At 36.3% G+C, this 144,179-nt stretch overlaps 1 long non-coding RNA gene across 1 annotated transcript; it reads left to right on the plus strand.

Moving 5' to 3' along the window:
- Positions 1–26,894: 26,894 nt before the first annotated feature.
- Positions 26,895–112,935, plus strand: LOC143694605 (uncharacterized). Its single transcript, XR_013183173.1, has 4 exons — positions 26,895–27,330; positions 98,184–98,333; positions 101,405–101,472; positions 111,208–112,935. It is a non-coding gene; the product is annotated as an uncharacterized LOC143694605 (long non-coding RNA).
- Positions 112,936–144,179: the final 31,244 nt, after the last annotated feature.

Genomic DNA, 144,179 nt, shown 5'->3' on the forward strand with positions numbered 1-144,179 from the left:
TCAATGACTCAAAACATCTGGCTATTTGCAGATGTGGCAGGGTGCTTTGCCAGGGTTTGTATCACCCTCCCTCCCCCTCCCCCAGAACCAGAGGGGAGGAGAAGAGTTTTTGGATGTGTAGTGGTAAAACCTCTGACCTGACCTGTTAAAGATAGAGAGGGTGAACACCCACTACCAGAGGCTACAGACTGGGGTTTGAGCAACCAGGGCTACCACAACCAATGAGGAAACAGGCAAAGGAGAAACCAGGGGAAGTTGGGACATACGGGGAAAGGAATTGGGATGGATCACTGTTATGCAAGAGTCCATGAAGAAGACTTTTCTGTCTGCCCAGATAGAGGGAACTCTATGGCAAGTCTCTCCAAGGGAGCGCTCTGGGGATTTCCCTGAGGGGGAAGGAATCAGAGGATTCCACGCGGGTCCAAGAGGGACCAATACTTTAATTTCATAAGAAGATGAAGAGACATATCAGCAACACTGCAAGGCCACAATGTTCCACTATGAAAGCAGAATCTAATTAGGATACATTTTAAAATGTATGACACTTTAAATAAGTGATAAAATGAGTGACATACCTAGATCACTGACTGAAAATACACATTACCTTCTCCAAGACTAACTTCACAACAAATATTCAGAAAATACAATCCTTTTTTTCATCAAAAGTTAACCAAAAATAAATACGGCAAGTTAAAAGTCAGGATATAAAACACCCATCTATACATGTATATATTTGCATGAATTATTAATATATTTTATGCCAATAATGAATGAACAAGTTCATTATGGAGGGACCTCCTTATAGGACTCTCACCTTTAAATCCAAATTAAGACCTTGCCTGATTGTATATGAGTTACTGTGGATTGTAATTCTTCTCTTCCTAATTAAACTGATTTTCTAATTTCATTTGATATGCAAAGATTTCCATCATCCTCTACAGTCCTCTGGTTTATTACTGATCTCCTAGCATAGAAAAAGAGCTAATAGAAGAAATGAAGGGGAAAATGTCTGCAACATAGAATGAGAATGCTGTCTTTTCAAGTGACATTACTTCAATATTTATGTAAAGACATCAGTCTCTGAATATCATAATTCCATAGCTCAAAAATATTTTACGTTTCTGTAAATATGAATCTAATAAGTCCAAGACTGATCTACCTTTTTTGGATATTAAACCAGACTAGTTTTATAAGCTGGGTGCCCCAACTGGTTGTGTAAGCAGCCTTCCTGGAGCCAACTAATAGAGATTGTTGCCTTCTTGAGTTGGCAAGACCAGCCTGGGGAAAGTGCAAATGTGGCTTGGGCCAACAAAGGATATAAAAACTAAAGAACTTCAAAGAGGTCAACGGACTTAAGCTGGCTTCAGCCTATTGTTCCTCTCTAGTGACTGGGAATGCCCAGCATCAGGATGATGAGCATGAAGAGAAAACAATAATGAAAAGGAGATTTGTACTGTGATTCAACTGTATGTTTCAACTGCTGTGTGCCTGTAATATGCTCTCAGTACACTGCTTGTGTGCCTTTCTTAATGCAAAACACTGTGTAATGACATTGGTATTACAGGTTAATCCTCTTCATGCAGAGGAGGGTTTCTCTGAAAGAAGCTAGAGACAGAGCACTGGACACAGACAGCAGAATATAAACCTTACAAGGTGTTATTTCTTTTATTCAGCTGAGTACGTTTGAATTCTATCAGGAAATCTTCAGTAAGCCTAAGGCAGACATAGCCATTTCTATTCTGTTTTGAACCTGTTATGAATTTCTCTTGTAGCATTATCCTCAATTTGATCATTTGCATATCTAAAATAATTGCAGCTTGGATTTAAATTTAAAAGGTACTTTTAAAGAGTACAATTATACACACATATTGCTGCTGTACTATATTATCATCATCAAAGAAAGAGTTCATTTACATCAACAGCGTGAAAGTCAAACAGGCAGTCATAGGAACAGTATAATGAATAAAAAGAAAGCCACCTCAACTGCTAATAGGAATAAAACTTTGTCACAATAATAGCTTCACTAATTCCAATATGATTTCATTTTATTCATCCAAATATCATCTGGATGAAAATTTTCAATAGTTACAGTGGGTAATATCTAAAATAATAACTTGTGGATTCTATCAACTTTTTTTTTTTTTTTCTCCGAATGCATTTAACTTTTAAAGTGAAATCAAAGTAATAAAGTAATTAATTACATGATTCTGATTCTACTCTGGTTAATTACATATATACATTGATCAAATCACTGTTGATGAGTTGATGATTTTTTGTTAAATACTCTTCAAAATGGCTAGCAGCAAACTTACTGTGGAAATGTTTCTATCAGTTATTATTGGGCACTATATTCACATTCTAACATATTTATATAAGATATATAAAAGATTTTATAAATTATCACACTGTGCAGGACAATGTTCCAGTTTTCCTAATTCAGGGAATGGCAATAAGGCAAGAACATGAGAAGTACAAAATTATCCTTACTCTGATATATTTTTCACAGCTACAGGCCACAAGGGATTTCAGAAGTAGATACTGCATTTAGAATGCTGCATTTAGCAGGCACTGATAGCTTGTCTTATCTATTTGGAAGTAATTTATACCTACAATTATAAGTTGTGTGGAAAAATAGTTATTTTTCTTTTAAGATTGCTAACTGATAATTTCACTGAGTGGACTCCTTGTGATCAATTATTCTCTATTTTTCACCTTAACATCATTCATCTCTGTGTAGTCTCATTCTTTTGGCCCCTCACCTATTACTTTTTCAGTCTGATGAATTCTCTTCCATTAGTACTTCCTGATTTCGTCCTGAAACATTTTTGTTACTTTTCCATGTTCTGTTCTGCTGTATGTGACTCTCTGTTCTGTATGTCAGTGCTCCAAGCCATTTTCTATGGTGTGGCGTGGATCCATATCTAATTAAGAGAGAGTGCATGATGGAGCAATAGGCTAATGAACCACTGCAAGGGCTTGCTCTGAGCAAATCTTCAATTGTTTACTATTATGTCACAATGTGGAAGATTGAACATAAAGTCTGTTAAAGTTCATATGTCAAAAACACCAAAAAATAAACAAAATGACTTTCAGTATGAAAGGCACTAAAAAATGTAATGAACACAGAAATAGAAGTCTTAAAAATTGTCTGTCACTGACAGACAAGCGGCCTTGCACCACTGAAAAGTCTGTCTACAGTATGTGGACACCAACAGAATATATTTGATTGGAAGAACATACAGAGTTTAAGATGTATGGATTTTACTGTAGATCCTAATATTTTATAGGTGCTCAGTTTCTCTATAACTGCATCTTATTAAAAAACTCACTCTGCTGTGAATAAAGTCCCTTCTAGTACAATTTTTTCAAGTGCTCATTCATCACATTTTATTTTTAATGGCTTCACTTTTGAAATAACACAGCATCTGTCAAATAAAAAAATTTTCCTGATGCTTCTCCAATTGTTTTGCACCTTCCAGCCATACACATCCATGGAAATAGGCACATCTTCCACATCATTTCCCACAGAAATATTTTTTTTATAATTATTATCAGGTTTAATTGTCACATTCTTCTAAAATTTTTGTGTCTTTAGTACAAAGCCAAAATATTTAATTATTTAAATATGCAAACTAATAGCTCTGTGATATCATATTTAATTGCCTTAGAATTCTGTGATGAATGCATTTCATTTGTCTTGCAGAAGGTAAGAATTTTTTCTTACTGTAACACTGCTTCTCATAATGCAATTTCAGAAAAAAAGGAATAGGCATAGGTATGTGTGCTTTTATTAGCTCCATTTAATGTTTCAAGAATTTGTGGTTAATGCAGTTCAGGTGAGTGAACTCATTAGTACAGACAGTACCCTCTTTTCTAGCTAAATTCCTGATCAGAGTGGAATGTAAATTGTTTTCTTGTTTCATTTTCTTTCTTATTTTTAATTACAACATAAGATTCCTGTCTTCCCATAATTGATATGAAATATAAGGTCTTGATTATCTTTTCCAGAGATACAAATAGATTTTCTTGTAGAACCTAGTTAAAAGTGTTTTCAGTGTATCCTGAGGAAGAATGGATTATAAATAATCAGTTTATTGTAATCCTTCATATATTTAAATATTATGATATAAAGACTACTTATAATCCAGAAGGCTAGAAGTATTAAATACAGGAAAAAATATGCAGGTAATGCCTTGAGAGGCTACCTAGAACAGAGGTTAGACAGTGTTAAAGGAATAAATAGGTATTTATTAAAAAGGCCTTCAAAGGAAATGCCTTAGGCAATGCAGGAGCCTAGCTGAGGCTATAACCAAGATAGATGCTGGGTCACAAGTTTTCACACTTTTATAAGTTTTGGTCCATTTACATACTGGAGTTAATTATCCAATTACAGATTCAGGTTATGAAAGTCCCATCCTCCCAGTTTGCTTTCCTCAATTTGCCATTGTTTATACTTTTTGGGCCTAAAGCTGTAATGGTGTCTCTGGTTCAGGCTGGAAAAGGAGAGTTTGTCTAACTAAACTGTGAAGAGAACTTGTTAACACTTTATATGAAGTTCAGAGTTATATACTAATGCAGTGCAGAATCTGGAAAATATGAAAGCTAAAACTTAAGGCATTACAGGATATATGAATGTTTCTTGATATTTATTATGAAGTTACAACACAATGAGAATTTCATTTGGACAAAGCATATCCTATTTGGTTATACTAATATGTAAAGACATGAACTAAATCTTACCTTGTTATGAAATATTCATCTGATGTCAGTGAAGCTTATGCAGAGTTAAATTAAAATTGTATTTTTCAACCCTACTGATATGACACAGAATTGATGCTGCCTCTGTTGGTGTTTCTTTCTTCCTTATTCATTGACTGAAGAAAAATTGTTTGTAGCTCACATGGGAAGAATATATTTATTATGCCTTGGCTCAAAACCATTTCCTGTCCAATACTGCCACAGTATATTTTTTACACAAAATACCAGTACATTGCAATAATTTTTATTTTTCCATGGAAATAGACGTGAGCATTATTTCCTACAACTAGTTGACATGAATGAACTACACTTACAATATCACAGTATCTGTATATGTGTTAAATATGGAATACTATTATATTTATCTTTCATCTTCTTCCAACAATAGAGATTTATTATTTTCAGCTTAACTTTGAGCTATTATTTTTGGTTAGTATCCATCTTATTGTTTTTATAAAACATTAATGAATTTGTATCATCAGTGACAGAGTTAATTTTGCCACCGACCTAAAGGCAAAGGGAGTTACCTGTCATCCTTCCAATTGTAGATTATATCTATTAATTTCTGGTTTTGCTTTTTTAAGTCTTCTAGTTTCTTCTAGACCAGTTGATCAGTTTTATTGGTATTTTATCCCCAATGCCACCATATTCTTTTTTACTATATACATTACTGTATAAGTATTACTATGTATTTTTTATATCCTTCCTTCTGATGATATTGCAAACTTTTTCATGAACTTTTTCTACAATTCTTATCCTCTCAATAGTTTTGACTCCTCATGAGGACAAGAAAGAGAAAATTGGCAGTGAAGTTAAGCCCAGGAAGAAAGGAGAAGTGGGAAGAATGTGTTTTTTTAATTTTGGGTTTATTTATTCTACCCTATTGTGATTTGATTGCTAATAAATTAAATATATTTCTCTAAGTTGAGTCTGTTTTGCCTGTCATAGTGATCAGTGAGTGATCTCTCCCTGTCCTTATTTTGACCATTTTTATTTTATTTTCTGTACCCTGTCCAGCTGAGGGGTGAAATGATAAATTTGCTTTGTTGGGTACCTGACATCCAGTATATACACTGAAAATAAAATACTTATTATCAAACTTTTTTATAAAAGTGAAAAAAATTCCGTGTGCTGGCTTGGTGTGCTTTCACATAAGGTCTCTAAGTAATCTAATTCACTTAAAATACTACTTAATTTCTCTAAATAGAGAATTTGCCAAAACATGTCACCCTTTCAGAAATATAATATTGATTTCCACACCAGATAGAGCTGATAAGGCTGATTGTCTAATATGGAGCCATGATACTAGCACTATTTTTGTAAATATACTATTTTATGAAACTATTTTTGAGTTTGTTGTACAATTAAATTTACTAGAACAGGCTGTATGTGCGGCCTCTGTGTAGAGTTTAGGTTTGCAGAGATTTTAGAAGGCAAGCAAAAACTATACATATTCAGGGTATTGAACAACATGTAAATTTTAATTTTACACAGCTCATGTCCAGAGCTGTCAGATAGAGATTTTGTAATAGATTTTCTGAAAATTACTTAAAAATTACTTCATTTTTTCTTTATTCTTCTAAGGTATACTATTAAGTTTTCAATACCTTAAGAAAAATAGAATTCTCCAGTGAAACAAGGATCATTGAAAAAAAGCTACATTTTTTGCAAGGATGGAATAGGACTCTGACTAGAATTCCTTGCTAACCGTAAATTATTTGTAGTTATTCTCCTTAAATCAATAGTAAATAGACCAAAGACTGGGACAGCTAGAGCCCAATCTTAAGGCAAAATTGCTTTGTTTATGGTCTACAACTTGATCACACACCTTTATTCTGTCTACAAGATTCCTGAATGTGGAATCCCAGTTGTCAGACCTGATCTGGACTGGTTAAAATGAATTTAAGCATCATAAGATCCTATCTGTCACTATCTGTCACAAGGAAGGTTGAATATTGGAGGAATAAGTAAAAGCAATCAGAGCCATTAGTTTAAACTGCAGGAAGCCAATTTAATTTCATCATAAAATTCTTTTTAAGAATAGATGAATGAATAAAGGAGTTAAAAAGCTGGTTTCTAATTACTATGACTGCCTTCACTAGGGAGAGGATTTTTCATCATCCATTGTAGTGAAAAATTCATATTTATTATGTATAGAGGAAAAAATCAACAGAAAAAGAGAGCATCAAACAGCCTAAAATTTATTTCTTCTGATCTCATCATAAAATCAAGTCCAGATGATATGCAAACAATAAGAATTCTGAGTTACCCAATAAAGTTTTGAATAAAACCCAAATTTTTTTCCTATAAAATCAAAGTAAGTCTTAAATCCAAAGAAGTTGCTAAATATTTCTTTTTCCACCAGAACATGGGTAGACATTATCAGATGTTGCCTACTAGAGAAACTCTGTGGGAAAAAATTGCTTATATGTACTTTTAATTACCACAGAGAAATATTTAATGGTTCTGGTTCAACTCTTAAAATAAGAAAAAAGCACCCTCCAAGTTATTACCATTGTTCACTTTTTTAATAAAAAGCTAGATCTCCCAAGTCACCATCCTTTTCTGAGGGTTTCTGACTTAAGCATCTCTGTGACACATCCCAGAAGGTAAGGGTAACTGGGGTTCTTATTAATGGATCCTTTGGGGTGGATTAGATTGAAATGACACTGAAGGATCAGTGATATATATGGTTTATGGGGAACAATTTGGAATGGAAAGGAAGTATGTAGCCATTTTGGTTATTGTTATCTATAGAAGTTCAGCAATGTAAAAGCACAAAAATAACACTCAACAGAATGTGTAAGGAAAAGGTAGAAAGAGAAAGAAAGAATAAAAGTAGAAAGAAATCACCACCTGTGGATCCAGCAAAAGGCTTGATTGTAGCAATTTATATGTCTGTTGATGGAAGTGATGTCTTGATCCGTCGGGGTTGGGGGAATCCTGTTGACGCTTTGGAGAGGCACCTAGAACAGAGTCTAGACAGAGTTGGAGGATAATGGTAGATGTTTATTGAAAGACCTTCAAAGGGTACATCCTTGGCAGTGCAGGAGCCTTGCGGAGACGACACCCAAGATGGACGATGGTTATGAGTTTTTCAGACAGATATCAGTTTGGTCTATTTGCATATCAGAGTTAATTTTCCAATTACAGCTTCTGGTAATGAAGTCATTTATTCCAAGTTTGCCCCCCTCAATTCACTGTTGTTTACATTTTTCAGGGCCTGCCTGAGACAGTAAGGTGTCCTTGAGTTTCAGGCCTAGAGAGAAATTGTTTTGTCTGAATAAAATGGGAGAACAGTAGCTGAGAGGCTAAGGAGTTTTACAGTTATACACTAAAGCAGAATTGATCTGAAAAATATAGAAGCTAAAACTTTGTGAAACACAAAGTTCAATGGGTTAATATACAATCAGGTTCCACTGGGAATGTTTCAGTAGCTCTCCTGAGCGTGAGGTGGAATTCTGCACTGTCTGATGCAACACCGTGGATCATGTGCAGTCCTCTGATAGAAGGCCCTAGAAATAGGTCTGGGGACGTTTTGGGGGTCTTTGGGGGTTTGTCACACCTTCTAAGACATGAGAGCTGCCTCTCACTTGTGAGGTGTGAATGTCCTGGTATTTCTCTGGGGGGAGTTTTCACACCTGAGCCAGTTATGCGAGTTATCAGAAGGGGAGACCAATGTGAATGTCCCGATTCCTTTCCTGGGAACATTGGCATGATAAAAATCACTATCCCACCTTGCAGAAAATGCTTCTTATTGGCATTCCTCCCCATGTGACTCAAACCCCAGCTTGTAGCTGCCAGTGTTGGGTGCTCACCCCCTCTGCACCTGGGCTGTTCCCTTACACATCAGCAGCAAAGCACCTGCTGTTTTTGCAAAGGGCCGACTGAGTCATTACCCATTAACATTTCAGTCTCTCACAGCAGCATGTCTGTGCAGAGTCTTTTTTCAAGTTTAAATACCAAAACTGTACTTTTTAGAAAATTGTCAAGGACTGAAGGAATACAAAAACTCAGTCGACACTGATTTCAAGGGAACAATGACAATCTACAAGAGCAAAGAATGACATTAAAGATGAATCTGTAGTGTCACTACTATTAGTCAATTAATGTGTCAAATGCTAATGTTTGATCTATTCCCCTCTGTAAATAGACGTCAGCTTTCCAAGGTTAACAGTTTTACTGTCTACAAGAGCACTCGGTTTTCATGCAACAATTTTTAAAGTAAAAAAGAAGTCAAAATTTAAAGTTTTCTAACAATATGAAACTTAAATGTGACAGTTTTACATCATTTTCTTTAATGTAACTGGGCAAACCTGTTATGGCTTCAAAGCCATTATATTTATCATGCCTCCATTCTTCTCACCCTGAAGCTTCTCCATGTAATAGATTTTCAGGTTCTTGTGCCTGTAACAACTGCAATATCTCATTATTTTGAAAAGGTTCCTAATAGTGAGAGCAATTGAGGTGCTTGAGTAGGAGATGTTATTGTTTGATAAATATCCTGAGAGTTTGCAGTGACTGTCCTAACAGTGAGCTGTTTTCAGAGAACTATGGTTTTTAATTATCTGAAGGGTAAGAACAATAAATATATTTTATGTCCGCCCTATATTTGCAATCTATGGCTGCTAAAACCTTGAAGATAGATATATTCCAAATACACTATTATTACACATTTTCTTGAGAAGATATTTTTGAGCAATGAATACATTTTACTGCATTTCTTAAAAAAACCTTCAGCTTACTTTATTTTAGTAACAATGATTCTGTTTTAACGATCATAAAGTTGTTCATATGAAGTGACACTTTGTGTACTACAGACTAAAGATGATAGAAATCAACCTAATTGTTTATTGAGAACTCTGGAGATACAAATAGGGTTTTATGTATTTCTAGGATATTGAATCTTGATCTGTTAACTGTTCCCTGGTGGTTTAGTAACACACTACAGCTCTGTGTTGAGATGATTGGTTGCAATCTAAATATGAGGGAACTCCCCATGCAGTGCCTGACCTGCTTCTATCTACACACCACAGTACTTAACATTAATATATGGAGCATGGGAACCATGTGTGTTGAGGGGCAGGATGTAACTCAAGGCTGAGGGGAAAAAAAGCACAGTGTCAAAACAACAAAGTGGCAACTTTGAGTGTTAAAGGGGAGCAGAGAGAGGCAGATAAGTTTTACCAAGACAGAAAGAGATCAAATAGCTACTAAAATATTTTTGGGGAGCTGCCTACAATTTTCTGTTCATTGCTGACGCTTTGTGATTTTGCAGTTATTGGCAATGTGAAGAGATACACTAAGACAAAAAGATCTGCTGCAGGGAATTGTATGAAATTTCACAGAATGGAGAGTGTATTCATTGGCTTTTTAAAGGTAAGAGACATCTAGGAAAAAAGTGAGTGGTATTTGAAGGATTTTTATGGCCAAATCTTGGAGAAATTATTTAGAGTCTTTTGCGGGAGTGGGGAGCAGGAAAGGAATCTGAACAACTGAATTGGAAAAGAGCTTAGAGACTCTACCACTAAGTACTGTGACAGTACTCTCTGAACTGAAGAAGAGTTTTATGAAATTTAATAAAAGTCAATTACTTTCGAAGTTAGACAAAAGCCAGGCAAAACTATTAGAGAGATGTAGGACTATACCGTCAGAAAGGCCCTTTTTATGTCCATTTGTATGAAAAGCTTTCATAAATTTCAGTAGGCTTGGATTGAGAAACATTTACCAGGAAACAAAGATCTGAAAAAAGGAAAAGTACGTGCTGAGTAGGGAGCAAGTGTACAGGTTCAGAGGCAACATCTGGCAACTAGGAGTCCTGCTGGATATGCAAGAATCAATAAATAAAGGACAGGAAGAGTTTGCTCAGTCTGTAGAAGGCCTCTAAAACACACCTGACACCAAGAAAAGGTCATGTAAGTCAGGCCACATCCAAGACTGCAGTAGCACTTGTGCAGAGGAAGACTGCAGCATTACAGAAACAGCATTACAGAAACAGCATTACAGAAACATCTAATGAAATAAACATCACCCTGAAGAACTGCCCAAACTCCTGCCTAAAAGCCAAGTCACCTTAGCATGTCCCCCTTCTCCTGAGGAAACAGCTGGGCTTTGTCCCCAGCTGCAGCTCCAGCTGGGTAACTAAAAGGGGAGGTGAGAGAGAGAGAGTGAGTGAGTGAGTGAGTGAGTGAGTGAGTGAGTGAGTGATTGATTGACTGACTGACTGACTGACTATAATGTGTGAATACTTACCTTTTGTTAATAATAACAGTTTGATTGCATTAATAATAACTATTTAAGAAAAAAAGCGTTCCATAGAAAGTCTGCAGATGTTGTGAAGTGTATCACCCCTTGACTCAATCCCCCATTACAAAAACCCCAATTTATAATCCTCTCAATACAAAGAGAAAGAAATAAGATATTTATACAGTGTATTTGCAGCAAAAGCACAGTTCAGCGAAAAATGGAAAAGGAAGGCTTCACAGTGGTACTTCAATTAGCATAAATTCATTATAAATACATCTAGCATTTCAAATACACTGCCTTCAATTCAATGCTTCTGATGCCATTAAGTTGAAGAACATTATTGCATCTTTGGTACTCAACATTCAGGGAGACAATGTTGGCCAGCTGACAAGTATATTCAGCTGGCTTGGCTCCCAAATCTAACCCCAGGCTTCAAAGTGTTAGTGAAAAACAGTGTAGGCTTTACATATTCAAAATTTGCAGAAAGGGAAGGAAACAAAACACTCATATTTCCCTTGTAAAAAAAATTAATGAAAATATTTAGAAACATATATTACCATGTCTTTTTCAAGCTACAAAGAAAATCAGAACAAATAATTCATATTCTTGTCTGAGTTTCTGCATCCAGAGAGTTTAAAGAAATTATTGCCTTCTGATTTAACTCATATGGAAAGGATCATTTCCTTTATGAGCAGAAGTTTCATAATAGCAGCAAATAGACCAGCATGATATTATGGACTCTGCTAAAGTAACATTTTACTGTGCTTTCTCCAAGTAAACATTTTTGGATTTCAAGTCAGATATTTTGGTACTAAAAAATGTAGTTTTACTGCTTAGTTTGTCTTTGTATTTTCAATAATGCATATTAAAACTCTTTGAGGAAGACAAAATAATAAAAAGTAGTACGTAAATATATGAAGAGTTAAAGTGGACAAGGGAAAGGTTGTTTGTTGACAGCATATTAAAGTGAGCTATTTTTCTTTTTATCATTCTGTATCAGTCTGTATCTGATTTGATTTTTATATATTTTCAAGGTGATTTTATTTATATATCTCCTCTGCTTTGCATGTTGCCAGAGAAGATTTGCATGCTGTGACTGAAAATTCTTTCCTATGACATTTTTTTCCCTTTCTGGTGGATGTGGACCTCTTTTCCCAGGCAACTAGTAACAATACAAGAGGATATGACCTCAAGCTATACCAGGGGAGGTTCAGTTTGAATATCAGAAGGAATTTCTTTATGGAAAGGGTTGTTAAACATTGGGGTGGACTGCTCAGGGAGCTGGTGGAGTCACCATCCCTGGACGTTTGTAAGAAATGACTGGACATGGCACTTAGTGCCATGATCTTGTTGATGTGGTGGCGTTTGGTTAAAAGTTGGACTTGATCTTAGAGGTCTTTTCCATTCTATACAATTCTGTGATTCTAGTAATATTATCTCATCTTTTAAGTTGCATGTCAGATTTTTCCCCCCCTTGCATGCTTATACTACTCTATTATTTCTCAGTGATCTTTTCCTAGGCCTTTATTTGTGAAGTTTAGGTACTGGAAGAAATACTGCAGCATAGGATTTCCCATTTATTATTTCCTTTACTTGCCATATTTATTTAGTTCTAGAACTAATTTTAGTTCTGTGTAAAGTGCATAGTAATGTAGATGTGAGCGGCATAGAATCTACTTGTTTTCCTTTATCAACACCATAAAAATACAACATGTTAAGAAATAGCTAAATAATTTCAAGTGCCAAAACTTGAAAATAATTTCAAGTCCCATTTTTTCCTTTTCTTTTTAGTTTCCTTTTTTACTTTTAACAATAAATCAATATGAAATGGGAAAAAATAACCTCATATAAAATACAAGTTTCTGTAAACTTTAGATTTTAGCATAATTTTTAAACATGGATTTGGGGGATAAACCATGAATTTAGTGATATGATGGGTTCCTGGGATTCTTTTTTTTTCTTTTTTTTTTTTTCTTTTTGAATAATTTCAGGTCAATAAAAATGGCATTCCTGTCTCTAAATGCTTTGACATCAATTCAGAAGACATAAATATTACCTATTTGAATATATACATTAGACTCATTCCAAGACTGAGGAAAAATGTTACAGATTAAAATTATGTCTTCAGATAACTTAAAAGAATATGTTGAAAGAATTTCACTGAAGGATTTCTGTTTTCTTTTGAATATTGTTTCTGTACTTTATTTGATGTTGTAGAATTACAGAAAGACAAAATAATTCAGTCTGCTAGGGAGTCTTGCCCAACCTCCTGCTCAAAGCAAGTTCAGCTTTGGGATCACCAGTCTGCATATACTCATAACTTCCCCTTTCCTACATAATGGCTATGAGGCCTGAAGGCCCTTAATTCTTACAGCCCATAAGCCATATTTCAATTAAAACAATTTGAAATTAAAATTATTATTTCACTGAGATAAAGGGTCACTTTTACAGCTCCTAATCTTGCATGACCTAAGCACAGTAACCTTGATTTACAATGCCATAAGCTGATATTTAAGCAGTGTTCATTCATTAAGCACTAATTTTAAATTCCTCTGTAATAAGCATTTAGGTTGCCAAAGTCTTATACAATGTCATATATTTTTAGGCCACTGACATACAAAATTCCCTTGTACCATAGAAAAAAATTTGTATGACACTGAGTGTACAAGTTCCTCAAACAATTGGCCTTTGCAGCATTATAAAAAGCTTAACCCCTGTGAGCAATCCTAAGGATCAAGGAATGTTCCCTTTGTACAGGGCTTTTATTAATGTCTTATGACTGAACAGAGAGCAGTAATGAACTGCATGTACTGAAGCAAAACCTCCAGAAAAACACGTTTTCTGTTCCCATGCCTTTGGGTGCTTTAACACAGCTTCTGGTCAGAGCTCTGGCTCACAGTTCGAATAAAAGATATAATCCATAGGGATTTTTAATAACTAAGATTTTAATGTATGTGTGTGAGCACAATCCTGTCTTACCCACACATTATCAGCATATAGCTTGTATCTGTCTCGGCAAAAACGGAATGAACACCACAATCCAATTGGCACTAGCAATTACTAGAAACTATACCATGAGATGAATTCAACTGAGTCCAGAGAGGAGCAAATTTTAAGCTGATCCTTAAAATAGCCTGACCACAAGTCAAATAGGAGTGATGATTAGGTTTACTAAAATTTATGTCATACAGAAATTCACAGCTTTCCAGGAGTATGCTGTGTGCTACTGTGCTCAGTCTTGAGCAATCCTTGCTGCTGAGACAAAAAGGGAAACATTTTAGGGGGAACTAGGACACTGGTTCTTTTAATTGCTGTTTATATTTTGATTTTCCTACCTCCCAAGTCATAACAGTGAGGCTTTCAGCCTCAGTAAGTAATTCATACCAGCACATGGACTCACATCACCAGCGAATGATGCATTTATCTTTCCCATTTCTTCAAAGAAACACTCTGCTGCATGGGAATCACCAAAGGAGACATGCACTGGACAGTCTGTGAGAGACACTTCAATGTAAATTTTCCTGGTTGTCAGAAATGAGCACTTCTGTGAAACCAAATTAAAAATATTTTGTCTGCCTTTAAACCAGATGTACATGCCCTACACAGACAGACACAAAACTCTAGGATCTAATGTACACAGAGCTGTCAAGAAAAGGAAGCTTTCTTCAGCAGAACTGAATCACTAGACAGTAATTTTATTTCCTTTACAATGGAAACAAAGTTGGTATGTTGTAAACTTTTTGATATGGCAATTAAAGCACAGATTAACACACCATTTCCATATTTTCTTTCTGAGACTGTAGTCATTATAGAAGGACATTGTTTATGATTCCAAATCCCTTTTCATCTCAAGTTCTTCCCAGCCCACCTCAGATGAAACTGTTTTACCATAGAAAAATGATAGTTCCTCTAGGAAATAAAAAATTAAAGAATTAGACTCGCAGTCCATAGAAGTTACTCTCACTTAAATAAACAAAAAAACTTAATAGGAACTATGGTTTCACAGCTTTAGATACTAGACAGAAAAGTGACACCCTCCCTGTTCTTGTCTGTAACAACTCAAGTAGGTTAGAGCATGGTTGTGGGTTTGATCCCTTTGTGGGCCATTCACTGAAGAATTTGCCTTGATGATCCTTGTGAGTCCCTTCCAGCTCAGAATATTCTGTGATTCTGTGATTCTATAAAATACATAAACTTTTTCTCTTTTCCTACTTCCCACTGTGCATTACTGTGAGCTGTAAAAAACAGACTCCTCAGTAAATCCTATATACACAACAACCTGAAGAAATTTCACTCTAGCTAAGTGTAAAAGGTGATGTTTTCAAGTACTGAATAAGCCACTCACACAAAAGAGCTCAACAGAACAATCTACAAGAAGAAATAAAGCAGTCAGGGTCAGAGTTTATGTACTCCTTTTTTAGGCCCTTCTTACTGTAATGAGTGTGCAACAGTTCTAGCTCAGTTAACCTTGTCTTATTTTAGCTAGACTTTATTTGATCCAAAAATACAGTGACTTTTCTTCATAGATGAGATAAGGCCCTATGACCTAGCTGTGAGAAAGCAAAGAGCAGAAGCATGACAGGACTACATTATTTCTGAAAGTACAAAGAAATATCAGTGTGTGCCTGGAGACATTTGTGTGGAGGTTCAGTGTGCGTGAGCCGCTCATGACCTTGGGCTCCAATTGGAGGCACTTATTACATGGAGAGGTACCTTCTCCCCGGTGCTCTTCTACAGCCACCCTCCCTCCCACCATGGCTGGGATGCCATAGCAATTGCCTAATTCCTTCTTTTGCAGCCTCAGACTTCTTATCCTGTGGGTACTCCATACCCTTTCCTCATCCTGCTCTCAGGTGTGCCACCCCTTCCACACGTTCTGACACTCATTTCCACTACCTTTTTAATATGGGTCCTTTTTCACATGAAAGTCCTGGAGAGGTAAAACATAAATCTCACACACAAATTCTTCTATTGTTTTGTTAGGCTTTTCTTCCATATTCCGAAAGAAATCACAAAAAAATTATAATCTCAGATTTTTCTAAACCTATATGATATAGCTTGCTTTTGGCCTTTCCATAGTGCTCATCAGAATGCCAAGCAGCCTTTAAATTACTTAATTGATATTAATAAATACACATTTAAGTAGATTTATAGTATGTTATTTTCTTGTATCTTATTCACAGTATCATCTTCTATTTTACCTAAGCAGATTAGTATTTTTGCATTTCAGTCATATGGATTCCTCAAGAGACAGGCATGGAACCAAATAAAATCAGTTTTTCCTCACACACAACTACCCCATAACTGAAAGCCACACAACTACTCTATCAAAGTGACTTGTAAAGTTTGCACACAAATATACGAGCTTAGAGAAGGAAGTTTCCAGAGCTCCATGGAGTAACCATAAAACTGGAAAAGTACCTTTTTCTGATACTGTGCTCTCTATGAAGCTTCTAAATTTGGAACTCAGTTTGAATTAGAATTTGAAGTGAGTTTAAGATGTAATAAGTACTTGTGAATAATTTTGTAAGTTGGGGTTTCTGTGATCAAAGTATCTCCTAGCTTTATACTTCACTCCACTCAGGAATGGATACTGGTGCATATTTCCACATTATATGGACTTTCAGCTGCAAAGCGTGATAATTTATGAGTAAATTTTGCTGTACTTCCACTTTTATCGTTCAGAAGCAGAGGATAAAGAGACCCTAATTATTTTTGGTTTTGTATGAGACATGCTTTAAACTGAAAAGTATAAAAGCAGAAAGTACTCCAAATATATAGGCAAACTTAAACCAAGCTGTTCTTCATAATGATTTATACTCTTGACAGAAGTTTACAGTGACTGTGTAGAATTAGGAAGAACAAAATATCACACTGACAGTTCTGAAGCATGAGAAAAGCCTTTTTGCTGCGATAAAGAAATGACTGAGATAGGCCAACTGTATATTTCAGAGGAAAAAATCCCAAAAAATTTATTTAATATGGATAATGTACAGAACTACTAACCAAATAACAAGAAAATTTACTGTCCAACAGTATACAAAAAAAAAGGTTTTGTTCCCACTCCTTCCCTTCTGAAAAACAAGTAAAATGAAAAGGCCAGGATACAGCACTATGTTGATCAGCCATGGTGATAAATATAAGTTATTACTATAACCAACAGACCTCCATCTTTTTCTTTGAAATCATGAGCTACATATCAATTTAAGTGCACAACTGACACTGAGAGGAAACTAAGAAGGTTCAGAAATATCGGTAGACTTTCCAATAGTGGGGAATTCTATCTATATTTTAAACCACGCAAAGGTCAAATTCTCCAGGCTAAAAGCAAACCCTCCACAAACACACAGATAGGGAGATAACTAAGGTCTATAAAATATGTTGTAAATTTCCTAAACTTAACACATTGACCTTTAAATCTCCAGTCAGAAAATTCTGGTAAATAATAATGTTATGGAATAAAGTAACTGAATAATCCACCTTTCATTGCAGTTTTGACTTTGAAAAATACATTTTGCAATCATACTTTAAAACATCCTGAACAAATCCTGATGGAAAAATTGTTTTACAACCTCTGTCTATGAGCAGTAATTTGTGTTATATTTTTGTTATATCAAAGTTCCATAGCTATAAGAAACATTCTGGTCCTGTCCATCACCCTTATTTTTGAAACAGAAGTATGTTTAACTATGGCATGACTCTGTGATAGCATGCATGATTCTTCATCAGCTTGGTAAAAAAATACAAGCAGAAAAATGTATGTCCCAAATGTTATAAGCACCTAATCCTAAGCCCTATCCTAATGAAAATATGAAGGAATTGATTTCAAAACTATGTACAAGCATGTAATCAAGATACTCTTGAATGGAAAATGTCCTTGTATATTAAAAGAAAAGAAAATTGGCTTAGATATTTTGGGGCCACCCAAGGAGTCTCTTGTTAGTAGCTTGTTAACTTTCTTTAGAGTGGTCATTTTTAACTCATACCAAATAGCCAGTGAAAGATTGAACTATAGCCTGGCCCAAACCAGAGAGGTTTTCCTTTCTTCCATTGTATACCATCTATTAAATTGCTATTGAATTTAAAATGCCACAGATCTGAGTATTCTCATTTTATATACCATTCATTTGCTTTCAGGCACTCAGAGTATTTAGTTACCTAAGAATAAATGTCAAGAGAAGTAAAATAATATTGTTTCACTTTCAAATCAATGCAAGCCCTCCATTCCATATCCCAGTGGAAAGACCCTTCTTACCCCTAAGAGCCTGGAGAGACATGTATAAACTTTTCACAGTGTTTGGTCTGGCCTACTTCTCTCTTCTTTTTCAGAAGTCAATTGTGATAGTTTACCAATCTCTAGTGAAGCTTGGCTCCTGAGTCTCAAGTGCTTATGTTCCATAGGCTAGAACCAATATTGCCTATCTATTTTGAAAGTATTGCAAAATTTTGAATAAAGGTAGCCAGTGATAAACATTTGTAATCAAGATAACTTTTATTAACAAATATATAAGGATTCCATATAATCTTACCATATCCAAGAGCTCAATTTTACAAATGCTCAATTTTACAAGAAAACAAGAACAGACAATACACAAAATTGCTCATGGAATCCTATCCTGTCTCAGAAAGGTGTCTGCAACTGTCTACTGAGTTATTTACAGAAGATGATGTGTAATATTTATCTTCTCTATTAGATAGATGGTACTTTAGATGGAGCTTTATTTTTCATTTTTGAAACACTCATTTCAGCAATCTTCTGTAAACCTTCAAATTTGAACTTCTATTCAATAATTTTAGTAATCACTCTGGAATATCTCTTCACAAAAAATACTCTTTTATGATTAACATTCTTTGTGAAAGAATTAACATTGTATATTCTTCGTTTCTTGAGAAAATTTGAGAGAAAGACTGCTTTTAAAAGTCAAGGGAATTGTCACCTATAATTTTCTTACATATCAATATCCTGGCATTCTTTTAAATCATGTGTTCTGTGCAATTGACAGAAAGTGTTAGATAATGCAGATCTGAAACATGTAACAATAATAAAGACAGTGAATAATAGTTCCGTGGCAGATTTATTTTGGGTTTCAGTAACACTATCATCCTATTTAAACATCATTTTCCCTAGATTTTTCCAAAATGCTTTGATGTAGAAAGCCTCCTTTTTTCTTATTGTCAATGCTGTACATGTAAAGAAAGTGAACTGAAATATATGCCATCTGGATAATCAAACTATTAAAGTTAGCAAACCTCTTCTATTAAACCATCTCGAGTTTGATTTTAAAATTCATAGTTTATTTGAAGAAAATTGTCAGCATCCTATTCATATCAGATTTGAAGGGGCACTAATTTGTTATTCAGATTCATAGTAGTGCCTTTAGTATAACATTCAACAAGCCCACAAGCTAATAAATATTAAATAAATAAATTATTCTGATTTACAGCACATCTCCTTAAAGCAAATAGATAAGACGAGAGATAAGGGGAAGGAGCCCAAAAGTAATTTCATCACAGTAAGTATGTAAAAATTGGAATGCTTTATCTGGTCAATATCTCAAGCTTTCAAACCCCTTAAGTTTAAAAATATCTGGGATGACTTCATTTGTAAGACACTCATGAATGAGTTTTGAGCTGGAATTTTAATGAAGGAGTCTATCACACATAGCTTGATTTTACATGTCTAATTCTTACTGTTAAAAAAGATTTTTCTCTTGAGCAAAACCAGAGTCCATATGGAATGGGGTTTTTAGGGGTTTTCTTTGGTGTTTTTTTTTAGTTGGTTGGTTTTTTTGTGATTTTTTGGGGGGGGTTTGTTGTTTTTTGGTTCATTTTGGTGTTAGAGCTGTAAAAAAATTGACCCTTTCCAAACAGCAACTTGCATGTTTACATTTTTATATTCCCAAGTGAATGCCAGGTAAAATTTCAGATACAAAATAAGTTATAAGTGAAAATTTGAGCAGGTAAATCTTTAACTACCTTAATGAAAGAAAAAAAAACAAAACCAAAGTGCTATTTGTTTTTTGCATTTTAGATCTGTAAAAATATTAGCAAGAATGATTTAAATAAAAAGCAGAAGAGGAAACGAGAATTTCTAATTATAAAATCTTGTGCATGGTTTGTCTGGAGATGGACTAGGTAATTGTAGATTTTGACATGAAATTCACTCACTTGGTGCCTTATTGAGCCTGGGCACAAGATGTGCTTTTGAAGTGCACAAGTATACCACAAAATATACATAGTACAGGAATTGTAGCAGCGACGGACCCTACATGGGAATAATGTGCATTGACTCCATGATTGCAGAAGGCTGATCAATTGCTTTATTAAGCTATACTACATTACACCATACTGAACTATACTATACTACCCTATACCATATTACTAAGAAGAAATGCATTGCCCTTGACAGACAGTCATGACACACACGTGGATCCAATAGGCCAATGAGTCAAAACATCATCACCAGCGTCCAATTAAGAAATCCCTCTTCAGTAAATAATCTCCATAACACATTCCACAGGTGCACAACAGCAGATGCAGCAAGTGGAGATAAAAATTGTTTATCATACTTTTTCTGAGCTTTCTCACAGCCTCCCCCAGGAAAATCCTGGGAAAGTCTTGTGTCTCTCTCTGTTCAGAGGATATGTGGATATCACACACAGGAATATAAAGCAGTGATAAGAACACTGAGCAGTCATTTAAAACACTACAAACAGAGAGCAAGGAATGTCAATGTACTGTATGAAGCAACAGTATGCTCACGTAAGTCCCAATTTTTTAAGACATGCAAGCAGTCTGCAATGAGGTGATAATGGGGCTGATTCCCCCACTCCCTGAAACAGCTTCCTGGAATTGCCAAGTCACCACCTTTCAACTTCTAGAAAATAGAAAGTATGTTATTAGAGGCATAACCACTATGAGGTCATGATAAAAAGTAATGCAGAACCATTCAATCCTGGTCTCCCACAGAGCAGATGAATCTTTTCCCTGTGTCTTGATCTGCAAGTAACATATTCCTTAAGAAAATAAACACTCAAATCATGTCTTTAAGCAGAATTCTCAGTCTCCTCCTTTTATTTTGTTGTAAATGTAATCTGGTATCACTCTCACCTTTAAACCCCCTTTTAAATGCAAATGGATGTTACCATGTGTGTTAAGCAGATGTTGCTTAATGCTTATAGAAATCTTGGTATTTTATGTCCTGTTTGGCAATTTTTTAAGAAGTGAGGCTGGGGCTGCAAATCACATTTTATTTGGAATACAATCTTGTGTTTTGTGCATCCTAAGCTGAACTTTGCTTGCTTGAATCTGAGAAGGAGGCACCTCCCAAAATGATCCCCAGAAACCACTAGAGACCCTCAAAGAGGCCCATGCAGATGCAGTCAGAGGTACTGCACAAGGTAGCCCAAACTAAATGTAGGTGATGACTGTAAATGATGTAGGTGGTGACTATGTATTAGATAGGAGGGTTTATGTAAATTTTAGTGCATTAATTATTTTTGTTTTCCTCCCTGGCATGCTCAATTTGTAGAAAACTTCTACATAATGCCCTGCACAGTCTTCTTTCTAAACCTGAGTCATTGTCCATGTTTAAAGAATTATCAAAATTTGGCAACATTAGGATAAGGCTATTCTGCATGATACAATTAATTTTCTGCATGGCTCACTCTCCCCCATTCTGCCATGGGTCAAAGACCTACTGGTCTCCCATGAAAGTTTTCTTGTAAAGAAAAGAAAAATGAAATAAAATTTCTTGTTGTTATTAATTATTTAATTACTGTAAGAATTTGTAATGTTCAGTTACTGTAATATGTAGGAGGGTAGTACTTTTTCAACCTGTTACTATCTGTAAAGTGTGTTCAATTTCCTATCAGCAAGGCTACTGAAGGGCTAAATGAGAGGCTAAATTACTTTTCTAGAAAATGTGCTTTTAAACAGTGGTGAAATCCTGGGGTTTGTCTGATCTAAACCAAAACAGAAATGTTTTCTTGAAGTGAAGCAGAACACTGCCCATTCAAGCCAGTAGATGATCTGATTTCAAATGTTTCCTTATCCAAACACAAGAGTGATCTTTTCTATATGGAACGATTTCCTGAACAGCATTTTTTTCCTTTTTTCTTGACGTTGCTTACAAATAAACCTCTTATAGAACTAATCATATACTTGAAATTAATCAAACCTGTAATCAAACCTGTAATGAAACCCAGCTAAGATCAGGGCAGAAGAAATATTCTTCAGGGAAATTTATTAACTTGAAATGCTGCAACTGGATCTTAAGGCACCTACATGTTTTCAGAGTATGTGACAGCTTTGAGCACCTACATTCTGTGGACCTAGGCCAACATAATTAAGAATTTTAACTGATCCCACACAGCGGTTCAAATGAATTTTAACTTCCATTTTCAGCTTTCTAACCATGTACAAAGTAATGGACTCAAGGGAAAGATATAAATCCCTGTATTTCAGGCCAGACTGACCTCTATCTGTCAAGAGTTGGGAGGAAATTCTGTCTGGAAATGTTATGTCTTAATTGTCTCTTGCAGAGATTCTTGAGCTTTACTGTGTGGCACTAACCAGCAAAATTATTAGTTTGATTCAGAAAAGCATTGCCCATGCCAATGTCTGAGCTTTTCAGCTACTAGTCTCAAAACCTAGCAGATAATTTTCAGCTGCCTAAGTACAAAACTGTAAGAAATAAAAAAGTTAAACTTAAAATGTTTTTTTATAAATAATTGAATTAAGTAAAATGCTTTTCTACTATGAATACTAGAAATGAGAGCTATTTTTTGTTAGTGTTATAATATTCATTAAACAATACTCTCACTATATGCCTATTATTCTACATTTAAAAAAGAATTAATGCAGAGTGAGATTTTCAATATATAGTTGCTCTGAGGTACTCCAGTGTGATCAGGGAAAAATACCTCTGAACACAAAATTTCCATGTGGACTCAATCAAGAAATATTTCTTGATTTAAGAGGAATTTCTATATGAATGCAGTTTGTCATGCATAGCATGCAATTTATAATAATTACTTTTGTACTATCTTTTAGAATTGGAAATTATATAAGATTTTTAAGATCTTAATGCAGGATAAATATTGATCCCTGAAATGTTTTTCCACTGGTTTTTGAACAGTAACACTTTTAAAATATGTTTAGGAAAAATGTTAATGTAGAAACTAGAACTGCCTAAGTGCTGTCAGCTAAATATACAGTGGAGAGAACCCCAAACTTTCATCTGTATAGTTTGCATGTGAGCCTTTTTTGGATTCTGTTGGTTGTGCAATATCTACAAAGATTACCGAGTCTGATTGTTATTTTAAAATTAAACAGGATAACAAGCCATATTTCACATAAGAAAGTCTTGGTTCAAGGATTATTACCTTTCAACAAGATCAATAAGGTAATCACTACAGATCTGTACAGTACCTTTACTAGTCAGCATTCAGGAGGCAGTAATAGATTTATTTAAGATTAATTTTAGTTATTTTAATATGAAAGATTTCATAGTGGTTTAGCTCTTTGAAAATACTTACAGGTAAGAAACAACAGCACTTATGGGACTGGTGTGTTTGCTATTACCTAGTGGCTCTTTAGGACTTAGATCTAGCAAAATGTCCCTGTACACTTCATTATTGTTGTTATCCTGTGTGCTAATTATCTCTCTTGTCTTGTTGGAGCTCTGAGACTCTAGAACACATGTATTGAAAAAGTGTGCTTTGCCAGTTGGGGCTGTCATTATCCATCCTTTACACTCCTTAATGCCTATGAGAACATTAGCCTAAAAGAGAAGCTGTCTAGATTGGAGCAGAGAGTTAAAATAGGACTGGCATCTGGATTCAGCTAAGTCCTGAGCAGATTACATAAGTGCTGAAATATTGAAAAGAATTCCATCTTTCAATCACGTGAAAAGTCCAATTTTTTCAGCAAGGAATGCTGAAGCTATTGAAACCATTTTTGGGGGGGGGGAGGAGGGGCTATTCACTATTTTCTGCCTTTTTGCTTTAAGAAGAAAGACATTTTTCTATAAACAGATAGATGGGAAAAATTTTGTTCTGTGCTAAAATCACTGTGACAAGTTAGGCTACAAAAAACTCTGTGGGAAATACAGCCTTCTTAATCTTTGCTCTTCCTTTTCCTGAATTACTAGGAAGTGTTAAAAAGCAATCAAAGAAAAAAAAAAAAAAACAGATCAAAAGAACACAGCTTTGGATGCAAAACAAAAATAGGATCCAAAGCTTCTAATCAAGTTTTGTTTTTTGAATTTTTTTTCCCCATGAAAAGATACAGTTGCTGGCTTTTAATTCAGGTCCTATTCAATATCTTCATGTTAACATAATCAATTCTATCCTTATACTACTCAAGAAATACAATTTTGGGAAGGCAACTTAATAAGAACAAGTGTCTTGCTTATAGTTGTCAAGTCTGCCTTTCCAGTGAAACCTAATTCCTCAAGAGTCATCTGCTTCCTTCCAGGCACATATTCTCTCCTGCTACTCATTCAAAACATTGTTCAAGTATTGTGGGGGCACAGAAATTCTTTCTGCTTAAACTTTCTGCAAGTCTGGTACTTGTAGATTTCCATCCTATGTACAATGGACAGTTACCACATTATTATCAGGCATTTGGTTTGCTATCAACCAAACACCTGATAATATTGCTTTTCTGAACTGTAGTTCAAAACAGTGACTCCTTTATTCTCTTTCAGTTGTGCAGAGATTTTAAAGAAATAGTAGTACGCAAGCCTCTCTGGCCTTTCTGGCCAGAAATATGTATTCCAGCCTTTCTGGCCTTAGAAATGTGTATTCTGAACAACAACTGATCCCTTGATGTTTGTTTCTACAAAGGAAATAAGCTAGTTCTAAGACGAAGTGAAATTCACAGCTTTTTAATGCAATAAATTGAAGTTTCAGTAGCAATGGCTCTATCATGGAAAAAAACATTTTCAAGCATGTGTCAATGTAGAAAGCATTGGAAGGAGCAAGGGGATTTTTTAGTTTTTCCATATCCTGCATTAGCAATACGTCCATTGTATGATTTAATTACAGTTTAGCCTATAGTTGTATTTGACATAAAAAACTAGAGGAAAAAAGTTTAGGAAAAAGAATCAACATATCATTTGCTATAAGGAATTGCTCTGATACGGGACTCATTGAAGAGTCCTGCTCTATTCAGCTTGTGAGACAAAGAAATGGAGATTTGTAAGGATAGATGTAGAGATTACTAAGCACTTAATAAATATCCATGAAATCAAGTCTGGTGCAGAGAACACAAATAGGAGATAATAGTTTAAATATTGCATTGTTAAAATAAAAGGATTACACCAATAGAAGTCAAAAGTAAAAAAAAAAAAAAAAAAAAAAGTGCAACAAGCTATAAATGTTTTTTTTTCTTCTCCCCTGCACGGGATTTCTGAAACCAACTGCCAAATATGTGGTGGGACTATTTCCATACGACAGAAATATATTAAAAAGGATAGCAGACGCATTTTCAATTTATTTGTTTAAAAACAGGATTTTTGATTCTAAGGCAATCTATTGCTTAGAAAGTCTGCAAATGGATGAATGCTGGAACCTGAGAGGGTAATGAGAGACCACTAGATCAATGTTTGCCATGAATTTATTTTTTCTAAAAATAACCAGGGTGATGATGAAGGCTGACTTGTGTTCGAATTCACAAGGAAAGTAAATAAAGTTTCATCAGTTAGATTGGTAGAAAAAGCAAACTCCCCAGAAATATTTTTCCATTGTATAATCATTATAGAGCAAGAGATGGAGTGTGGGAAGAGGACAAAGATGTCAGCAGGGTCACAGTGCTGTCTTCCAACACAGTGATTTCTGTGTTTCTTGTGCTAATTGTAATTCTCAGATTATTCACTTTCTACCTAACTGGTTTGCAGGGACATATTTTACTTTGTTCTGTTTTTGCCAATCATAATTATGTAAAGAAATCTATTAACATTCTCTCAATGTATTAGTAACATGTTGATCATCAAAATGTATTAATATCTTTGCCACAAAATATATTCAATTTGTTCTTTTATCAAGTTTCCTGGCTCATTTTTATTTCAAGGGCTGTTATTTTAGAATGAAAAAATAAGTTTCTTTACCAAATTCAGCATAATTCCTACAAGTGCTAGAAAACCTGAGCACTTATCCTGCACAGTACTTCCACATGAAAAACATCAAAACAGGAAAACTGTAATCATTTTCAGGATTCAAAATTGAAATTAATCTAGGGAATCCATGTAAAAAGTTTGAATTGCTGTCCAGTAAGTCAGACAGTGGCAGAAAAAGGTCAGTAACAAATGATTGCAATGGAGTTGCTCAAGTGAATACAGATTATTTGACTGTAAAGGTAATGCAGCCACAGATCCTGAGCTATTAAAACAACACCTGTGAGGAGAATGGGTATACTGAGAATGCTTACACTGTCATGATGTCAAAGGCACAAAATTTATTTGTTTAAAAAAAAAACAAACAAAAAACAAAAAACACCAAAGAAAACCAAAACCAAACCAAACCAAAAAAAAAAAAAACCACAAAAACAACCAAACCCTTAAACGTGGGATTAACATTCAAATAACATCACAAGCTTGCATTCAGTTAATTGCAAGGGAGCTGCATCAGTCTGTTTCATTATTCTGAAATACCCAGTCAAAACATTAGTTTGCAGCAGGTTTATAGCCGTGACACGTGATAATATTCCTGTTCAAACACAATACAGGTATTATTTCCTTCACCTATTCATCAAAATCCTTCACCTTTTCCTTTAGATAGTCACTCAACAGTAAGGAACTCTAATGCCTTTGCAAACTGCCAGATTTAAAGCACCCATCCTCTTCCACAGCAATTATGCACTGAGACCTCATTACAAAATGACAAAGCGTAAGGAATGCAGGCGGTGCCAGCGGCTGCAGCGGCCCCAGCGCAGGGCACGGCTGAGCCCCTCAGCCCCGGGGAAAGCCTGGGCAAGGGAGGGCAAAACGCTGCCCGGCAGCCAGGGCTGAGCCAGGGGAAGCGAGCGAGAAACAGCCCTGAGAGCCCTGAGGGGACAGCGGGAGCAGGGCCGGGGGCAGGAGAGACCCGGCAGGGACGGCCCTGCGGCCTGGGAGAGAGCCCGGCCGGGCTGGGCTGGCCCTGCGGCCCCTGGGAATGGTCCGGGCTGGAGCAGGGAAATGTGCGAGGAGGGAAAAAATAGCAGAGAGGAGCTGCGATGGACTGACCGCAGCCCCGCATTCCGCATCCCTCTGCACTGCTTGGGTTGATGAGGCATAGCAGTCACGAGGGAAGGAGCAAAGCTGAGCCTGAGAAAAGGGAAGAGGTGAGTGTCAGGAGGGTTTTCCCATATTTCTCTTTGCTTCTCACCAGGTTGTGCACTTTTAATTGTCAATAAATGCATTTTTCCACAGTCGAATCTGTTTTGCCCGTGTCAGTAGCAGAAAAAGGATCTCCCTGCCTTTATCTCGATTTCTTTTACTTTATTTTCTCCCCTGGGCAGTTGAGGAGGTGGAGTAATGTAGCATCTGTGAGGCAGGCATATGGCAGTCAGCCAAAATCAGCCCTCCACAAAAAGTATGGTCAATTTTGTAACTATCTACTTATGGAAATCAAGCACATATTCCAAAGCTTGCAGTGCTCAGTAATTTAAAACTGGCCTCTTTATTAAAAAAGAAAGGTAGCCAAAATGCTGTCAAGACCACATAAGTTCTCTATAGGTAGTTCCTATTTATAGTTATAATTAATATCATTTTATAGGGTGACTGTATTTACAATAAGACTTCAAGAGACAACTATAAAATAGCCTTTATTGTCTATTTGATGCTCTAAAATCTTAACTTTTTAAAAAAGGTTCCATTTTAAAGGTAATTAGTAGCTTCAACTAATCAGGAAACACACCCCCACTCCTTGTGAACAGAAACATGACTTCTCTTTAATTTACTTTTTTAGTAGTTTAACAACGAAACAAGACCATGTCTCTGCCAAAAAAAAAATACATTAGGTAAAGAAATGGAATTATGTCCAGTGTCACTACAGTTTGGATCATCACCTTGTCTTTGATTTGTGAAGACTAATCTATTTGCAAGAACTAAATTGAGGTCTTGATTTAATAGTTCCACCAGATATATAAGAAAATTAAAGATCTTCCATTCACTTTTTATGAAATGTTTTTACTTTGCCAAAGATTCTGTTAAGAATGTGAAGACATGTATCAGCAGAATATACTCCTCTCACACATTACTCTGCATTAGGAGAAAAGATTACCCCTGTCTCTAATGTCCTCAGAGGGTTGGAAGTTGCTTCACTGCAAAGATACCTGGAATGCTAAACTTGCCTTTTCTTTTCCTAGAGCCAATTTTGAGCCTTCCCCTCCTGCAGCTCTGCTGGGGGACCTTCTAGGTTTCATAAGTTCTGCTGGTATTTTTTCTTTTGACAGTTACATTAGTTCTCCACAGTTTCTATAATGAAAGGTGAACAAAGTCTGTTCTGAGTTCTTTCTAGGGCTGGGGATTCTGTAAGATATCAGAGACAATCCTACAGGATATAAATACATACCTTGCACTGATCTTTTCAGCTAGTTTCAGTGTTCGCCCCCACTCTGGCTGTCCTATTCAGGATCTGCTAAGGATAACTGTGTCTCTTTCCCTTATAGCAGTATCAACTCCCAGTCTTTCTCTACAGCTTAATCATATATCTCTGTCTGCTTCCTCGTGTTGCAAGACTAGAGGACTCATATTTAGCTTTTGAGTCTTTTTCTATCAAATAAGCATTTTTGGATGGAAGACAGGTTTCTGCTGAAACATAATGCACAATCTATTTCAAGGAGTTCACCAAGTACCAATATATGGCCAGAAAATGATGGCTGTGAAAGGGTAATTGGCTAGCCATATAAAAATGCTTTAAGTCCCTTCACATCTTTAGCTGAATCACTTTCTTAAGGGCATTTATGTCTTTGTGGTCTCAAAGGGTTTAACAGAGGTCTGCTCTAAAAAGTGTTAGCTCTATTTACCCTTAGCTTGTTATCAGGTCAGCCCAAATAGAGAAGAAGTTCTGCAGCATAGTCCCAGATTCCTTATTTCCCTTCTTTTTAATTTTTTTTTTTTTTCCTTTTAAAAAGTGCATATATTGCATTGATTATGGTCTTCATGTCCTTTAATAGCTTAGTATACTAGTACTTAGTACTAGAACTAGTACTTAAACTAAAATTTATTTATTCCAATGCTTTAATTATTTTACTTTTCCTGACAGAGACACTGAAAAAGCTTTTGCCCATTATTTATTTCCCTGAAATGTAGTACAGCCAGTTTTTGCCAATTGACATTGCAGTGGTTGACATATATCACCAGCTCTCAGACACCTTCTCCTGTCCGGTGTTACTCAGCAACAGCATGTCTGGTGCTGCATTGCAATGGCTAACATTCTGATCACTATTTCTGTGGAACTAAGTGAGTGACATTTTTCTATACTTGATCTTTTTTAAAAGCCTTTGGCTTAATTCAAAAAAGGAAAATCAGCATAGGTTTGTTTCACATACAGTACTGCAACACAGATACAGTCTGGTCTCAAACTGACATAATGTTGAGAGTTTTACATTTTAAAATTTTTTTCTGTCTTTTCTGTTTCATTTTAATATATATATATATATTTATTTTCTATTTCAAATTAAAACATGTATTAATATTCTTTCTAGAGGATTTCTAATTTTTGTTCAGGCGTGCAAATGCATTTTAATTCCAACAGCAACAGTGCAAATTTAAAAAGCAGGTAATATTTGCCTTAGCTCCCAGGTATGAATCAGTAAAAATAGGCAAAGAGCTTTGACCCCTTTCTCTAGATAGTCATAGATGGGACACATGCTGGTTTAGACACCTGCTGCATTTTACAATAGACTGAAGATACCTCCAACTGTGCCATGTGTTGAACACCTCAGGGGAGCATTGCAGAAGCTGACTGCCATCATGGCACAGGAGAGGTTTTCCTGCTCTCTGTTCTTCATCTCTGTCACCTTCTGGTCATCACTCTGATGCTCGCTGCCAACAAGACGAATGATGTAAGAACTAGTACCACAGCACTATCTCAAAAAATCCTGTCAGGTTGGGTGTTCTGCTAGTTGAGGGTCATTTCATGATGATATGAAGAAGGGGGGGGGGGGGTATGGAAAAAAAGGGAAGGAAGCTGTAAAAAAGAAAAGGCAGCTGTGATAAAGCAGCTGAACTTTGGTGCTCCTAGGCTCAAGTTCAATCAGTAGTGTTGTGTGCATTACTTAAAGACCATTGAATAATATGCAATATTTACATGGAATATCAGGCCAAAGAGAAGCAAGATAGCATGTCTTTTCCAGTGACTTTTGGTGCACTAATAAATACAGAACAGTGTTCTGTAAAATATGCTGAAAGGTACATAGTAAGACTGTAATTCCAATGGAAGTGTTCTGAAAGACAAGTAAAGAGGACAGGGATGACAGAATTGTCTCTTAATGGAACTTTGGAACTTTGACATAGAATTATGTCAATGAACTACAGTCATGTCTTTCTTTCTCATTCATACAACGCAATTTAGTTTAATAATATGTGGAAAATGAAGTATTGATGACAGCAAGTAATTTTTTAAAGATCCTTTTTGGAGGGGCTGCTTTGCAATAACCCATTAATAATTGGGGGGAAAAAAGTCAGCAGGATTTGAAGTCACTCTTCCCTGTAATGTTTCATGACATTTTGAAATCATTCTTTAAATTGCATTGTGAAAAGATTGAACATTACTTTTTGAAACGATCTGCAAACTGAAAATTCCAGCACTGAAAACCTTGTCTTTCAAACAATACTTTTTCTATTTAAAATATTTTTAAATTACCAATAGATGTGTAGATAAATTTTGAGAGTTGTTTGGTATGAAATAGTGACAGAAGGGCATTAAGTTTCTCTGCCAAATACTTCAAAGCACATTATGCAAATAAAACACAAATATGTATTTTTTGATTCAAGGCTGAAGACTGAAATTTCAAGTGCAATAGACAATTGCAAGAAATATAGTTCCAGCAGTATGAAAGAATGTAACCTAAGAGCCAAGTAAAACAGTATTTGAATTCTCCTTCCCTCATTTTCTCCACATGCACAGAAGGTAGATTATGGTAAATAAAAAGAAATTATCAGCTCCCACTTAGCATATGTATGTAAAGTTATAAAACTGAACATCAAATTTGAGATCAGTGATGACATATCTGTTAACCCATCATCCAAGTATTCACATTTCATACATTAACACTTGCTAAACCGCACAACTGTGTATTAAAACTGAAGTATAAATCATTAACAGCAGTTGGAAATAGGTGGTGAGACTGATTTTCTTTGTTGGCTTTTCCACTCAATATATGAGTCCTCTTTACCTGTCTTGTCAAGTTTTGGTAGGAAAATCACCTCCTGTCTTTCTTTGTTGGGGTTTTTTTCTGTTTTAACCAGCAGCAGAAACAAAAAGGCTTGTAAGATCGTAATCTTATGCTGTTCTCTCTCTCTCAGATAACTTTCATTTCTTATGTTTTCCATGGAAAGCTAACCATAAAGAAACCTCTCTTCCAATCCATTCAAACAAAACAGTGTAGAGTCATGGCATCAGGCATCTTCCTCAGGTATGTGGAACTATGCTATTCAGTGCTAAAACGCAGCATTTGTTGATGTCTGCCATACTGCAGACCAGTATCCAGGTCTGAGAATTTCCCCCTCTGCTCTATCCCTATCTTAGACTAGAATGGAGGAGAAAATTTTTCACCAGTAATTATTTGCTACTCAGACAAGACAGGGTAAGAAAAACAAGAATAGAATAGAATAGAATAGAATAGAATAGAATAGAATAGAATAGAATAGAACAGAATAGAATACTGCAGTTGGAAGGAACATACAACAATCATCTAGTCCAACTGCCTGACCACTTCAGAGCTGACAAAAAGCTAAATTATATATTTAAGAGCATTCTCCAGATACCTCTTAAACACTGACAGTCATGGGGCATCAACCACCTCTCTAGGAAACCTGTTTTGGTGTTTGACCACCCTCTTGGAAAAGAAATTTTTCCTCATAGACAAGACCTCCTCAAATGCAGCTGTGAGCTATTCACATGAACCCTGTCACTGCATAACAGGGAGAAGAGATCAGCACATCCCTCTCTCCTATCTCTCCTCAGATGTCAGTAGAGAGCAGGGAGGTCTCCCTCCATCATCCTTTTCTCCAAAATAGACAAGCCCAGAGTTCTCATCCACTCATCAGCAGGCATTCCTTCCATCCCTTTCATCAGCTTGGTTGCCCTTCTCTGGACATATTTAAGGACATTCACATCCTTCCTAAGTACTCAAGGTGAGTAAGTACACCAGCACTGCAGGACAATCTCCTCTCTTGATGGGCTGGTGATGTGTTTGGTGCACCCCAGGATGTGAGGTGCCCTCGGGACTTCCAGGGCACACACTCCTGACGGACACTGAGCTGCTGCCAACCAGCCCTCCCAGGTCCCTTTCAGCAGGGCTGCTTGCTAGCTGCATGTTTTCCAGTCTGTACTTCACTGGGGTATTGTTCCATCCAGACAGCAAAGTTCTAAAAGTTTACAGACAGTTAAAGTTCTTCAAAATTGTATATATTCTCATCCTGAATTCCAGTGATTCATATTTAGCTTTCAAAGCAAGCAGCATGACAGATATTTCATCTTCTGCCACCTCAACCTTAATGTTGAAACAAGCAATTATTTCCCCTGATGTGTTACACACGTGCATTTCTGACAATTCCAGTGTCCAAATTTTAGGGGTCTTGATCACACATCAGTTTAGGCAACATCAGGACTGCTGGCAACAGATGGGGTACACTGTCTCAAAGGGGAAAAAAAAAAACTTTACTCGGGTCTTAGCAGAGATAATTTTACACTTTTACAGTGAGAGCTTTGCACTAGATTTGAAGGGGAAGGGGATAAAAATCAGGACTAGACTGTCTCCATGTGCCAAATGATGAGCCACAGGGAAGAAGACTTGCCTGGTTGAAGAGAGTTGTGTCTGGAATTCAGGAAAAAAGTGAGAGTTTATGAGATTTGGCAGAATGAGCAGCCCACTCAGGAGGACTGCAAGGATGTCATGAGAATATGCAGAGAGAAAATTTGAAGCGCAAGAGCTCAACTAGAATTTCATCTGACTACTGCCATTACAGACAACAAAACTGTTTTTACAAATATCAACAACAACTAAGAGAGAGCTAAGGAGATGTTCATGTTTTATTGGATGCAGGGGAAAATAGAGTCACAAAGGATGAAGAAAAGGCTGAGGGACTTAATGCCTTCTTTGCCTTAGTAGCAAGACTGAGCTGTCCTCAGGGTACCCAGCCCCCATGGCTGGAAGACAAGAGATGAGGAGCAGAGTGAAGTCCCCATAATACAGGAGGAAATAGTGGCCTGCTGTTCCACATAAACTTGCACAAGTCTATGAGGCCAGATGGAATACACCCAAGAGTACTGAGGGAGCTGGCAGAAGAGCTCACCAAGCCCCTCTCCTTCATTTTTCAGCAGTCCTAGTTAACTGGGAAGGTCACAGATGTCTGGAGGTTAGCAAATGTGAATACCTATCTACAAGAAGAGCCAGAAGTAGAATCCAAGGAACTACAGGCCATTTAGCCTGACCTCTGTGCTGGCAAAGACCATGGAGCGATCATCTTGAGTATGATCACACGTCATGTGCAGAACAACCAGGATATCAGGTCAAGCCAGCAGGGGTTTATAAAAAGCAAGTCCTGCTTGACTAACCTTGTCTCCTTGTCTCCTTCTATGACAAGGTGACATGACAAGGCTGTGAATGCTGTCTCTTTGGATCTTAGTAAAATTTTTGATTGTCTTCCACAACTTCTCCTGAAGAAACTAGCCATTCACATCTTGCTTGGGTGTATTCTTCAGTGGGTTAAAAATGGCCTGGAATGGTCAACTCTGAAGAGCAGTGATGGATGCTGGTCACAAGTAAGCTTCCCCAGGACTCAACACTGAGGCCAGTTTTCTCTTATATCTTTATCCATGATCTGGATGAAGGCATCAAGAACACCCTCAGTAAGTTTATGGGTGGCATGATGGGTGGCAATGTGATCTGCTGGAGGGCAGCAAGACTGCAAAGGCATTTGGACAGGCTGGATTGATGGGGCAAAGCCAATTGTATGAGGTTTAACAAAATGCCTCATCTTGCACTTTGGCTATAAAACCCCCTGCAGGCTGGGGGCAGACTGCCTGGAAAGGTACTAGATGGAAAAGGACCTAGGGGCGCTGGTTGACATCCAACTGAACATGAGCCAGCGTGTACCCATGTGGCCAAGAAGGCCAAGGGCATCCTGGTTTATGACAAAAATAGCGTGCTATTTTTGCTCTTCAGCAGGACCAAGTAATCATTCCCCTGTACTCGGACCAAGTGAGGCCACACCTTCAGCCCTGTGCTTGGTTCTGGGCCCATTACTACAAGAAAGACATTGAGGTGCTGGAGCATATCCACAGAAGGGCAACAAAGCTGGTGAAGGATCTGGAGCACAGGTCTGAAAAGCTGGGAGAGACCAGCTTCTGGGGGAGCTGGGGTTGTCTAGTGGGAGAAAAGGAAGCTCATAGGAGACCATATCACTCTATACAGTTACCTGAAAAGCAGTTGCAGTGATGTGGGAGTTGGTGTCTTCTCTCGTGTAACAAAAAACAGGACAAGAGGAAATGGTTTCAAGTTGTGGCAAGGAAGGTTAAGATTGGATATTGGGAAAAAATTTCTTCATGGAAAGGGTGGGCAGGCATTGGAACAGGCTGCTGAAAGAAGTAGTGGAATAACCACCTTCTGAAGTGGTCAAAACAATTTGTGGATGTGTCACCTGGGGAAGTGGTTTAGTGGTGGACATGACAATGATGGGTTAGCAGGTGTATTCTGTGATCTTAAAGGTCTTTTCCAACCTTAATGATTCCATGACTCCATATAACAGGCCTATGGGAAAATTCTATGGGATATGGAATTAATCAGTATTTAGTAGACTAGGATGCCTTCATTAGTGACCTTGCTTGAAAATCCACCCTTTTATATAGCAGTACTGTCTAAAATAAGTTCAACTAAATTTCACTGAAATCAAAACCACTGAATTTCCCATATTCTTACCAATTAGATAAAAATCCTGAAATTTCCAAAGTGACAGAAAGAAAATCATAATTGCGTGTCAGTGAAATTCAGAATTTTGTTGCTGTTCCAATAAATTTTGTAGGTAACTTTCCAATATATTAACAGATATAAGCCAAAATTAAAACTGGAGATTCCATTATATTATACAAATGTATGTATTCAGTTTCCCCACAAATATCCAACTACCTATGCTGGCATGTTCCTAAATGTCTACTTTATGGCAGAAACAGAATACTAGACTATAGGAACCCAAATGAACAGTTTAGTCCAATTTGAGATACTCAAATTCAGAAACCTTCACTGATCACCTTAGTTTTACCCTTTCCTTTTTAGTTCTATTTTCATTCTCAAGCCTGTCACTTTCAATTTTCCTACTGATAGCCATCTGTAATTCCCTCCTGAATTTGCCTGTGTTCTCTTAGTTCCTTTCTAGTTTTCTCAGTACCTTCTCAAGACATGAGAATGCAACAAGTGGGTAGAGAGAAGGAGAAACTTTGTTGTAAAAGCAAAAAGTGGGAAAAAATTCTCATTTGATCATTTATGTTGAACATAAATTTTAAGAATGACAGCTGGAAAGTATTCTTTCAATATAGTCAAAGCAGAATACCTTTATTTTATTGAAATTCCTTTGTGACTTTATTTTTAAATAAAATTCTGTCTATACTGAGAAACTCTAAAAATGTTTTGTGGATTAAAAATCATATTTTACAGTGAAAGGAGATTGTCTTAGAAGTTTTGAACTGACTTACTCATGTAAAAATAATTTGTAAGAAAGAAAATACTTTAAATATTTCCTTGTGTTTTATATGCCATTATTTAATTTTTAGAACTTTCATCTCAAAGCCATGTTAATTACACATTGTAAGTCAATGTAGTGCTTATGAATAAAAGATAGTAAGGAAAACTAGAGATTTTGACTATTGATACTTATAGACTTCATGTTGCTCTAGCACAATTAAATATTTAGGTGTTTCCATAGATCAGTCAAAAAAAAAAATTAGTCTTCATCCAGAAAGCAGATTATTTTGGTATATAGATATTCTTGGGTTAATATCATATTTAGGTAAAGTAGATTTTCAACTCCCATGTTATTTTAACTCTGAAAAAGGGGATAAAGAACAATTTTATCCTCTAAAAGAAATAATAATCTAGTCACTGTCATGAGAAGCTGCTCAAATTCCTGATTCATCCTCTACCTGTTTTGGTTTGAATTCTAATTCTTTTTAAGCCAGTGGTCAGAAATATGCACAACATTTCAGAGGATGATTTATTAACTCATGTTCAATTGTACTAGTATTTCTCTCTATTGATAAAAGATGTTATTATCAGCCATAATATATTGGCACTTCACATCATTCAGCAATGAACTGCAAAACTCTGTCTTCTTTGGCCATTTCCACTGGTAAACTTCTTAGATTAACACTGGTGTCTGTAATTACATTGATGTATAACATAGTATCTTCTGCTATCAGCTTTAAAATTTATTTTGATTACTCTAGTTTTCAGAAAACAGACATTATTGAATGTTGTTTTAACATTCTCCCTCCCTGTTAAGAATACCCATAATTTGCTACTTGCGTCACAATACTTCTGAAAATTTTATTTACTATTTAAATACAAAAAAATCCCTTTATCTACCTAATGCTGAAATTAATGTCAAAGCTGTTCTCTTTTAATTGGATACTTTTTTTCACAATCTCTTTGCTAATTTCCTCTTATCTATTTCCACTGATTCACCTTGTGGTGCTGTACCCAGTGCTTTTTACCAGATAGGAGAGCTACATTTGTTTTGTCTACAAAAGTCATGCTTGTTTAAAAAGAACAAACCAAGCATCACCTCCCCCCACCAAAGAAAACAACAAAGAAGAAGTTAGCTTGCAATTATCTACTTTTCCATTTAATCTCAGCTATTCTTTCCCTCTAGATTAGTTCAGAAGTAACACTCTTGGCCATGAATCAACTTTTTGTTCTCACTCTTGCCAATGTAGATTTTCACTTAGCAACAAGTGGTGCTATTTGCAGCAATCATATGAATCATACTTTTGCAATTTCAATATAAAACTCTCACCCATTGTACAAAAAAAAATTCCTATAATTAGAGTTATCTGAAACTTTAAGGTTATACAAAGTTTAACTACCATTTTAGACAGAACAGATAAAGTGTTGCAAGAACATCTATCCTTTTTCAGTGACAGAAAGTCTAAATGACTGCTTTTAGCCTGGTATGACCTGCAGTAACTATAAAATTATTGCTTAGTCAAGCAGGGAGATAGCTGCTAGGAATTGAGCCACCGAGACATTTTTGGATAACAGAAGATATAATCTGCTGTGAGTGTGGTTCACTAAAATGTCAGGTTTAAGAATAATTCTAAGTGGTGAGAATTTGTTACAAAATAAACTGTGGCCATCTTTAAAGTCTATTTGTCTTGTTAGATTCATCACCTTGCTCTGCATCATGCTAAACATAAAGAATGTTAATGTACTAAGATACCAGGTATTTGAACAAAGAGTCTTTAGAAAAAACCTCTTTCATAACAAGCTTAATCTGGAGCTTGCTTTCTAAGCTCAGTTTTTGAAAACTAAGACAATTTACAAACTAAAGCACCTTGAAGACACAAATTACTAAAGCTGTCAAAAGAGATACAAGACTGATGATGATGCTTGAGTGGGACCAATAGTGGCATATCTAGTCTAAGACTTTTCCTCAGCAATATCTTACAGCAGGTAACCCATGGGAAGATGCAACACATTATCACAGTCTTCCCCCAAAATATTTAAATCAGCCTGTCCTTCCTCTGACCTCTCTCCATGGTCTTCTTTTGTAAGATGATTTCTCTGTCCTATCCAAAATCTGTGGGATTTACTAATTTTTAATGCCATGTCATAACTTCAATGTTTGTTTCTTTTTCATTCACTCCCCTCTCCAACTTTTTTAAAGCCCTACAATATATCAACTGGTCTGAAATTTTGTGCAATGAATTTTTCAGGCTCCTTTTATGTTTCAGGAAAACATGTTGTATAGTTCAGGAAAATATCACTCTTTTATTGACTTTAAGGCAGACAGTTTTAAAGTTTATTAAATGTAATTCCATTTTTGTGAGGGAGTCAGAAAGCAGCTGTATGTTACTTAGCTGCCTGTCACAGTCAATTTATATGCAGGGAGGAATAAATGTGATCTCTCATCTAAGCAAAATAATTTTTTTTAAAAAGGAAGTTTGGGTGTATTTAGTTATCTTTATTCACTCTTAGCAATGCTGAATTTTCTTCTCTCTTTCATTAAATAGAAATGTTCAGAGGCAGTTTTAAACAACAAAGGCCAGTAGCCCATTCACTGAGAGCTCAGTTTTTCTGGTTGTAGAAAATTTACTCTGGAACAAAAGAAAGGGCACAGTTAACTGACATTTCTCTCAGTAGCAGTGACAGCATTGAAAAAAATATCAGTGCTCTTACTTACCTGGGAGCATCCTTGTATCTAGTTCAAGACTTTTTGCAGCACACCTGTGAAGGCATGAGGGAGGAAAAGGGAGCAGCAAGGGTCATAGATGGCTCTACACTGCCAAGAGCTGTACTTTGTCTCCTGTCTGGCTATGTATTAGCCCAGAAATTCAGTCTCTAAGCCTAGGTACAAACAATTGCTGAGGTTGCCAACAAAAAATAAACTGCATTTGTGATGGAACAAGGCTTGCTGTCCCTTAAATGTATGACAAAGACAATTGTCATCTCACTAGCAGAACACCTATCCTTAAAGTAGAGCATGGGCAAGAGAACATTCCTAGCCTTCTCTAGCCAAAATTAACTTTACATCCTTTAACCTTGATTGATGTAATGGAACTGACATTTGCTCAAGTGCAACACTCAAAAGTGCTTATAATTTTTTTTTTTTTAATATAATAAACTTATTTTACCTGTTCCTTTAAAAGGATGCTAATTTTCCTTTTACTAATGAGATTTCGATTTTGTTTATGCAATATTGCTTCCATAGATGCAAAAAAATTCCTGAATTTTTGCTCAAGCATGTGGTGTGGTCCCAGGTAGCTACAACATATTTCTATTACATTTACAGTGAAAATTTTACATGACTTTTTGCTTATTAAAAAAAAAAATCTAATTACCCTTATGAATTCTCTAAGGTTAGACTGACAACTGTCATTTAGTATATTACACTGTTTTGCTTGGTGCACAAAGAAATAATAAACATACTACATAGGAGTAGATTAGAATGTAAAGACTGACCTGCCTCACTGTGGGTCTTAAATAGGCCTCTTCGACAGATTAAAATGACTGCAGCATTTTTGCCTCTTGTTTTTCATAAAAATGCATTTTAATTCTATTTGATCTATTTTTTTTTCTCCATTCAATAGATTTTGCTACCTGTTTGATTGAAGAAAATCTCCATTTCAGAACAAAGTCACAAGGGTTTTATCTCTCATAGAATATTAATGCAAATAATCAACAGTTTTTCTCTTCACAAATAAACACCTCCTTTTGAAATTCCCTTGAATTAAGCTAACCTAAATATATGCTTTTGGAAAGTGTTGACAGCATAAGATAGAACAGATATAATATGCCAAAACATTAATACTGTGTCACTGTAGCTTTTTATTATTATTATAATTTCCTGGTTCCTTAGGTAACTAAAATCTGTTCAAGATGCATAAGACAAGACAGGATACAATCCTGTGCAGATACGTGGAAGGCACACATAATCTTCTAAGATTATTAAGTGTTTTCTAAAGCAAATCCTAAAGTGAAGAAAGCTCTCCTAAATGTACACTGGTGGCATTAAGAGTAGATTTTGGTTTCATTGTTATGTAATACAGTTCAGGTGCCATCTGGATGTGTTGCCTCCACATATCTTGTGTGTTCATGCTCAGTACTAGCATGTTGTCAGCTGAACAGCAGTCATCTATATTAGTAATAGTTGTCACAGAGGTGAATAATTTGTATATTCACCGCTTTCCTAATCTCATACTCCACATATTCCTCTCTCAAAACAATTATGCTACTATTCTAATGTCTTAAAAAGAAGCATCACTTTCTCCTTTTAATACTGCCTCATTTTGTTTGATTTTTTTTTCCGGTTAATTCACTGAGAAATGGTGTAAAAGCATGGAATTGTTTAGGTTTGAAAAGATCTTTAAGATCAGCAAGTCCAAATGTAAACCAGCACTTCCAAGTTCATTACTGAACCATGCTGCTAAGAGTCACATCTACATGTTTTTTATAAGACCTCCAGGGTGGTGACTCATCCATTTCCCAGGGCAGTGCTTCTTGTAAATCGTTAACAGCCATTTTCTAATGTTGCTTATCATTGCAAATTAAAGCATAGGATGCTTGGGCGTTTGTTTTCAAATAGGCTCAAATTGCAGTACAACTTGTAGAGTGATTTCAAATTATTGGAGGACTTCAAATTTTATGGGCACTTCAGTATGGAATTTAAAGCACTCCAATAATTTTAAATCGCTCTGTCTTGCACAAAGCAATTTAAATTTATTGGAAGTGAAATTTGGCAGTGATCAGGGCTCTGGGCATCTCAGCATACATTGGTTTAAAATTAAAAGAGCACTTTAAATTTTTATAAGCACTTCATTTAAAGATCGGGGCTCTGGTCTGGGATGGTGCAATTTACAGCTGGTAAAGGTTTTCTCACTTGCACGCAAATAAAAAAAAATAATAATAAAAAATAAGGTTCTTTATATATTATTATATTATTTATTAACATAATTATTTATCAAATAACTACATTATTTCTTAAAATAATCTTATTTTGCTTAACAAGATATCTAAAATACAATTTAGACAGAAAAGTAAAAAAAAGCAAATAAGGTACAATCCTGTTAAAGCTATCTCATCCCATTAGTTTCAGAGAAAGCCATTGCTCAACTAGAGAAACCAAAACCCAAAGAAATCCAGGCAAAGGTGTAATCAAAATATACAGAAAATGATACTGTGCAAATAAACCCCAGCTATCCTTTTTCCTCTCCTCTTTTTATCTGCCCCTAATCTAGAATAATCTTGTAAGCGTCACGGAACAGGAGCAGGTTTTTAGCTCTGCTGGAAGAGGTTTAGGACAGGACAGGTGTTGACAGCTGTGCAAGCCTCCATGTGCCTACAGCTATCCATGTGAGCACAAACTAAAATAAATGCTTGCAGGGCAGTCTCCACCTGTACGGGCCGAGTTGTTCAGTGCTGGCTGTGCCGGGGCTGTGCCGGGGCTGGGCCGGGGCTGTGCCGGGGCCGGCCCCAGGCGGTGCCAGCGGCTGCAGCGGCCCCAGCGCAGGGCACGGCTGAGCCCCTCAGCCCCGGGGAAAGCCTGGGCAAGGGAGGGCAAAACGCGGCCCGGCAGCCAGGGCTGAGCCAGGGGAAGCGAGCGAGAAACAGCCCTGCGAGCGCTGAGGGGACAGCGGGAGCAGGGCCGGGGGCAGGAGAGACCCGGCAGGGACGGCCCTGCGGCCTGGGAGAGAGCCCGGCCGGAATGGGCTGGCCCTGCGGTTCATGGGAATGGTCCGGGCTGGAGCAGGGAAATGTGCGAGGAGAAGGAAGGAGCCGCAAGGAGGAGCTGTTACTCACTAACAGCAGTCCCCCATTCTTCATCCCTCTTGGGCAGCTCAGGAATGGAGTCAAGTTGAAGAGGGAAGAGGGCAGCAGAAAGGGTGGGGTGCATGTGGAGTGAAAAGGGATTTTTTTTTTTTTTCATATTTGCTTTTGCCTCTCACGATGCAACTTTCTCATAATTGTCAGTGAATTAATTTTCCAGAAGTCGAATCTGTTTTGCTTGTGATGATAACTGGTAAGGCATCTCCTTGTCTTTATCTCAACCCACAAGCTTTCTAAGTCATGTTCTTTCTTGTTTTCCACCCCATCCCTTGGAGGATGGATGTGGGGTGGGTAGCAGAACAGATGGATGAAAGTTTGGCTGTTGGCCAAAGCTAAATCACAAATGCTCCCTGGTCTAAAGCTACTTCAAAGACTTTTCAGTAAAACAAAGACTTTTACAAATCTGAACTCCAAGGGTAATCCCAAATACCCTAGTACAGAGAGTGCTAATTAGTTCAATTGTTTTATCTAAACTAGAGTACTGTGTCTAAACAGCTAAAAGGGTTTACACTATGGATAAACCCTCCATTTCTGAAGGCAAGCATAGCTTTTTTCTTCCAAGATGCAGCAATACATGTTACAGATTTTAGACCATTTATTAAGACAGCACAGTGAGAATAAAAAACTCTACCCAAATTTTCTCTTCAGTTCTATTACCCTAGATGGAATGTGATGGGCAGAATACTTAAAAATATTTAGGAAAAATCTATGAAGTCAACGTCTTGGCGCAATTCAATTATTGCTTCATTATGTGTTTTTATAGGATACCATTCCAACAGAGTGATGTTCGTGGATTTGTTACAGATTTTTTAATTATTTTTTTCTCTTTCTCTTCTAATAGAAGTCAGCCTCAATGCATATTGTCAATGTATATTGTCACAAGTCATGAGTAAACTGCATGGATGGATGCCATGCATATGTTTGATTAGAAGGAAATATGATTCTACTAGACATTATTGGGTTCCACAAGACTAACTTCTGGTAACTGAACATTCACAGTCTGGCAGGCACCTTCACAAATGAATCCAGAATGGTTGTTCACGGTAATTTGCTTCCAGTGCTATTCTTGGTAATTTAATTGTAAATTAAACAGTTTTACTGTAAACAGATGCAAGATTCCCCTGCTCTGCTGCCCTCAGAGGCTGAAAAAGTAAAATTAATAATTTTTAACATCACCTTTATAAGAATTATGTATCTACCTACAGATAAACTTTATATCTTCATATATAAGTTGGTTGCTTATAACCACATAGTAATTCAGGTTGAAAGGGGCTTCTGAGTATTGTCTCATGAAACCACCTGCCCAAGCAGTCTCAGCTACAGCAGGTTGACTGGGACTGTGTCCAGATGAGTTTTAAGTTAATTCAAAACATGCTGACATCCTGTACAAAAGTTGGCAAGGAATCCTCAGCTGACTTAAGGGTGGGTAAACAAGCCATTATCATGACATTAGATTCATCATTCCCATGAATCCCACCCTCAACTTTGCCACTGGATTGCCATCCATGTCTGATCTGTGCTGATCATTGGTGCCCCTAGCATGAATGACAATGTCCCAGCTCTCCACTGCCTTGTAAGTGAGTGTACAGATGGGTCTCAGTCCCTCAGTACTGGGCTGTTGTGTTAGAGATCTAGGATTATCCAGAAGAGGCTAATGCAATATGTTCCATTTCCATCTAGGACCTCCCAAGCACGTAAACCCCTAGGTTTTGCTGGGGTCATGGGCTCAACTCCAATAGAAAGTTGCTTCAGCCTGACAGGTCAGCCTACGTGTATTAGTGGAAACTGATCCTTTTCATTGCATATGTAGTCATCAACTTTGGTAGCTTTTCAGAGCAAACATTCTGATTTTGGAGCTCCTGTAACTTCTCTACTGGATAATAATGGTAAGAATTGCTAGTGTGAGCTGAGTGTCCCAACTGGCTGAGGAGACATCAGCATACCTTTTAATCAGGCCATTATTCTGCTCAGTAATCCCATTCTCTTGGGGCTTCTATGGCAAAAGGAACACCCACTTAATGCCCACTTTTCAAGCCCAGTCTTGAAACACTGCATCAGCAAAGGATCTGGACATGCTGGCTGAACAAGAGCCAGCATGTGCCCAGGTGGATAAGAAGGCCAGTGATATTCTGGCCTGGTCAGCAATAGTGTGGCCAGCAGGACCAGGGCAGTGATCATCCCCCGGTACTTGGCACTGGTGAGAGCACCAATTGAGTATAGTGTTCTCTTCTGGCCTCTCATGATAAGAGGGACATTGAGGTGCTGGACCGTGCCCAGAGAAGGGCAGAGGAGCTGGGGAAGGGTTTGAAGCCCAGGTCTTATGAGGAGGGGCTGAAGGAACTGGGGTTGTTTAGCCTGGAGAAAAGGAGTCTCAGGAGGGACCTTATCACTCTCTACAACTACCTGGAAAAGAGGTTTTAGCCAGGTCTCTTCATCTGTCTAACAGGTGACAGGACAAAAGGAAATGGCTCCAAGTTACACCAGGGAAAGTTTAGGCTGGATATTAGGAATAATTTCTTCACTATAAGGATTTTCAAGCACTGGAACAAGCTAGCTGGGCAAGGCATTGAGTCACTATCCTGGGAGGTAGATGTGGCACCTAGGGACATAGTTTGGTGGTGGACTTGGCTGGGTTGACAATTGGACCTGATGATCTTAGAGCTCTTTTCCAGTCTCTATTATATGATTCCAAATGCCTCTTAAAAACTGATTGTCATGGGGCACTAACCACTTCTCTAGGAAGCCTGTTCCACTGTTTGATGACCTTTTCTGTAAATACTTCCTAATGTCAGGTTTGAATCTCTCCTGTTGTATCTTTGAAAATTCCCACAACTTACAGTTGTAAGAGACCATGATCAGGATGTCATATTACTAACACATAACTACCACGGAACGCTACAACATTTCTCCTTTCCATGGATGACATCTGTAGGCTATGTAATGAAGTAAACAGAATCTTGTTAGCAAGTCTAAGGAACCTCTTATCTACTGTGGGCTGGTGACATAGATTCATGCAAATTCCCTTTACTTGGAGCAATATCATTATGGCCTGAGTTCAGAAAGGTAAGGTACAGAGAAGGAAGAGTAGGAGGAGCTAGTTGCCACCAGTGATTACCTGATTTGTGTCAGAAGCAGATGAGTCAGCACAGCACATCTGTTGGCTCCTATCCTTTGTGATGACTGAGGCTCTGAAAGGAAGGAATGGCTTGCAGTGGGTTATAGCACACCTATGGGCAAATCAAACACAGAAAAGTGAAAAAAAAGCAGCTTACATGGAGCTCTGTGTCAAACTCCCCTTGTGTTTGGCTGTGAAGTTTCCTGACTACAATAAATCACTGTGTAATGAAAGTGGTGACTTTGCACCCTGACCCTTTTGCATCCCCTTCTCCATGTAGATCCAACATAATTCAACATTAACTCTTCTCAGATTTTCCTATATATGCTTTATCTATGTCGCAGGCTATGGAGTGAGCCTTGCTACAGTCACACCTTCACAAATTCATGTTAAAACCTGTTTTTTGCTGACACCTTTGATGATGATTGCTTAAATGGCTCAAACCATTCAGTTGAAACAAGGATAGGGAATGGGGGTTGCAGTCAGTTCACAAAGCTGTGTTTCTGTTGCTCCTTCCTCCCCACACTCTTCCCCTGCTCCAGCACGGCATCCCACCCTTGTGAGACAGTTCTCTATGAACCTCTCCAGTGTGGGTCCTTCCTACATTTTTCAGTTTTTCAAGAAGTGCTCCAGTGTGGGTCCTTGTGCAGAGTACTGTCCTTCAGGAATGACGTGTCCCAGCATGGGTCCTTCCAGAAAACCTACTCCATTGAGACCTGTCTGTGAGCTATTGCTTTCTTCAGGGCACATCCACCTACTCTGGCATGGGATCTTCCACCAGGCTGCAGGTGGATCTCTGCACCATCACAGTCCCCCATGGGCTGAAGGGGCACAGCTGCCTCACCATGGTCTTCACCATAGGCTGCAGGAGAATCTCAGCTCTGGTGGCTGCAGAACCTCCTCCCCCTCCTTCTGCACTGACCTTGGTGTCTTCAGGGCTCTTTCTCCTACATAATTTCACTCTCCCAGCTGCTGTTGAAAAACATTTTTACTCATTCTTGAATATGGTATCAGAAAGATGCTAACAATGTCCCCTCTAGGCTCAGCTTTGGCCAGAGATAAGGCTGTCTTGAATCCTGCTGGGAATGGCTATTTTGCAGAATCACAGAATATTCCGAGTTGGAAGGGATACACAAGGATCATTGAGTTCAGCTCTGAAGTGAATGTCACATATGGGGAATCTGTCCAACATGAGGGCAGCTTCTGTTACCTCTGCACAGAAGCCACCTCTGCATCCCCTTGCCCCCAAAACTTTGCCAGATAAACCAAATACAGTAAAGAGCAAAAGCAACAACAAAGATCTTAAGTGAAGTATGGACAGACCAATTGGAAACATCATTAGAACTACAGAGACAGGCAATAGAAAATCTGGCAGAACAAATGACAAGTTAAAATTATGCTGAACTTTTTTTAAACAAATTTAAAGTGACAAGTCAAACATATGCTATGTCAGAAATATACATACTGTTGCTCAAGGGTTTTTTTTTTGCCTCTAGTACTATGTTCCTTCACAGTAATTTTGTTGTCATAATTGAATGTGAATTTCTTTTTAAAAATAAAACACAGCCACAAAACCACTTTCTATAATCTTATACCTTTTCTGTGCCTTTCTCTCATATTCCCCCATCATTTACACCTATTCTTGCAGGGCCTTTTTCTCCTAATATTTTCATACTGAAAATCTTTATTTGACATATTTATACCACGTATTTTACCCCTCTGTTTTTCTGGTAGATTTCATGCCACATGATGAAATAATTTACCATTAGTTCTCTATCTTACTAATTCACCACTCTATCAGCACCTGCACTGATGGGATGTCTGCAGTGCTCCAGTTTGTATCAGCCTTCAGTACTGTGTTGATCTTTAGAGCCATTGTAGATTAACTCAAGCAAGTATTATATGTTTTGGAAATGGTATTGAAGGTGAATATGGAGCTGAAAGTGGAAATACCTTATTTACTAACACTGGAAGCTTAATCCTGTTCCTGGATGAATATAAATCAACTCCCTACTTACTTTTCAAGACTCTCTACTTACTTTCTATTGATCTGTTTTACAGCAAAACTACAGAATAGCATCTTTCATCATTTTAGCTGGTTTTGTTTCCACCATGGGAATCTTCTTTTCCAGAACAAATGGCTAACGATGCTGCTTAAGTATGCCCTCCAAAGTTTAAAATTGGCCTTCTCGTGCAAGAGTTATTATTATATCAGTGGTTATTAAATGACTTCACAAATCCTTGAAGATATATTTGCAACAAAAATTACATGTCACTTCTCCTGTGTGACTACTTTATGAATTTTCCACTTAGATTGTACCTGCTCATAAAGCGCTGACTACATAGATTTTAGGTTATTTAATAGACGTAAGGTTTCTGAGGAACAGGAGAAGATCTGTTCTATAATATATTCTCCCTCTGCCTCAGACAATCTAATTTTGGTTTTGCTTTTTAAACCTTGCTCACCTCCCAGCTGATTATTCTGCACATTTATTAAGTTGCATGGAAAAAAAAAAAAAGGCAAAAAAAACAACCAAACACAAAAAATATGCTTCGTTCACTTTGAGTTTTTTAGATTTTTCCTTTAACAGATGCACTTTAGGAATTTAGGTGAATGTCCTGTTTGCTTGTTTCAATTCCTTTGGGGCCATAATTGTGCTGTGAAATATTTCCCATCTAGCTTGTATGCCAGCTCTCAACCTGAAAAAATTTAGAACAGTAAAGATAGTGCTTAAATAAACTCCATTTTCCAAAATATGGTTCATAATGAAAATACTGACAGGCGCTTAAATTTAGTTACATTATAGCCAATAAAATGCTAAAGTATATTCATTTTAAAACACTCAATGAAACATGACCTAGTGTCAGCTAATTCACGGTTACTGGAAAATCTAATTACGTCAAATAACGATTGTGTTAAATTCCAAGTTTAATTGCATACAGTGTATAACACACCCTCCACATACCCTACCCCCTTTCCCCTTTACAAAGCACTGGATGACTCAGTTACTTGGAATCAAAATTTTGTGGAAGTTAAGACTGAAACAAATGCATAAACATTAGACACTGAATACCATGAGATGGATACAAATCAAACACTGAACAGCGCCCCCACACTCCCTCCCACTCACCCTAGCATTTTTAGATGACTTAATACCTTGGAAAATCTGGAAACAAGAGGGATTTAAGAACAGCTGCACACCGCTTTGTAACATGTATTAGATTTAGGTTCCCAAATCTCATTTTTTTTCAAATATGATTTAAGAGGCCAAAATTACTGCAATTTCTGTGCAGATCTTTCTTATTTACTGTCACAAAGCCATCTGAAAGGAAAAAAGGTAACAGAAAAATAATTTAAAAATACACAATTCTCCCACTTGCAAGAAACTCTTCACAAATCTGCCCCCTTCATAGATAAAGCATTCTATTCTGCACATTCAGAGACAGAAGTGTGTGCTTACAGCCACTACCACCTTACTAATTAGGCCTGTGGTACTCTACTACTTGTAATGTATCCCCTTTCCATTATTTGGCCATTTTTAAATTGATCATTCAGGTTAAATGCCATTTAATTACTTCCTTGCGAAGGGCGGGGGTTAAAGGAAAAAGGGTTAAGAGCACCTTTTTTCACAACTTCAAATGTAAAGCTATCTTTTAATACAAAACCTAAGTTCCAGTAATAAATTCAGTCACCTGTAGTAGCATTTATAGGCAATACAAGACATTCCTCCCTTCCCCGCTGTCTGTCACTGAGATCCCCTTAAGCTAGGGACTGAAATAACAAATGGCCCAAAAGCTACTCCTGATAAGCCTTATTTTATTAATATTTTCTGGCATGAATCCCTTCTCAGAAAGATGATAAAAATGGAGCAAAAATAGCTAATACCTGCACTACTGAAAGGTATCTTTCATCAGGTGAAACCACTTGATCAAACATTATTTTATGACCTAGTCAGAATAAAAACGAAACTTTTGCTTTATAATTGTCTTCAAAATTCCAGAAGTTTTTCCTCCCTGTGGTGAACAGGCGCTGAGAATTACCTAAACAACACTAATAGATGTTAGCATTTAGATTTAAATATCTCTAGTATTTCTTGTTAGCTTATTCACCAAATCCATTTTGAATTACACTTCAGCCAGTGCAATTGTATCATTTGAGAATAATTTTTTTTTTTTTAAACTCTGGTTTTACCTTTAACTTGAAATTAGGTTTACACCATAAAATTACACCACAAAAATCACACAATACCATGTTGGGGATTAGTGTAGTTTTAGTGGTTAGAACAGACATGAGGAGGACAAGGATTAGATGATCTCACCTAATGAATAAGGTCAAGAACTAGGAGTGGGAAGAAATTCCAGTGTCAAAAGTTAACACCCAGGGTCAGGGTGGCAAGCTAGAGTCAGAAGAAGAGATTATGAGTCAGAAACATTTTTCAGACAGAAAATGACTGTTCTAAAGAAGATTTTTCCTCAATACAGTTAGGGTCACACCTTCAAACTCTGTGGCTGAGATTCCCTGTGTTAGGCTGAGGATATAATGCTACTGACAACACCTCTATTCTCAACATGGCTGCATGAGGAAGAGCAAGAACAGCTCTGCCAACTTTGAGTTACAGTTAAATCTTCTCTCACATTGTTTAAATTATGTTTTTGTTATTAAAAGCTCTACAATTTAGCAAAGATGCAAAATTCTCACAGAAATGACACCTGTGTTCTCATAGGTGTTCCTATTCTGCCCAGTGGATAGCTCTACTAGTTACAGACTTCAAGCACATAGGCTTTCTCTCTCTGCCAAATGATGATAATGTCTTAGAAGACATAAAACAATGTATTATGCAGCACAAAGTTTTCCCTGTTGTATTTGATTTTGACACAGACCAGTGCCATGTTAAGTTTAAAAATGTGAAAAAATTGTTATTTTTGACAAAACCCCATGACAGATGAGAATTCTAACAAAACTCTTAACTATTATTGATAATAGTTATTGTTAATATCAGTAAAAATTATCATCTGAGACTATTTCTATCTCTATTTAAAAGAGGAAAGATTTCCTATTGGTGTAAGAGGGATTATATTCAGGTGCAAGATGCAGTTATTTATTATTCCCCAGTACTAAAAAGCTTCATTTACTGTTTGGAATATTCAGTAATTTTTTTCCAAAATGCGGTTTCATTTTCATATCACAGTGTTTTTGCAAGTACAATTCAGCCCTATGTGACTTGATTGGTCATATATTGCATCATAGCACTGACAAATACATTCACTTTGCAAAAGTGGAACACCAAACATTTCTGTTTCAGCTAATGTGTTCTTTCTTGAAGTTCAGTTTCTGTATGAAATAAGACTTAGGTGACTGTGCCCTGTCTTCATCTGTCATGGATGACAGGTACTTTTGAACACATTGCTCGATCTCAACAGGATTTGACAGAAAAATGTGAAGACAGAGAAATGTGAAGCCCATATCTTGCTTATAAAAACTGACAGCTGAGTGAAATGTATAGGCTTAAATTAATTTTGCAGGCTGGAGAAGGCAAGTAGAATTCAGTGCCTAAACCTGCTCACTTTGGAAAGCCATAGTGTGAATTAGCTGTCAGCTGCCCAGTCAGAACAGGGGCACAACCAAACAATCCACAGCAAATGACTAATTTTACCCAGCAAAACATTTAAAGTGTATAAGAATAGACATCAAAATATTAGGCAAAGGATGGCTTGGGAAAAATTCCTTATGCAGAAAAAGTCAGCCATTTTAGCTTAATTATTTCTGGAAATATTTTCTCTCTCTTCTTCCCCCCACCAGCCTTTTCTTCCCTCATTCATCAGACAAAATTCTGAGAACAGAATTAGCTCCTTTTGTGTTAATGTCTGTACATCATCTTTATATCTTTATATGCAGTACCTATGGTAGATAATGGGAGGGGAAAAAAAAGATTTAGTTCTTGATCTTGTCCTCTAATGCATCTCTACATCTCTGACTTTTCACTGGGCAGACCTATTGACTAAAAAATCATTACTTCTGTAATCATGTAACACTGTAGAACTGGTGTGAATAAGACAGGAGACATAACCTTTGCCAGCAATGATGCCATAGGAAAGGAATTAATATGATTGTATTATAGAGTACTCTTCCAGTGGAATATTTGACTTGAGTTTCTTAATGAAGCTTTAATACATTTCTGTTTTTAGACTAATAGCTGTGCACTTACACACACTCAAAAATTATTTATACCTTTTATACTGAGACAATGTCTAGAGGGGATATGGATTTATGTATATATGCCTATGATAGGAAGATGGACCCCTAGGAGCAGAGATCTTAATACAAGGATAAATGAAATATGTGGCTCAGGAAGAAGCCATCAATGGAGGTGGTTGGACTTGGCACTTTGCATGATATGACCCAACACACTGGCTACAATTTTTAAATAGTTTTATCTGATAGAATCTCAGAAATGCAACAGAAACAGCCCTGGTACTGTGAAGGAATACCTTTCATGAACAGCAAAAATTAATGGAGAAGTTCAGAGGCAACCAAGCTTAATTATGATGAACACCTCTGTGGATATTCTGATGCCTCGTAAGAACCAGAGTCCTGCAAAATTTCTGTTATTGGGATGTTACAGAGTGTCTCTTTGCTCTATCTGCCTATTTTAAGAAAGTATGTATTGAGACTTGTAGATTTTATTTAAATTTGCTTGAAAGTGGTTAGTAGGTCCAAGTGGTTAGTCTGAAATAAAAAAAGGGGGATGAGACATGAGAGACAGTGCTATTACATATGCCTCATACCTTTAAGAAACTGTATTAAAGAACTTAATATTGACATTTTAAGGTAATAAATTAAGAGATATATGTCTTTACTAAACTGAGATACCATATACCTTACTATGTCCTTTAAGTAATACCAAGAGATGATCTCCCAAGGAACATCTAATGTCCTTTACTGAATAATCCCTTCAATTCAGTTTTGTGGCAACAGTTATGAAATGTCTTTTGAATATTATCCAACAAATGTTCAGCTGAGACTCAAAATAATTGGGAGGAAAGTAATCACAATTATTTCCCTTGACCTTAAAAATCAGTTATGGTGACACATCCCCCATCCCTTCTCTGAGTCAGGGAATTCTTTTTCAGTGAATCAGTCTCTGTAGTGGTAGAACTCATAGGAAGCACAAACTTAGCATCATCTGCTGCTAAAGGCCTCAGTCCAGTAACACAGTAACCTTAAGGACAGCCTTAAAGGATTTTCTGAGTAAGAGTGGATCTACAGGAGCAATTAAATTTGGACATGATCATGTGCTTGGGTGACTTCAGCTTTGAATGCAATGCTGTAAGGGCATGAAAAGAGATTGTCTGCCCACATAGTTGAAAGATTAGCCCATCTGAATACTGTTGTCATTAACCCTGGAAAGATATTTTACATAAGGACCGAGCTAATAACATTCTATATGTGTATTTGCTATATATATGTCTGCATGTATATATATATATCTAAACATACAATATCATTATACAGTCAGAAATGGAAGAGATACCAGAGGCTTTGAAATATAAGAATAGAAAAGGTAGCTTGTTTCAAGTTCTACAGATACACCAAAATAGATATGCGGGATATCATTATGAAACAAAGTGATCAAGCTACCATCTGAAAATGTCACCCACAACAAAAATAAATCTGCTCTGCAATTGACTATATTTAGATGAATTATGTAAAATCATAAGCAAAATGCTAAGTAGTCCTTTATAGTATCTTGAGCTGAGATTATTTATAACTCATTAAGAGATTTATGGTAAATGGGTATGTGTTGGGGTTTTTTTCTTCCTTAATCATTATGGTGAAGCAAAGTACTGTGAAGGTCTTATAGGACCTTCAAGGCCAGAAGAGTCAAGCATATACATTCATCATAGCATATCCGTATATAGTCTCACACTTTCAGTCTAAAACATTTCACTGCTAAAGGGTTGCAAGTGTGAGTGGAATTTCATAATCTATCTCTTCTGTGCTTACTCAGCTGCCCTTAGTATTAAGTAGTTGGTCAGAAAAATCAATGGGTTCCAGAAGTATCAGGATAGACATAATTAATGTTATAAATAACTGTTAACACTATACCTGAAATAGTGGCAAAAAGTATCTGTTATGAGATTTACTGATTGTCAAAGTTTTTCAATTGTTCATTCTTGCAATGGATTTAATCAGTCTCATGATGTATCAATTGCAGCAAGAATGCAATAATGAATTAATTGTCTAATTATCAGCACCCTTCCTGTGCTCATTAAAACAAACAAAAAAAAAAAAACCAAAAAATCCCACAACCATAGAGCAGCCTGATGTCTCCTTATCTTTAAAATAATCAAGTCACTCTTTCTTGTAGCTTGTTGACCTTAAAGTCCACTACAGCCAAATATCCTGACATCTACGTGTCCAGTCATTAAATTGGTACTAGATAGAAAACACTTTCTGATCACTGTTGATTTTCAGTGAATGATACACACAGGCGTAAGTGGAGGGGTCATGGGTAGCCTTGACAGTTCTTATTGTTATTCAATGAAACTCAGAGGCCGACATTTTACCATATTACTAATAGAAGACTTTCTTCTTTTGCTACAAAATAGATAATAATGCAAGCCCATCAGTTGTGTTCTTTGTGGGTGGAATATAAGCTGTGCAACATTAAACGTTATATAGCCAGAATTTAATAGGACTTGTTTAATTTTCTATTTCTTTTCTATTCATCCTACATTTATAATTTACGGTGGATGCATGGAATACATGGCATATAAATACATCTATTTTTTATATAATTAACAATTTCAACAGAAAATTAAAAGCAGCAGAAGGTTTAAAGTAGAAGTAGGATTTTAGCATTTGGAACTATGCCTCATAAATCTAGTTTATGGGTGTAAAATCTGGTGGTAATAATTTTGAATAGAAAAAGTCTGTGCCCAGATTCACTACTGCAAAACCAGGATTACAAACTTGATTCTTGACTATTTACTGTCTGCCAGTTTTAATATGACCTGGTTTAGGGTGAAAACCCAGGGAATTTTTTTAAAAAAATTATTAAGTCAAATAAATCACACTCTAGGCATTTGAAAGGATGAAATGTTTATGCTGAAGACAAAGCAGAAAGAGGTAGGGATGGGAACTTTCTTCTATTTCCCATCAATTCTTTTTGGCTTTTTAGATGCCTGCTATCAGCAAAATATTCTGGCTTCCAGTGGAGTGCTGAGACCTCAACTGCAGGTGTAATATGGGAATAGACATTCTGGGAAAGAGAAGAATTCAGACAGAAAAGTAGTGAATTCAAAATCTTGCTGTTAACCTTTCAGCCTAGGAGGTCTTTATAGTATTTTCAGATTCCATTATCTCTCCTCATTGACAGACCCCAGGGAGACACAGTGGTGTGGTTTATTCTTCTAGAGCTAACAGGATACTGCTTTCCCTAAGTCTACAAGGTTAATTTAACTATTTTTTGTCTAGATTTTTTGAGTTGGCACTTGATCTTCGGTCACTAAGTTAATCCTTCTAATCCTTTTATGAGAAAACTATTGTTCACATCAGCTTGCCAAAGAAGGAAACAAAGACTTTCTAGTATCATGATTACTTCTTAGATCCTACCAGCCAACTACACAATTTCCAGCTATTAAGCAAATATGTAATTCAGAACTTTACTGAGGAAGGAGTTGTAAACTTACTGAGAAAATTATTAAAATATGCTGTGATGGGACAAGGAGCATTTTCCTTTAATTTCTTGCCTCCCAGGATTATTATTGCATTCTAACAGCTCAGAGTCTTAATAGTGAATATTTTAACTCCCAATTTTTTTTCAGAAGTTTTAAACTGGATTTCAAAGTCAAAATATACATTTCTTCTTGCTTAACATTTTGTACAAGAAGTAAGGAGATGGGAAAAAACAAATCAGCTTGTGCATTTTAATAAGTACATAAGAACAAAGAAAAGTATTTCAGAGTATACATATCTGAGCTAAAAATAAAAATTAAAAAATGAAATAAAGTCATCTTGCTGAGAAAGTGGAACAACTTTTATCTGGACTTCAGAAAATCCTATTTTAAGCTTTTGCAGTGAATGAGGCAGACCAGGCATGACTGCTGCCTCACTCTTAAGGGGAAAACAGCACCCAAGATATGTAGATGCCTGTGGTCAAAAAGGAGTGGCAAATGTCAGATGGTCTACAAAAACTTACAAAGTTTTATTAGGAAATTATACAGTTGGCATGGAAATTGGTATAAGTAAGTCTCTTATCCTGTAGTATAAAATTAATTACAGCAGATTTGGAATAAGGTGAAAGAGATACAGGTTAAAAAGAAGCAGAGAGAAAAAAAGGACGAAAAGAAGATCACCACTCCTGGCTGCAGTGTCGATCCAGATGGTGGGATGTACAAGGTCCTGGGGGCTCTGCCCAAGTTTCATGAGGGTACCTTTTTGTAGACAAGCTTTCTCCAGCCTGGACCCAAGTTTCTCACGTTCTACACAAAATAGTTATCATGCACAATTCATTCCTCTAAACCTTTCTGTAATGGGTTGAGGGCTTCAGGGGTTTTTGATGGTCTTGATTCCTTCCCCTCTACTGGATAAGCCTTTGGTCAACAGTCCATGGCCGCTCCTTGACCTCATTCCTGCTCTTGTGCTTATGTGTAGTGCTTATGTCCAGGAGCTAGAACAAGGGTGTTTGTCCCAGAAAAATGCTGCCCTATCTCTGTGTAGCCCCCTCTTCAGCCACATTCTGTTCTTCCTCACAGTGTGGTCTCAGCAGCAAACCTTGGCTGGTTCCATGGCTATCCACCTGTTGGTGTTTGAGATGTACACATCAGCCCCTTTTCTTCTGGCCTTCTACACCCTGTCAGTCCTCATGTCCCATACCCAAGTTATTTTCATATGAAATGTATTTCCAATGCTTTGAGGTTATGGAGTGAACTGGATGTTTTCTGCTGTGCTACTTTGTATACTGCACTTCAGTACAAAGGATAAGACATTAGTCGGATGCCAGAACTTTTAGTCTAAGCCTCTGCCCCACTGAAAGCGTGAGAGACTGCAGACACAATAGTAAACACTTTTACAAGTGTAACAGCTGTCTCAGCTTGGAGCAGGAGCCAAGTGCCATTGGACAAATCCAAATCCAGCAATGATTTGCACATGCTGCAGCTTCCAGCAGTTCACTGAAACAATTAATTTTATTCTGAAATAAAATAAACCATTTATTTAACTGTCACTGTAGAGGAAGATTAAACCAAAAATTTAATCCTGCCTCTGTTGGTAGTAGTTTTACTTAAATAAAATATTGTCAGTTAAGATATTTCATTGTGTGGGATTCATGCAAATATAAACTGCCAGGCATTTGCACCTGGAGCATTATTATTCCTAATTTTTCTTTTGTACAGCAAGGTCTGTCATAGCATGCCATTGGAGATGCCAACCCTTAAACTCATTGAATTAAGATAATCCTCCCACTCATTTGCACTTTGGCTTTTTGATACCAGATGTTCATTTATGAAAGAAATCACTTGGTAATAAACTCTCATTTCCAAGCATTTCTAACTTTAAACATTTTTCTTTAATAACTCAGATTTAGTCATAAATGAAGTTCCATATGGTATTAGTGAAATGTCAATAGTCAAGAAATAAAAAATTCTAATGTAGAAGCATCAAGAACTATTTGAATTGAACATTTCTAAACCCTCTCTCTCTGTAGTCTATGGTTTTCAGAGCACCATTCTTATAATGTTGGGCTGACCACACACAGGATAACGAAGGGTAGCTGAGCTCTGACTCCTTCTAGCAAAGTCAGAATTGAACAGGTAATAGACAAAGAATCTTTCATGGAGTCAGGAGGAAAGAATGAGGGAAATAAGAAAATATTATTGATGATTCTGCAGGTTTCAGCAGTTCTGTTTGGAGAAATGATACAGTCCTGGCAGGTGTGTACGCCCATGGGTGTGTAAGAAGGATTCAAAATAAGGTAGAAGAACATTTATGTTATTAAATATGTGTCTAGATTCTTTCCAATATCTTTCCAAGCATGCTGCTCCCATGGGATACTTCCCAGATTGCTTTGTCCCAAGGGTCTCTTCCAGGAATCCCACCCAAAACAAATAAAGGCAAGTTATAAATATTTTATCTAATTTGACTATGTTGAATCACTGTTCTGACTCAAACCCCTGAAAATGTAGTTAATTACTACACAAACTGCCTCTTTCTTCCCAAGAATCAGCACTGAATTCCTTGATCTTACTTCCCTCTTATTCTAGTATTGTGGCAATATTTTTAGAGTGCATGTAGCACCAGATGATAGACTGTAATGAGATTTTAACTTTCTGGCACATAAGAACAGATAAAGTGCTGATGACATTATAGGTTTTCAGATACTGCCAACACTTTAACAATATTCTCAAGTTAAAAGGTTCTTAAAATGTGAGCCACTGTAGGTGCACTCAGTCGAGTCTTTACCACAGATATAATAACCATTCACACCTTCAATCTGAGGCTTGCTAAACTCCAGGGATATCTTCTGATGCACCATTGGGATGGCCACAAGTCTGCAGTTTGACAAGGTATACTCTTCATGTTAAAGAGTGCCAGACACCTGAGATTCACACTGATTTCACTGGCAGAGAGAAGAAAAAAGGTGCTTGACTACTTCACACACTGGGTCAGGTTCTGAAAGCTTTTTTTAGCCATTAGAACACTCTGAAAACCAAATCTACAGAAACTGCTGTAATTGTAATGAATTACTTTTTTGGCCTGTAGACCTTCCTACTTAGCAGTCTTGTACAGACATCAGCACAAAATTTAGCATTAAAAAACCCAAAGTGCAAGTAAGCAGATAACCTGCCTTGTCTGAATAATTTCAAATTATTTCACTTTCCCTTATCCTTTTGGTAAAGGTTTAAGACAGATGAAAAGCCAGACAGCCAGCACGATTCCTTTCAAAATGAGATTGGGCAAAATAATCACCTTAGAAGCCTGCCTAACCCAATGCAAATCAAGTCATAGTGTTTAAAATTGACTCAAAAATTAAATTAGAATGTACTGAGGACAGAAATACTGTTAGTTCTTCAAACAAGATTTTAACTTTTAGGCAGTGGCATAACGTCTGTTCTGCAGAAGCCTAGAAAGTCTGAAGGTTCTGGTAGACTATTTTCTTAAGCTAGTGTTTGCTGTGAGGTTTGGCAAATAAAGTTGGAATCCAGTGAAAGAGTAACAGGTAGGCTTTTCAGGTGGCATTGTTTTTGAGCAATATTTTCAAATACCAGTAGGGCCTAGATTTTCAGTTGATATATTTGATGAAGTTCTCTTTCCTCCATCATTCTTTCCAGGCACAACAAGCATGATCAGGAGTTCATATTTATTCCATGACACTGAGCCCTGGAGACCAGAAGCTAGGTAAAGTTAAGGAGAGTGAAAAGAAAAAAAGTTAGTGTTACGTGTTTACCCTTTCTAGACTCAGCAGATCCTGATTATATTTATTCTGAGCTTTTCCTGCTCAGGAAAAGCTAATTTCCATCTAATATATTTTCTGAAATTTAGGCTTCTCTTGGGGTTTGAATCTGACAGCTTCTTTGGGAGGCCTTGCCAGTGCCCAGTCATCCTCACAGTGAAAAAGGGAACCTCCTGCATTTCAGTTTGTGCCTTTACCTCTAGTCCTGTCACTAGGCACCACTGAGAATAACCAGATGCCTTCTCTTCACACCCTGCCTTCAGGTACTTGTAGACATTGCTGATATTCCCCTGAAACTCCTCTTTTCAAAGCTAAATAGTCTCAGTATCCCTCTTCCTGCTTCACGAGTTTACAGTTCCATTTAAATGGTTAGGTGAAGGAACTGAGTCAGTTTCAGACAAGGCTCTATGCAAATAAAACCTCAATGCAAAAAGCAAAACATCTTTTATAAAAGAAAAAAAAAACAATACAAGTTTTCGGAGGTCCTTAAAGTTTCATAGTGAACTTGGTGATACTTTAATTCTTTCTGAAAGGGTGGGTGCTGAGACTGCATTTGAAACATAAAGAAAAATAATTTGTCCTACAAATAGAGAGCTGTAGAATTGAAAGCTGTTGACATTTGCAAAAAAATATCTCATATGTTTCTGAATACATTAGAGTCCTAAATTATGCTGGGGTTTTGTATTTAGACAGAAAAAACAGTGTGTTGGCAGTAATAATAAACAGACCTAAAATCACATTTGGATTAAATTCACCAAGATGCAGAAATGTATGTTTTCTAAATTTCATTATTTTTCTTTTCCCTTCAGTCCTCAAGGGAAAGCTGTTGTTTGTTTTAAGTGGAAACCAAGACTTTCAGAATACATTGTTATCCAGAGGAGCAATGGAGTATTCTGAAGGCTACAAGGAAGACCCCCTTAAAAAGAATCTCTGTATTTATTTTTCTCTCAGAAAAACATGAATGCAAAGAATATTCAGGATTTTGAGGAGACCTCTCTAACATAGTTTTCAAGTCAGATTTATAAGATTAGAACCAGAAAACCCAACACTTCCTGCTAATTAAAAGATGACAATTTCTTTTTTTACTCTGTGGCATGTACAGACACAAAAACTCAGACTTTCAGTATTTGTTGCTCTAAGACTTTTTCAAAATATAAACAGGTTTACAAATTCAACACAGACTTCAGACAGGTGGATTGAATGTTCAGGGAAAAATCCTGGGGAAACTCCACTGAAATAAATGGAAATATTCAAGGGAAAAGGTGCAGTCATAATTCAGCAAGTATTTTCCATGAATTAGATGTTTGTGGGTGAATTGTTTCATTTCCACAGTAAACAAAAAATGAGCTCATTGTCAGTAAGGTAATTCATTTTGAGAAACTGTAAATAACCAGTACTGCATTTTGTTGTATATTCTGAGAGACAGTTCAGGAATAGAAAAGTGTTCTCAAAGCAGACAAATAAGACCTGATAACTTTCTGTTCACAAATAAGAGCTAATAACTTTCTGTTCACTTGCATTTTTTCTTAACTGAACAATATATGGGTTTTTGTAAGTAACAATGCATCGTGGACATTAGTCTAAGTAACCAGTCTTAGCTGGTTGGAATTGCATTGATGCTGCCAACATGTGTGACCCAGTTGCCATGAGGCCCAAGGAACACAGATCAATGAACAGCAAACTTTACAAATGCAAAGTGCAATTCCTGTGTAGGAAAACTCAGTCAACTTTTAGAGTTCTGCCACTTCGAAAGGGTCATGGGACAAGCAAGCTAAAAAGAGTTCAAAGCCACCTCCACTCAATCCTCTAGTGCAACAAAAGGTCAAAGACTTCTTTTGCCTTCTGCTAATTAAAATAACCATTCACTGGAAGCTATTGTGGGAATATACACTTACAATAAAGTCTGTCCTCAGTTTGAGTTAAGCTACAGGATTGTTATAAAAGGACTTCAAATAGGGGAAAGAAAGACACTTTTCCATGTTCTCTGTAGTTGAAATGCGGTTTGCAGGACTTCCTGTAAATTTGTTTTGTTTTGTGATGAGTTTCATACAGAAAATTTAAGCAAATATTAGTAATGATGCATATTTCACAAAAACAACAGATGTGCCTCCAATGGAGTTCCTGAGATTTGAGATTTTTATCACAGAATGATGCTCTGCGATTCACCTGCTCCCAGCCTCCTCACATTTCAGTTTGATGTATGTTACCTCAGGGTTTTCAAGCACATTACTTACTGAGAAAAGGCATTCCAAAAACTGTGATACTTGAAATATTATTTTAGAAAATCTAATTTAAATGTATAGTTTATCTGATGTTTTAGTTCATATAATTTCTTTAAGAAGAGGTATGTTTGATATGTTTCTCAGAAGCATTATTTTAATTAGCGTTAAGGCCAAGTGATAATTAATGGAGCTTGAAAAAGAATCTGATACACCAGATTTATTTACATTTTTTAAAAGAAATAATGAATATTTAGATGTGTGTGAGACACAGAAATTTAAGATTTAGACTCAAAACTGTTTTGACATTTCAGAAATACTAGATTCTGAATTCTGTACTTGTTGTTTTTAAATAATCCTACCAGAAATTTACAGTGCATTTTTAAGTAGATTTTTTTTTTAAACTTGTGCTCAGCTCCCTGAATAGAGTGGCTTATCTCTTTTTCTATCTGATAAAAATAGGTTATTCTAGCTGCACAGGTTCATCTTTTGATGTTCTTCTAGATGTCAATCTTGATAGATCACTGCTCAGGAATAATTTTTCTCTCTTCTTGGATGTTGACTTGAGATTTTGTTCCATCAATTTTCTCCGTATTTAGTTAATCCCAGGATAGCCTTTGCATTCAAGAATCAAAATTAAACAATCAAGTTTGCCTATTACACCAAGATGTGTGGGGCATTTGACATGCTGGATAGACGGGATGCCATCCAGAGAGACCTTGACAGGCTTGAGACATGGACCCATGCAAACTTTGTGAAGTTCCACATGACCAAGTGTAAGGTCCTGCATATTGGTCAGGGCAAAATCAAGAACAAATTCAGTCTGGATGGAGATGGGATCCAGAGCAGTGCTGAGGAGAAGGACTTGAGGGTATTGGTAGATGAGAAGCTTGACATGACCTGTCAGTGCTCACTTGCATCCCAGAAAACCAACTGTATCCTGGGCTGCATCAAAAGGAGGATGACCAGCAGGTCTGATTCTACTGCTGTACTGCACTTTTGTGACCCTGCCTGGGGTACTGAATACAACTCTGGGGCCCCCAAGACAAGAAGCATGTGCACCTATTGGAGGGGGTCCAGGGGAGAAGGGTTATTAAGATGATCAGAAGGATGGAGCCACCTCTCCTGTGAAGACAGGCTGAGAGAGTTGGGGTTGTTCAGCCTGAAGAAAAGAAGTCTCTGGAGAGACCTTACAGCACTTTCCAATACCTAAAGGAGGCTACAAGAAAGATGGAGAGGGACTTTTCACCAGGGTATGTTGTAATAAGGCAAGTCTTTAAACTGAAAGGGAGTAGTTTTAGATAAGATATAAGAAAAGAATTCTTAATTATGAGAGGGGTGGTGCATTGGAACAGATTGCCCAGAGAAGCTATGGATGCCCCATCCCTGGAAGTGTTCAGGGCCAGGTTAGATGGGACTCTCAGCAGCCTGATCCAGTGGAAAGTGTCCCTGCCCATGGCAGAGGGGTTGGATCTAGATAATCTTTAAGGTCATTTCCAACCCAAACCTTTCTGTGATTTTATGGGTATATAAATGTCTACCTCATTATATAAATAACATACTTAATACAGCCAGCTACTTGTTCTTTATTTGCAGCTCTTCCTATTAAAAAACATTTTACAATACACTTTGACTCCTAATTTGTATGTCTTAAAGCACCTTTCATGGAAAACATTGATCACTTTGTCAGTAAAAGGGATATTTCAACTATACAATCTTTTGTTGTAGCATGCCATTAGTGGTGCTCTAATTCTTGCTTTATCTAAGAAACTGTTTGCATATTTTTCTTGTGAGATGTTTTATTTTAGTGTTGATCACAGAGGTCCCTATGAATATTAGGTACCTGAAAAGTTTTGGCATCATGACTGTTTTCTAATGGCATTGTTTGACACTTCTATTCCTCCTAGAACATTCCTCAGATCAGACTTTGATGTGGTTGCATATACACATTGTGTAATGTATTGTATGAAAATATTGAATGTCAATTGATTTTAAATAATGTTATTTCTAACATAGTGAAAATAAAATATCTTGATTGTGAAAATAATAAAATGGATAATAAAGAGAGTCTGCAACTGGGTGCTTGGGCAAAGTGATGACAGTTTTGAATCTATTAGATTATGAGTGTCATAGTGTTTTGCATCTGTGATTCCATTCAGAAGTTTAAAAAAAAAGCAGGCAGGGAGGAAAACAGTGAAAAAAAGACAGGATTGAAAAACCTGACATCTGCAGAGGGTGAGGAAGGATCTACAGAGAATTGTGTTTCTGTCAGAAAGGAATTATTGCATGACAGCAGACCATAAACTGCAAGGTAAGAACCTTTATATTTTTCGGTAACTAGAAGCACAGTTGTGTCTGTTTCTGATACTCAGAGCCAGACTTTCCTGGCACCAAGTATTTTCTCTGAACATATGTCAAGTGCTGCTGAAGGTATCAGCATAGCAGAAAATCTGCTTTGGAACAAAAGCATCAAGTGTCTTATTCTTTGTAAACAATATCACAACGAGGTTCCTACTTTTAACTCACAAAAAGGTGTGGCAACTTTTGTAAAACATCATAGGAAATGCATAATTTATGAAAGGTACAGAATTGAAAGGATGTTGTATTTTGAACCTCTTTTTGTGTTTTTTTTGCAGAATATACAAAATTCTGATTTTTTTGCCCTCAATTATTTCTAAGTTTTGGTAACTCAAAATTTTGTACTTGGCCAAAGTTTTAGTTTATGTGTTAACTTTTTATAGTTATGCAAAGATGTTACAAAAATCACAAATTATGATAATTTTCATTATCTTTACTTTACTGATGCACTGCAATGTAGTAGTAGTAGTAGTAGTAGTAGTAGTAGTAGTAGTAGTAGTAATAATAATAGTAATAATAATAATAATAATAATAATAATAATAATAATAATAATTACATACAAGCCCCAGATGCTATTTGTGTGAACTGTGACAACCTTCTATGTTTTAACATGTTCCAATCAAACTAAGTTCATGTGATCTGTGAAACATTTATTTGATAAACTCTAGTTTACATAACAACAAAGATATTCAAGATACTGGGCACAAGGAACTCTTGACAAACTATTTTAGGTCGGCAGGGTCAACTTTGTTCCAAATGCCATATTTCCTATTGAGACATAGGTGAAATAACTCATACACCTAAATTAACGAGATAGTCTCCAAACCTTTGCAGGCATTTAGTGAAGAGGTAGTTGCCAAAAGACAATTCACAGCTAGGGACCAAATTAGATGCTCTAAAACATTTCTTGAGAAGCTATTTTTTCCCTGGTTGTGTCTAAGAGAAACTCAGGAATGTTTCTTGGGATAGGAGCCCTGAACTTGTCCTGGTTTCGTGATAGGATATAACATAGCACACATCTCTTTCTTTCCTAGTTATCCCAATCTATAAGCTAAGTGTTTTATATTATTTTAGTAGAATAAATATGTCATTCAGGATATCATCCAAAATAAAGGGTTCAAAAGTTCAAATTATTAATCATACAAAGAAAGTTATAGTACAAATACATGAATCAAGATCCAGCAAAGTTTGAAAGAGCATTTTTACATCCCTTTTCCACAAAATATGAATGGTCCTTGAGAAGAAATTCAAGACTAGCAAAAGACTCCAGGGGAACACAGCAATGACATTCATTTGTTTAGTAAGCTTTGTTTTGTTACATAAGTAACTACTATTGACTACTTCAATAAATAGATATATATTCTTAGGTGAGTCAGTCTACTTCTGCTCATCAAAAATGAAAACTGACCTGCTCTTACAAAAGTTGTGCACTAATTTAGCTTCTGAATAACTTTTCCATAGAAGTTAAACCATTTTTTTAAGTTCTCCATTTTCAGTTTAACTCAATTTTATATCTCATTTTCTTTTTAATACTTTTGATTATATAAGATTAAACTCCAAAGTGAGTTGCAAATTTTGGACATTTTGCATGACCTAATGGTCTGATTTTATAAGACCCACTTTTCTTCACTGACCCACTTTTCTTCAATTAATAAAACCTGCAAAAAGTCCCACAAGCTCACTCATCTTGGAAGACATATCTAGCATTTACTTCACAATCACTATGTGGAACATGACCATCTCCATCAAATGTCTGGAATTCAAGAATGAACTTCATAAACATTCAGACAGGTCCTTGTAGTTACATTCCAGTCTGCACTGGAATGTGCCCCAGGGAAGGACATTGCCGCTCTTTCAATGAGATTGCTACATTTGTATTTTATTACTTTGAACTTTGGAGGACAAGATGACAGACATCTAAACAGTACCAAAAATGAACAAATGGATCAGTTAGTCTGAACTCAGGCTAGAAATGCTCCAAAAGTAAATTCACTGAAGTTTTCTTTATGGATGTTTTCTCTATAATTTCACTGATTTTTTTCAACCTGGATATTGACCAACAAGTTTTAATTTTGGCGGTTGAAATATGAAAAATCTCATGGCTTAATGACGATCTCAAAAATTTAAAATGGTTTTACTGAATGTTATCTATATAAAGACATTAATTTTTTAAAGCAATTAATCTCCAATGGAAATAATTCTCTTTGGTTCAAGGGCTAAGCTGTGTAACACATCCATGCCGACAGAAGGATAAGGCTTGAGTAAATTTTTAGGGGAGGAGACATCTGTTAATGCTGAAATATCACCCCTGTAAAAAAGACTTAATCTACAGCTTGCAAGTACCTCTCTAACACATAAGGTAGAAATAAAGACAATCTGTCATCATACTGGTCATGAGCAAAAAGTTACTTCAATTGCTCTCCTTCTGTAATACTCAAAATCCAATTCTAAACAGATTTTATATATCTATAGAGACCCACCAGTTTAACCATTATTTGATAACTCTATTGTAAAAATCTTATGAATTGTGTACATAATATCAAAGCCCAGGACTCTGATTTGGTATAATTCAGGTTTACTGGAAATTAATAGGCTCTGGATTCAAGTTTATGAACAAGGCACAAACTGTTCGAAAGCTGAGTTCTGACCTCCCCAGTTAACAAGTCATACAATCCCTAAACTATCCGCAGGGATCACATGCTTGCTAACAGGAAAATTACTGCTTCCCTCAATATCATTGGCTATTGAGAATTACCTGCTTGTGAACAGAAGGCACCTGTCTATAAATCTGTGACATAACCATTGGAATTGAAGACAGTATAAGCAAAATAAAGTGATTGTGTCAGCAAAACACCTTATTTGTGTAAGGAATAACTTATGTATTACAGACTTAGAATGAAGTGTATGACACATTTCATTTTTTTTCTTTCACAATAATAAATGAAATACATTTAGTAAAATGGTAGACTTGGCTGAACAAATAACAAATAATAATGATGATGTCTGCAGAAAAATCCATAAAACCTAATTATTCTGGCTTTTATCCAGCATATATAAAAAGCTGGAAACATTTTTCTTTGCTGAAGCAAGATGTTTCCAACAAAAAATATCAATAACTTTATTGAGATATTTTTACTTCACATGTGAAATAGTAATTCCACGGAAATTTATTTAGCAATGAATTTTGTTGTCTTGATAGAACTACTTTTAAACTCCAGACTTTTTAATGGAAATACTTTACATGAGAGGACTATAACAAAAACAGAAGGGGCACAGTAGGAGCCAAGAAATAGCACCACATAGACAGTCTAGTATATATGAACACTGTATGGTTAACCTTGATTTTTTTGGACATAACACAATTAGTAGAAGTTTAAAAAGAAGGAAGGAAGAAAAAGGAAAAAGGAAAAAGAAGGAAGACAAAAAAAGGAAAAAGAACAACTTGATTTTAAGAGTCCAACCAATCAAGAAAATGCAGAATTTTAAGAATTTATAAACTAGAAGTTGACAGTAATTTTCTCGAGCACTCAGACACATTGCCCCTTTATATTACTATGCTTTATGAATTATGAATTTTTGCTGATGAGGAAGCCTAAGGGTGACAATGTAGCTTCAGTGTCAGTAATGCATTGTCATTTCACGCTGTGTGAGTTCCTACTATACCTAGATGAGTTTTTCAAGCTTAAATAATGTTACTGACTGCCAAAGCTTTTATTAAGAGGTCTGATGATATTATATGCTCTGCTGGTAAGATACTAATCTGTATTAACTAGAAAAAGGTCAAATACTTTGAAAGATTGCCAGGGCCTTTTTTGTCTGCCTGGGGTGTTCAGATGTGGTTATACTCCCCCACCACAATTCACCTATTTTGAGTCAGATAGTGAAATAGAAAACCATTTTTCCAGCATCAAGAAGAATGAAATTTGAGTAGAAAAGACAGTTGTTCTGTGAGATTTTACATGGCTCCTGTTACCAAGGAAACTATTTTGGCTTTGAAAGGTTTGGTAATGGTTGCCCTAGCTACAATTCAGGCAGTATACAACAAGAGGGGCTATTTATCTCATGTAATTATAGATATATACACACATAAACACACTTACCCTCACATTAGGGAAGGACAGATCTAGTAAAATGGAATTAAGAAACCACTGAAGTTAGGAAAACATTCTGAACAACATTCGAGGAATGTGTTGGTAGAAGAGACACTGGCAGTGGCTTAAGTCAATCCCATCCCACAACTGAAAATATGATGTTCAAAAGCTAAAAAGAAAAAGGAAAAAAGAAGAAAGAATATAAAGTGCAAATTAGAGAGCTTGTACATTTACTTAATGAGGTACTTAATATTTAAATTGTAGAATCAAAAATTACGAAGAATACAGAAAAATTCTAGTTTTGAACCTGTGGAAACAATTTTTTTACCTTAAAACCTCTGAATGAATTTGAATTGGAAAATCAGATCCATTATTTTAAATACAACTTTAATATTTTACTGATACTTTACAGTAAAACATTATTTGATTTAAAATGGAAAGGACAATCCCTAAGGATGGACTTTTAGATATAGGAGGTGAGTAAAGTAATGATGCAAGACACCAAGTAGAAATTCATTAGCTGATTGGAAAATTGATTGATTGTACTGAATCACAGAAGGAGAAAGTTTTGCAGGTGCTGATAGGGATGAAAAATTCTCCAGGAATATAAAAAAAACCTATTTTTTCTATGTAGAAAATATAAATCTATTCTTAATGTGATCACATGCAAAGTTAGGACAAGTTAGGGATATAGGCATAAAAAAGCTTGCATAATATTGGGTTCAAACCTGTTGTAAAAAAACAAAACAGTAAGAAATGAAGACAAGAAAAAGGAGGAGACGGATACAAGTATAAAAGGAAGAAATGCCTCTTATAAATTATAATTCATCCAGCTGATGTCTGGATGAGTATCACAGACTACAGTTTTTAGAAAAAAAGGATATTAAATGATCACCAGATTTGTGGAGAAAAAGGAGACTGATTTATGTGTTTTTTTCTTATGAAGACCATGATCGTCACTTTAGAAAATATTAAAAAAAAGAGAATTTTAAAAACATCTTCTGTGTGTTGTGGATTAGTGTATTTTCTGATATTAATTTATCCCACTTAGATTTAAAATGACCAAGGTGAAATGTTTGCATATGGAGAGTTTTATTTTCATTGGAAAAAAAATAAGATATACAAAATATTCACAATTTTCTCCTATACTTAGTCTTAAAATCTAATCTGTTCTATCAAAGAACTCTTTGTGAAAATAAATACCATATAGTAGATGTTTAGCAACATTGTTTTCTTCTCTTGTGAGGCTTCAGTGTGTAAAGGAAACAATATTGATTCTAATTTTTTTTTTTAATTTTGATTTTTATTTGATTTCAAAATACTTAAAGTATCTTCAGAAAATGTGAAAAAAGCATGCATGACTCATACAGTAATTTCAACTTACAAATGGATGAATGCCAATAAGTCAGAGAAAGCTGCTATGTATCTCAACTGCTTTTAATTCCATAAAAATATTTTCTGTTTTTATTATGAAGAACTGCAATCTGCAACCTTGAAAGAAATTTTGTTTAGCCACAAGTGAAACTTTGTACAAGGGTATGCAGTGATGGGACAAGGGAGAATGGCTTTAAACAGGAAGAGGGTAATTTTAAATTAGGTATTAGGAAGAAATCATTTACTGTGAAGGTGGTGATGCACTGGAACAGATTGCCCAGAGAAGTAGTGGAAGTGCTCAAGGCCAGGTTGGATGGGGCTCTGACAAACCTTCTTTTCCATTTTTTCCTGTGTATTTGCATACCAGGTGAATTTATTTATTTATAATAGTAGAAGGTCTAGTGGGTAGTGTCCCTGCCCATGACAGAGGGGCTGGTACTAAATGATATTTAAGATCTCTTCCAACAGAAATCCCCAAATCATTTTATGTTCAAGAAAATTATTACTTTTCCTCTAGAGCCAGGAGGAGTATCTGGGGGGGGAATGGGTGGGGCGGGGCAGAGGGTAGGGGGTGGGGAAGGGTTGCTTGTTGTTGGTTGGCTGTTTGTTTAACTTCTCCTCTTGAGTTTTGCTTTCTAATAGCTCATTACTGGGTGAAAAGTCTGGGTTTTTTCTGTGATCAGACATGACGCTGATGAGAAAGTAAAGAACTACCCATTCATCTATTTTCATGATGTTCTGTCAAAAAAGAAGCAAAATGATAACTGAAAAAAATGTTGTCCAATATCACTACAGTTCATCATGGAAATAAGAGAGAAATTGTGAAGGCATGAACTTCTATTTTCTGAAATACAAACTCATCTCTCTCAGCAGCTCCAGCCAATCAGACTTGAGACTACATATTTTATTAAAAAAAAAAAACCCAAACAACAAAAAGAGCCAAAACATAACAACCAACCAATCAAACTCAAACATTCATTTGGATACTAAACCTTTGGAAATACCTTAACACAGAGTTGAAATAAAATGCTTACCGTTTTCAAGGAAAAACAAGTGAGTCTGTGAGGGTAAGTCAGTTTTAGGAGACCAACTGCCTGTTTTGAGTCTTAATCAAGTATTCAAAGAGCTCATATAGAATGAATACACTGTATCTGTATTATTATCATAAAATAATTCATGCTGAGCTTCTTTTAAACTCAGACCCAAACAGAAAACAGGGAATATTTACACTGCCCTAAAAAATCTAATGAAGTATTAAATAGCCTACATAGGATTTTAAGAGGTAGTTAAGGAAAACAAACTTCTAAAGTTACAAATATTATGATCATTATCTTGCTTCTCTGTAGTAGAAGATAATATTAACAAAACACTTCACATATTATATAGTTCTCAATGATATTGTGGTTCTTAACTAATAAATATGCTTTTTTCCATGTATCTAGTAGTAACAAAATTATTTTGGCCATTAAACCAACAGTAAGACCAACATAATAAACCAAATAGACTTCCAGAATACAGTCTCCCTAAAAATATAAGCTGCTTGTCCCTACTGCTTATCTGAGTCAGCTTGCATGCAAACATTTCCAACATTCTTTTGCTTTGGTTTTCTTCTCACTTTATTATCCATGGCAAACCTTCACTACAATTGAGGAAGCTTATATACTTTTAGCTTTTAGAATGAAGTACACACTGGAAAAAAAACCCAAAAAAACAAGCTCTAAACTTCAACAGGCTCAAGTGAATATTTCTTTCTAGGGGCATCATCAAGCCAACACATTTCCCCATTCATTGAGTCAAATGATACTTTTCCTTTCATCTTAAGTGGAAGGAAATGGTCTACCTCAGACAGGAACAATGTTACTTCTTTTTGGTTGCACATTATTGATTACTGCATGGGGAAATATTACACCTGCTCTTTTGAAGAGGTCCTCTCAACCGAATAGGACTCTTCTGCTACACTAAAGTCTAGACTAAAAAAAGGCTGAGGCACATAAACACATTTTTCAATTTTAATTTAAAAAAGTACATCTGAATGTTTTTATCCTTATTGTAGGCATAATTGAGATCAATAAAATGTAATGTAGCACATAAATAAATTCAGTATTCTGATTCAAACAGGTGTCCATTCCTTTAAAATAAAATAAGGAAGAAAAAATAAACACATAGAATTCAAACCACTGCTTCCAAGAAGTGGACAGGATTTGAAGTAATACATCACTGCCTATCTACAAACAACATTTGATTTAAAGCCACTAGGTGTCAGCATATAAGTATTCCTAAAGAGATTTATCTGCCAGCAAAAGTAGTTGGCAATAAACAAATATGTAAGATTGTAGGTGGTTGATGATTCCTTATAAAGCCATGGAAGAAAGCTATAAATTTTTCAGGCTTGCTGATAAATATTAGGACAATTGAGGAATATTTTTCCACATGATAAATGAGACTGGAGTGGCACCTTCTGTTTTTTGATAAGATACTCTGGATATTTAAACTTATACAGACCTTTAGTGTTTTGACTTCAAAATAAATGACTTTCCAACCTAAACCATCTGATAAGAGCAGGTGGCCTTGTGGTTGTGAGACAGATTCTTCATATTGACATGTTTGTGAGCTGTTTAGTTCTTGTACTGGAATTCCTCAGTAAAAAATCAAGTTATTGTCTAGTAGTACTCTGTTGTCACTAAGACCCTAAAGGAACCCCCCCAGTGAAGATGACAAGAGCACAGAAATGAAGGACAAATTTAAGTCATTTATCTTACTAATGATCTGTTATTAAAGTAGAGCTAATAACTCAAAAAAGCAAGATGCTTAAGGCAGGTAATACTGCTTTAGCAAGAACACTGAAATGACATTGTACTTCAGTCACTGTGGACTGCTACTTTTGTGCTTCTTCTTTTTTATATGCAGGGGGGAGTCCAAGTGTCTTGGCAGAGTATGTGACCAAAACTGATTAGTACTCCTGACTCATCCCTAGATTTTTAGCTATTGACAGACTCCTGGAATGTCTCTTCATGTAATTCACTTAAGGTGTTTAGTTATGTTTTTGTTTTAATAAGTACTGACATTTCCTTGAATTTACATGATACTGTTTATTGGATGGACTGCAACTACCAAATGAAAACTGTAAATACACCTCAGAGAATTCAGAAGGGATCTGGAGGGGTTTAGTAGCTATTTAAGTATGATTAATGAAATATCTAAAAGACACGCTAGTTAGAGAGTGATCCAGATTTCATAGCCACACTTGCATAGAACCATCAAGATTGTACACTGATGTTAAAAGAGTTGGGTGTGTATTTTATTCCTAACATTTTCTGCATAACTGTCCAGACTGTGTGACTAATCATAGTGAAGATATTCTAAATATAAACAAGGTGGCTCACGCTGAAACCGAGCATAAATATCTCCATTTTTGTTAAAGTATGGGGGATGCTTTTAGGTAAGGAGCAGCATGGCGATTGATGAGAAAATAGATGAAATAGATCTGGCATAAAGTGTAGCTCATTTATTTAATCTTCTAACACATGGTAAGGATGTAAACTAGACTGTGTCCCAAAGCTGGTAAAAATTAACACATAAAGAGAGGTATAGAAAGAGAGCATGAGAGTACATGCAGCTCTGACAGATGAGGAACAAAGTCAGAAAATAGTTACTATCTTTGGCAGCTTGAAATGAAAATCAGGCAAAAAGGCACAGCAGCTTGTTTTTCCCCCCTAATGTTGACCAGAACTACTCATCAGTGTTGTGCTCCTTAAGTGATTTACTGTATATGTGTATAGTAAATTCAGCAGTGTAAGAGAGAATATTTGGCCCTCTGTCCTCAAGAGATCAGGTTGTCCTACTGTCCCTTGCCCCAAGAAATAATTCAGAACAGTTGCCTTACACAATGAAGCCGTGTAGCACTGATTGATGGTACAGATCTACAGAGAAACTTTTTAAAGAGAATTCTAGTTTTCAGGCAATAAATTAGCTTTTAGTTTCCAGAATTTTCTTGAAAATTCCCCACTCTTAAATGCAAGGATATGGGCAACATTTTTTTCTCCCGCTGGAGAAACAGAAATAATAGCATTCTCCTAGAAAAGGCTTTTGCACTTCTTTCTCCCTCTAAAATATTATGCTGTGCAGTTGTCCTTATGTAAATTACTTACAGAAAAACACAGGTTTTTCATTGCACACATTTAAATAAACCTGGGTTGATGAGGACATTTCAAATGTAGGGCAGCATGCACTCTCCAGAAGCCTAGTAGATCTGGAGATAATTGCCTTGGAACTTCTGGATGCAGATGCCTCTCCTCGGTCCCCACCCTGTGTTTCTGTCCACTCTCATCACTGCTCAGCTCCTGAGCTAGGAAGCAGGAGTGCAACTGGTGATGACTAAAGGAGGCAATTGTTTTCTAGTAAGAGAAGAGGGCTGCTGCTGTCCACTCCATTTCATCTGAAAAAGGAGAAGGAGATAGATGACAGCAGCTTGAAGGAAATGCAATCTGAGCATGGCAGAGACATTATGAGCACATTATTCAAATGATCATGTGTACTTGGCAGGAATATTTTTAACATGTCTTAACTCTTGATTTCAGATTTCTGAAGGGATTCTGTTTCTTAAAACCCAAGTAGCTTGATAGTTGTAGAGATGTATATCTTAGTTGTTTCTTTAAATTTTTAAAATGTGTCAGCAGCTGCAATACATACATACATACATACATACATCTTGCATTGGTAATTACATTTCCTCAGCATGGTGACAAGGTCCTTTACCAAAGGCTACATTTCAAAATTATTTAAGGGTTACCATCAATTCACAGAGCTATTACCTCTTTACACAGGAATAATTGAAGTGTTTTGGTCTAACTGTTCAATAGGTACCCTTTTGCTTCCGAGTGGTGAGAACTTAGTTCTTTCTGGACTAGTTTGGATTGAGAAATTCCCAGAATTCCAGTCTCTCCAGTCGTACCCCAGCAGCAGTGACAAAAGATGCACTTGTCATAAAAATCCCTAGCATCCAAGATGTTGTGAGCAGTAGCCAGGGGTCCTGTGTGAGGAATTTAACTGAATTCTTCCACCAATAATTCGAAGTACTGCTGACCTTTAGGTGCAGTGCCAGCCATAATCCTTTCCTTATTTATTGCTCCAGAAGGAGTGAGAAGAAGTCTGCTTACTGTAGGCAATTTTTTTTTTTCTTTCTCACAGATGTAAATATCAAAGGATATCTGGGTTGCTCTGGGTACCATTTAATGTCATCAATATTTTGGTGTCTAACAAAAGCTACAAGCATCCATAAACATGCAACAGCCCTGGAGAGGCCAAGATAAACGGGGAACTAATTGTGTGAATTGGTTCACTCTGAGAGTTAGTCAGTGGTTTAAAAAAAAATTATCAAAAAAAAAAAAAAAAAAAATCCTGATGCCATTGGCAAAGGAGCACCGGACCTATCTTCTGACACATTCAGAAGCTACCTGGAGGGAAATCTAAAATTGGCTGCCTTTTATCTGCTAATGCCCTTACCCAGGAGAGCACTGGATCTGACCCAAGCCGGGAGAGCTGGCTTTTTCATTCAGAAGGTCTCTTCAGGAGGCATGTGTGAGGTTAATAAATCTGCCTCTTGCTGGGATGCCATGTGGTGGCTTTAGCTCTTCCTCTAACATACTTTATAAAATCAGTGCCCTTTTGTATTTTGAAGCCTCACAACAACAGCACAAGCCCTTTGGATCAAATGCACGATAATTGTAATTTTCTCTTAGCAGGGTTGCAAGGAAAACTGTCTGTCAAAAGCAGCTGTTCTAGAATGCATAATTACACCTGTCTGTCTTAGCCAGCATTGTCTATGTAAGACATGACAAATTATTTTAAACTCACTTATTATTATTATTATTATTATTATTATTATTATTATTATTATTATTATTATTATTATTATTATTTTACGAAGCTGAATTGTGAACTATATTTAAAGTGTCTTTCTTGAGCCTTGTCATGAGGTAGCTGAGACAGCCTACACTCACCATTTCAAACTTTTTTACTCAAATAATTTCTGCTACAATTTAAGAAGCTTATTTCTATTTCTATCCTGAAAACATATTTCTAAGTATAATACTGTTAAAGTAATATGAATCTCTTCCATGTCACTTGCTAACTCTTGGTTTGGATCTGTGTGCCTCCTTATATCTTCTGCTTCACCTGAATTTCAAGGTTCTCTATACAGTGTTGATATTTTACTTTTCCCATTTTTACATTATAAAAATGTAAGTACCTCATAAATATAATGATCAATTATGCATACATTTTCTTGAAGAGGAAGAAGGTAATTTCCTAAAGGAAACTCAAAACAATAGAAATTCAGTAGCAAGAAAATAAATTAAAAAGTCTTCATCTGTAATTTCATCTCAGGGAAATATTGCTATGACTGAATTTTTAAAGCTCTTTTTCAAACATGACTTAAAAAGATGAGCAAGCAGTGCATAATCAATAAGATAAAGTGAGACATGGTGATGCTTTCCCTCCTAGTGCTCACCAGAAAGGAGAAATACTCTAATTTCAAAGCTGGAGATGTGCTTTAGGGTTTTTTTTAGCATTGCAAGTTTATACACTAAAGCAAAGATATCTGGTAAAAAGTGCTTCACCAAAGCTCAAGATTCATAGCAAGTTATGACAAGAAACACAAAACAATTCTTTCCTTTTTCAATAAACAATGACTCAGGCAACTTTTATTATGTGCAATCACAGTTTCTTTCTTCTAATAGCGTTTCCAGGGAAATAAAGAAAAAAAACACATATTTGTCAAAATAGTCACTATTAACATAAAGTGACATAGAGAAGAACTTGTAATAATGCAGCATAGAGCACAAATATGGTAAAGCTGACTTCATAATTAGACATGACTGGGGAGATCATTGAGGAGATTTTTCCTAAGAAAATAATTTAAAATTTGAAAGCAGATTCCCTGTCGCATTTGTAACATTTTTTCTTTGTTTTCCATTAAATACAGGCTTGTATATTATTTCTAAATCCTGTCTTCTGCTCCAGTAATTTGTTTCTCAGGTATTTTTATCTCCATTTGCAGAGAATCCAGTGCAATATCATCTTCAAACCCACAAGGAATTTCTTGGACTTAATGTGGTATAAATGTTTATTTGTAATCAAGGAAGCCCTTTTAAAGAAATCACATAACAAATTATATTTAATTTCTGATTATCTGCCATGAAGTATTCACAGGGCAATCTAAAAGGGGAAATATTTCCTAATTAAAGTTAAGAAAAGAGTTTTGTGCTTCCACTCCAGGCAATTAAATGTAACATTTGCGTGCATATAATTCCATGGGAAACAAAACCCAGGAAGTGGCTGTTTGAGTGTCTATTAATTAAAAAATCTAGCACTTCACTAGTTGCACTGGCTGGCCTTTTATCCATTCTCTATAGGCTAATAATTGAATCAAAGTGTGCACAAAATGACACCAATAAAGAGTTTCTTAAAAAGAGCCAATCTCTGTTAATAGTAAGCATATAAATATTTTTATTTCCATTAATAAATATGTGCAATTCAAAGGAGTGTATGATTCCATAACAAAAGATATCATGTATCAGATCAATCAAGTCCCTGTCGTGTGCACAGTGACAGAAGAATTTGGTAGCCTGCTCTTGGTGATGTGCTTTTCTTTTTTGGTGATTTCTAGCCCGAAAAAATGAAGCAAAGCCAGAAATCATTTTCAATATAGAGAAAGCATTTACTTTGGAGAAATTCTTCTGTAACACAAAATGGAAACTTGTTGAGGAAAATACTGCCATTTTCTACTCAACCTGCAGTTATCAGTAGATAGAAAGCAAGTTCAGCTAAACCCTATGAAGCTACAAAGTACAGAGCCAACAGTCCATTAGTGTAGCTAGATCAATATAAAAGAAAGAAACATGGCCTTCATTTTGCTTCAGCACTTTTGAAGATGACCTGTTGAAGATTTATCAGTTTTATATAGAAGGATTTGCCATCCTCCTCTTCTTTATTTCCTGAAAAAAACCCGTACAAAATGAAATACAGGAAAATATCTGGCCAAGAAAAGTACAGTTTGAGGACATGAGGACATTCTTGCTTCTAGATTTTGTCAATAAAAGAAAATTGAGGGTTGATTTGTAAGGCTAAGTGTTTATTTTCACATTATGACAAACCTTTATGTGTTCTGTAGTTCTCCTCTGCTCTTCCAGTGTGCTAGAGATTTTAAACAGGATATCTTTTAGAAGTTTACTTAATGCTTAAACTTATTATGTATTATTTTATGTTCACTTTATGTTCACTGGTATGAACTATGCCTCATTTGGCACAAAAAAAACCCAGTAGTCTTGTTCATTGTGGAAAATGAGAAAGTAATAATGATGGAATTAATGTATAATGTACAAATGGAAAGCATGGAGGGAAAAATGGCAGGCAGAAAAGAAAGATAAGATGAGAATATTGGGATAAGAGGACAAGAGGTTGGTGCACTGAAACCAGCTGGAGGCAAGACAAATGGAATGGCTAGAAGCATCCAGGAAAAAATCAAGTTAAGACCATGAAGATGTTTAGCTGATTCACATTTGGAGCTAGTCAATATGTTTTTAATCAATCAAAATTTCAATTATTCAATAAAGTCTATACCTCTCTTAGGGAATTCAAACCTATTTTATATTTTCTCTCAACATATATTTATCACCAGACATATTATCCAAATATGTAGGAGAATGACATTTAGGATAAACTCCGGAGTTGCTCTCTGTGAGCATTGTGTTTGTACTCTAACTTGTATTTGGGGATGAAAAGTCCTGACAAATAGCTAATAGGCAAAGAGCACAAAGGGTTAGCAGTTCTAGGACTCTTAGACATTTGGTACTGTTTCTATGTCTGATTAAATCCTGGGTGAGATTTGACAGAGACAGGGCCTTCATCTCCCTCTCTGGGTTTTTTTGGTTTTTGGTTTTGGTTTTTTTTTTTGTTTGTTTGTTTGGTTGGTTTTTTAATACACTGAAACATGATTGAAGCTGAATTGTCAGTATTATTTTACTGGCATTCAAGTGTTTACCCTGCCTTCTCATGTAAATGAAAAAATGGCTTTCTTAGAGCAATGTGCCACTTAAATAATACCCATATCATCAAAAGACTGCAGAATTACTCTTCTTAAATAGTTTTTTTTTTCTCCAGGTAGTGTGTAGAGAATAACAATTATGAGAGGGAGTTATATAATAAGTAACTACTATTACCTTCTATGCTTCAAGTCCTTTCCTAAAAATTCCTTGATTTTTTTTAATCATTCTCCTGTAAGAAACATTTTTTCAGGCTCTTCAGTTTTTTGGTGGTGGCTTTTGTTTTTGTTGTTGTTGTTTTGGTTTTTTAAAATGTTTGTTTTGTTTTGTTTGTTTTCAGGTTTTTCCACTGGTTCACAATTTTAAGTGGCACCTGCCCTACTGGAAAATTTTTTAAAGTAATTTTAAGAGTTGTTAAAAAAAGAAGGTTATTTAAAACATGAAACAGGGAGCATGTTAATTTAACTCAATCATCCTGGCAGGGATAAAAAAACACTATTACTCTTATGCTACTGTAAATGGAGCAAAGATATAAGTCAGTTTAGACTACAGAGCTCAGAAGTTTTACTAGCTAACATCTACACGAACAGCAAACCATGGCTGCAAAAGAGAAACTTGCCTTTTTTTTTGATCAGGGGAAAAAACATTTCAGAATGTTTCTAGGTATCATTGAACAGAACGACATCTTGCTAGGACTGCAGCAAAATAAACAACAACAATGTTCGAAATTGTTGTCTCTGATTTCTGGATTCAGCAGCTTTTAGACATCAAAGAGCTACACAAAATTAAAGATGATAATGTGAAAGAAAGTGAACGTTAGTATTTAATTACATTAAATTGATTAGGAAGAAGCAAGCTCTTGATTGGGAGCACATTAACTTCTGGGTGTGTAGCATACAAGCTAGTTTGTTAGTTGTTATACCTTTTAAAAACATGAGAAAGTTAATGACGAAAACCACCTCAAAAGTATGTGAGCCAAGGCCTACGCAGCTATTTCACTCTCTTGTTAGCTTGGCAAAGAAAGGCATTTCTCAGGTCTTTGAGAGGTAAAAAAATGCATCCAGTCACAGTGAGGAGAAATTAAGTATTCCTCTCTATCACGGACATGAACTGGAGCTGTTTTCCATTCTTTCCATCTGCTCATGAAAATTGCTTCTAAAAAAATCTGCTTTTGACTAAAATAGATGTCTAAGTTGTGATTTCAACATATGCACAAATCATTTCATTAAACATAAAATTTAATGTGCAAAATATATATTATATATGGAAAGCAATTTTTTACATATTTGTAGCATTTCACAGATTCAGTCAGAAATTTAGCATTGTTCAATATTTAAAATACAGCACCTCAGCTAAGAGCACATGCAGGCCTGGTATTAGAGATAGGGTACACTAAATGAACCTGGGCAAAAAATGTATCCCTTGTTAGCCACAGTTTTTCAAACTATGAAATAGCAGAGTAAATACATTACTCTGGAAGGTAAATATATGCCTTAGGGGGGATATTGTGAGGTTACCTTTTCTTTAATGACTGCCCAGGGTACCTTGCTTGGGAAGAAGAAGAACAATGTAAGATACATGATTGATTATTTCAGTCTTTTCTTCTGAATAGTGTACCCAATGTTCAAGACAAAATATGGAATCTATAACACCTTTTGAAATGGATTTTACATCTCAAAGGAGCCTCAGTTTGACTGATGAAGAAAAAATGTCACCATGTTCCATTGAATCTGTGAGACTAGTAAATCCAGACATTTATGTGCTAAACAGTCTCTCCAAACAGTCCAGTAAAGAAACTCTAGGTCCAGTCTTTAAAACCTCAAAGTGGAAGCAACTCATCTTATTATTTTTATGTTATGATTTGTTATATAATGACAAGAATAATCTTTATCACTTAGTTCCTTACTTGGCATAAAATTACTTTTTGGACTGATCAAACACCTCAGGCTTTGCCTTAGTGTTTAATCAGTTTCAGCAGCTGTTCATAGCTTCAAATACTACAGAGCAATAAAATTTAATTGCTTAATTAAACTCAAACCACAGTTGTCTTTTTAACAGGCAGAGGGCTGCCTAGCTTTTGGATACTCAAAGACAACCAGAGAGCAAAAATGACATTGCTCTTCTCTCAAGGATGGTTGATCTAGTAGTTTTATGTAGGTGCAAGGAAAAGCCAAAGGCCTCTTTTGAGAAACAATTAGGAGTCTTTTCCATTTTTTAACCTATTTTTTATCAACGCAGCTGCTGTACAGACAAGTGCACATAAATTAATTGATCAGTATGCATAAATTAATGGGAAAACTGACCAGTGCATGTGAGTTAATTGAAAAACTTGGGGACAGATCTTTGAACAGAGTACACTGACTTGTTGAGTTTGATTTATCCTAGTTAAAGTTCTGACTCAATGAGGCTTTTTAATTTCATTTTCTGCCTCTGGTATTCAATGTCAGCAGTTCTAATAGGCAGGCATAAACATGTGAGGTGACCACTTTAGCTATCAAATTGGAAGAAATAAGCAAATTTTGTCGAATTTTGTACTAATGTAAATGAACAGTGTTGAGATCTGCTACCTTTACTTTGAGAACTTCTCTCTTCTCACTCTTTCTTAATAACTCTTTAAAAAAATTGTGTATATGCAGGAATCCTGCCTTTTATTTAATATCAAAATCCAGTAATACTATTAGTATAATATGTCAGTCTTGGTTTGTCATGTTAATATTCAAAATTATTTTATCCTCTATATATTACAATTAAATAATTATAGTTTACAATACAAGTGATTAGAGCATGAAGAAAATATCAGAAGGGAAAGAAATTGCACTTAAGAAGCATGACATTAACCTAGATAATATTGTATAGAAAATTTATATAGTGAATTTGTTAGCCAACTTCCCAATTAGCATAAATCAGTATGATTTGGTTTATTTCAGTGGAGTATTGCCAAGTTCAGTAATACTTTACAATCAGATAAGGTTCTAGGTATCCGAGGATACGTTGTCTAATGTCTAAGACCTTAATTTCTTTAAAAATATGTTCTGAAATTATTGAGCATGTCTACATGAGATTTCTTTATCACAGAGAAAACTGGAAATACCTACAGAATTATTAAGGTCCAAAAAGTCAGCACTAGATTTTGAATATGTTTTGCTTTTGTTTTAATATATTGAAATTCATGGGGCTTGTGAAAAATATTTACCTCCTTTTTTCTTAGTTCCCTATTAAATGCCTGTGGATATAAATAGCATTTAAACACACATGCGCAGGCAAATAATTCCAAATAATTCTTCACATAGCAATAGATTTTAATATTTGATCTTTATATCTTACAAATATATTTCATGTTTTTTAAAAATGCCCGAAAATAACACATTAATTTTTGATAATGAAGCTACCATTTATTGACAACTCCTCTTTACAGAGTGTTCCTCATCCTGCTGGTGCTTCAATTTGGTAACAAAAGTAATCAGAATACATCCTGAGTTGAAGAGGCCAATAATTTGATACTAAAGCATGAAAACCTCTCCCTGAAAAGACAAAAACCTAGATGAAGAACAGTCTTCTGTGGTCATCAGTGGTCCATGTCAGTGTCTTGTGGGGCTCACCAGCAACTTACAAACTTCATAACCCAAAGTTTCAGATAGAATTTTCACAAGTACATTTATCTTTTATTAATGTTATCACTGTCTTTTCCATATGTTATGCTTCAACCTTGTTATATACAAAATGTTAAATTCCTTTTAGATGATCTCTGATATTTTACTCCAGGATGTTCTCTGAATTCTCTCTAGCCTTAAAGGTATTAACAATTTTAAATTACTGCTTGTATATTTTATTACTTCTGAAAAGTAGCAATAGGTTTGACAACTATTACACTAATATTGAATTGTTAGTGTCTACAGCTTCATTTTGGCCGCCTTGCATTTCACAGAGTAACTGTAATCAAAGGCATCCCTGAGTAGCAAACTACATGTATATTTACACACACTAGAATTACTATGTTCCACCCCTCAAATATGACAATCTGCAGCCATGTCTTCTGTAGAGAGAAAATGAGAGAGTTATGTTGGATACTGCATTAATTCCCCCATTCAGGCACAAAGTGCCACAAATATATGTTCACAGACTTATATAGTTCCCTGAAATGTACTTCAGTGGTACTCAGGAGTCAGAAAAAAAGCAGCAATTCAAAGATAACATGCAGTACAGGGAGGGGGTCATGTAACTGTGTTTATTTCTCATTTTAAGAATTTTCTCTGAAAAGGCTGTTGCAGGGAAATACAGAGGCTTTTAGGGCTGCCAAAATCTCACAATATAGGAACTGAGTGGAAGAAAACCACATTTCTTATTTAACAGGGTTGGTAAGAATATGACTTCCATCCTACAAGAATGTGGACATTCTAGGATCTATTTTCAGCATTAATTGAAATGGGCATAAAATTCCTAAGTGAAATGTGAGAAGAATCCACTCAAAACCACTAAAAGTTCTATAAACACACTACAGAACTACAGACTGCAGTAAGATAATTAATAGTATCTAAAAGTTACAGCAACATAGAATGGGTGATATATCCTCTCCTGTTTCAGTGTGGGGAATACACAAAATAGCCAAAATCGAACTAGAAAGGATTTTTTTTTCTTCAAAAAGGAGTTTTGCTATCAACTTTTGATCAGGCTTATTGATTATTCTTTGGCACTGGGAAGCTGACTGAGGATCTTACATGCAGCCAGACTGTATCATGCTCTTAGCAGACCTATTAGAGCTATGATGACAGGGAAATCAGATGGACTGCTGACAGCTGGCATTAACATGAATTGTAGGACTTACATAAATACCTCTGTTCAATATTCAAAGCCATTTTTTCTCCTCCTTGGAGATAATGGAAAATTCCTCCTTTCCAAGTGTTCCAAAACCAGGCATTATCAGAGGTTGCAAAAAATTTTATATAAAGACTACCCCTTTTCCTGGTTGTGTAGCTGTGATAACCTGGCTGTAGTCAATAAGTGAGTCTTGATCTTATTCAGTCTGTCTAGTGAACAGAAAATGTAGTCAGGAAATTGGTCTGGATATACCAACAGTAGCTTATTATGCACCACTCACATGGAAGTGGTATAAGGGTCAGCTGCAGTTCCTATTGAAATTATCAACATTTTGGGAGCCATAACAACCTTCAAAAATATGGTGAGTTTTATAGATGTCTGAACTAGAGACTTCTGGGGCTAACTTTAAACAGTCATTTTTGGAAATATTTACAGAACCTGTCCCTTATTTCTTTAAATAAATATTCAGGACCTCTTCAAGCATTTGAAGTTGATCATAAATAGAAGTATGATATTAGTCAGGAGACCTTGTGAAGAATGTGTTCAAAGTGCTGAACTCCTACTGTATTTTGACAGACTGTACATACTGTTAAAACCTTGCATGATGGTTGACTCCCAGAGAAGTACAGCAAATTTCTTTCCAGAATAAAATTCATATACACTCTTCCTAGCAGAATTATTTGAACTGTCTTCCTATCATACCTTTTTTTTACTCTAGGAATGCCAACAAATACAACATCAAAAGAATTATTAAATGTGATAAAAAAATTTGATAGAGGAATATATTTGAGGAGGTGGACAGGATCTGTAATTGTCAAACTTTCCTTTAAAGGGAACCCTTTTCTCTTTAATTTCATGGTTGACTGGAATTTTCAGCTTGAAAATATATCCAATGCTCCATGAAATTTACTTGTCTATAAAATGTCTATTCCTGTTAACATGAACAAATAGATTTTCACTATATTGGATATATAAAATTAAACAAGAAATAATTCTGGTCTGTTCAGAATCTCATCCTTTGACCTCAAAAGAGGAATACATGAAATGCTTCTGTTTAGCAAGGAAAGGTACAAATTTTTATGCAGTAGCCTTACTTTGTCCCTTTAGAAAATTTTCTTTTTTCTTTCTTGTGATGTGCTTTGGCAATAACCCAGAAAAGTAGAAGCCCTATAGACATCTAGTATTGAGACAGAAAGTGGAATCTAATCTTTACTAATATCACTGTACAAATTTAACCAATAACATTAGTTTATGAGGGCAACAAATCCAATAATCTTTTTATGACAGAAAATGAAACATTCTGTCTAGAAATCTACTAATTAAAGTGTCAAAACACCATTAAAGCTTCTTTTGATAAGCAAGTAAGTCTCCTGTCTTTTTACGAGGCTATTGCAACTGCACAGGTAAGTACAGAGTTTTCATCCAACTAGCCAACCAGAGAGCTTAGTTGGTTTCTCCATGTATTTATTGAACTCTGCAGGCGTAAAGGGGGTTAAGATTAGCAGAACAAAAAAAAAGATTTTTTTTTTCCCATTTATTATATTGCCTGCTGCCCTTCTTCCAATGAAATCTTTGAACATTCAAGTTCCATGAACAAGAACACATATCCCAGATTAAGACATTTTAGGATTGTAATCAACACATATTGACATTTTTTGATTAAATGGCCATGGGGTACTATTGCCACATAATCACAAAATTAGTATGTCACCTCTTTTGCACTGACAATCTAAAAATGGACCTACTACAAAGCTGCATGTTGAGTTCAGAATTGTGTCCAAGTATTGGTACTTTTGGATGAAGAACAGAGAGAACATAGGCCCTTCTTGATATAAAAACTTAAAAGATTATCTATATGCCTAATTTTAGGTAGAACTTGCCATATGTAAAATCAGTACTGGTATGCAGAGGTTTAAATGTGTATAGGGCAAAAGCCTAAGACTGGGTTGTTCCTGGGTCATCAGATGTCTCTCTTTAGTGCTTATGTGCAAAACACCTAGCAAAGTTCAACTGCAGTTTTTTACACAAAATGTCACATCACATAGCGTTATTGAAGCATTGTGAATGATGACCTGAAGAAGGTAGACAGATAATGGTGATTAAACCAGAGACTGTATTGTAGTTAGGGATGGGAACCACATGAACAGATTTCCACAAGAACCAGTGAAAAATTTTGCTGTGAACTTTGCCATGCTGTAGCCCTGAAAACACATTCCCAAGTTAAAAAGGTTGAGGTTTTCTCTTTTTTTTTCTTTTTTTTTTTTTTTAACGGAGAATGCTGTTGCTTGCAATATTTTTCTTACTTTGCAGAGTTTAATTAGAAACAAATAAACTTTGAGCAAAAGAAATTTTTGTTGGTTACTCAGACAAGGATATCTTTGTCCTCATTAAATCACATTCTCCATTTTCAAAGAACCTTGTCTGTGCTTTTTTTTTGACTATAGTTTTCATCCCAGCTCATGCACTGGTGGCACTCTATTTCTTATGGTATACATTCTTTCATGTACTTTGGTAAAAGCATAGTAAAAGCAAAAGACTAAGCAACAGCCACATAGAACAAGGAGTTATAATTAGACTCACAAAACACAAAAGGAAATACAATGGTCTATATCTTAGCATGTATAGGTAGAGAACAAAATTCTAATGCCTCTTACCAAGAGAGTTCTAAATCTATATAAAATATTCTAAAAGCCAACCTTTCCCTGCTGTGAAATTTCCTAATTACTGATCTTATTAAAATACCTGCTACTCTATAAAAATATCAGCACAGCTGTTCTACTTCAGGAGTTAGCAACAATAAGTTGATCGATATAAAAATCACTGCAAATGTATTTTGCCCATATAATCCTGGTTTATTTCCTTTTTTGGCACTTAATATATTGGCAGTATTGCCTGACTTAACAGAAACAGAGCAGAGAGTTCCAGACATAAAGCTGTACAGCAAATATTCACTGACACATGCACATTACGGTATGTTCATTACTATATTCTCTTTGCAAAATAAACAATGTGAATTGTTCCATGCCTTTTTCCCGCCTCATCTTTTTTTTTTTTACAAGTTTGTAAAAAAAGTTAATTTTTTTTGGCCACAAAAATTACTGACTACACCATTATTGAACCATTATTGACATTGTAATCAACTTTCTGTTCACTGGCCTATGTTTTAATCTTCCTGTGCTCTACTGCTCTTTCTCATTTGCTTGATACTCTTGAATTAAAAATTTCAAGAGTGGCCCTTTTATGTACATGAACTCTTAACTAGCCATTTTCCAGCCCCAGGAAAACATTCTTGTTATCAGCATGCATTTTTCTTAAAACTACATTTGAATTAGATGCTGTTTCCTCTTCCAGCCCATCTCTTGTATCTTATTTTACAGTTGGGGTAGAAAGGTTGAATCCAGGACAATACCAAGCTAACAATTCTAGAAAAATCAGGAAAAAGACTGAAACAAAACTACAACCAACCAGCCAACCAAAACAATCCACTTTTGAAACTGCTTTTAAGGAAACTCATGGTCCTCAAACATTTTAATTGGAATTTAAGTGTTTGCAAATATCATTAGAAACTTGATCTTAGGTAAAACTCCATCCCTTGCTTGCAAAATGGAAACAACAGCACATTCCTTCTTTAGGTTCAGCCAGATGACAGTACTGCCACAGGAGACAGCAGCTCCCTGGGGTCAGGCACTAGGATGGTAAGGGGCTCCCTGCACAGGGCAGGGCAGACCTGGTAGCAAGGGCTCACCCTATTTATCTGTTTTGTCTTGAGAACATTGGGTTCTGGGGGAAGAGCTCTGCTACTTCTTATCCTCTATCTCAAAAGTGCAGAGCTATTAAATAGCAGCAATTATGAACTTTAATATCAAGTTTGTATTTCATTTCAGGGAAGTCCCTATGGTCGTCACAGGGACATACCAGTGGTAAAGGTAATAGTCTGCAGTCTATTTATAAATTACATGGAGATAAAGAATGGATAGAAGAGTATGTGTAAGAAATAGAGAGGCGGTGGAAGAGTAGTAAACATGAAAATAAACCAGGAAAAAATGGAGCTTAGTGAAACTGTTGGCAGCAAGAGCAAACGATGGAGAAAATAAAATGAAAATTAGAATTTTCCCACAAAAATAAGTTATCTTAAATTTGCATTTATTCTTGTTTTCTTCTCTGTGAGTAGCTCTGTACTAAATATGAACAGTATTAAACCCAGCCATCCAAAATGCTAAGATATATATATAGAAAACACATTGCAGATAGCTAAATAAAGTTTGGCAGCTAAATAGGAGCTTAGGCAGATGCATTCTCTTACCTTACAATGTTATCTAGAAATATCATGAAAGTTCATAAGATAATGTATGCCCACTGATACCAATGGAACTGGTTTTTTACCAATGGACATATTATGGGGAATAAAGGACTTGGCTAAAGCCACTTTAGTACAATTCTACAGCCCAGTGCTAGCGATGAAAAACATCTCAACACTTGCATGGCCTGGCTGAATGCTGCTGCAATGTCCCTGCTTTGTATCTATGGAAACATTTTCAAGTTTCCCAACACCTCCTACACAGGAATCCTGGTGGATTCAGATTGAAGTAGATTTTCCATGAAATATGGCCTAAGGAGAGTTCCAAAAAAGCAAACAATCTTATCATGCAACACATTAGTTTTACACTTCATTGGTGAAACACACAATAAATTGCAGTCTATGCTATTCTTAAGCAAAAGAAACCTGTCTAATTCAAGACCAAGATTTCAGCTGTTGCTTTCATTAAGTGTCCAAATGCAGAAAAAACAAATTTTGCTGTCTCTGGGCCTCCCTTAGATTTCTGGAGGAGGAAATTCATCGAACTTATAAGGACAAGGATGTTTTCACTAATTGTCTATTTTATAACAGCTCCTTCCATAATTGATGGAAAATTCCAAAAGTGTAGTTATAATGGCAATTCAGACCTAACACAGCAAAATTTAAAAATAAAATTATCCACCAGCTCATGAAGATGTAACTTTTCTCATGATAACATCAACATAAAAATAGCCAATGTTCTCTAAATTTTTACTCATCTAGTAATCAGAAACAGGTCAAATAGAATCTTATTTAAGGAAAATTGTTTTGATGTTGGTAGAGACTACTGTTGGAAAACAAAAAAAAAATATCCACTATTGAGTGATATGGTGGCTGATCTGATGCCTAATAGAAGGAAGATGTCATCTTCACTCCAAAGGTGACAAGGATTATCTAGTGAATTACGGAACTGTTTCACAGACAGACCTTAAAATTGCAGAAGTCATATTAACCATTTTAAGACATTTCTCTCTCTCTTTCTTAGTAAAAGTGAGAATGTTAATAACTTTTGTCAACTTATAAACTTACATTTTGATAGCCTAAATTAAATAAAATTATATATATCATCTAAATTTCCCACAAAGTCCAGGTTATGTTTCCAGTAAACCTATGTGCACAAATTCCTGTGTGCTAAGATTAATAAAATGCAGAAAATATATATCTATAGATGTTTGAGCTAAGAATTTGATTAATATTAAAAACAGATACAAAAGATTGTTTTTTATCAAAACCATCATTGCTAGTAACTTTGCTGCCCCCTTGGTTCTATCAGTTCAAATAAAAAATGAGCTTCCTGGAGGGAGAAGTTAAAAGATAATTCTTTTCAGTTTAACTCTGCCAAATTCGTTCTTTCTCCTGTGCTCATGAAAACAATAATCGATGATAGCCTCAATTCAGAGAACAACTTCAGGAAACTTGGCTGGGAAAACCAGGAAAAATAAAGGAAATGCTTAAAATAAAGGACTTAAATTCTTTTTAAGTTCTTGTTGTTGCTTCCTGTTACTAGCTTTAGGGCAGACTCTATTCCATGGCATTATTTAGGTAATCTGAAATGTTCTTTTAATGTCATTAGACATGAATGGATCTTACCGGTGAACAAGTACGTTGATTCTGTAGGTAGTCAGACTGGATTTGGTCTGAAGAACTTGGAGAAACTTTGAGAACTTGAAGTGATAGGAGGGAATGAATACTGAGAAATAAAACAATACTTTGCAAAAAGTAAATAATTGCTGATATTCATCAACAAAAAGACCTTTATTTAAAATACTTCTATCTAAAAGATGTCTTCTTTTGCTGAGTACTTGAGTTTTGATCTAAGAAGTCCTGGAGAAGTTAAGGGAAATAGGCCAGAGACAGCTTATGATAGATGCCTGAGCATGAATAAGCACTGAATCTAAACCCCATCCTCACCTCTATCAGAGAACACACATATTTAAGTAGAATGTGTGGAAGGAAACTCAATAAATGAACCCTTGCAGATGGCTGGAAAAGATATGTGCAAGATTTACGTATTTTCTTAACCTCTTATGAAACAAATCTTTTCTGTAGAAGTATTCTGCAAATATTTCAAAAAACAAAATTCAACTTTTGAATAAACTTGTAAGAACTGAGAAACTCAGTTTCTTTTTAATTGTGAGGTTTAAACAGATATTAACATACTCACTATGCACAAAGTAATTTAATGTGTGTAGAATACTGTGCGTAGTTAGGGATTCTAGAAGCTCTATATATATACATGTTCCTGTGAGTACAAATGAAATGTTGTACAGTGTACAAATGAAATATGTTATTACATTATTGAATGAGGTTTGAGATTACTCTTTCTTCCCTGAAATCAATCCTAAACAAATTCAAATAGTGACCTCCTAGGGTTTACAATTTAAATTCGCTTGAAACAAAACACCATTCCCACAGAGTCTGCTAGAATAAACAGAGGATATTCCATTTAAAACATTCTCTTGTGATTTTGTTTCAAAACAGGACAAGTTCAGAGACAATTCTACAAACTGCTGTTCCATAGGAAGTCAAAACTGAGAACTAAAAGCTGAAGTGTGTATAGATGGTGATGGGATTAAACCTGAAGGTGAATAGTTGAGTTATGGATTTTAAAAACAGAGGTAACTCATTGGAGGTCCCATTAAAACCAACTCTCCTTAAGTATTTTGGAGCATTGAACATTCATTCAGATCACTTATAAATTGACAAAAGGGAATAAACTTCATTGAGAGGAAAGTATACTTTGCCTTTTTGTTCTGTAATTTCTCTTTTTCTGTAATCTAGATCCACAATACAGGTGTTTCACAATTCTTCCACTACAAAATGTGTCTGATTGAAAAGTGTGTGAGTTTATATCACCTCTTCCCCAAATGGTTGGACACAGCCAGATTGTTTTTCATGTGCACGTGAACTGCAGGGGGGACAAGTCACAGGTGGGGAAAAAAGGCAGAGGAAAGGAAGAACTTGCCTATATAACTTCAATTAATTCCATTACCATTTTTTACTCTTGACAGCTGGAAATTCTTTCTGCTCTCTTGCACTAAGAGATCAAGTCTTTTCCACATGTTACCTTGAAAGAGATTTTATGAGATTTGCATGCCTTCTGTCCAAAGCACCCCAATGAACAGGTGGGAAACACAATATGAAACTTTTAATGCAACATTTTGAGACAGAACAAAATTTCATAAGAATAATATTAGCAGGCAGATAAATGAACGTTAGATATAAAACTAAATTTTGCTTGGATATTGTGAGAAGTTTAAATGAAATGTGAAATATTTTCAGTTAGTTCCATGCTTTTTTGAGCCTTTTGAAGAGACAAAATTACTCTCTTATTTTCCATACATTCAATACAGAGCTGTAACTGCAGTGCATGTCCTATTTCTTGCTACAAAATAAAAAGCAAATAAAAGATACTGTTGTTTCTTTTCCAGTCTCTGACCACTCCACTTGTTTACCCCGGGGCTGAATTTGGCCTGTATCTCATCAAATGATCCTTATCAAATATAACAATCTTTTCAACAGTATCAGATTGTCATTTCAATTTTGTTCATGTTTTATTCTGATTACTTTTCCCTTCCTCATGCAGCTTTATATACTGATAGTGCAAGCTCATCTTGTCAATGTAATTTTCAGTTTCTAGTACATCTGATTGAGTAATAGTAATTGAAAAACAATTCAAATAACATCTTCAAATATTCTTTTCATCTTCTCTCTCTCTTAGACAAGTGATTTTTTTAAACATTCACAGCCTGTGAATGGAAAACAAAAGGCTAACATAAAAGTGTAAATGAAAAAAAATTAATATAAATGGAAAAGTATTCATTAATATTTTGTTTCATTGGCAGGTCCAGGGAAAGAATAAGCCCAAATTCCGCTAAGAAGGGGAAATTATAGGCAGAAGTGCCTGAAGAACACATCTCAGAAACAGGAAGTTCTGACTGTACTTCCTAGCCTGCATAGAGTAAGGAGTTTCCAGATAGCTTGCCTGATTTTGAGTGCTGTGAGAGACTGAAATGTTAATGGCTAATGACTCAAACAATCAGCCATTTGCAAAAGGGGCAAGTACTTTGCTGACAATGTGCAAGGGAACAGTCTGGGGGCAGAGGAGGTGAACATCCACCACTGGAGGCTACAACTGGGTTTTGAGCCAGATAAGCAAGGAGGTCAATAAGGAGCAGATTCTTTGAGGCAGGATAGTGTTTTTTGTCATGCCAATGTCCTGCTTGAGACAACTGGCTTAGTATTAAACTTCACCCCCTGGGGAAGTATCAGGACACTCATGTGTAGGCCTGAAAGTATTAATACCTCCAGAAATGAGAATTGGGTCAACTAAGCTGAAATGAGAGGCAATTGTCCACTATTAGAAGGGTTCATAAAACATCAAAGACCCCTATAGTGGCCCCAGACTAATTTCTAGGGCCTTCCACCAGAGAAATGCACGAGCCACAGTGTCACATCAGGCAATGTAAAACTCCTCCATCAGGAGAGATACCTGGGCATCCCCACATAAACCAAAATATAAACTAACCCATTGAACTCTATGCTTCATGGGCTTTCCCCACATCAGACAAATTAGACTATGACCATCACTTCAATCAATTGGCTACTAACTTTCTACAATCAAGTCTTATCACTTGATTCATGGGTGGTGATACTTTCCTCCCCATTATCTACTCTTTATCTTTTTTTTTCCTATATTTTCTTAAGTGATATTTTTATACTTCTATATTGTTGCATTACTATAGATAATAACCAAAATATTGTCAACATACGTCCTTTCCATTACAGCCAAATTGTTCTAGAATATTGTTCTAGAATAACACCTACATATCTATCTATCTATCTATCTATCTATCTATCTATCTATCTATCTATCTATCTATCTATCTATCTATCTACCTATCTATTTCTATCTCTGTATGAACACTGGTCATTCCCTATCTAACCTGCCCCAATGGATCTATTAACAAGAATCTGAGTTACTCTTCCCTTCAGGGGCTATTTTTAATAAGCACCATCTGCATTACTGTGTGTTAGATATTTATACAAGGATTTACTGATGGATTTAGCCTGGCATGTTCATGCCATTATTGTCTCTACATCCAATCTCTTTTTCATTGTATCCGTGTCTTTGAACCATTAAAGAGAGAGAGATTTTTTTATAAGAATGGCTATTTCATTAAACTCAAGTTGGGAGTAAATGGATTAATTCCAAAAATTGGAAGTATGGATTTCTATAATCATATGCATTATTTTGTTTTGATGCATGGCTCCTGTGATAGCAGAGACTCATATTCTCTCAGGGCACCAATATTCTGTGCTTTTAGAGATTTCAAATTCAACTTTCCACCTGAACAGGAAAATATCTGCTTCATCACTCTTGCAGTGCAGTGGCAGGGCAGGACTTCAAATTAATTAGAAACATTACTCTTCAAAACTTCAGAAGGAACATATCGTTAATTGTCAGTAATCAATGTCTTACATTCAACATCTGCTTTTAGGTCTGATAAGGGACATGAATTTCACCCATTTATAAAACTGACCTGTCTGGTTTTAATACATATACCAGTTTTGAGCTAGGGTCACAACATACAAATTTCAATTGTTTATTTCGGATCAGTGTATTTTACAATAAAAATGTTCAGGTACATTCCTAGTCAAGACCCTAAAAAAGAAAGATATGTCCTCAAAAAGTAAAGAGTGGAAATAGGGAATGAAAATGGAAAAGATAGGAAAAATTTGTTGCTGAAGATATCCACCTAAAGAGAGATGGCTGTCTAAGCCTTTGCTTTAAAGGACAGTTTAAAGACGTAGGAACTGAAAGAAACCTGAAAAATAAATCACAGTTACAAACATAAATCCAAACTTTTTTATTTTCCCCTGATTTGTCTTACTGAAGCTCAGCCTCTTCCTAATGTACACAATTTTCCTGTTTTAGTCTTCCTTAAATCTTGCTATTTCACTGGTGATGTGCACCAGGGTGGAGGGAGGACAGTGGATAGTGCAGGCTTCTCTCTAGATCTCAGTAAAGAATGGCATGACAGAAAAAAGCATAATAAAATAGCTATTTCAGTAATGAGATAGAAATAGGAAGTAGGATAGTAAATCCTGCATTCCTTCAGATATAAGTAGTATACAGAGCATAAATATTTTCAGGACAGTTACAGAAGAGAATTGCAAGCAGGAATGTGCGGTATAGGTGCAACAGTGATGGCTATTTCACCACCTCCTTTGTCAAATCCTGAGCTGTTTGGAAATAATGGTCTTGGAGGGAGCTCTGGGGATTTTCAGTGATCAGACCTACTGAGCATGGAAAAATTGTTAGATGGTATAGAGGCATAGGAAAAAGGGTTTGTTAGAAGTATAAAAAAATTCCTGGTAGTAAGTCAATGTGACTCACCCTTTTGTCAAACACATTGCAATATATGGTAGACCTGTATCATTTTACTGCACTGCCAGTTCATAATTTTTAAAGACAATGTCTGAGTCTCAGGGGAAAAGAATTTTATGAGTGTGGGATGCAGCCCCATGGGTTAGATTTAGAAGAGCTGAGGGAAGAGGGTATTTGATGAGAGTTACTGGAGGAGAATGGAGCAACCTCTGCTGAAGTACACCCCTGGAAAGGCTTGTGGAAATGAAGTGGGACAGAGATTCTGGAGAAGGAGCTATAAGCTCATCCATCACATGGCATATCTCATTGTTTAGAGCTTACAGATGGTGGAAAGATTTCCTTAGCAACACAGAATGGGCCACAGACTCGATAGTATCTCAGGAAGCCAAAGAAAGTTTCTGCAGTAAATAGCAAAATGGAAGAAAAGGAAAAATATCTGGAACAATTTTTGTTGTGCATCTAGGGTGTAAGGGCACTGAATTTTTGATTATTTTATCCATTTTTTCTGATGATTGGGCCTTTGTAAACATACCATGCCAAATTTTGCCACATATCTGATAATGATCTTCTGCTTTTAAGTCTGTGATATATATTATAAATCATTGATACTTGTCTTTTCATTTGTCAGGGCTCCACGAGGTCTGGTGCCTCCCCTGGGTGTGTGATTGCAGTATTGGAGGGAGCTGTAGGCACTGAAAAGGAACAATCAGAGCTACTGATGCCTTCAGAGCCCTGGACATTAATTTGTTTTATTTATTCATTATGAGATTTAACATTTCTCAGTTCAAAGAAATATCTTGTTTGAGATAATTCTCTTTGTGCTCCAATAAAACATGTTTAATAATACACCACCAAGCTATGAAGTTCTGTGGCCTCCTGGAATGAATGAAAGCTAAAGCTTTTCTCATTTCAAAGCTCTGGTAAAACAGAGTCTCAGTGCTATTGCTAACAATTTTGAATAGCATAATGACATCAAAAGGAGAATATATTTTTCAAAGATTGTGCATAGATGAGGATGCTTTCACACCTTATTTGGGATAGTAGCACCCACTAGGACTTCTGGATAAATCAAGCAATCATTTGATGTCAAAAAATCTTCAGAGGAAGCAAAGGCAAGAAATTTGTTCCCGTGAAAGCTGAGGATCTGGAAAGATATCATAACAGCATCAGAGCTAAAGTGCATCTCTGAGATCTTGAGATGCTTTCTAAGGAGCTGTCTATAAGTCCTTGCTACCTGTATGGTAAAAAAGGGTAAGTTTTAGAAGCTATAGAAACTGAACAGTGTAGCCCAATGATACACATCCACACATTGACACCTCAGACCTCTGTAAAAGAGTTTAAGAGAGAACATCTTCACTTCTCCATCTCAAGATAAATACCACAGTGCTTGCTGTCTCTCCCTCCCTTTCCTCTTAAGCTTTCTCTTTGAAAGCTTTCACATACTTATTTTATCTTCTAGCCATCAGCTATAACATTTGGATACAGTTTAATTACTGTATTGCACTTCACACATTACCCCAGCTCAACAAGTTTGTATTTCTGGAAAAGGGATTTCAGATTTTCGTGCCTTCAAAATTCCCCCTTGCACAGATGAACTTTATTCATCTGTTGTCAAAGCATTGTGTCAGCCTTAATTTGGATCAATACGTTTGTTCTTAATATACTAATGGACAATTACTTAAATATATGTACAATGGAAAAAGTTACTATAGTAACTAAGTACTAGGAAAACAGCAGGAGAAAATGGAAGAGACAGACAAGTGTCTTTGAAATCTGTCCTTGTGGAAGGGATACAAGTGTTTGGGGGTCTGTTCTGGTTTGAAAGCAAAACCAGTGAGAGACTCCAAGTCAGAAAACACATTTTATTAGGAAAAGGGGAAAAAAAAAACCAAAATACATGCAATAACACAAAAGAAAAGGCACTGACAAAGCCAGAATACAACCTGACATCCTGTTGGTCAGGACATTGGTAGCAGTCCAGTTGGATTGGTGGCTGCAGTCGGCCTGGAATGGCAGATGTGGTTCTGTTAGAGCAGTGATCCTGTAGAAAGGGTGTAGTCTTCCTCTGAAAATCCAGTAGAAAAGACATCCATTCCTCTGGGAATCCAGTGAAAAGACTGACTGGTGTATCCCAAATCCCAGATTGTATCCGGGTGGGGATGCTTTACACCTCCCCCCTGGGCAGAGTATGTCACAATGGGCTGTTGTCATGCTGTGAGTCATGTGGTGGGTCCATTAAACAGAAATGGCTCCTGGAGGGAGTTATCTCTGAGCCATGTGGAAAGGCATTGATGGGCCCATTAACAGGGGATAAGGAAGAAACAATAAATCACAGACCTGCTTCTGGTTTTAGCAGCTCTTGAGGATGGGAATAGAATATATGTAATATTGTAACCTAGGACTGGGTCCTTAGAAATCTAAACAAAACTAACCAAACAAAAATACAAAAAACACAAACACAAATAATTTCTATGGTGGATGAGCTTAATATTCAGTAGGAAAGCTACATCTGGGAAATCAGAATCAAAACACATAAAATAATTTAGAATAATTATATTGTAGTACAAAAAATAGATTAGAGTGGCAGTAATAAATTACTTTTATTTAATAGATACAATCCACATCATAAGGTTACTCATTGTCCTGGTCAGTATCTCAGGAAAGGAGAGCAGTCAGTGCAAGTGACTGATACAGATACAATTTCTTTTTATTTTCCTTTTGTTAGATACAGCTTGAAGTAGTATTAATTATCTTTTTTTTTGTAGAACTTCAAGATATTTTCTTTGACTCTATCAGCAACTTAAAAGTGTAATGCAATAAAATAAATATAAGATAACAGGAAATAAAAGGTCCACAATGTTTAAGATAACAAAGCTTGTTTTGAACAATAGTTTACAGTGAGGCATTTTTCCATTTTAAGCCAAATAAATACTGAAGATAATTTTTTCTGAACTGTATTTACAATACTACCAGGAAAACACTGAATGGGTTTTCCCTAATATATCTAAAACAAATAGCAAAAACACGAGCAATAAAATACTAACACTAAATGAAAATTGATTAGAAATCCAGCTATGGACTCCTTTACACTCAGTGAGCAAATAAACACTTGGGCTAAATACCATTGGTATTACCAGTCTATACAGAACTGCCAATGCAGCATTTTAAAATCTTACTCCACTTGAGTTATTTATTTTTCTTCCTTAGTGAAAGTTTAGAGAAGAAGCAAAATTTTCCTTGGGAATAAAAAATACATACAGTGGTAGTTTCTGCTGAAGCTGTACTGTATTAGGTGTTCATAAACTGATATATTTTTCTCTAATTTACTTATACACTCTTAAGTTGTGCTTTTAAATGTTGAACTATTTCTTACTTAAAATGGAATCTACGGCTTTTACAGATAATTAAAAATATGGCACAAGAGATGAAGGATTAATGAAGCTTTTCAGAATGTCAGGAAACATACTGGATTCGCTTCAGTTTAAATTTTGATTGGAGATTAATTTGGCATATTAGGATTTGGAAATTTCCGCCTTTCTTGGCTCACCAGATGCTAACTGACTTCATCTGACAGACTGCATGTACCTTGGATAGCAAATGACATCATGATGTGGCATATCCAAGGTGAATGTCACCACTCTCTAGCAATAATTTGTGCTAATATAATACCTCATGCAAAACACCAGACACTCCTTCAGCTATAAATAGTGATGCCAGACTATGGTAGGCAATTTGACTGACAAGCAAGGTCTTGCAACAGCAGCAAGACGCATCAGCTCAGCAAGGGCACTGAAGAAAACTTCAGCAGAGTACTACTGATATCACAGATTTACTGAATTATACTGGCAAGAAACTCTTCCAAACTTTGCAGGCAAGGGTAAGCATTGCAGTTCAGCAATTTCTTTTCTGTATTCTTGTAAGTAAGAAAACTTAATAAAGGGATAAAGACCTATCTTTCAGTGCTTTGTCCCTCAAGATCCACTTGTCTGTTCCTCTTAGTAACTCCACACTGAGTTAGACACCAAAACCTTTATACAAGCCAAAGGAAGAGTCAGATTCTTCATAATGTCACAGTACTGAAAGTGAAATGGTGTAAATAGTAATTTATATGAAATGCAGTGTCTCAAATTCTGCTCTTCTCAGAAGTTTAGGGAACTTATTGTGGCACAAGGAGAACCTCCAAGTTTTCAACAGTGTGAATGTTGTTGATTAAACCTTTTCTTTCCCCCTAAGAAATAAGAGAGAAACCATGCATTTCTTTCAAAATATATTTACTGTTCTATGTACCTCTGGAAATCTAAACCTTCTATTTTTGTTCCATGTATGAAATTATAATACCTATTCATTCTGACTTCAAAGTGTAGCAAGAAAGAACCAGTGAAGTGCTCAGAAACATGGTGAATTTCATTTACTAATCAATTTGAAGTGTTATTCTTATTCTAGTATTCCCTCCCAAAATAAAGAAACACTTTCCTATACACATTTTTTAAATTCAATCCTGAAACATTAGAAACAAAAAGCCTGTTTAAAACAGAAGTTAAAGATTCCATAGTATCAACCAAAAATTCCAATGTGCAACATACTTCAATTCTGCAAGCCTCATTCAAAACCAGAAAATCTGAAATAACTGTATGTGCAGTCTAAACCTTATAAGGCTAACCTGTCTGCTCTGTGCATTTCAGAAAAAAAAACCCAAAGGAATCACAAGAATGAAAGTATATCTTTCTAAATTTAACCTAAATCTTACTACTGCTTTGGTGTAGACTTTTCTTTTTACTAATGTAAGAATCAGAAAACTGGCAATGTGCAAAATGTGGAAGCAGTACTGGTTTTTTGACAGGTCAAAAGAGTCAGTCAGTGAGAGCTTTGAGGTATATATGGCTTCATCTATTCTTTAAAAAGAGCTACATAAGGGAGATACATGGGGAAAAATCAAAGTAATGAGAGTAGACTAGAGAGAAATAAAGAAGGTCCAGTTCTGTGACTCTTTCTCATCTTACCTTTGCAGGTGGGACTGTGAAATCAGTTTAGTTGGCTATCAGCAGCTTCTTGAGCTGCAAGAAATTTTGCACTGGTCTCAGCCAATTTTCTCTTTCTCCCCCCAGTGAATCCTGGTTTTATATTCTCTGTTCTTCCATGCAGCTGCTCTCTGCTCATCTGCAGATTTTCAGCCCCTTGATCTCTCTTGCTGACTCTTGTTTCTTCTCTCTTTCTCACTGCTTCTCTGCCTGAAGTACCTGAACACACTTCTCTCCAAGGAAGATTTGGTGACTGCCCAGGGAAGAAGTACTCCACAGAAGCTTCTGTCACAGACATGTTTTATGAAAAATCCTTTCCTTAGGATTTTTTTCTCCTGAGAAGCTGAGAGGCCTCAGGAACAAAATGTAAGCAATGATTATCTGCTGCTGTGGAATGCAACAGGTGGATCTGTGATTGGTCTCATGTGTTTGTTTCTAATTAATGGCAAATCACAGTCCTGCAGTATTGGACTCTGGTCAGACACAGGATTTTGTTATCATTCCATTCTTTTGCTTTCCTTGCTAGCCTTCTGGTGAAATCCTTTCTTCTATTCTTTTAGTATAGTTTTAATATAATATATATAATGGGAATAAAATAAATTATTATCCTCATATATTGTGAGTATAGCCCTAAATAAATAAAATGGAATGTTTACTGAGATCGGCTTACATTAGAATTGATTCCATGCCAATGTGTCTGGCCATGGAGAAAACTTCATACTTGCACAAATTATTGGAAGATTCATTCAGGATGTTCATTGTAACTGTGAGCAAGTGAACAAACATGTCAGACAAAAAAAATTAGGAAACCTTAAAATACATACATAAAATACAATAAATCTGTTCCATGAATATGAGGAACATTTAAAGATATATTTTTAATTAAGGTTCCAAATAAACAGTTGGCTCCAGTTGGCTGATTAAATAGAGACATTTAGTTTCTCTGTTACCCTTGTTGGTCTAGATTACATTAATTGCTGGCCTCAAGCTCCCATAGGTATTCTGCCTTGTGGCTGTCTACCAAGAACCTTGGAAACCTGTCAAATTTCAGAACTATGTCATTTCACACTATTTACTCCATACACTCATCTCCCTGCCTCTTCCTCACTCCCTCTTCCAATCCATATCTAAGCCAAAATATAACCCATTTAAAGTCTCATGCCATAGTTTCTCTCCTGCTTCAGGACTCCATTTACCCAAACACATTTTTATTCAGCCAATCAGCTACTGACTGGAAATGAATGTTGTAGATTGGCAAGAAGATAACTTCACCCTGAAAAATAAACTCATGGACTCCTTTGAGTGCCATGGCATTTTTCTCTTAAACCTCTTTTACTACCATTGTGCATCACTTTTAATGCCAGAAAAATAAATATATTTACTGCAAAGTGTGCAGACTGCTGGTGAGGATGGACTTCACAGTTCCCAGTGTGGGAGCTGTGCCTCTCCATACTTACAAGTGCCCTGATGGTTATGTGCTCCAAAACTGTGGTCTAATGTGGCAGCCCTGTCCCCAGTATGTGACAAGTATAGCTTGCAGGTCAAGGGATAGGTGTATTCCATGGTCAGCTCTTCTGAGGCTATGCCTGGAGTAGTGACCCCAGTTCAACTGGAGAACCACAAGTGCAGTAGGGGTCTGGAGCTCCTGGCTTGAAAGGAGAGGCTGAGGTAAGTGAGTTTGCTTAGTCTGGAGAAAAGAAGGCTGTGAGGGATGAAGTAGCTGCCTTCATCTACCTATGAAGGTGTACTGAGAAGACTGAGTCTCAGAAGTACACTGTGAAAAGACAAGATTTAACTGCTGCAAGTTGCAAAAGGGAAATTCCAATTAAACGGGAGGAAAATATTTTGTAAAGAATGTAAAGCAGTGAAGCAGCTTGTCTAGAGACATTTTTGAATCTCTGTCCATGGGTATGGTTGGAAGTTGGTCAAGGACTTAAATAACGCCATTTAAATTTGATTAATTTTAATTTGCACTTAGCAGGCAACCCTCAGGCTTCCTTCCCAGGCTCCCCTCCCATATGACTGTGTGTTTCCTCCTCCTGTTCTTTTCCATGGGATTAGAGAGCAGCCTTAAAGATTTTACTTTAGTGCATTTAATCTTGTAAATGTGTTAACAAAATGCTCCTGGATGAAATATTATAAAGGCTATCAGATACTGGACTCTGCATCTCTACTAAAGAGGTTGTCTAGAGCTTATTATGTCATAGGAGGCTGTGGAAAAATGAACTGAAGTGTGGTAAAACAGGCTTTGAATTTATTACTGAGAGCCTATACTGACAATTTAGAAACCTAATCCTGCTACTATGTCCATTTCATAGAGGTGCTTGAACTTTGTGTGAATTTTCCTTGCACCAAGTAAATCTTGCAAGCCATTTTAAATTTTGCCCTGCAGAAAGAATATTGTAGTAATACATTTGGAAATGACAGGCACATAAACAATTGTAGTAATGGTTATATCAGTAAGGATGTTGATCTTATAGTATTTTTCTTTTTTAATAAGGGTTTAAAGTAAAAAAAACCAAAAACAACAATAACAACAACAAAAAAACTGAGCTAGAAAGTGTACTAAATTATATTTTCAAAATGGAAAGAGGATCACAGAATCCCATTACTATGTTTTAGCTGAAAATCAATGTAGCTGTACAATATTTATTTAAAAAAAAATTATATTACCAAGTTGGAAGATAGAAGAAAAAATAAATTTCTTAGTAAGTCAGTGACATTTGAAGCATTGGCATGTGTACAGTTCTATTTGAATGAGATAATGTATCACTGGCAATGGTCATTGAGCAACTTTTTGCCTTTTTTGCCTTTTTGCCCTCCTACTAAGCATGAGCCTGCTCTAAAATCAAAACAGGAACTAGCAAATAAATAAAAAAAAAATCCCCAAACACATAAGTGAAATCAGTTATAACCTTTATGTCATTATACTGACATAATTTGAAAATCATAAACTATGAGTTTGAAAAGTGGAAATTAATTTAAACTTGGGTTTCAAAAATGGATCTACAAAAGCCTCACATTATTGAAAAAATGCCTTAATAGCGCAAAATACTTTTCCATATGTGGATAAAGTAAGTAAAGCTGTACTAAATAATAAAGAAAGAAACAAAATTGTGCTGCTGTAGTAGATGACTGAAAATCTACACTTTAAAGAAAGGGACTATAAGTGAGGATGTCACATGTTCTGACAATGGAACAGCAGTGATTGATATTAAAATGTGTGCTCACCTAAATGCACGTTTCAAGTAACTTCCATTAGTATACTCAGTAAGAACAGGAGTCACTCCAATCTATTTCAACTAAAAAATGTTTCCACTCACTGTCAGGAATGTCATTCCCAACACACTGCTAAAAAATAAGTCAGTAGCTACTCCTACAGTACCCTTGCCTCAGGTTAGAATAACTATGAAATTATCAGTCTCTCTGTATTGCAGGATTCAAGATGACTTGGGTTGGAAACAAATGAATGCAGCTGAGACTACACTAGCAAGAATTTTAAGCCGTACGTATTTCCTACTCAGTAAAATCAGGGAATTATGCACTTACCCCCTGGCTCTGTTTGCTCCTGTGGTAGTTCATTATTATGATGTCCTTCTTTACCTTAGCCGACAGACTGTAATTTAAAAAAAGTTTAACCTTAGGGGCCCTAGGCAATGTTCTGGTGTGGATGGGGCCCCCTGCAACATGGGTAAATGTGCCACTAGTACTAGCAGTTTTTCCAAATTGCACTTTGTCTGATGAACCATGAGAACCTCTGCAATTTTCACTTTTTTTCTTATTCCATTAGGTTTGACTGAACCTTGCTACACACAGTATATTAATTTATGCCAGTTGAGTATTTAGATCACACTAAGGTGTTTAGTCCAACAAAATTTGCAATTACATACTAATCAATGTTTAAAAAATACAACAAATTACAAATTTCAGATTAATTTGGTATTTAAAATTAAGCTAATTTTTTCCTACATTCAGTAAAATAGTGGATTAGCATCAGAAGTAATACTAGTGACAGTGTTGAAATTTTATCATCCAGACATCACTGAATTTCAGAAGTTAGGGCATTAATGTACACATGCAAAGGCGTGCACATGTAAAGTGAAACTCTGGCTCTAATGAAGTCAATATCAATAAAGTGCCAGAATTTCAACAAATAGCTATAAAACCTTTCCAGGATAAGAGCAAATCAAGTGGTCAATATTCTATCTGAACTGAAGCTGTATGGAGTAGTTGTTGACACAGTTGAAGGTAAATGCAGAAAAATCTTTGAAATTGTTACCTGTCATTCCGTGCATGACAGCCAGGTACAGGAGCTTTTACCGTACTTGATCTTCATATTTTTATCCTGTCATGGCAAAACAACAGTCTTGATGCAGGGTTAAATTTCTTACACCTGGTGAAGTCTTAAAAAACACTGGTAGAAAGAAAACATTTGTTTTTTTACAGCATACTTTTTGTAGTACGGAGTTTGAAAACAGGGCCATGCTGTCATGCTGATCGCTGCACAAACACAGAAGAGAGTGATTGCTTTTGAATGAATTACAAAAGGAGAAAATGCAGTCTTATTCAGTGGGAAAGGACAATAAAACAGAAGTCCTTTGGAACAGAATAGCGAAAAAATATTCTGCTCACTCCACAAATTTACTTATTTGCAGGTGGAACATACTGAATGCCTACTTTCCCATGTGTGCTTTCAAGTTTAAATATTAAAATAAATTTAAGAACAACAAAACTATTATTTTGCCTCTGTTTAGCCATGTTCATTGTCAAATTCTTAACCACCATTTTGTTCAATTGGATTTTCATCTGAAATTTTTGATCAAATGGGAGGAAATCTTAGCATAACTAGGTAATTTTCCAAGTCCTGAAACAGAGCCATAAGGACATATTTCAGGAAAGAGATGAAATTATTACGTTTTCAGTTTAAAATATTCCAAGTTAAAAAAAAAAAATCTCCACCAAGGAAACACACCATAAAATTTATATGAATTAAAACCACAGTGACCATGGCAAATTTTTCAATGGAGAGTCCACTTTTTTGGAAACTAAATAATGACTTTTCCTTTTTGCATAAACATATTTAAAATAGATCTTGAGATCTTGCATCTTGGACACCTTTTAGTTTCAGATAAACTTTGCAGAAGTTATATTTATACAGGCAGTGTTGACTGCTTTGAAGTGAAATGTATTTAAGGTTTTTCAAATTTAAATATCTTTCTCACTAAGTGGCTTTAGTTATACACCTTCCCATTTAATATCAAAAGTTTAATTTGGCTTTCATCTTGAAACACGAATGGCATTAGTGACACTGGAAACAAGCCTGAATTCTTTTAGTAAGCTGGATGAGAGTCATTGGTATCTTCTGTCAAAGGCAAACCACTGGAGCTTCTAAATCCATGGAAATAAACACATGCTCACCATGGTACTATTAATCTAATCAGGAGAGTTATCAGTGGTCGTGGGAAGTATATCTAAAGAGCAGAATGGAAATCTGTCAGGCATTTCAGCAACAATATGCTCGTGAAAGCACCACTAAAACCTGCTCTGTGTTCTGGGTACAATGTTTGTCACCTTGTGTGCTTATAAGTGAGAGATGTTACAGTTACCTCATAACCATCTTTCCCATCATAATTTCAAAGTTTTTTAGTCAGCCCTAGCAAATCATGTAGACAGTTGATATTTTTATTCAAACATTCACATGCAGTCCTTTGCTTTCTAGAGTAGAAAGGATCACTTTTCAAGGAGCAATCAGTTTTGAGTCTCTCAGTCAAAACGATTATTAAAATCGTGGCTGCTGATCTTGAAAGACTGAAGGAGAGGACTCCTTCTTTGTCTTGCTGTACCCCAAAATTCCCATTATGATATAAACCTCTGAAGTCTTAGAGTATTTTATATGGAACCAAATCAGAAATTTAAAGGAATAAAAATTATTTTTTGAGATTAATATATTTCAGATATGCTTCAGGACTAGCTTTTTTACCTGAAACTTGAAGTAAAAGTTTTAAAACCTCTTCTAGGATAAAGTGAGAAACAAAATAAGAGTAGACAAAATAAATCGCTAAACATGCTCTTTTAAGAAAAAAAACCAAACCAAGCTAAACAAACAAAAGAAAACAAATACAAAACAAACAGTGATGTATCCTTGAAAACAGTCAATGACCACTTTGACCCTGAACACCCCTAGCTGTTCAGCTGCTACTAGCAAACCTTGTGTGTCAAAATCCACTTACTTGAGCAAAGACATTAAATTCAGAGGCTGAAAAGTGAGGTTACATAAACTGCATAGTTTTTAATGAAAGAATTATAAGACCATGACACGGTAGCAATAGCACTGGTTTCTGGGAAGGATGATGTGAAGAAATTAATCTTTGTTATTCTTGGAGTGTAGCCTGGTTACATGGGATTATTGTAAATGTTTGACAGGCATTTTCTTTAAGATGGCCTATGAGGATGACCACAAACAAGTGTCTGCAGATTGAGAAAATTAAAATGTGAGCATCTACACCAAAAATAAGGCTGCATGTCTTAAAAATATCATATCTTGTCAGGTTTCTGACTTTGATATTTGAAGTTGAAGAACATGGGCTACAAAGCAGTGCAGCAAATAAAGCAGAGAAGAACTCCCATTTAGTGGAGTTGTTGGAAGATTCTGACACTGCTGAGAAAACACAAGCCTTTTTCTAGCTCAACTGTTCTGGTTATCAATTGACAGAACCTCAGTTCAGGTGATGAAACAGAAAAAACAGTGTGTGCACTGATAAATATATTAATGTATTCCTTCTGGAAATTGAGATTGGAAGTATCTTTGATAGAGACTTACTTAAATATCTGGTTTTAGATAGGTCCATAAACAGGTCTCATATGCATGTCCTCATAAACAGGAGGATGAAGTGTGGCAAAGGAAGTAAAATAAAGAAGCCAAAGTAGCCCTCTTGTATTTGTCAGACAGAAACCATTCTGAAGTTTTGCAAATTATTTTTAAGCTGAATGTCTGCCTACAGGTGCATACAGTTCTACAGGAAATGTTTTGTTTTGTTTTGTTGGGTTTTTTTTAAGTATTGAAGTAACAAAAGGAAACAATTAAACTCTGACTAACCATATCATGGTGAATAGCTCTTCAGTCAATTCACAGGAACATGTACTTAATAAAAAACTAGAAGCCCAAAACATGATTTGTGACATAGAATTTCAGAAAAGAAGAATAATAATTTTCAACCTGAGACCACTGTTTTGTTGTTGTTGTTGTTGTTGTTGTTGTTGTTGTTGTTGTTGTTAACAAAATGAAATTCAGCTGAAAATGTATTTTATTTATGCAAAACTTGACAGTTACGGTAGGATACAATTTCCCAGGTGTTCAAAAGTGATCAAGTGGAAGTGAAGTGCACTACAAGAGAAAACATGGTTTCATCTTTTCTCTCATATATGGTGAATGTTTTTATCTAAATGTTTAGGAATATATATATTCTTTTGTAGGATCCTTCACTTTGTGTGTCTAATCTGTAACTGTTAGTGACAGACTAATGAATGGGAAACAGCACAATATGCTTATATACTGGCCCAGGTGTTATGTTTGAGGATTTAAGACTTTTCTTCACTATCTGCTTGCATAATCACTATATTCCAAGTGTTTTTTCTCTTTTCTGAATAGTTTTAACTCTTATGTTCTTATTCAACTCTCAACTATAAATCAATGAAAAAAGCCTTAGAATAGAATAAATTCTGTCATGCACAATTCATACATGCTCAAATTATTTCCCTCATGCTTGAATTATTAGTAACACTATTGTAATATAATTAACTGCTTATCTGACATTATTTCATAATAGCATTATGATACATTTGTTTTAAAAAAGGTTCAAATAAATTAATTTGAAATCTGCTTTCAAACAAACCCATAGTTAAGATCATCTCTGTTCTGAGATACACAAATTTACAACTCTTTCCCTCATAAAACCAAGTTCTCTACCTTGCCTACTTCTTCCCTTGTTTGGGGTGGGAAGTTCTGATGCAGAAAATTTCTTCAAATTTTAAAATTGACGAAACAGGAGAAAGTGATTTAAAAACTCTCTACAGAAGAGCCATACACTTCCTCTATACCTTTACTAACACTATCAAGTCTCCAGAATAAGGAATCATAATACATCACTTAACTAACATTTTTTTTTTCTCCATATGGGCCTCTCCAGTTTCTATACCCATTTACCTTTAAGGAAAGTTGTAGTGCTTTATTTATGAACCTATTAATAAATCATCTTCAGAGTGAAGAAATCTCATCTGTATTTCCAGATTAATTTTCTCTAAGAGAGCAGAATGGGAGATTCACTGAGGAACCCCCACCTCTCAGTTTCTTCCTATCTTGGGAATTTGATTTAATACAGTTCTGGTTTCTGTACCTCTTCTTCCATCTTTAGATGGTGAGAAGTTGAACTTCTCAGTTTTCTTCTTCTTCCCTAACCTTGGAAGTGTTTTTCTGCTAGTATTTAATGATTATCACTGTCTTTCCTTTCCCCACAGACATTTTGCTTTCCCAAAACACTGTACACCATTGGTTTTTTGGTTTTTTTTGACAAAATGTTAGATATGGTGAAGTTATATTAGGAAAAGGAAAAAGTACAAGACATATATTTAATAAGACAATAAAATATGATTGCCTTCTGTGCTAATTCAAAGCAAGGATCATAGTAAGCTTATCATGGTTAAGATTCTTAAATTTTTAACTTCGTATTTAATCTTCACCTATTATCTCCTTTGAGAGATAATTTGATATTGAAAGCATGGTGCTTAAAATGCCAGGTCATGGGTTCAATCCCTGTATGCGCCATTTACTTTAGTTGAACTCAGTGATCTTTTTGGGTCTCTTCAAACTCAGAATATTCTATGATTATGTGACTTATAAACACTCAAATCACAGTGTTTACACTGTTCAGTCAAAGATGAGGAAAAGAGAAAAAAACACCAAAAAAGCTCTCATAGACTTTTGCACTCTACATACTAGGTAAATTAAAACATCCAAACAAGAAGAATAGTCCCATGCTCCCTTTCATATACTGTAATTATCAATTATTAATATTCCCAGTTAGTCTTAGCAGACACTAGATAACATTTCACTTCTCTGAGTAATTAGAAAGGCTGATCTCATGTAGTTGAAACATTTAGCAATTTTCTTTCAAAATCCCTCAGAATTCCTCAGGATAAGTGTTTCTCTATCAAAATTTCCTGCCACCAGGCAGTAGTGAAAAGCTGTGCAATTCACTGCAGCAGCAATTTTCTTTATAAATCACAAAAGTTACACATACTTTCAAGATAGAATAAGCCTCCAGAGCCTGTATAACAGTCTTATTTAAGAAGCTGATATCTAGGAGTTTGCCCCAGTTCAGCCCAAGGGGAGTCTGATCTTCCTCCTTGATCATTGGTAAGAATACTCCAATAACTTGGCAGAAATGGTGAGAGACCTGGACACTTTCTTCTGCCCCGTATTTTGTAAAGTGAGGAATTGGAATTCTTGAAAATTTTTTTTCTTGAAAGAAAAAAAAAATTTAGAACAAATTCATTTTGTCCAGTTGTTACTATACTCTCTCAGAGGAGGAAGAATGATATTTTTACTTGTGATCTCAGGACTTCTTCGGAATTGTTAAATTATAAAGTAATTGGCTAAGAAATGTAAATATATATAGGGACCCAAACACAGGTGGCATCCTCAGAAGCAAGGAATATATTTACATTCTGCTACAGCAATATGTTTTTGCCAATTCTTTTTGCCTTTCCTACCAACCATTTCTCCATTACCAAAAGGGTCAAGTTGAATACTTATCTTCAGGAAACAGTTCCAGTTAATGCCATTCTGTCTGAAAATCCAATTTTACCAGTTGTGTCAGTCCTACATTAGTTATGGTTGGTAGGATTTCTAGGTAAATCAGTAAGAGGTAAATTGAGCTCTGGGTAGGTTTAGAAACGTGACATGTTTCCCACTTTCTAACAGGGAACATGGAAATCCTGTGGTACTGCATGGTTTCTGTGTGTGACCAAATGTGCTATGCAGATCTTAATCTGAGACAGACTAAGATTCAACTGAGATAGATTAAGACCTGAGACAGGGTTGTCAAGTCCAAAAGCTATGCAGTGAGCTAGATGACAAAAAAAGGCAGACTCCCACAGGAACCCAGCACAGTAGCAGCCATAACTTTTTCCCATGGTAACAGGTATAACACCACACACAAACTCCTTTTCTTATTTTTTTCCACCTTTGCCTCTTGACATAGTAAATGTTGCAGGCAAAGAGTGATAATTTCTATATACATTAAAATAGTAGTACATTAAATATAAGGAATGCCAACTTCTTCTGAGAAATCCAGAAAGGATTATAATACATACAAGTAAAGTAATTATATTGTGCAAAAAAAGTGTCCAGTATTCATTTTTCACCAAACACTATTAACCTTTTTTCCACCTAGCTTTTAAAGCACACAGTTGCAATAAAAACAGTTATATTAAACAAATGGTAAATGGTCTGTTTGTCTTAAAACTAAATCAAATGAATAATGGATCTGCATATTTCACAGGCAGAACTGAGATTGCCTTTTTTCTTGTGAATGAATGCAGTTTATAGGTTAGAAAATATTATATGAATTGTTAATAAAACAATTAAAGTAAGTAAATCAATACACCAAATTTTTTTTAAAAAACACCCACCCCAGCACTGCAATTGTTTTACATTTCTGCTCTACTTCCCTACTATGAGATGTGAAAGTCTTCTAGTTGTCTTCAGTTCACTGATTGTGTCTCCCCAGCACTGTCACTCCTTATTAAGTATTGAAATCTCCCCCGCATTCAAATCCACACTGTAATAATTTCTACCTGAGTAATATTCTTATCTGCCTCAGAACCAAATATTTGCCATCCTTACTGAAGAATTGCCAAAGAAGAATAGACTGAACAGGTTATGTCTTCATGGAATTGTACTTCCTTCAATCTTTAATGTGATCTGATCTTGCAACACATTCTGTGTGTAATAAGGCCTGAAACCTCAGGTCTTTGCACATTAAACAATCAGACAAGGTGACCCCAGTACTTTTTAATTTAATCTCTCTTTATGTAGGCATTAAATGTAAATCCAATTTTCATTTCCAGCTCCTAATTATCAATAAAATATTGAGTTTGCATAATAATTCAAAGATTAGTAGAAGCAGAAGAGAGAAAATGCATGTTAAAATACTTAACCTATCTTCATTCTCTGTGAACTATAGCATTCCAGTCCACTGAGTGCAAGGTGTCCCAAGTTATTATATGTGACAGTGATTAGAGAAGGCTGGTACAGGTAGGAGCACCAATGAAGCCAGTAATACCTGTGATAAGGTAACTCAAAGAAAAAAAAAAAAGGCAATAAAATAATTTTTAGCTTGAAAATTTCTGGAGAACTGTGAGGTTACACACCTTTCTAGTGTAAAAATGCCTTGTCAGAGATATACTGTAAAATAAAATATAAGATGCTAAATTCAGAATCAACTGTCTGTCTTTGTACTGCTACTGTACATACTAAAGATTTGTGGAGCTTCTCCTAATTGTGTTCATTTGAATTCAATGCTCCAGCTGGATAGATTACATAGTCTGTGTAAACAACCCTGTGAACATTTTCTCTTCCATAGTATTAATCAGTTTATTGTAAAAGGAATATTCTCAGATCTGAGTTGTACAAGAGTAATGCAGAAAAACTTCAAGCTGCTTGCCCAGACTTGGGCTCCACGGGAGTTGAGTGTTGGTTGTTCACAAAGACCCAGTGTGTGACTGAACAGAGCCCTTTAGCTTCAAGGGAGTAATGCTCAGCAGGAGCAAAACTCTTCTCATGTTCAAAGTGTTTCCAATCTGTTTCTTTTTCTCCACAGCGTGTTCTGTCACTCTTTCACTCTGTCAATCCAGATGGGAAGATAAACATAGACAAAGCAAGTAGACACACAGAATTTGGCTCCTGTTTAACCAGTAGAAATATCCACTGGAGCCAAATGGAAGCTATACATTTTGATTCCTTTGGGCATGTAGTTTCATACATTTTCAGACTACACAAGATGTAAGGTTCCAATCAAAAATTCCAACACATGGGTAATTCTTTTAGCATTTTCTGTTTTCTTTCAATCTTGCTTTTGTTTGATGACTGTTTTCAGAAATAGACATTCGAAGCCTGTAGGCACATATTTATGCATGGAAGAAAGATGTAAAACAGCAAGTACTTTGTTCTGCAAATTACTGAAAACACGTAGGCTAAAGAAACAACAAATCTTAATGAGCATTTAATTTTTCTTTTTTTGACAACAAGAGACACCTCATGAAGGAAGAAACATGGCAAAAGATTATCAGTTTCAAGTGTATGTGCACAAATGTCTGTACATGAGGAAGTATCAAGAGGAAATAAATATTTGTATGTAGTCCAAAACATCTATGAGGTTTTTGGAAGAACTGAGATATAGTTAGGTAGATCACACAGCCTAAGTTAAGTTAGAGACAGGTGCAAAATATTCAGGGAAGACAAAATAAGTGGATTGTGCTATGTGTGAAGAAACCTAAAATGTGTGATGTATTTCCACATGGTAGACAGTGATCTAGCTGAGAACTCATGGATCAGGATACAAGAAGAGGTCAGTGAGTGTAACAGCATGGTAGGGATATGTTACAGACCACAGTTTAGGCCAAAGCATTCTTTAAATTGCCTGAAGATATCTTGGGATCACCAGCTCATGTTCATGAGGATCTTGAACCTCCATGACATCTGCTAGCATAGCAACATGGTGGGAAGGGAGCAGTCAAGGACATTTCTAGAGGGTGTGAGAAACCCTCAAGAAATCAAGTTTCTTGATCCAGACACTTGAGCCAACTCAGGATGACACACAGGGGACTGTGCTAGTCACTAGAAAGCAGCTGTTTGGGGATATGGTAATCAATGGCAGCCTTGGCTTTACCTAACAAGGAAGAATGAAGCTGAAGATTTGCACACAGAGGTTTTCTGAGTTTTTTTGCAAAAGATGTCAAAAACAATAAAAGGACTTTCTATTGGGCATTAGTATTAGAAGGCTGAACTAAGAAAATGTATGCCTCTTGTTTAATTGGCTTGGTGGTTCGGGCACAGAAGACAAAGCAAAGACTGATGTTTTGTATCCAGTATCTTCCTTAGCTCAGACTTCACCAACAAAATTTCCCAGGCCTTTGTGCTCAGACAGCTGTCCCTGAATTGCTGTTCTCTGTTTTCCTTGAGGAACTGTGGAGATCAGGGGAGGTCCACAGCAACAGGAAGAAGTGTTGCACTCACTTCAAAGATTGAAGCTCAAGCAAACCTTGCGTCAGTCCCTTGGGAAATCTTTGAGTCAGACCTCTGGAAACACATTTCTTGGCACAGAAGGTGAAGTAGGTGTCTGGGAACAATCAGCACAGAAGTACCAGGATTGAGTCATCCCTGTCCGATTCCTGATTGCCTTCAGTGATGAAATTACTTGTTGTATGGATGGGTAAATATAATTTACCTCAGCTTTAGCAAGGCTTTTGTCACCAACTCTCATGTTATTCTTCTACCTATAATGGAACTTTATGGCCTAGAGGGGTGGAAAATTAAATGCATGGAAAACAAGTTACAGAGGTGGGCAAAAGGGCCACATACTGGAAGCCAGCAAAAGTGGAGTATTGCATGAGTCTGGAGGAAATGATGGAGTTCTCTCTTATCAAGCTTGGAACTAATGTCAAATTGTGGGAGTGCAGATGTGCAATCAACACACTCAATAGCGGAGCTGTCATTCAGAAAAGGACCTAGACATGCTAGAGGAATTGGCAGACAGAAACCCCTACTTCTGCCAACATACAAAAATTGCAAAGATATGTGTCTGTGACACTGGTGGAGTGTCCTGCCTGTCTGGGAGCAGCTCTTCAGGAAGGGGCCTGGGCATTTTTAAGACTGGAGGAGAGACCATCTCCAAACAACCCACCCAGCCTCCAGTGGCAGGGGATCACAAAATTGTGGACCCCCAGTTCTCAGTGCTGTGTGCTGTGAAAACAAAAAACAATTGGTTTAAACTGAAGCAGGGTAGTTTTAAAGAGTGTGTTAGGAAAAACATTTTCACGCCAAGTCAGCCAAGTTGTGAAGCATGTTGCCCGAAAAGTGTGTGCAGTCTCCATCTGTAGACTATAAATCCCTGAGCAACAGAGTCTGACCCCACAGCTGACCCTGTTTTGGGTTACACTAGAGACCTCCTGAGTTTCCTTCCAGCCTGAATTGTGCTGAGATTTTTCAACTCTTCCATAAAGGCTTTTTTCTTTATGACACTTGAACATTTGCCCTAAGAACTGTACTGACTACCTGCACAACTACAATTTTTCTCCTCTTTTTGATGTGATGCTGTTTTATGAGACAATATAATAAATCAACACATGAACAGTAGAATCCTGCAGTTCTTTCCATTGGTCTTTTTCACTCCTCTGCAATAGCTGTACTACATATTAAGAGAGTTGTCTTCCTTTTTGAGCACCCTTGTGCCAGGAATTCTTGGAAAGTTAGACATGAAGCTTCTGGAAACTTTGCTTTTGCTTTTGTTGTTAAGCTCACCTCTATGATAGGCAAATAATAATGCATAATGTATAAAAAAATAAAAATAATTTATAAACCCAATACTTACCTTCCGTTTGAATAAAGGCAAGGATCAAACTTACATTAGCTTGTGAAATACCTGAATAAAATAATAGAATCATAAAATATCATGAGTTGGAAGGGGCTCACAAGGCTCATCAAAGTTCAATTCCTGTTATAATGTTGCTGAGGATAGCAAGCACATCAATCTTAAGATTATTCTTTACATTTAATTTCAAACTTTGTCCAGGTATTTCTAACTCTGACCACAGTAATGTGTGATCTATATTTATCTGCAAATAATTAATAAAGTTTCCAATGAGAACCAAGAAGAATGTAGCTAGTTTGGATGTTTAGAAGAAAGAGGCCGCCTTTTTTCAGGGGAGATTTTAAAAAAAATAGCTAAATTATTGCATCCTGAATAATGCTTGAATGTGTGTAATTTGGCATTTTTAGGATGAAGAAAAAGTTTTAGAATCCACAATAAAAACAGCAGTAGCTGAGCAGTCCAATGAAGACCATGAAATCAGAAGACACCTCACTAAGCCTCTACATTGGGTCTATCATTCATACTCTATATGTGTACTTAAATGTCTATAAAACATTATTTTTGAACTTTCACGATTGGCAAAAAAACTATCTGGAATAATAAATACATTGGAGAAACAATAATAGTCTCTAGCAGTGGAGGAGTTCTTATATGTTATCTTGGTCTAAGACTTCCAAAACATCTAAGGAACTTGAATGACTAGGTTCCTCAGGAAGCTTTAAAAAAATTATCTTATTTAAAAGATCTGAATTTTTCTTTTTTTTTCTTTTTTTTTTAAATTTATCTATTAGAAAAGCAATACACTTGGCTGGCTGAATATTTGGTTGAAGTATTTTTCTTTTAAGGTAGTCAATCATAAATGAACCAAAAAACCCCAATCTTTTTTGTATCAGTGAGCCAATTTTTATCACTAATAAAAATTAAGTTGGGTTAGTTTTTTTTTAGAGTTTTTTTTTTTTTTCTGACATAGTGACAATAAAACTAATAAAGATATCAGTGGTGAGGGAAGGCAAAGGATGAGACTGTGAAATTCTACAAAACTAAAAGAAAGTAATTACATGATAAAATGCATTTTTCCAGCACACAGTATATAATTAAGCATCTAGTTTTCAAAACAACACTTTATGCTTTACTTATGCAAGTTACTTGGATTTATACCAAGTATATTAAATACTAATATTCTATGTAAACATGTCGCTGTTTCTTCATTATGTCCAGGAATCTCAAAGGAAGCAGCGCAGATCACAAAAATTATCAATGCAGTGTGATAGAAGAAGAATAATCATATTTATGGGCGCCTGATGCTGTTCAATCCAAGTTACTGTTTTTCAGAGACTGCCTAGAGCCATGTTGTTAGTTAAGGCGGTAGAAAGTGAGGTGAAAACAGTGTTTCTTCTACATCTGTCATCTTCCTCCATATTCCTGCTCTGTAGTTGCAGTTTCCCTGATCACCCATCATAAACCTCCTGTGTGGTGCTGACCTGTCATGTTATTGAGACTTCAGCATCTATCTCCAATTATATTTGACAAGCTTTTTTTCTGTCCAGTGATGTGGGTTTTGTTTTTTTGGGTTTTTTTGAGGGATTTACATTCATGCCCTAAATGAAGTAAGTAAAGGAGACTAATTCACCCAGTATATAGGAAGATCACAGGAAATCTGGTGCTAAATTATTTACAGGCAATCTGTTTTGGGTGTCTGTTACAGATAGAAGCTATGCCTGTTCTGAAATTCTTTTGTTCAGTTTAGATACTTAGAATAAATTCTAATATACATTGTAGGTTGTAAACAAGAATTTTCTCCTACTCATTTCACAAGTCATAGTCAAATAAATTTACAATGAGACAAAAAGCAGCACTCTGTAAGGAGTTGGAATTTTTTGTGTAACCAGTAAAAAAACTTGAAAATGAAACTTATGTTCTGAAGCATATGGAATAAAAATTGCAACATCTTCATTTATGCGAAGTCAACTATAAAACACATTGAAATTTTTCATTCAGATTACATAGTTTCAAATCACATAGTTGTTTGCCTTAAAAAAAACCTCCTATTGCACGCATCTGATTATTCAGGTTGTACATTCCTAAACTAGTGTGATTTACATTTGAATGAAGTTTCCAATTTTACTGAGTGACATGGAATCTAATTAGATTCTGTAGGAGAGGAGTGTCAATTATAAAAAGTAAGGTTCTGGAAAATTAGCCTAAATAAAATTTTACTGAACAGAACATGCAATTACAATATACATCAGAGTGCTTCCATTATTACTTGTAGATTATTATTATTTTATTTCACTTTCTCATGAAGAAATGAAGAGTCAGCATCTGGTCTATCAGCAGTGACATTGATGACATTAGAGCAACTCCTAATATGGTGCAATATGGTGCTCAGTTTTAGTGGTATCAAATCTGAAAAATCCTTCTGCAAAGGCTTATTATTAATGGAACCTGAAATATACAGGATTTGATCCATAAAGTTAATATGTAATATGCACAATACTGTTGTGGGTGTCTGCTACAGACTGCTTGATTGGGAAGAAGTAAATAAGACCTTCTTTATACAGTTGGAAGAAGTCTCACAGCAGTAAGTTCCAGTTCTCATGGAGGACTTGGATCTCCCCAGTACATGCTAGAAGGACAACACAACAAGGCAGCAGTTACACAGGAGGTTTCTGACATGTATTGTTGGCACCTCCCTAACACAGGTGATAAAGAAGAAGAGTGGAGATGCTCTACTGAATACAATACTCACAAACAAAGAAATGCTCAGAATGTTTGGGCTGAGAGCTGCACGGACCTTGGCAGCAGTGATCATGGACTAGTGGAGTCAGGATCCAGAGAGGGAAGAACAAGGCAAAAAGCAGTATCACAACATTGGACTTAAGAGATTTTGGTCTTTTCAGAGATCAGCTTAAAGAATCCCATGGGATATGATTCTAGAGAGAAAAGGAGGCCAGAAGAGTTGGTTGATTTTTAAGGGTCATCTCCTCCAAGCTCAAGAATGGTCCATCTTGGAGTCTGCACATTTGAGCAATTTGCTGCTGACACGTCAAATATAAAGTGTATGACACATGTTAAAGTGGTCAGGTGATCTACAAGGAGCATAAAGATACTGTCTTAGGTGAAAACTGGAAAAAAGAACATGTCACTGGTATCTTCAAAGAGGGTTAAGACAGAAAATCCTGGGAGCTACAGGCTGATCATTTGAATCCCTGGGAATAAGAGGGAGAAAATATTCCTGGTAACCATTTCCAGATATATGAAGGATAGGAAGTTAACTGGAGAAGTCAGCAAAAATTTATGAAGGGTAAATCATGGTTAACCAACCTAAGAGCCTTCTGTAATTAGGTAACTGGCTTGGTATATAATGAAAGTACAGCAGACATTTTTTTCTTGATTTTAGTATGACTTTCAACAATCTCCCATAACATCCTCATTGACAAATTGATGAGGTATGGAACAGATAATTGAACAGGAAAGTGAATTGAAAATTAGCAAAATTGTGAGGCTCACAGGTTTATAATCAGTACCAAAAAGTCCTTGACCAGCTGGAGAAATGAGATAACTCAAATCTAACAAACTTCTGCAAAGCAGCATGTCAAGACCTGCACTTGGGAAGAAATAATCTTATGTGGCAGTAAACTCTGGGGATGGGCTAGCTGGACAGTAGCTTTTCAGAAAAAGACCTGGGAGCTCTAATGAACAGTAAATCATGGTATCTTTTCTCATGGTATCTTTTCTCCTTCTGAAAAAAAGGCAAAACAATATGAAAGAAAAAAACCAAAACCAAAATCCAAAATCCAAAACCAATCAGTGTGCCTTCATGGTAGAGAAGGCCAACAGTATCCTGCATTAGGTTGCATTAGGAAGAGCATTCCCATCAAATTATTAATGTGCAAAAGTGTATTACAGTCTTACTACATGCATCTAGCACCTCCCTGGGCAACCTGTTCCAGTGTTTTACCATCATCATTATTTCTTCCTTATGTGAACATTTCTTCTATATATCTAATCTAAATCAACCCTTCTTTAGTTTAAAACCATTACCCCTTGTCCAAACTCAACAGGCCTTGCTACAAGGTTTGCCCTCATCTTTCTTGTAGGTCTCCTTTAAATATTGAAAGGCCCTGAAAAAAGTCTCTCTTGAGCCTTCTCTTGTCCAGGCTGAACAACCTCAAGTGTCTCAGCCATTTCTTAGAGGTACTCCATCCTATCTATCATCTCTCCTCCTCTGGATTTGCTCCAACAGGTCCGTGTCCTTCCCGTGCTGAGGACCTAGTGCTGGATGCAGCACTTCAGATGGGATCTCATCAGAGCAGGGTAGAGGGGCAAAGCCACCTTCTTCTCCACCCTCCTTTTGGTGCAGCCAAGGATACAATTGGCTTTCTGGACTGCAATGCACATTTTTGGCTCAAGTCCAACACCACATCTACCAGTACCCTCAAGCCTTTCTTTGAAGGGCTGCCCTCAATCTTTTCATTTCCACTTACAAAATAAGTGCTAGATGTTAGTGTTTTCTCTGTTCTTTATTTGAGTGATGCCACCATGAGACTGCTATCAGCTTTTAAAGGCCGATGACTGGGGTGACTGGGGAATGTTTCTGGTGACTGGAAAAGTCACATCTATCTTGAAGAAGAGGAGAAGGACCAAGGAAATGTCATTGTTGGCCTCACATCAGTCCCTGTGAAGTCTGTCCATCAAAATCCTCTTTGAATTTATTTCTAAGTAAATGAGGAGCAAAATGTGCCTGGGAGCCAGACAGAAGGGATTTAACCAGGGCTATCTGACATGGCGAACCTGATTGTCTCCTATTGTAAAATGACAGGATCTGTAGTCAACAGGACATCAGTGGATGTCATTTACTTTGACTTCAGCAAGTCTTTTGGTATGGTTTATGTAAAATGAGATGAGATATGGACATGAGAAGGCATTGAGATATGGACATTTTCAGGCTCCAGGAGTTATGATCAACAATTCTATGCCCAAGTTTCAGACATTTACTAGGATCTGTTGTCCTCAAGAGTCAATAATAGGTCAATACAGAGATATTCAGTGTCTTTACATTACATGAATCTATCTATTTATGAAGACATCTACATATACAATTATTGATATCATCTTTCTCTCTCACTATCTCTTGCTATATTGCTGAAAGCACGCTCTGGACTTTTATCCATGTTGCAGACACAAATATATGTCCACAGATACAGATACACCTTTATAAATAGACATAGATACAGCAGTCAGCAAAGTGCCCTGGCTGCAAAGGAACCTGACTGTGTACTGTGATGTGTGTGTATTTATGTGGTCTCACCTCTATCCGACACTTGGGAGATCTCATCTAGACTTTTGTGTCCAACTCTGGGCTTACCAGTACAAAAGTACATCAACATACTGGAGTGAGCCCAACAAATGACCAATGAGATTGTTTTGTTCTAGAGTAAAGCAAAGCCTGGAGCAATGCCTGAGAGAGTTGGTTCCTTCATCCTGGAGACAAGACAAGACTAGAGGGACTCTAATGAGGGAAACCTATGGGAACAGTGTAGAAAATTTGAAACAGAATCTTCTTGAAGATGTATAGCAATATGATGAGCAAAAGAAAACTCATTTCAGGAAGAACTCCATCTGTGTATGTAAGAACAAAAAGACCTTAACTCTGACAACAATTGAACCATGGGATAGGCTGCCCAGAAAAGTGAACTAATTTTTCTTGTTAAAAATATTAATGACTCAAACAGACAAGGCTAATCTAACTTACGGCTCCCCTCTCAACAGAGAGGTGAAACTGGTGTTATCCAGAGGTACCCTTCCAAAGTAGATTCACATAGAAGACATAGGATTCTGAGATGAAATATGAGAAATTCCTCTTAAAAATATAAAAGAAAATTTTTCTCTATGAGACCGGTTAAACACTGGCAAAGATGTCCATAGAGCCTGTGAGATGTATACAAAACTCAACTGGACAACAACCTAAGAAAGAGCTCTAACAGGACCTTGTTCAATGGGGAGGTTGGACTAAATTACTTGCAGAGCCCTCCTAACTTAAATTGTCTTGTGATTCTTATATTCCTCACATGATGACCACTTATTGTGATAGTTCTTCTCTGACTTTCCATATTCAGGTTCAAACCAGGCCTCTTGAATTTTCTGAACTTTTATGCTATAGCTGTATCTGTTCATTTCAAGGATATGTGAATAGAAAGGTGATGTACTCCAGAGGCAAACACAAATTAATTTGATATTTCTTCTCCATTCCATACAAACACTAATGTAAAATGATGCAATAATTTGTAATTGTACAGGTTATTAAATTAAAAAGTTGAAGACATTTGCTTTCAATCCCTATCAGTAGAATGTGCCATTAAACTTGACATGTCTTGCATTTCGAACATAAATTGCCAAACAAAATAGAATTAATTACTCAATTCCTTAATAAAGTATACAAGTCCAAGGTCAATATGCTGCTATGTTTATTCAAATGTTAAAGAATTACATATTCATTGTTGCCTAATGTAAGAGATTCATCATCCTACAATGAAATAGAGAAGGGGGAAAGTCAGGTTAAAGTTGAAGGCATTATTTAAGAAATTTCTAATAAAGCTTTATCTTATCATCACTTTCAGTTGCTTCCTTTGTAGTCATAGCAGCTTTTTCAGGAGCTGCCTCTTTGTGCTTATGCACCACACAGAGTCAAATCAAAAGCAGCAGGATTTTTACACATTGTGTTTACAAAGTAGCCCCAACCATAAAGGTGTTGTTGCAAAATTGCACTTATAACTAATAATGAGTGTTAAATTATTGCAAAAATAAACTGTTTAACTAGCTTAATATCAACCTGTCCAAATGCAAGAGACAAACTCAGAATTGTGTTTTTGGGCTTTTTTTCCCATTTTTTCCTCATCCAGAATGTTATATTGCAACACCCTGCAGACAGTAAACCCTTTCTTGCTGTGACAAGTTATTGATCTTGTTTTCCTCTGAGAACCCTAACAAGTCAAAATACAGCTTCCTGAAAGATATAGCTGCAGCTGTACTTTGAAAGGATTTTGAAAAGAAATTTTGTCTCCAGTGTTTAGCAGAAAAATGAAATTACATTAGTATAAAAGTGTGCTGTTCTCCCTGGGAAGAGTAAGGGTTGTCTAAATCTTAGCAAGCCTATTTAGTCCATCAGTGGTGATAGCAGCTACTCTTCTTCCAAGGGTAATCCTGACATTCAAACAGTGAGAAATTATTCAATTCTGTCAAGGCGAGACCGACTCCTGGTCTAATAGAAAGTTAAATTTACTCTGAATGCTGCTATGGCCCCTCTTTATTCCCTGAGATCACAATCAACTGTAATCAGCAGAGAGAATATGATAGTATGGTGCAAATGTGATATTAACAGTGAAAGGGAAATATGATTTGAGCTTCAAGTTGCCTTTTTGGCTGTTAAAAACCTCATAATCCTTGTCAGTAAATCATCTTAAGGGACAGTCAAGATGTATTGGCTTTTAAAACTGCTAGTAGATTATAATTTTCAGTCTCCGTATAAAGTCTTAAAACTTAGCATAACTGACTTATGTCTATTTAATCATTACAGTAGCAAATAAACTGTATTGTTTTTGCAAATCTGGTGCCAGTGCTCAGCCAAGCATACATATACTTTGCAGAATTTCTGTTGGATTTTAATTTGTGATATTAAAATTCTAATGTTCTGTTGTTATTATTAGTAGTATTACAGAGTTACATATTGTCTTGTCACTACAATGCACTAAAAGCAGATTTGAATGTCTTGGAACATTATCAGGTGAGAAAAGGTCCAACTATGAAGCAAAAATGACCCCAACTATTACTAATATCTCACAGTTCCTTTTGTGACAACCTGCCAGAGATTGATGATACAAGCACTTAGAAAGCTTGATATAGAGAGATCACAGAAAAGACTGTGAAACAAATATTCTTCACACAATTCACTAAAAAATGTCCTCAACTTGCCTCTACCTGACTGTACTAAATGATTTTGAAGGCATTGCCACAGTGAGGAATCTCAAGGAAGGATCTGAGGCAGGATAACAAACTTGTGTTTTGCATCTCTAAGAGGCATTGGAGGTGAAAATGCTTAGTATTCTCTGGCAGGGAAACCTCCTGCTGTTTTTTAAGGCTGAAGAGGACCTATTTACAAGGGCTTGTATTGATAGGAAGGGCTTACAAGGGCTTCACTTACAAGGGCTGTAAGTGAAGGAAGGTAGGTTTAGGTTAAATATTAGGAAAAAAACTCTTTACTGTAAGGATGTTGAGACACTGGAGCAGGATGTCCAGAGAAGTTGTGGATGCCTCAACCCTGGAAGTGTTCCAGGCCAGGTTGAACAGGACTTTGAGCAACCTAGTCTAATGGATGGTGCCCCTGCTCGTGGTGGGGGGTTGGGAACTAGATGTTCTCTAAGGTACCTTCCAACACAATCCATTCTATGTTTCTGTGTTTCTGCAGACACTGTAATTTTGAGTTTTGGACAGCATTTGGCTCTATTAATCCACAGTATGATTCATATTTTCCTGCTAGGAACAGATTACAACAAAACATTTTGTTCTAAAGACTAGTTATGTAGACTGTCTCTGCTATAGGTACAAAAAAACCTAAAATATTATTTTGTTCACTCAAGTTTCTGGGTTATTTGTTTTTATAGTCAAGTGACTGTTTCCAGAATTATTCTTTTCCTAAAAAATATTATAAACCTAAGGAAAAGAAATAGAAGAATAAATATAGTTTTAGAGAGAAGAGAAATTTCCATTCCTATCTAAATTGGTAGAAAAGTACTCAAAAACCTGCATTTTTGAATATCTTTTAAATGTTTTGTTGTTTTCTAGGAAGCTGAGGCATAAATCTGAGTGAGATTAGAGGAGACTAGAGCAATTACTCCACACCCCTATGTAAGTCAGAACTGTAGTCAGTAAAATAGGGGCATGTGGAGGAAAAAAATTTTTGTACTAAATAGTATATTCATGTAATATAACTTTTGGGGTATGTGGAAGAACAAAACTTTTTGTACTAAATAGTATATTCACCTTGCATTTCACTTGAAATTATATTATCAGAATAAGTCTTTTTGGTACACTTCAGGAAAAGAAGGCACAAGGTTCTAACATGACTAAGAGATCTGGGTGTTTAAAAGTACAAACTTTTATATAAGAACTTATGTCAGGACTGTGAACAAACCAAAGTAGCAGAAATTCTAACCAGTGTGAAAGAGAAGGAGAAAAGGGAAAAGTTGCTAGTAATGAAATAAATATTAAGAAATTACCTTCTGAGATTTGAAATGTGTTTACATTGATGAAATTCAAATAAAATGAGGGAAGAAATGATTCAATGCTGCACCCTACTTCACAAGCATTCCTGTAATGATAATGTATCTACTATCAAATCACAGAATGTAGGGCTTGTTGATTGCAACAGAGCTCTGAATGTTAACAATGGGAAAAATGTTAACATAAAGAGGAATAGATTCTGTGAGAATCAGACATTTTAGCAGTGCAATAATTAAAGGTACAGAAAAATCCAAAAGACATTATAAACAGAAACATTTTTTATAAACTTGAGATTTTAAGCTACCAAGAATTCAAAACTTGAGATCAAACTTGACTAGAAAGGATTTAATAGACATATCTGTTTTTTCCTTGAAATGGCCATTGTGGAACAAGGGAGAAAAACTCTGAAGAACAGATGAGCATAATAATATGCTTGTCAGCATACATAATAAACAAATGGAAAAAAGAGTAATGATGCAAGGGGTCTTACAAATCAATCGATCAAATCAAGTCATCCTGCAGAGAAATTACATGTTCTTTACCTTTTTAATTCTTAAAATCTCTGAGGACAAACAAATGCAATTGAAACCAAGGAAGATATTAATTTGAAAAAAGGAAACATTTTCATGGATGTAGGGAGTCTGAAAAATATATGGAAAGATGTAGAGGTATGGCAGAACAATAAAGGAAGACTAGAGATTAATTTTGTTGGTTAAACAGGAACAGGCATACTGAAAAAAATTGAAGAAAAAGGTCAAAGATTTGAATGATATTTGAATGAAGTACCAGGTACAGAGCTTTGAAAGAGGTGATAATTCATTATTCATTTAGTCATTCCAGATAGCAGTTTGAAACTAATTTATTGACACAAATGTGTCCAGTAGCTGATAATTGCAGTCATTTGTTTTGTGTTGTTTTCCAATAACTTTACCCAGTAACTGTCAATCTAACACATTACTCATACACAATTTTTACTAGACACAGGTTTTGCAGTGAGTTTTTTGTGAGTAACAGAAGACATGTCTGAAAAACTGTGGAAGTTTGAAAAGGATTGATTTTTGGCCATAACAAGCAGTCTGTGCTATCAGCAATCCAACAATCAGAGGAGCTGAAAAAGATGCACAACTAACCTGATAGCAACCAAATAAAAAAAAGAGTCACAGAACTCCTTTTTATTTATCTTGTTTTTGGATCACACCATTCAATACTTCATTTGTGTAATTAATGAATGGTTAATACAATTCTAAAATCAAAAGCACTTACAAAAGTGGGGGTTTGCTTGTTTGGTGGTTTTTTTAATGTTCATGCTCATATATCCAGTAGACTGAACAACAGAAGGCAGAAATAGAAGGAATTCTGTTAGGATAAAACAGTGTTGAAATAGCTGATGACACCACGATACAGTAACTGAAAAAGAAAGGACAGGTGCTTTTATAGATTCTAGACTAGAAATTAGATAACAAGCTGGAATAACTCTCATTTGGGAAATAGGAGAAAAAAATTGTTTCCCAGTATTTTACAGGTAATAATCAATTATTTAGGCTTGTCATTTGGTAGAGTTGCTAAACCAGAATGTGCTGCAAAAATAATAGAATGCTTCCTTTAGGTATGTCTTCCTTAGATAATGAAACAGGCACTCTGACTAAGAAATATTGTCATGTAAGTTATACACATTTTGTTTGCTGCTTAAAACACTTTAATACTAAATATAAAATAAATATTTTGGATACTAAGAAATGTATCCATGTGTATGAATGTTTACATATATTGAGGATTTTAGTCACAGAACTACTTGGTTAGATGAACCAGTTAATAGTGATAAATCAATGTCTTGGTCTAATGAACTTAGAGCATCTACATTATTTTAATAACTAAACTTGTGACCCTTCACATGTAAAAGGCTTACAGCCTTCTGGCAGCAGAGTTAGGTAGAGGACCAGATGGGGGTACAGAAGCACTCAGCTGCTGCCCTCCTGAGCATGAGGAGCCTGTCTGGAGGCTGCGTCTGCATTGCCAGTGCACCTCTGGGCAGCTGCTGCTGCTGGAGCAAGAAGGGCATTAATGAGGTGAGTGGGTCTATAAAAACCAGTTCTTAAGAAGCAAAGAACAGTATCAACAGGATAGAAGCAGCCAATAAAAAAACACAATACCATGTGTTATCCACAATATTTCTCAACTGTTATATTATGTAAGCCGATACAGTAATTCTGTGCATAAATGAGCTATCAGATGTCAGGAGACAGAGGATTTGTTCCTGCTGCCTTTCAAAATTGTGGATCTGTGATCTCTCCTCCAGGCTGAACAAACCCAGGTCCCTCAGCCCCTTCTCACAGAGATGCTCACATATCCCATCCATTTTGGAAGCTTTCTGCTGGACATGGTCCAGCATTTGTTCGTTATTTTGCCTGTACTGAGGGAGCTTAAAATTTGGACAAAGAATCCAGATAGGATCTCATGAATGTTTAGCAGAGGGGTATAATCCTTCCTCTTGATGTCCTGGCTGTGTCCCTGTAAATACTGCCCAGGGTACTTTTGGCCATGTCTGCAACTGCATGACCACTTTCCTGGGCTTAACTTTATTCCTCATTCTCTATCTCCTTTCCTACTATGGTGCAGGGGGACAGGAATGGTGTTTGAGGTCAGTCATTTCATTCTAATGTTGGGTCCCTCCCACCAGAGACAGTCTTCCACAAAATTCAGCAATGTGAATACTTCCCACAGGCTACAGTTGTTCATGAACTGCTCCAGCGTGTGTCTCCCCGAGATCAAAAGTCTTGTCAGAAAACCTACTCTGGTGTGAGCTCTTCTCTTCATGGTTCCACAGGTCCTGCCAGGAGCCTACTCTTGCATGGGCTTCTGCCGTGTTCACAGTCTCCTTTAGGCATCCACTTGCTCCAGTGCAGGGTTCTCCATGGGCTGCAGGAGGATCTCTGCTCCACTGTGGACCTTCATGGGCTGCAGTGGGACAGCCTGTCTGACCATGGTCTTCACTCAAGCTGGAGAGAAACCTTTGCTCCAGAATCTGGAGCACCTCCTCCCCTCCTTCTTCAATGACCTTGGTGTCTGCAGAGTTGTTTTAAATTTTCTGACTCTCTTCTCTGGCTACCATTTGCTTTTGCGCAATAACCCTGTTTTCCTTCTTAAATGTGTTGACACAGAGGCGTTACTATTGTCACTGATGAGCTTGGTCTTGACCAGCAGCAGATCTGTCTTGGAGATGGGTGACGTCAGCTCTATCAGGCAAACAGGAAGCTTCTAGCTTCTCCTTCATTATGATCTTCTCAAGTATAAATAGTAAATTTTCGTGTCCTGATAGTATGTTTCTTTGAAATCTGTTGTGGCTTGCCTAATCCTAGTGTCAAGATCACGGTTATTTATCATCTGCTGTCTCTCTCTCCCCCTCTGTCTCATATATATATTAATAGAAATATATGCAACTATGGATAGGTTCTTTATAACAATGATTTTAAAACTGAAAAATCACGATTTTCATTTCAATAGTACTAAACATGGCCCTGCACTTGTAATGGCACAATTCAATCAAATTATGATCCACACTCCACAGGAACGTTTTAAGTTTCTCAAGTACAATTATCTGGTGCCACTACAATTGCCTGTATTTTTCAGGCACCTGAATTGCTTCCCATAATCACTTTGCTTATTTTTCTGTAGTGTTTTACTGCAGTGGAAAACATATCCAACTTTGACTAATATTACCGGAATTTCTAAAAAAAATCCTCCTTTTCTTTAAAAAACTATTCTCTAAAAAGTCTTTATCAGAATAATGAGTGCAGACTTTTTTTTTTCCTGCTGATATTTCTTCAGTAATGTTCAATCATTCCTCACTGCTTCCATATTGCTTTAAATTTATTCTTAGAATAACGTCTCTTCATCTACATTTTCTCCAAATGCCTTGTGGATCCCAACATTGCAAGCCTGCAGTGTGACAAAGCTATACTCTTGAGCCCTAGCTGATGAACAGATGGGCAGAGAAGAGATGATTTCTCTGACTTCTCTCACAATCTCCAGAGATACTCCCTCCCTGACTTCCTTCTGCTATTTCTCCTTCTCTGCGGATGGAAGTGTCACTCAGAGATACCACATACAATTGCTGTGAAGACACCGAGTTCTAAATAGTATGAGCTCAAAAGACAAAGACAGAATAGTAAGCAGTACCTAGAAGCCTGCATATAAGTACAGATTACAAACCAAAGTGGAAAGGTTAGCTTAAGTTTCACACAGATTATATCCATGATCCAGGAGATGTGTTCTCAACAGAGATATATTCCCCTGAGCAATCTTTAGTTGAGATATTTTGGTCAACTATATATTAAAAATAGGATGCCGTTGAGTCACTCGCCCAAAGCCAGGAATCTAGGCAGGTTTTCCCAGCACAAACTGAAATCTCTCTGTAGTTTGTGATACATTATTAGAATCAAGGAATTCTTAAACTCAGGGATTTTTACCTGTTAAAGTAAAAAATAGACTAATGACTTATGAGAAGTCACTCAGCAGAGAGTAAAGGTCATTTGAATGGAGTAGCTTAGAACTAGGTGGCAAAAACTCACCAAGTTCCCATGGGACACAAATAGTTTCACCAGAATAATGAAGAAAGTTTTTCTTGTTCCACATAAGTCTGCTTCAATGCTCTCTGTTCATGAATAAAAATGTAGGTGGTGTAACAGTTGTTCTTTGTTCATTGGTTTCATACACACAGAAGAAAAAGAACCCAAAACAAACCAGAAACAAAAGAAAAAAATCCACCTCCTCTCCACAACAGAAAAAAAAGATAAATTACCAAGCACAGTGGAATCTGGAATGCTTGGAATCAGAAAAAATGTTAATCTCTTTTTTGAGAACATATCACTGAATATATGCATGGTAACCATAATGAATATGTGAATAATATGTAAGTTTTCAAAAGTTTTTCTTTTGTTGCAAATGTAATGGTTCTATTTTATCTCATGCACTGTTTGGAATTAAGTATTGAAGACAACACTGTGCACAGAATTTTTTCAGAGAAGAATTTTTAGAAATAAATGACCATTTGAAATGGATGCTAAATGGCAGACTTGAATGCAAACAAAAATTAAGAAATTATCTTGGATCCAGGAGATATTTCATATCTACACATACATATTTCATCAGGAATAGTGACAAGATACCTTTTTGTGTGTGTATTTTTTGTTGCCATAGTAACAATATTACTTTTGTTAACAAGAAAATGTTGAAAACTTCTACTTTGGCTTGAATGGCCAGACTCCTTAGACACAATTTCTAAATTGAAATATCCCCTCTAAAAAGTGTTTTGTGGTCCTTCTATGAAATATTTTTGGTAATTTTATTTTACAGACATTATTTTAATTGTACAGATTTGTTTTGTTCAATCATGTTTTAAATCCATGTTGCTAGAACATGAACTGTGTTACAATGGATTAGACTGCTTAATAGAAAATCTGAAAATAAACAAAAGGAAAAAAATTAAACCAACTGTTGATATTTGTGTAATAGATCTCAATTTGGTTCCAGTTTTGAGGCTTATGCACATATGTATTCTGGTCTGATATCTTTCCAAAAGAAGTATAATAGAAATCAAGACTCATAATTTCCTACAAAGAGAAAATGCAGAGTGGCTATGTTGGACAAATTAAAAAAATATTGACTTTGATATAAGTCTTCCTGGCCTATTATGTTCTTGCTGGCAAATCCTTGCTACTGTCTTTAGCTTTTTAACTTAGCACAAAACATTAACAGTTCCCTGTTTCCAAGGAATCTTGCATTTCAGTTAGTTGTGAGACTTGTCACTGATCCTTGCTACTTTCAGTAATCCCTCTCTTCTACCTGACATCCTGCTTCTTCCCATGCTTCTTTCAGGGCTGTCTTCTCTCTGTCATATCCTGCAAAGTCTAGGAACATTTCTCCTCCTGCATTTGCTCAGTTGTTAGCAAGCAAAGCAAAAATATCTCTGTCTCCAGAGAATTCCCCCAGAGCAGCAATTGTATTGTAAGGAACAGAATGAAGCTGAAAACAGATCAACCTTACAGAATTTCACACTCCTATACATCTGACCAGAGGCATATGTTCACTCAACTTGAATGTCACCATTTGCACAAGTTCATGTAGAAGTCATGAACATAACTCTGCTCCAACGAGGACAAGAAAGAATTTTCCAGATCAGCTTGCTGAAACTTTACCCATGCCCTCTCACTCTATATAAGCTTCTCCTTACATCATCCCTCCTTGTATGTTATTCCTGCTGTACCTGACTATTTTCTTCAGTTCCTGAACTGAACATATGCTTTATATGGTTTGCTCCTTAGCAAGTTGGTTGATGACACAAAGCTGGGGGGAGAGATGGGCAGAACTCAACCATCTGAACTTAAACAAAGGAAATTGCAGGGTCCTGAACCTGGGGTAGAATAATTCTGTAAAGTAACACAGGCTAGGTGAAGGCATGTGCTGGAAAGCAGCTTGGCACAGAAAGACCTGGGGTTCTGGTGGACAACAAGTGGTCCATGAGCCTTCTTGTGGCCAAGAAGGTCAAAGATATCCTTTGGTACATTGGGAAAAAGATTGTTGCCAGCAAGGGAAGTGATCCTGCTCCTCTCCTCAGCCCTGGTGAGGCCACATCTGGAGTCATCTGTCCAGTTCTGGGCTCTTTGGTACAAGAGAGACATGAGGTTCCTGGAGTTGGTCCAGTGGAGGGCTGTGAAGATGATCAAGGGACTGGAACATCTGTTTTATGAGGAACCAGTGGGGGAACTGTGCCTGTTCAGCCTCAAGAAGAGACAGCTGGGAAGGGACCATCACTGGAAGTATCTGAAGGAAGGGTGTCACACCAGACTGAGGGAACTGGGTGCATTTAGTCTAGAGAAGAGCAGACTGAGAGGGGACCTCATCAATACACATAAATATCACAAAGATGTTTGTCAAGTGGAGGGTGCCAGACTCTTTTCAGCGGTGCCCAGTGATGGGACAAGGAGCAAGGTCCATAAACTAAAATACAAAAAGTTCCACCCAAACATCAGGAAGAACTTTACATTAAGGGTAAAAGAACAGTGGAACAGACTGCCTAGGCAGATTGTGGAATCTCCCTTTTTGGAGACCTTTAAAACTAACTTGGACATGCTCCTATGTAATCTGCTTAAGCTGACCCGGTCTTGGCAGAGGGGTTGGACTAGATGATCTCCAGAGGTTCCTTCCAACCCAAACTAATCTGTGATTCTGTGATTCTGCAAAGAGGAGGGAGCCAGACTCTTCTTGGTGGTGCCAAGCAGTAGAACAAGAGGCACATGCAGGCAGAAACTGATGCGCAGGAAGTTCCACCTGAATATGAAGAACTTCCCTGTGAATGTGACAGAGCACTGGAACAGATTGCCCAGAAGGGTTGTGAACTCTCTGTCATGAATTATCACAATTGTACAGTGTTGCTTTAAGACAGTGAAGAATTGTTGAGGCAGGTTGAGAAAAACCTGAGCTGAGCCCGTTGCTGATCTTGTACCTGCTTGAGCAAGGGCTGAGAAGTGAATGGTGTCTGGGGTGAAGCAGAAGCCTCAAAACCCAATGTTGTTTCAGTGAGGCACAGAAGAGCACCCATACACCTGTACCAGCCATTAGAGTCACTCCCTGTGCTGTGCTAAAAAATCCTTGCTAAAAATCTGGTTTCTTAAGGAAAAAAGGAAGCACACACACAATCTCCAGTGAAGGTCAGACGGCCTTTACTGCTGCTTCTGTGCATGAGGAAAGACCAAAGTGTTTGTTGTACATCTTATCAACTATAAATTCTCACCAAAAGTAACTAAGAACCTCATTAAGTCCCATTGACATATTAACTTATTCATTCCTCAGGATGCAAACGAGGGAGAATATGGGACCTGTAATTAATTTATGACTAAAATCACTAAACCTAGTTATCTAGAATATTCAGTTATTTCATCCTACTGGGATGGACCAAAATTAATATATAAGAGTCAAGCTTTGGGACAGAAGGGGTTGGAGAGGAAAAGCATTTCTGTCTGCTTGGAATCAGCTGATGGACTATGTCTCTCCTCCTCTCCCAACAACTTCTCCTGAAGCCTTCAGGGAACTTCACACCTCCAACTGTTTTGAAGAACACCTGGGAATATTTATTTACATATATATGTATAATTATCTCACTCTTAGATATGTCTTGCTACACTTCCTGTCACAACATGTGTAGCACTGTAGTTAGTGATTTTTATTAAAAAATAAATATTAAAATTTATTAACATTAAAAAGCCATTTTACCATATAGTCACAGTTAAAGAATGGTAGTACTGTGGAAACACAGGGGGAGAGTAAATCTGCCTATGACAGGATAGACAGGCATACTGTGAAGAACCCAGCTGCAGCTGGATATGGAAAGGTTTTAATTCAGGTAGCCCACAAGAGCCAATTATGTTCTTTCTGAGGGAAAAGTGGGAGGACTGTGATAGAAAGAGAAACAGAGAGAAAGTGAACATTTATTGCTGAGGATATGATTTAAGTGTGCTGTGCTCTTAAGGCTGCACGGCACGGCAAAGACTGTTTTTATATCGTGATGCCTTTTCTATGCTGCCTATTGAAGTCCATATTCTCACTCATGGTATGTGTCACATGTGCTACCACCTTTTAAATGGGTAGTATTCATGTGCTGTAAATCTATGCTCTAGCCCAACTAATGATAATCTGAGACAATTCAGGGGGAACATGGCTGTGGCTATGCATGTTATAATAAGAACACTAGAAGGAAGCTCAAAAAAAAAATAGATCCAAACCCCTTTTATTATAGTACAAAAGTGCAGGACTGATTACATCTCAGCTAATGCAAATATTCTCCTGGAATATTTTATTTGTCTAAAACATAAAAAAGCAGATTAAATTCAAATGTAAAAAATCATAAAATTATTTTCGTAGACTAAAGTTGTCTCAGTTAAATAAAAAGAGTATATGGTCATGCTTACTCTAAATAAGCTATGCAAACTGCATAGGCAAGTCACTTTTTTGTTAGACATAGGGGAAGACAATATCAGATGAAAGTGTATCAGGCTGGAAGTGCTGCTATTAACTAGAAAGAGAAAACATAAACACATGAAAAATATCACACAGCTACTCTGTGTAAGCACTCTGAATCACTGGCACATCACTGAAATAATGAAAACAATTGCTTGAGATATTACAACAGTATTTCTAGATTATCTCAATGCCATTTATGCATTACAGTCTAGGCACAAAATCCCATGACATCCTGAAACACATCCTGGGTAGTTGAGTCCAGGTGAGTTACAGCAGTTCAGACAAGATGAACTAGTAAGAAAAGCAATTACATTTGTAGTCCAAAGTAGTCCATGCATGATACAACAAACACTGCATAGCCTCCTATGTTGTTTTTTTGGCTTTCATAAAGAGTCCACACTGATTTCAAGTAATAAGACTGTTGTTATGCCACAATTTGCTATTAATAAATGATTTTTAAAGCATTTTACCTAAATTTAGTTTCTGTATTATGATTTTAAAGTCATTTTAAGAGTACTTCTGTGACATAGTGTTTTGGGTTTTTTTAAACCTATAAAATGTCATGGTTTGACACTGGCACAATGCCAGTGCCCCATGAGAATACTCTCTCCCTGGTTTCTGCTCTGAGATGTGACCAGGAATAAGCAAAGCAGGCTCCCACTTAGGAAAGGAAAAAAAATTATTAACTAAACTACAAGGGAAAGGAAAAAAAAAAAAAAAGAAACACACAAGGAAAATGAAAACTTCACAGATACATCTCCTCCTCCTCCCCACCAAATTCCTAATACAATACATCCCCCAAATCATTGACTCTCGGTCCAGCATCACGCTTCAGAATACTCAATCCTCATTTCATCAAGAGGAGGAGTCTTTCTTGTTCTAATGCTGACCTCTTCCTTTCATGTCCAGTGCTCTCACCACTGAACACGGACCAGAGCTGCTTCTAGGGTTGTCTTTTAAGGATGCTTCATCCCACTCCAAAAAGGCACAGTCTCTCCTTTGGGACATCTGTCCCCCCCATATTTTTTCACCCCCTGGGGCCGAGGGGTACCCACACCGAACCCTCTTGGTCCTGAGGCATTGCCTCCCCCTAGAATGCAGTCCCTGTATCACAAGGAAACATGGCTCTGTCCATGGCTACACAAAAGGAGTCCAGCATAAGCTACTCCATCATCTCTTCCACCTGAGTTCTTCTCTATTTCTCTCGTGGCCCATTTCCTCTTATCTCATCTATATCTCTCTTCTCATTCAGCTCCAGGAGGATTAGCATTTGTAAGGTTTCCATCATCCAAGAAAAGGGTTAAAAATCTGAGGCTCTGTCTGTCCAGAACTCCCACGGCTGCCCAGCCTGGCCCCTTCTCGCACCCCCCCTCTCCTTCTCGGCCGGCCAAGCACAGGCACAGGCTCTCTCTCTGTCTCTCCTGGGGCAGGGGGTAGCTGCCCGATGCCTCTCAGTGCTCCTGCTCCACCCTTCCATCCTGCAGGGGCCTTCCCCTCCCTTCTGTCCAGGCCCGGCCTACCTCACCCGGCCCCATGGCTGCCCCTGGGCCTACCTCACCCGGCCCCATGGCTGCCCCTGGGCCTACCTCACCCGGCCCCATGGCTGCCCCTGCCCCGCCCAGCCCGCAGCCGGGCAGGGGAGCTCTGAGCCTTTCACTGACTGGAACCCAAGAGAGCCTCCCAGGGGAGAGCCCTGCTTTATCCCTGTGTGCTCAGAGGCGCATCCAATGTCCCAATGGCCACATTAGGTGCCAATATTAAAATCTGAGCATCCATTGGCCTAACCACAGCATCCCAGAAAACATATTTCCTGTCAAACCACCACATAAGAATAAGAAATTTAGTTATTCACCCATAACTTTTTTGCTTGTCAGGTCACTTGTCGATCTTCTCTTTATTTTCTAAGCTCTTGATAAAATTGCAATGACTAATTTTTTAGTATTTATTCATTCTGTTTTCTGTCTAAATTGAAAGCTCTTTCTTGCTATTAATCACCACTTACAGGTTGGGAGTTTTTTTCACTACTCTTACAAAGCAATAACTCACACTTTGAGATCAATGGGACTACTCGTGTGAGCAATTGCATCCCAGTTGGGAGTAAAGCTGCACCATTTATTTCTTATAGTGCAATAGAAGTCATAAACAGTGCTTTTGCTCTCCACAAAATTTGTTTCACTGGAGAAGTCAAAAGCTACAGTGTAAACAGGAATTAGCTATTTCATTGCTCTTAGATCCAAACTATTCTCAGAGCAGAGATAGGCTGCACAATGAATTATGAGAACATGCTTCCATTGTGCACTGTGTCCTCTTCTACTGGCAATGTCTAAACCAAAATTGGGGGTGCACTTTTTTGGTCTTGTACTGTTCCATTAAATTTAATGTAATGTTAAAATTTATTCTGTTCATCGGCATCAGTAAAGGGCTTTCTCACAGGCTAATATTAGTAATGTGATGAATGGAAAATTGACATGAAAAAATACAGTACTACAGACAGACAGAGTTAAAGGAATAGTTTTCCTTAATTTTTCTGTAAGAATTATAATGTTACACAAGACAACTATCATTAAAAATGGAAGGTGCTTTCTGAGAGTGTAACAAAATGACCATTTACAACTGCAGTAAGGACATATAAACAGTTTCCTGGGCAGTTCTATAATATAATCACAATTGAGTGATTAAAATGTTATTTGAAACTGTAGTTATTCAGGCTGAAGAGGAATAATTTCCAGTGGGAGCCACCTGCATCAAAAGGCAAGTAGGATGTTAAGAAGCAAAATGAGCCTAAATGATGGTTGAGTGTGTGTGTGTGATAAGTCTTCAATCTTCATATCTATACTTTAACGGACTGGGGGTTGAGAGAGGATAACATAATTTTTGTAAGTAAACAAGGGAATAACAGTCAAGAGGTTACAGGAAAATAAGAATTTGAGTAAATTGGGCAGTGGGTTAAGGAGAAAATTGAATAATTTGCATCTAGGAAAGTGAGTATGCACTCTGGAAGAAGAACAGTGGTGTCTGGTGGTGGCGTCTGGGGTCTGCATAGACACCCAGAATTTGGCAGACAAATGCTGTACTGAGATTGGTGCTGTAAGACATACAGGGCTGAAAAGTAGTCTGGAAATCAGAAGAGAAGTTTCAGAGCAGTCATTCTTTAAGTGCAATGGTGTAAGGAAATCTAAGCAGTTTTCAGAAAACACTCTGTGAAAAAGCGTTGTATGACGGAGCTGTATAACAGTTAAAAAACTCATTATGGTTTAAAGCAGATTCACAATGTATATGGACCTAAAGCATTGTCCAGATAAAGTCTTTACGGACAAAATAGGTTTTATTAGTCCAGCTACAACACTAGTGTCACAGTCTAAAATAATGAGGAAAAATGTAATTAACAATATGCTTTAAACCCTGGCACACCAACCATATTTCAAGTTTCTGCCCATTTTCCTTGGAGGTGTTCTCATTCTTTCAGGGAACGGTGTGGGTTGTTCAAGCCCTGAACTCTTCTTGAACAGTTTCTTGCTGGTGCTGGTGGTTCCTTCTTTGTCTGCTTCTGCTTTTATTTACACATTTTCTTAATACTTTCTTCTTCCCTGGTTGCTACCTTACAGTTTGGAAATAGGACACTAATCTTCCCAGACTAGACATAAAAGGATAGCATTTGTTCTACAATAACTACTGAGGTTGGTCAGACTTTTGAAATATACATGGTAGTCACAGAGTTGCATAAAAGCAAGTTAAGTGATAACAAGTTTGTGATTAGACAGTCATTATCATGGCCAAAACAAGGGAAAACCTCTGCAGCCCAAAACAGGGAAACACATATCTGAAAACCACATAGTATAGGTTTAATACAAATGGTCTAATGGCAAATACTAATACTATTGTCTAATGGCAAAACCATTTTCCTTGCAGTAATAGGATACTGAATTCCCTGTATGAAACAAGTGGATCTAGCTTTATCCTTACTCATGGAGACACATCCAGTTTACCAACATAAATGAAATATTTGTATTTTGTGAGATATAGATTGTTGTATATGTGAGAAATAATGAACAAAACTGCTTAGATTCTCTATGTTGAACTTATGTATTTATACATGTGATCGTTTTTAGCCTTTCTTTATCCCATCACCACAATAAAAAACAAAATTTTAGTTTGCTGGTTATAGAAGGTGTGATTGTCCACTTTCATAAACAGAGAAAACCTTGAAAAATACACACACTAAGCAGACTAGCACACAAGGTTTTAATTCCTTTGCAGAGATGTGTATCTGCTTGTATCATAAGAATTTCTACACTTCTATCAGAAGTCCATCTAATGACATCCCCTCTTCAAGAGTAGGAAACACTTTCATGTTTTCAGTAAACATCACTCTGTTTCTTTCTCTGTCTGTGTAGATCCAGCCATTATTTCAGAAGTACCACAACCTTTCCCAACAGAAGGATGCAGAGGAAAATTCTGTACATTATCTCTAACAAAAGAACTGAAGCATTAGAAAATAAAATGTCTGATAGGCATTTGTTTTTACTCTGCCCCTAGCACAAAGTGGTTGTATGTGGTGTCTAAAAGCTAAAGAAATGCAGAAATCTCATTGTATTCCAATTTCAGATAAAGCTCATCTCAAAATAATGTGTGGCACAGACAGCATCCGAGAAACAATTCAGAGCAAGCTTCAAAATATTATCACTTTAAAATTGGATGGCCAGTTTTAGTTGATTCTGCAGAGTTTGTTGCACTTTGAGTAAGAGAAATTTTTATTTCATATTTTGGAAGGGATTAAAATAAATAGTATGAATTAAACCCAGAAATATTAAATGAAAAAATGGTGATTTACAAACTGGTGCTTTTTGCCATTCTCTTATACATTTCTAAGGCATTCTATGCCAATATAGAATAAAAAGGAAACAACGCAGGATAAAAATGAAATAACATAGGATAAAAAGGAAATAACATAAAAATAAAACAGCTTTTAAGATTCAGATGGTTTAAAATAATTGCAGCAAGAAATAGTAGTTCAAATATTTCTGCTAATGTGTGTAGGATTTGTATTATTATTTTTGATTTCAAGAAGGTTATTATCAACAAATGCAAAATTTTCAAACTAAGGAATCCTCTTCAGAATGAATTGTTCCAAGTGAATCAGTCCCTGGAAACATATCATACTCTAGTGCTAGGTAAATTGTCACCAGAGAATGCCAGAGATTGAATCAACATGGCAAATATTTTAAGTTTTTTAAATGCTGAAAAGTATATTGATGAAGGGTAATAAAAGCATTCTTATTTTCTGAGGAGAGAATTATATAAGCTCCAGAAAGTTTTGTTCATCCTCTACAAAATATCAAAATATGATGAAGAATAAATGTAATCTCTGGAAAGATTTAAACAAGAAAACGTGTCTGTCAATCTTATTTAAGAAAAGTGTACTGGAAATGGGAGGAATTAGGAATATTTATAATATAGGCTATTCTAAAGTTAGAGTTTAAGAAGCTAGTGCCTAAATCAAGAAAGATATCTAAACATTTCAAGGGAGGAACTTCTGCAAAGATACATAAAAAATGTCAAACCTGAGGTAAAGAGAGAGAAAGAAAAAGTGAAAAGAAGAATTTGCTGGGCAAAAATTTGGGCTGTAATTTTAACTAATAGTCAAAAATTTGGAGGTTATGTAATATTTTTGGAAACTAGTAATTTATTATACATTTCTTCTTTCTGTGTTTCTCTTTCTTCTCACTTATTTTTGCTCTGCAGAATTCCTTAAATATGACAAGAAGTCTGGTAGCACCAAAGCTTTTATTCTGTTGTAAAGTAACATGGGCAGAACAAAGAAAGAGAAAAATAAACCACAATTAAGGATTGATGGCAAAATGCTTCTATAAGCCTTACTCAAAGGAAAACATACTGCTGTTCCTGCACCTTTGGTTAATGGCTGTGAGAGGGAAAAAAGCAGAATGAATGGCAACACAGTGGGGGCAAGGTAGACCATCCAGATCAGCATGAATACAAGCACAGGAATGCCATGGAGATATCAATGTCCATTGTCTGGTGTGATTTGCATCCCCACACTGCCATGGTATCACTGTGGCACCCATCAGGAATGCCACAACACTGAAAAGATCTCCCAAACTGCAGTGAGGAATTTGTTTCTTTTCTTGGAATACATTCTGTGTGCACAAGCTTATTTTCATGAGTTCATTTATTTTTGAGAGATTTATGATGACTATAAAATCAACAAAAAGCCTTTAAAGGCTTTGTATGTCAGTGTCTGTTACATACCTTGTGAATCTTTATGAAGTGATAGGTACTGAATATATCAACCAGAGGAAACCAATTAAAATAATCATTAGAATTTGAGACACAATAATGTAACATGTGAACAACTAATTAACAATTAATTTTTCAATGGATATTTTTTTCTAAGTGCTTTTTTTTGTACAAAAGTTACTCCCAGCCATTAAAAGTCAAGGACAAAATTTTATTTTGAAAAGAAATGTATTTTACTAAGGTTTCGATAAAATCTTATGTTGCATCAATTAAACCTGAAATTTGTGACTAGGTGAGTCTGCAGACAGAAATTTGCTCTCCTTAGTATGGACAACTGAAAGAAAAACCTTTTGTTTTCTTGTAAGATAGCATCAACCTAAGACAAGGAATGATAAAAATGAGTTCATATAATATGAAAGAGAAAACACATCCATTTTGATAATTGAAAATAATTTTGAAAGTGCAAAAATTATTGAAAACATGGTGTGAAATTCCAGTGAGGAAAATGGTTCAGATTTCACTTTTTCCCCCATTGTATACATTTAGTTGATAGCTCAAAACATGGCTCTGGTCCATGACAGACATACTACTATCTCTGAGACTCAGATAGGTCTTCCTACATTTGCACCATTCTCTACATACTTTTAATAGCAACAGTTACTTTAAAAGGTAGCCAGTGAAAGATCTGTTTTTTTTTTTTAAAGAAGAAATGTGAGGATAGGGCTGGTAAAAGTGACAAAGAAGGGAGCTTGCTGAGTCTCTGGGATGACAGAGCTCTGCATGGTAAGGACAAAAATACATAGAGTGAAGTACAGCAATCTGATGGTGAGGTTTAGATGTAACAGAGATGCAAACTAGAAGGAGAAAAGGAACCACAGTGAGGTCCCTATGTCCCATAGGGACATAGCCCATATGTAACTTGCAGAGATGAGCCAGAGAATGGGAAACTGAGGGAGCTTTGAAGTTTTACATTTGATGGATGCCCTAAAAGCATGAAGCTTAATAGGCAGCAGACTATGCTAATACTAAGGGTATTAATATGCATGTAAATACATATATATGATTTCTTTGCTTCTAGTTTACATGGCTATTATCACATTATATACATATACATATATTTATAATATAATTTGTTAAAGGAAGCCGCATGCATATAACAGTACATAAATTGATAAATAGTTTAAATATTTGTGTACTTTACTTCAATAACTTTTTCTTTTGTGATATCTGCATTAGCTTGAAAAAGACCACATTTGACTCTTCAGACCATATTTGGCTCTTCTGAGTGCTCATCCTAAATACAGATAGTGTTGCAGAGGATTTTCTATTCTAATGCACCATATAAATAAGAACTTTTTCTATGGTGGGATGGCTGCAGCAGTGCAATCTCTCTGGGGAAAAACTCCAAATATTTTTTTTGCTGGTGTCAGTTCTTTAAAAACCTATACAAAAAAAAGTAACCATTTTCTCACCAACTACCATTTTCAAACTACTATTTTCTAAACTAATGTACTTCTTAGTTTCCAAAATAAAAGTGACATAGCTGTTACTGACCAAAATAAAAAGAGATCAATAAAGGCAAATATTAAATAGCTATTGTTAAATCGAAAGATTATAATATCTTCCACTGTTCAAAAGCAGAAGGATATAAAAAAAAGGAAATTTCAGGAAGAATAGGCCTTTAGGCAAAGTGGTTCTTCAAACATTCAGATGAAAACACATTTTGGTTAAATTCTGCCTGTTTAAATATCAGTTTGTACCTGCAAACTCAGTAATCGGGAATCAGTAGTATTAGCAATTGTTGTCACATTAGCTGGGTGCTTAAAACACATGAAAATTCTGTCTTTGCAGGAGTAAGTTTGTAAAGCACAGTAAGTAATTAGAGCTAAATTTCATTCCCAGAGATGCAAATACAAGTTTAATAAATTGCTATTAGCAGCAAACAACGACCCATGTAGAAATCCTTCTGCTGATATCCATGAGAGTTCAAACAGAAATCTCTCCATTAGAGTTGTCATATGATCACAAAATTTTGCTAGTCATACATGAGACATTTCTAGGGAGACTATCGAGTCTTCTACGGTTTGTTTTAATTTTTAAGAGGACAAAGTCAGGTTACATTTCAGAGATTTGCACTTATGCAGCAATTGAAGTTCAAGACCATTAGTGTCATTGATATAATGTGGAAGCTTGAGGTAAGGACATTAACACTGAGGAAAAAGATTAACTTCTTGGTGCTAAATGCTATTTATGTCTGGTTTCTTGTTCTCGTTTTACACGCTGCCTTTTGTTTGAGATGGTGAACTTTACAATCATGATGCATTTAATCATTGTCAGCACACATTAAGCATGGGCTGCTCCTAGAAGACAGCGAGCCAGGAGTCCAGGGTGATCTCAGGGAATCCAGTGCTCTCTCTGGCAGGCACTGTCCCTCAGGTCTGACCACAGTCATGGACAGAGCCATAGCTGTAATGGATCTTACCAACAGCTCCAGGCATGGAAAGTGACCTACCAGGGTTCATCAAGCAGCAGGAGACCAGGACAGGGCTGGAGACTTGGCTGCAGCCAGGGTCAAAGTTCTGTGCAGGGCAGTGGCACTTAGCCCAGGGCATTCTTACTGCATCACTGGCAAAAAAGCCAAAACTGAAATGGGGCTCCTCATGGAGGGGACAGAGGAGTTCTCAGAGGTTGCTGGGCAGGGACAGAAAGTTCTAGTATCTCTCCCAGAGCCCTGACAATACCCCTCAAAGTGATGGGCTCACCCTTTCTTCTATTAAAAATGTGGTTTATATGAATTTCCATAGAACCACTCCAGGGTGGAGGGAATTTGCCATTCCTATTCCAAAACCAGGCAGCATTTTCTATGAACAGGTCATAAAGATAGATCACCTACTAAAAGGAGTGGTACACAGCAATTGCAGTTACAGCCAGTTTCTTCTGTCCTTCCTTTCTTTATTTTCACCTGGACACTTGGAATGTGAGAAGATCAAATAGTTGTGAATAGAAGTTTATTATTTCCAGTTCCTCATGGTAAGTGTACCATCACTGAAAATCAGAGCCTGTGGATTGTGACAGAAATGTCTGTAAACATGTAACATAAATGGGGGTTGAACTGAGCAGGAAGAACAAAGCTATCACTGCAGGACTAGGAAGAACCTGGCATGGCAATTTTGCTTTATGAATTTAAAACTTTTTGCCTACAGAGGTTTAGCTACGCAAGAAAATATTGACATAGGAGTATAGTTTGAACTGCACATAATCCACTGTAGAAGCAGATTAAGCTAAATTGTAAATAAAGATACTTGTCCTTGAGAAAGTGTGTTCACATTGGGAATTGCACTGCAAAGCTAATAGTACTGATTGGATACAGTTGAAGACATTGTTTAAGCTACAGCTCAAGCAATTACTTTATTTTGAATGTAGAAAAGCCCTTCATGAAGCACAGCTTAGGAAAGAAGAAAAACAGAACAAAACCAAAATTAAAATAAAGTATATCAGAAATAAACTTGCAATGATATAGCATAATGGTTGCATAGAGATTTTCTTTGTTCTGAGCTGCATTTTCTTTGCCAAGCAGACCAGACAGCACAGCACAGCATCTGGCAAACTACTGAGAAACTGGTATGTTAGCTCAGAGCAGAATTGTTGTGGGACTTGGTCAGTTTGGACAGTGGGTAGAATGATATATAAATTCATAAATATATGCCCATGTGGGGAAAAGTCATTTGCACAAGTACTACTGCTAGTAGCAGTGAACCCAAGAACACAGAAGGGCAGAACACCCTACAAGTATTTAGAGAAGCTTGCATAGAAATGTCTCCTGCTCTCCCGTTCTGAAAGCACAATTTTCTCCCTCACTCGTAACTATTCCAGTATATGAAAGACAATGTTAAGGTGACATATTGGTAATATACTTGCTAGAATATTACCTCTTTCTAGAAGTGCTGAACATCTCTGTAGGGATTCTGTAATATTCAGCATTTACACTAAACAGACCAGGGCTGTGGTATGTAACTTGAGGGTCGGAAGAAGCCTTCTCTGTTTTCTCCCCAACTTCTACATGAAGATTTTGAATCCCACTGGATTACTTTTGTGGGATTCTCCACTAATGCTACACACACTACTTGAAAATGAATATACTCGCATACCTTCAAAATGGCATCTATGTTGCAGAAAGATTATTAAAATGGTTGAAGTAATTGTCAGTGTTTTTAATATTAAAATTATGAGAGAGTAAAACATCAGTGGATATAGGAAAGGAAAACACGGGGGAGCAGAAAAGGAGAGCAAGATTTCTTTCTTCACAGTATATTGTGTCACAAAATAGAAAACTCAGATTAACTTTCAAAGTCTGTACTATTACATAAAATTGCAGGGTCTGAGCTAGAAGTTAACCTTGACACATGTGAATGTTGGTGAGAGGAGAGACAAATGAGTAAGCACATGTAAAACTAAGCAAAGATATATATATATTTTTTTTTAATTTGAGCTAAACTTTAGATGACTTTGTAGGGTAATATGAGGGTAAATCACTAGTGATCGATGGAGTTACTTTGGCATAAAATTGCTGCAAAATCAGAATTGAGCACAAGGTGTTTACATACCATTAATTTATAAAACAACAACCATTTCCTCTTTTAGGTGTAAAATGTATACCTGAAAGCTGTCTGAAATTTTGCCAACTATTTGATTCATCTTATTTAACATACACTTTTTCAAAAGATACACCTACAGGACTCAAGCAGCTCTGACATCTGCACAAGCGAGCTGTACTGCTTGTGTGAGGGAGGCAGGCTGACATTGATATGGCTCAGGAAGGACTGATCCTTTCAAAAACATCAGTATTTCAAAGCCTTCACCTTATTTACCATGCATGCATAAACCAGAAAACAGCATTTTCTCCTCTCTGTGCTGTTTCCAGGCTGAAAAAAAAAAAGTATGAATTTACCAAAGTGACCTAGAGTAACACCCCAGATGGTTGGGGTCATTACATAAAGAGTAAAACTGAGTGGGCTCTCTGTGTGCATGAACTTAATGAAACTTCATGCTGGATTCACCTCAATTATTTTCACAACAGAAATAAATCAGGCTAAATTTTGTGAAAAAAAATTTCAAGGCCAGCTAACAAATCAACTTATATTTTTTGTTCTTAAAACAAGTAGAATTGCGTCAAATTGGCAGCTTTTCTATGTTTATTCATAATTTTTACTTTGAGATTCTTTTGTGCCACAAAAACTTTTGGTCTCCTTTCTTAGGCCTTATATTTACCTGTAAAAGATATTTTACAGGTATTCTGCAGCGTGGCTGGGAGGAACCCTTTTCCCCTTCGCAGCCATCGGAAGTGGCAAAATAAAGAGACTGGAATTGAACCTATGACCTGGATGATAAAGTCTTATTTACATAGTAAGTAGAAAAGTTTTAGAGAGACATAGAAGAAGGCTTTAAATATTTAGTGTTCTTAAGGATCATTTTGAGTGTAATTTTTATACTACAAAGTCGCTTACATATGATTTTTCATCACTGATCATAACTACCATAAAAGTCATTCATGTCACTTAGAATTATAGAATTCAATGCTTTGTTTAATGTCCAAATAGATACAGAAGTGGAGATGAAAAAAAAAAACAACCCAGAGAGAGGCAAAATGACTGAATAAAGCAATATGTAAAAAATATATAAAATAGTAGGTCTTAGAATTGCTGAGGTCTTACTGTAGTATCCTGCCAAATTCTCTTTCAACACAGGTTTAATATTATGTGCATTTATAGATCTCTACAGTGATTCATGCTTACTTTCCTATTTACCTCAAGATTCTCTCTAGTTTTCTTATTTATTGAAAGTACAATGATAACCTTCTATATTTACACAAATGTAAATTTGAAAATTTTAAATTTGACAAAAACACCTGCATTGAATAAAATTCACATTTTATAAAACACATCCTTTTTATCTTTCAAGGAGATTTATTTTTTCTAAATTGTCAGTAGTAATCCAAATGTAGTAAATGATTAAAAACTAAAAAATATTTCTGAGTTATATTTTCTAATTATATGCATGTGTTAATAGCAGCAGTGTAGTCAAAGATAATTGAAAAGATGTGGTGCTAAGGGACATGATTTAATGGTAGACTTAGCAGTTTTAGGTTTTTAGTTGGACTTAAAGATCTTTTCCAACCTGAATGATTCTATGAAGGTGTCCTAAAGTCTTCAAAAAGCTTACTGTTACAAAACAGGTCCAGGTAGCTTTATTTTTTAATTTCAGAATTTAATTGTTTACAGAAAAAACATTTTTAAGACAACTTCTAAAAGAGTAGATTGTTGTACCTAGTTTATTGGAGGGTCATGTTTTATATAGCTGGTGAATAAGTATAAACTAGGACAAAAGAAAATCTGGACCAGTATTAAAGCTGTTGAAGACAACATACCATTGTTACTATTCCACAGGCTTTTGAAAGAAAGAGCTGTACAAATAGTCCTGTGCTTCTAATAAAGTACCAAATATCAGATGTTGCATCCATATTCTTGAAGACCAATTGATTCCCTTCCTCTTTGTGTTCTTGCATACCCTGCTCTTGTCCAGTATTAGCCAATAGCAATATCTACTGTAAAATCAGATAAGTATTGAACAATTCTTAGATTTCATATTTCTTTATTGTTTTCTGGGCTACTGAGTTTTTCATTTGTTGATAACTCTGTTGCAGAATTTTACTGGGTGTTTCCTCCCACTTCTTTTATATGTTTGCAGGGTACAAATCTTTATGTCATGCAAGACGACTTTTACTTTTACTGCTAAACTAATTTCCCTTATAATATGCTGAAACAAATCACTTGGCTAGAACTCTTAATTTTGACAAATAATTTTTTGCATCATACTAAGTAAAATATAAAATATTTTATGCATATTTAGATATTCTGTAAAATTCTTAGATTGCTTTCTTATGAGAAAAAGTATCTTGACTTGTGAAGGAGAACAATTAGCAGATAATTCTGTGTATTTGTCTGATGTGGGGAAGGGC

Source organism: Agelaius phoeniceus, chromosome 1 (assembly GCF_051311805.1).
Source record: "Agelaius phoeniceus isolate bAgePho1 chromosome 1, bAgePho1.hap1, whole genome shotgun sequence".
Taxonomy (NCBI): Eukaryota; Metazoa; Chordata; class Aves; order Passeriformes; family Icteridae; genus Agelaius; species Agelaius phoeniceus.